This window comes from Haemaphysalis longicornis, unplaced genomic scaffold, assembly GCF_048455015.1.
Source record: "Haemaphysalis longicornis isolate Haplotype H1 unplaced genomic scaffold, Haemaphysalis longicornis Haplotype H1 scaffold_5, whole genome shotgun sequence".
NCBI classification, from domain to species: domain Eukaryota; kingdom Metazoa; phylum Arthropoda; class Arachnida; order Ixodida; family Ixodidae; genus Haemaphysalis; species Haemaphysalis longicornis.
In genome coordinates, this window is record NW_027526385.1 from 87,608,261 (window position 1) to 87,730,698 (window position 122,438).

General features: G+C 47.4%; 1 protein-coding gene across 1 annotated transcript; it reads left to right on the forward strand.

Annotated features, from left to right (window-relative positions):
- The first annotated feature begins 18,965 nt into the window (after positions 1-18,965).
- On the forward strand, positions 18,966-106,088 carry LOC144139321 (uncharacterized). Its single transcript, XM_077671705.1, has 4 exons — positions 18,966-19,433; positions 74,374-74,580; positions 100,684-100,936; positions 105,789-106,088. Exons 1-4 carry the CDS (start codon positions 19,346-19,348, stop codon positions 105,958-105,960), a joined length of 720 nt encoding a protein of 239 aa, XP_077527831.1. The 5' UTR covers positions 18,966-19,345; the 3' UTR covers positions 105,961-106,088.
- The last annotated feature ends 16,350 nt before the right edge of the window (positions 106,089-122,438 follow it).

The window sequence follows — 122,438 nt, forward strand, 5'->3', positions numbered from 1 at the left end:
ACCGATAATCGTCCTCATGAAGATATTTCGTCCCTATTGCTAAACTGTAATCTTCCTATTCCTATGAGTACATATTTATTTATTTCTTACGTGATATTAGGCTAAAACAAATAAAATACCCCTTTCTGAAAAAAGAAACATGGTTTAAACGCGAACCTTACTCCTATACAAATGTAAAGTCTACAATCCAATCAGTCAAAGACTGAACCTGGGACAACCCTGAGCTAAGCAAATGCGTTGTCGTTGATTTCGACTTTGTCTGATCGGATCGTGGACTTTGCATTTGTGTCAGAGAAAGCTCAGCGTTTCATCATCATCATCACCATCATCATCATGATCATACGTCCTTAGTGGAAACCGATTGTGAAAGCTGTTTTTCCTTTGTGTAACTTTGTCTCTTCTGCACTGCACTTGTGTACAGAAGCTCTGGGTTTTATTAGAACCATCATAATTAGCTGTATTTTGTAAAATCCCGTAGCGTGATGTTTGATTTCATGGAGGGTGTTCTTTCTTACACCGCCACAAGAAAGCTTCGATTCGATTCGATTCGATGGTGTGTTATTGTTCACAAAAGAAATAACATTCAGTGTCTATGTTGCTGTATGAAACCACATTCAGTGTGCGCTTTGAAATATCTGTGTAGTGCATTACAATTGAGCTAGTTGAATGTCCAAGTCACGCAGGTACAATAATTACCTAGATCACTAAAAATCGCGCGCGCGGGCGTTAGTGCGATTAGTACAAGTCATTTATTAAATCGAACTGCGCGGATTGCCCTTCGTCTTCCCGGCAGCCTCCGGAACACCTAGCAGCGTACATAACCATTGTCAGTTACAACCTCTGCACCTACCCCAACCAAGTTTGTTGGGGATGACTTAGAAAACTCGGTAGGTTAGGTAATCCCTGGAAAGCATAGGCGCCTAATTGAAAAAGTTCCTTTTGTGTACTCGTTTTTTGTCTCTCACTCAGTGCCACAAAAACGTGAGATTTGGAAAGTATTGGTGATTCCGAGGTCTCAATTTAGCGCCTACACGCACGCGTGGGCGCTGGCCGATTCGTTGTACGAAGGTTGGCTTGTGCGAAGCATGAGGGAGAGAAGGACGTTGGAGAAGTGGGGGGGAACGACTACGGTAATCAATGCTGGGTTGGGTTGTCTAGAAGCACGAGTGGAAAACAACATAAAAAATGACCTACCGCTCTGTGGAAACCGAAATGAAGTCCAACCTTACCGAAATGAAGTCCAATACCAAAAACGAACCAACCCACATGCCAGCGGACCCTAGTTATTTATGATGATTAGTACGGTGGTAAAACGATTTTTATCATGCTGTGCATGGTAAGATGGTGTGATGATGGTCCGATCGCTACCGATGTGAGCATTTCGCGCCATTCATTACAGTTCAAACATCATCTCATTAAACGGAGGGGTTAATGATTTTTCTGTCAAATTTTTTGGACGTCCAGACACCTCTGTACAAAGCCAAGGTGCTTCGACCGTGTGGGAATGGCGCAATACGATAGACGTCCGCTTCATAACGCGCGGGACCCACGTTCGATACCGACCACGTGGTTTTATTTTTCTTCCCTTCCCTAACGATCATCATCATTATCGTCAGAGAATGTTGGCTTTCCTGCAGTGCGCTTTGCGTGGACTACAGACAACATCTTTGAGAACATGGAAGCTTCGCTGTAATAAATAACGAGGACAGTCAAACCCTCTCCATTATTTAGTTCAAGGGAAAGTATTACTGTCAATTTGTTGAGCTAATATGCCAATTTTGTGGTCGCTGCCATAGCGGTTTTGGATCTCTGGGAACTGTTGCGCCAGCGGGTGAGGCAGCGAAAGATTGTGAGCCTGGGTGCGCCGGGTGCCGAAATCACCTATCTTAACATAGTCGTCGTCGTTGATTTCAATTCAGTTCTCTTTAATTTTCTCTCGGTTTGGTGTGACTGGGAGCTTTGGCCAGACACTCTTGATAGGCCAATTAGTACGCTTAACGTAACATAGGTGCAGCGTTGACTCTTACGTTAAGCCTAGCAAACTTAAACATCAACATCATACATCCCCCATTTGAATGTCAAAAACCTATCCAGCTTCGTTTCGGAACGACGACAAATGCACCATTAACTTGAGTAGCCTGATTTATGATTCCTAGTCCTGATGTGAGCGTTTATTAGTGCCGCTGCTAATTAAACACTGATACAGGTACGTCCTTACTATATTGCAAGAGGAATGCACAGATAACGAAGAACCTGCTCCAACATGCTCCAAGAACCTGCTCCAACATACACAAAAGAGAATTCGAGGACAGTATTACAGCGGAGAACAATCACACAAATTTCCAACACACGCCAAGCTCGCTCGCGAAGCTGGACACGTGCTTACTCGAAATTGCTCAGTTCCATTCTCCTGAAGCTTCCCCGTGTGAAGGCGTTAAAGACGTCGTCATTGTGAAAAATGTAATTTGTCAAAATTCAGGCTCCCGGCATATAATATATTTTTCGTTCTTGAAGCTTTAAGCTGCAATGTCTTCACCCATTTCAAAGAAAATTACTTTCCTACGCGTCCAAGGAACATTTCAATATTCTTCCACACAAGCCGGCGCAAACATAAAACCGCTTCAGGCGAGGACCTGGACAAATCCAAGAGCCGATTGAACAACTACAAAAAAAAAACGAGGCTGCTATTAAATGGCGTTGACTCAAATTCTTTCCGCCCTCATTTTAATCTCACATGTTCTGTCGGAGTAAATTTGCGTCGACGTTCTACTGCCGACTGCAGCGAACCGCGCCCGCACAGAAAACGTCGCTTTTCACACCGCTTGTCAAATCATAAATGCGCGGGGCGGGCAAAGAGAAACAAAGGACAAGCGAATGCTGTACGAGCACAATCCAATCCACTTTTGCTCGTCCCCTTCATCCTCCGTCCACGCCATTCGTTCCGCTGTCGGGAGGCGGCCGCCCTTTCAGTTCCACGACGCTTGCGATTCTCATATTCGCCTCGCTGCACACTTATTCATAGTGGCTTGCGCTCACCCTTGCTTCGGCCAACCATTTTCTCGAGACGTTTCAGAAGACAGGTGCTTGTGAATTCTCATTCGCTTGCTTTTCTACCTCTCACTGCTTTCTTTCCTATTGAGTTCGTGCGTCGCGTTGAAAGTTTCGGCTCCCTCACTAGGAAAGTACATTAAACACCAGATGTACGGGGTGGGAGGGAGAAAGAAAATTGATGAATTTTCGGTGTTGGATGTCGAGACATTATCTGCTGGTCTGCGATTGCTCTCGCTCACCTCGCGACATTCTGTTTATCGCCTGAACTCGTAATTTGCGCTCATCGTACGACGGAGAGGTGACAGCATTTAACATGCCTCCACTTTCCATTTACCTTTCTTTCTCTTTTTTCTCCAGACAGAGAGCCCCTGTTATTGCGTCATACCTAGAAGAAGCTTTGCCTGTATATTCAGAACAAGGAGGAAGATGAGAACATAACTCTAAGCTCGTCTCCCTACTTTTTTTTCATGCTGTTATCCCTTTTCATGCTGTTTTCATGCTGTTTCATGCGGTACCCTTTTCATGCTGTTATCGACAAACAACTTTTTCCCTCTCGTTTCATTCGTCCTCGATTCTTCGTTGGCTGCCTTTCTTGTTGTTGCTATCGTCATCGTTGTCGCTGTTGTTGTCGCTTCGCTCGTACTTGTACTGCGGTTCATCTCGCGGTTTCAGCGTGCGTAATTTTAGGATCGTGAGAGGGACGTGGAGCAAAAACCTAATTGGGGGCCAAAAGTAGATCGTCGTCTTCCAAAGTGAGGGAAGCCCCGATTGCAGTGCCCCTGTATATTTCGCTGACTCCCTGGCCCTCTAGAACAGTCTGCACGGATCTTCCAACGACAAGCTAGAAAACACGGCTACCGGTTTTTTATTAAACGGGCTCATACAATCACAGACCCTTCCTGTGAAACGAAAGTATTACGGGTAAAACAATTCAGGGAAGCTTGCTCTCACCCGCAATACTTTAATGCCGAAGCTGTTGTAGGTGAGCACTGACAGAACCATATTTAAGTTTCAGTATCATTGTTTATTTGCATAGTTGTTGTGCTAGTAATAGTTGCTATCGATAGTTCTACAGATATAAAAGTTTTCTTTTTTTTCGGCCGAGGGTGGCTGCGTCGAGTCACCTCTTATCAAGGCAAGTAAGACAAACCTAGCTAACTTCCGCGACAGGGTGGCCTGTTCAAGGCCATATTCGTGTTATCGCGAAGCTGTCCCGATAGTTTGAAAAGGTAAATCAGCTCGCGAGGCGCATTTTTGGTACAGGTACAGCCAAACGCTCAAATGTAAATACACCAGTAACCGTAACCCTAAATATCAAGCCGGCTGCGCAAACTTGCAGAATGAGTAAGACATTCACACTGCGGGGCCTCCAAACAGTTGAAATAGGTTAAAAAAACCTCTCCCTGCACCGCAGAGCCACTTGGAAACAAGGAAATAAGCCGTATATCAACTGCGCCCGTCGAAACGCTAAGTAAACAACCCGCAGTAACCGGAAGCCTAAACGGACAGCCGGCGAGGTTATATGTGAAAAAAGGAAATTGTTGGCTAACCAGGGGTTGAAGATTGTAGGCAAAGCTAAAGAAGACCTTCTGCAACATCGTACACAAGGTTACGAAAAGGAAAAATCTCTAAACAAGTTCGGCGCTGCGTCAGAAACGCCGTGCCCATACAAGGCTAGGAATAGGAACACGACCCAGGGTGACCAGGTAGCACCGCCGAAATTAGAGTATCTGGATACCACTGGGCACACAGATAGGTACAACCCCTTGCCGTGATCGTCCGAGCAAGGGCTATATGCAATCCGATTTTACGTAGAAATTACACAAATATACATTTGCTCCCTTCTCATGGTCACAATGTTTCCGGACTTTAATGAGCACAAGGTTACCCAACTTTTCCGCATCCCTGTCAAAAGCTCACTGTTGTTAGCGGAGCGCATGATGAACTGTTTTTCTGCTTAGAATAGTGTTAGAAAGGGGAGGAAGGACTCTAATACACCTTCAGCTGCCTTTTTTCTCAGCTGAGCTTCAAACTAGCCTTTTTCGTAGCTGTAAACTTGAGCATAGCAGTGGATTACCTTTCTAAGGGCCAGTCGTCAGTGATCTCTCATCAGTGACCCAGCGTCTCAGCTTATTCCTTCACAACCGCGCGTGTAGAAAGCTAAACCGACGAATGCTGGCTCAATGCACTCTAGGCGTGCGCGACAACGTCGTCCTAGGAAGCTTGTCTCACCCCCTCTCTCTTTTTTGTTTGGCTCTCTGCGTACAATCCATGCAGGTATAGAGGGCTGCCTGCTCCGGAAGTAGTCATCATCCCGGATACCTAAGGGGCGACACTGGAACGGTTCAGCAATGCTAGGAAGGCTCGAGGGACATAAACAGCCCTCCTTCACCAGAGAAAAATGTGGCAACCCTGGTGTAGTATTAGCCGCCAACGCCCATGGCTGTTTAACTCAACTCTCGGCGCACAGTTCCCAGCAGCTGTAGATCGGCTGTCCACCGCGGCGCCCAGAGCAGCGATACAGCAGAGGGTGCTGAGAATCTCTGGGTCCGGACAGGCCGTGTTTGCAACTTGACCGCGGCAACGTTCAACGCTTGCAACTTGTCTAGCGAACGAAGCTTAGCTGGGCTGCTAGAGGAGCTCTCAGATATTAAGTTGTACATTATAGGGTTAAGCGAAGTTAGATAGAGCGGATAAAGCTTCATGGGGGTCACTAGTGGGCATATTCTGTGCTACAGTGGACCTCAAGAGAAGACAGAACATGGGGCGGGAGTTTTAATCCGCAGAGAAATAGCAGGAAACGTGGCGGAGTTTTTCAGAATTAGCGAGGAAGTCGCGGCTGTTGTGATCAAGCTAAAGAAGGAATGAAGGTTAAAGATAGTAGAGGCCTATGCCCAACAACCAGCTATGATGATGAAGCCGTAGAAAGCTTCTACGAGGGCGTCGAATCACCAGGGAAGAAGGCAACAACACAGTTTAGAACTTTGATGGGAGACTTCAACGCAAAGGTCTGTCAGAAGGAATTGCGAGAAAGAAAGGAGAAAGAACCTGACGTTGATGAGCACATTCTTTTACGAACGAAAGAATAGGAAATGGACATTAAAAAATCCCGATGGTACAACAAAAAACGAAATCGACTTCAGTTTAAGTGACAACCCCGGAATTCTGCAAGAATTAGAGGTGCTAAGTCAGATTCGGAGCAGCGATCATAGGATGGTTAGATGCAAGTTAAGGCTGAATCTAAAAAGAGAAATTAGGAGACTCATGAAAACCAAGAAACCGCGCATGCTGTCTGTCAAAATTCAATCGTAGAAGTTTAAAATAACTCTTCAAAACAAATTCCTGTACTAAAACAGCAGAACGAGATCAGTGCAGACAGGCTGAATGACGGCTTAACATCGGCACTCAGTGAATCAGCAGCAGCCGTGCGAGAAGGAGCATGTAGGGAACGAACTGGGAAATCAACCAAGAAAACGAAGGAAATAATTTCCGAACGTAAGAACATGAAAGTGTCAAGTACGGCAGATCATATTGAATTAACCGTGCTGTCAAAACTGATTAAAAGAAGTAAAACAACCGACATTCATGTATATAACATGGCAGTGATCGAGGAAACTCTTGAAATAAAGAGAAGCTTGAAAGCAACGAAGAGAAAGCTAGCCATCAGCAAAGACAGAATACACGCACTCAGGGACCAGCAGGGTAACATTACGCACAACATGGACGAGATAATAAAGGAAGGAGAACGATTCTACACCAGGCTTCTTGCCAGTCACATTAGACCAGGGGAAACTACTGAGAGTACACACTCAACTAAACAAATATCCCACTAGTAACTAAAGAGGCAGTAGGAAAGGCTCTAAGAGGCATGAAAATAGAAAAAGCTGAAGGTGACGACGGAATAACCGGGCATCTTTTGAAGGAGGGAGGAGATTGTACTAGAAAAGCTTGCTGTACTATTTTCGGAATGGGTGAAGATTCAAAAAGGGCCCATAGCCTGAAAAGCGCCAACATTATTCAGATTTATAAGAAGGGGTATCCCAAGAACCTAAAGACTTACAGACCCATTATCTCAGTTATTTAGACTGTTTACCAAAGTAATAGCCGCATAGGTGACAGCTTGGATTCCCAACAACCCAAACAGCAGGCTGGGTTTAGAAAAGGGTAGTCAACCATAGATCACATCCGGGTTATCAGTGAAGTGATAGAAAAATCCCATTGTACATTAAACCCCTTTACAAGGAATTTATATATTAAAAGAAAGAGCTTGATTCTGTACTCCCCGCAGCCGTACTACAGGCACTGAAAGAACGGGGAATAGAGAGGACCTGCTTCAAACTTCCAGAAGGCATATAGAAGGGATTCACGGGCAGTCTTACCCTCCACAAGCAAAGTGGTAAATTTCCAATCCGAAAGGGAGTTGGAAAGGGAGATACCATCTCACCAAAACTATTCACATCATGTCTTCAGGGGGTGTTTAGAAAGCTTGCCTGGGAAAACATATGAATAAGTGTTAACACAAGAATACTTGAGCCATTTGAGTCTTGTGGACGACATAGTCTTGCTTTGTGAGACTACAGAACAGATGCAAACAATGCTTGAGGTACTACAATCAGAAAGCACGGCCGTGGGGCTAAAAATAAATAATCATAAATATTGTGAGAATCAATCTGTCCGTTGCGCTATTGCCCACTACAAGAAGACATGGATAAGGGCCCTTGTACTGTCGTGGCCAATTCATCGTATGCTTCGTCTGCTTCCCAGGACAATTATCATCATCATGCCGTACCTCACCTATTCTTCATACCCATCCTCATCATCATTCCTGAGGCTGGAGTTCTGGGTTGCCGCTCAGAATAAACGCGCTGTTTCCACTGCCTCTGCGACGTGTCTTCTGGGTGACGGCTGCCCTTGACGTCTCCCTCAAGTGGTGGAGGTGCACCACGGTCCCGTCCTCTGTCTTTCCCAGTCACACACCTGGAGCTCCGTTCCGGTAGGCGCTTGCCTCTGATGATGCAGCACGAGAGCGGGAACAGCCCCCCCGGATCGTCAGCTGCTGTGCCCGCTGCGTTTACAATCACCAGCCACCAACGCGATCCCCCGGGTTTTTCTGGCCGTCGAGGTGAGGATGTCGACGACTGGCTGGATAGCTATATTCGGGTCAGCAGCTTCAATCGGTGGGATGACGCATTTAAGCTTCGAATCGTCTCCTTCTCCCTACACGAGGCAGCCAAGACGTGGTTCCGTAACAACGAACACACGATCACCGACTGGACCAACTTTACTCAGGAGCTACGAAAAAAATTTCGGCACGCCGTCCATTCGCGCCGATGTAGCCAGACAAACGCTTGCCGCTCGCATTCAGCGGCCTGATGAGACATTCGCCTCCTACATTGAGGACGTCGTCGCTCTTTGTCGCCGTGTGGATGAAACCATGCCAGAGGCTGACAAGGTGCGTCATGTATTGAAGGGAATCGCTCCGTTTGCCTTTAACGCTCTGGCCGTGGAAAATCCTGCAAGCGTCAGTGATGTCCGCAAGACTTGTCAACGGCTGGACCAACTGCAGTCTATTCGCCTTCGCCAGGAGGCTTGCGCCTCTCATCAATACGGGGACTCGGATCTGCGCAGCCTCATTCGCGCGATCATCCGCGAAGAACTGCAGCAACAGGACTCGCCCTGCTCGTCGCGTGACCATTGTCACACTAACGCGCCGGAGCTTCGAGATATTGTCAGGGAGGAGCTAACATCCATGACGGGATATTCACCTGCACGTTCTCCTATTGCCACCGTCTGCTCTCAGGCCTACTCGCCCACGACCCCTCCCTCGGCCACCGTCTACGCGCCGTCCTACTCTGCGATTGCGGCCAAACCACCCTTGCAGGTTCAGCCACTGTCGCCGCAAGCCCATGTGACAGCGATTGCCGCAGCCCCTGCTTCCCCGCATTATTACACCACCGTGCGACCGGGCCGTCAACGGTTTCCTGGAGATGGCCCAGTGTGCTACTATTGTGGGATCAGGGGCCACATTTCTCGTTTTTGCCGTCGGCGTCAGCAAGACGAGCGAAGAGGCTACGCCCCGTTCGAACGTGACTATTCCCGGTTTCCCTACGGTTATCGGCGTACCGAACACGTTTCCCCTCCCCGCCGCCATTCGTCGCCTCCAGGGCCACTCGAGCCTTCCAGTCATCGTTCTGCACGCCGGCGCTCGCCTTCACCGTACCGTCGTTCTTTGTCCCCCCTCCGTCCTGCCACCCACGCTACTAACACCCACCAGGAAAACTAGCTCCTGCAGTTTTTGGAGGGAAAACTGCACTAGTGGGAAAATCGACAATTCCTCCAGACAAACCCTCGAACACTGTAAGAGCCGATGTAGAAGGTGTTATTGTTGATGCGCTAGTGGACACAGGAGCCAGTATTTCAGTGGTTGATGAAAAGTTATGTGTGGAACTGCGAAAAGTGAAAACTCCGTACACTGGGCCCTCTTTATGTAACGCGAACCAAGGTGTCATCGAACCTACTGGATATTGTACAGTGCGTGTTTTCATCGATGGAATTAGGCACCACATACAGTGCGCGGTACTGCCGCATTGCGCCCATCAGCTCATTTTGGGGTGGGACTTCCTCTCGTCGGCATCCGCTATTATATCCTGTGACCGCCAAGACATGGAACTGACGGAAACGGATGATTCCACTATTGATGACGCGCCGCAGCAGCGCCTAGTAGCCAGCGCGCAATACGTCCTTGATCCTGGCAGTGAGGAAATCATCTCGGTTAGTTCCAATCAGTTTTGTGATGGTGACGTTCTCATCACTCCCTCTCCTCGCTTCCTTCCCAAAGGGCTGGTGATCGCTCCGAGTCTCGTGCGCTTTTCAAAGGGAACTGCTGCTCTTATCGTAGTTAACACCAATCATGAGCCAATGGTCCTACCTCGGCGCACCACAATTGCTACTGTTGCTGCCTCTACTCCCGCCTGTATTTTCCCTCTCTGTGCGGTCTCATCTACTACTAAACTCAATTCCGACTCTCCTGATCCCGCTCTAACCGCCACAATGAGCTCTGACCTTTCCCCGGCTGAAACTGAGTCGTTACTGCAGCTTCTGAACAAACATAAATCTATATTCGACTCTAATTCTACCGTACTGGGTAAAACATCGGTGGCAGCGCATCGTATCGAAACCGACGGATCTCTCATTATTCACCGCCGTCCTTACCGTGTGTCTTCAGCAGAAAGGAAAGCTATCAGTGACAATGTCTCCGAAATGCTTCAGCGAAACATTATTCGGCCTTCAACTAGTCCCTGGTCTTCCCCGGTAGTGCTAGTGCAGAAAAAGGACGGATCGGTGCGATTTTGCGTCGATTATCGCGCATTGAACAAAATTACCCGAAAGGGCGTTTACCCGATGCCACGGATTGATGACGCCCTAGATTGCTTACAAGGCGCCGAATATTTCTCAAGCCTTGATCTGCGCTCGGGGTACTGGCAGATCCCCATGCATGAGGACGATAAAGAGAAGACCGCGTTCGCCACCCCCGACGGACTCTATGAATTTAACGTCCTGCCATTTGGGCTTTGCAATGCCCCTGCAACATTTGAACGAATGATCGACACTGTGCTCCGCGGTCTCAAGTGGAAAACGTGCTTTTGCTATCTCGACGACATCGTTATCTTTTCTTCAAGTTTCGCTGAGCACCTAAAGCGACTAGGTGAAGTTCTCACCTGTCTTTCCAATGCGGGGCTTCAGCTCAACACTAAGAAGTGCCGCTTCGCTAGTCGAAGCATTAAAGTTTTGGGACACGTAGTAAGCAAGGATGGTATTAGGCCTGATCCTGAAAAAATTGCTGCTGTAATCGACTTTCCACGCCCGTTACAACAAAAGAATCTGCGCAGCTTCTTAGGTCTGGCCTCGTACTTCCGTCGCTTCGTCCGGAATTTTTCTGCTATTGCTTCTCCCCTCAACAAGCTGATGCACTCCGGAACACCCTTTGAGTGGTCTGATGCATGTGAACAGGCCTTCCAAGAGTTGAAACAAGCACTTACTTCCGGTCCAGTACTCTGTCATTTTGACGAGTCCCGACCAGTTGTTCTGCATACTGACGCCAGTGGACATGGCATTGGTGCTGTGCTTTTGCAGGCTGATGACCAACACATGGAACGGGTTGTTTCTTACGCCAGCCGCTCTATCAGTCCTACTGAGAGGAATTACACAATTACCGAGCAGGAGTGCCTCGCTGTTGTTTGGGCGGTTCAGAAATTCCGCCCATATCTATACGGCCGTTCCTTTACAGTGGTGACAGACCACCATGCTCTCTGCTGGTTGCAGTCGCAGAAAAACCTAACTGGACGCCTCGGACGCTAGATTATTCGACTGCAAGAATATGACTTTACAGTCATTTACAAATCCGGAAAGAAGCACCTTGATGCAGATGCTCTCTCACGATGTCCGCTGCAGTCATCCGAAGCTCCAGATGCGACCACGTCGCGTGGCACGACACTTACCATCGCCCCTGTCAGCCACATAGCGCCTGACAACGTGTCTGACTTGGCAGCACTTCAACAATCCGATCCCTACTGCCGTGGAATAATTGACTACCTTACTGGAACCAAACGTCCTGTGAACAGCCGCTGCCGTCGTCAACTTCAACAATTTCGGCTTTTAGATGGAGTCCTTCACCATTCCAACCACCACCCCTCAGGCTACAGATGGGTTCCCGTTGCACCGCGCCCCCTCCGCCCTACGATACTGCAAGCCCTACATGATGATGCCACAGCTGGACATCTAGGCTTTCATAAGACGTATGATCGCGTCCGGAGACGCTTTTTTTGGCCTGGCCTTGCCACCTGTGTTGCCCGCTACATTGCGTCGTGCGGCTCATGCCAGCAGCGCAAATGCTCAACTTCCGCGCCTTCAGGACTCCTACAACCCCTTCCTTGCCCGTCGGTACCGTTCGACACCGTGGGAATTGACCTCTACGGTCCACTACCTCCAACGACTGCCGGATATCGCTGGGTCGTAACAGCCGTAGACCACCTCACAAGGTATGCGGAGACAGCTCCAGTTCGTTCTGGCTGTGCTACTGAGGTCGCCGATTTCTTTTTACGCTCGACCCTCTTGCGTCATGGCGCCCCTAGAGTACTCTTGAGCGATCGCGGCAGGACTTTTTTGTCCAACCTTCTCGAGGGAGTTCTTCGAGCCTCTCATACTGTCCACAAAACAACGTCCACGTAGCACCCGCAGACAAATGGGCTAACTGAGCGCTTCCACCGTACCTTGTCTGACATGATTTCCATGTACATTCGACCCGACCATTCAAATTGGGACACGATTCTCCCATATGTTACATTCGCATACAACAGCGCTGTTCAAAAGACCACTGGTTATTCGCCATTTTTCCTCGTTTTTGGCCGACACCCGTCTTTTATTCTGGATACCACCTTCTTTACTGCTCCCGTGTCTACAACAAGCACCTTATCCGAGCAGTTTGTCTCACGCCTTGCCCATTGCCGTCGCCTTGCTCGCCTGCACACAGAAGCCTGCCAAAACGACCGGAAACTTCGATATGACGCAACGCATCGTGCTGTCCAGTTCCGCCCTGGTGACAAGGTACTCCTTTGGACGCCAATTCGCAAGCCAGGATTATGTGAGAAATTCCTTCATCGATTTCTTGGTCCCTACACCATCCTGGAAGAAACCTCCCCCGTCAATTATCGCGTCGCGCCTTGTTCTCCTCCTTCGGAACGCCGCTACAGGGGCACAGAGATCGTGCATGTGTCCCGGCTGAAACCGTTCACGCCTCGCACTCCATAAACTGCTCCCAGGCGGTCGCTTCCGCGACGAGGGGGAAAGTGTGAGAATCAATATGTCCGTTGCGCTATTGCCCACTTCAAGGAGACATGGATAAGGGCCCTTGTACTGTCGTGGCCAATTCATCGTATGCTTCGTCTGCTTCCCAGGACAATTATCATCATCATGCCGTACCTCACCTATTCTTCATACCCATCCTCATCATCATTCCTGGGGCTGGAGTTCTGGGTTGCCGCTCAGAATAAACGCGCTGTTTCCACTGCCTCTGCGACGTGTCTTCTGGGTGACGGCTGCCCTTGACGTCTCCCTCAATATAAAGTAATGAGGAATAAGCATACCAAAAACGTCCTCTTCAGCTTATGAAACGGAACGCTAAAAGTAGTAAGGGAATGTATCTACATCACACAGATAGTTAGTGCTGACTCCAACATCGAGGGAGGAATCCCTCGAAGAATAGGTATGATTGGGGATCGCTCAGAACGCACTCCTAAATGATGAAAAGTAAGCCACCTGCGTCACTCAAAAGAGAAATGTCCAACCAGTGCATACTGCCGGTTATGACATACGCAGCTGAAAATTGGCGCCAGAAAGCAATCTTAGACCGGCTCAATGGGCCACGGAACGTATAGTGTTAGGCATAACATTCAGGGACCGTAAATTAGTTACCTGGATGAGAGAACAAAGTACAGTGCAAAATATAGTGAAAAAAAAATGCTGCGTATCTGCTCCTTTCGTTGCAAATGTGGACAAAAGACGTTGGTCGACTGGCGCCCCTGCCAAATAAATGCCTCCCTTTTCTTTCCCGCTCCCCTCTCATTCTGTTCCTCTCCCTTGTCCTTCCTCCATAGATAACACGCTAGAGGTTTGCACAATTTTATTTAAATTTACGATGTTCCACTGCTCCAGTCGGGTGCCTATGCCGGCGCGAACTGACAACCAGTTGACAATTAGCGTAATAGAGTGGATACCAGAAGGTGGGTCTAGAAGAAGGAAAGGCCAGTAACTCGGTGGAGGGATGAAATAAAGAAATTCGGGGGTAAACTGTGGACTCGCGCAGCGCAGGTCAGTAGTGGTTGGAGGTCATTGGGAGAGGCCTTCACCCTGCAGTGGGCCTATGTAGGTTGTTGGTGGTGATGATGATGATAGTGGTGGTGGTGGTGGTGGTGGTGGTGGTGGTGGTGCTAGCAATCGTGAGTCATATACATCGAAGAGGTCGTCTTCTTCTTGGCTGCGAGTGGTGGATGCAAAGTCATCCTCGGCATTGTATACTTCAGCCAGCTCTTCGTTATTGACTCGAGGCAGCGGTGGCTGGATTAGCAGGTCGTCTCGGGAAGGATTGGCACACCAATAGCCTTGTGTACAATTATCCATGATGGCTTCTAGAAGATGTGGCGGCCGGGGTGACATATTCCAAGCAGGGTGTTTTTTCATCTTTAGCATTGGCGCTGAAGTTTGCTTTACTTGCCCGGTAACGCTTGATGACAGCGCTGGATATATTTTTTCGTTTCTTTTTTTTTTCTTAGGACACCGCGCGAGCCGGATACTGGTGTTCGCTGCGAGGCACGCACTCATGAGCGCTGGGCATTTTCTCGCTCGCTGTGCTTTTTGACAGATTGTTTATTTTTTTGCGAAAGCCAGTGCGCATGCTAGGACGCTCGGCGGTCGACGCGGGGCACGCGCTCAGCAGCGGTCGCATTTTCTTGGTATTTTTTTTCAGCAAAACCGAACTGACGGCTTGTAAAAGAGCTCCGCTGTTGAAAAACAGCCCTGAAAGGAACATTGAGTTTAAAGCTTTCCATTTCAAAATGAAAAAAGCAATCTAAGAAAATGTATTACAAGACGTATTAACTCAACATCAACAGGCTAGATAGTTACAGAAGACCATAATCTCAGCATTGTTCTTGCGTTATATGCCGCTCATTTTTTGTCTGGGTGTGTTATTTTGGATTGAAATTATTTATGGGTTATGGTTGTTGAGTATTGCGTAATTGCCATTTTAATTTGGTATTGAATTTTCAACTGCTTTGTACTTTTTTAGCTCGGTTTTACTTGTTGTGGGAGTTTTTATACAGGCGGTAAAAAGTTGTTCTCCCACCCTTCGGCATCTGACTAGCGTTTACGGAGACTCCATTTGTTTCTGAACCATGTGACCTGATACAGGGTAGCCTTTTGTCGGCCGCATGGTGGGTATTTTGTATTCTCAGGGTCGATTGCAGGGTATATCGTGTGCAGAAGGCTGAACCGTGGGTACGTGTTCGTCTGGGGCGCCATTCTACTACTGTCTGTTGTTTGGGGAGGTTTTTCTGCGCCGGAGCAGTAAAGCGGTGACTAGAACGCCGGCAATGCAGAACATCGTGGTAGGTCAGCGAGACTGGCGCTGGAACTGTGGACTGGTCACCACCAAGTGGCGGGGCCCATGTTGTTTTAGCTCGGGCTGATGCATGCGCTTGTTCGTTTTATTCGAACGAGCAGTAACCTATAGGAGCCGATTTTTTAGGTTGTAGGGAGTAGTGTGGGATAGAGTGGAGTTACTACTGTATGGGCGATTTTGGATATTCGGCCTTTTCTGAAGCTGGGGCAAGCCGCTTGCGAGTCGGATACTATTGTTAAGTGCTTGGCTTTCGGGGGTTGATGTGAAGGCTAGCGTTACTGTGGTAACCCCTGCTTCAGGAGAGCTCTGTATGTTCCCTGTCGCGGTTCTTCGTTTTCTGATGTCCTCGCAAATAATGCTCATTGACCACAGTTGGTATCCCTAGCTAGCTGGCTGTGTTGGTTTACCGGTAGATCTTCTATTTCTGAAATCTGATTTAGGGAGCACGACCGGTGATTCTCGTCACCCATGGCCGCATTCCGGTTGCGTATTTCTGGCTATGGATGTTGCGCAAATTTAGTAGTGGTAGGCGCTTGGTGCTGACATGGTGTGGTTATGGCCTATCGTTTAGGCCAACGTCTGGGACATCTAAAGTCTTTCTCGTTGGCTTAGGAGGTGTGCTGCAACGTGTTTTTTATCATGCTTTGAATGCCCAGGGCATGAAGCTTTCGCGTCGAGACAGTGGATGAAATATTGAGAGCATTCTCGTAGGCTTGTTGGACAATGAATTCTAGTTGTTCTCCTTGTTGACCGTTGATAGTGAAGTGGATTACGGCGTAGGTTACGCCACTGATGACTACAGCGTTTACGAGACAAGTGGTGTCTTCTTCCAGGCCATTGATGTCTGCGATTGCTGCCATCATGCGGATGATCTGGTCCGGATGTGCTTGAGTTGAAGTACGGGTGATGCGCTGCCGTCTTGCCGAAGATTGTGTCCAAGAATTCTGATATTTGGTACTCGTTGAATGTCTTGATTGTCCAATGTGAGGATAGTTTGAAGCTTGTAGTACAAAATTATGAAGTTTTTTATTTGACCACAACTCAATGGGCTCGCATACAAAGAAATTACAAACATAACGGTAACAAGGCAATGTGTCGTGGAAAATGGGGAGAAATCTGCGCAGATGCAGCTTGACTAAGCATGACCAAGATTTTTCGATATTTATACTAGGATTTATCCTAGGATTAAGATTTTTTGATATTTCGATATTCGATATTTATCGTATTTCAATGATTGATTTCTGACATTAGCGGTGCGCATTCAAGCCGTCTTCTGCACGCGTACTGTTCGACCATGTCGACCACGCGCTGCACGGTTTCCTGTATCGAAAAAAAAAGAGCGACTCCCCCTCAAAGCAGAAAAAAAGGCGAACTGGTGGATATGATAAAGTTATCCAATTTTAGTTCTTCGAAGTGTTTTGCAAACAAGATCTGTCTCGATTACACTTCTGGTTCTTCCCCATTTTCACATTATATTCATTTCAGTGCTTCCAGCAGGTAACGTTGGCCGGGATCCAATTGCTTATAGGCCAGGAGCAGAGTAAGTGTACACCGAACGGCAGCAAAGCCCTCAACTTTTATGTAGTCTTGGTGGGTGTGTGATTGCGTTTGCGAATGTTCGGGCACGGGAAATACATTATCCATGCGCTAGTCGCCCATCTTAATTCGATTACCTGACTCACACGAAACGTTTCAGCATTGATGGGATGGAACGATTCGGGCGACTTGCTAAACTTGTTAGCGCGGCCCGCGCGATCATTAACGCACTTATAATTAATTGGGCTGGCGTAAAAAAGAACAGTGCGCGGGACATCTTTTAATTGTGTTATTATGCCCATTTCACCCTCGCAACCACGATACATAAGCCTGAAGGACAGGAGATACAACCACTGCAGCACCGTAATCGAATCTAGATTTTCCGCTTCTATACTGTTTTTCTCTGGTTGGGAAGCAAAAAGAGGTAAAACATATCCACCCGCGATCCGTAGTGATCATAAATGCTTCAACGTTTGCACTTACAGTACAATATTATCGTAACAACATTAACGTAAACTGATTTCATGGTTTGGAAAAAGATCATCCGGCACATGTCGCAGACATTTGTCTAATGCAACTAGTTCTCGGTGATCCCCACTAGGCATCGTTACCACGAGAACTGTTTCAATGCTGTTATCTGGCGTCGTTGAAAAGGGTGATTTAGTCAGAACTTGATTTACTTCTCTAACAGGGCGTTCTCTGATAATTTAGGGGTGAATGTGAGCATGTTTATACCTGTGTTTGTTGTATTCAATCTCTCTTCCACCACGATGACAATTTTTTGAATTACCATGTAAACTAATGCTTTTGCATCGTTTACAATATACCTCGTAACAATATAACAATGCATTGTCTCGTAACAATGTCTCTTAATATCTCGTAATATCTCGTAATATCTCGTAACAATGCCTTGTCTCGTGACAATATATCTCTGTATAGTTTCGCGTTACGTGGCTTGATCTCGCCTCTCCCCACCAGTAGCACCACCGCAACAATGTTTGTATACCTTCGGCATCCATAGGATTTTCTATTTCCCAGCTACGAACTGCCTCGAGCGTATCGATCATAATCCCGATCTCAGCTTCGCTTCAACCCTTAGAGAAAGAGGCTCTTCAAATTCGCAGATGAAGAAAAGTGAACGAACTTCAACAAAAATGTTTAGGAGCATTTGGTTGCGCGCGACCATTGCCACGCCCACGATCTGCGCTGAAAAATAAATTCCCTTCGAAGAAAGTAAGAACAAATATTTATTTTATTTTCACAGTACCGAAATGTTTATTCTTCAAACACTATGTAATTAACTATCAGTTAGTTGATGTTATTTAGATGAGTTAGTTGGCCAGGTGTGTGGCAGCAGTCGTTACAGTAGGATTTGTATACATCTTCGTACGTGGTGCAAAACTCTCACAAGTTCATTGCACTGTGGCGGCTCTTGATTGTAGAGAAGAGACGCTCTGCCTGACGAGGAATTTGCATTGAGAAAGAGCAAAGAAAGAAAAAGAGCAATAAGCTATTCCCTAACGTTATTGCTTACTGGCGGAATTAAACCTGAGAGAGAAAGGATTGTGGAAAGAACGAAAATTGTGTACCCTAGCGAGGAAACAGATCTCTGCGCCTATAGGGGGAAGGAAGCATAAGTAGGTAATAAAATGAAAGGTTAAGGGACACTGGCATAAACTGGAAATGCCTTAAACAAACAGGACGAAAAGTCTACCGGGATCAAAACCGTCGCGCACATTTCGCAAAGCACGTTTCAGGCGTTGCGCTGTTTCGCGAGGCTAACTGGAAGCGACGAGTCATCCAGTGAAGTGCCCGGCGATGTGAGACACTTCGAAGTTGCTGAACCGGGACATCCTCTTGCTGGCAGATACTGGCGAGAGGGCGGTGAAGCTGTGTAGCCCCATGAAGTACAGTGCTCCCCACGAGAGATCCGTATGCAGAATCGTCAGACACGTGAACGACAGAGAGCCCTCAGAAGCAGTGCCGAAACCGGGAGCTCGAGAGAAACACGTCCGTACAAGACGGCCGCCAAGCCTGAAATGGGGAAACGCCGGCGAGCTTGGAAGCCCGAGCGTGGAGAGAAGGTTGCCTTTCTCTTCCCCAGCGGGGATCGAAGAGGGAAGGAGGGGCGCACAGGGGAGGGAAGAAAGAGGGCGAACGGGGTCTCTGGGAAGGGAGCGTGCAGTTGGTGCGAAGAAACGCGGTGCCGCGTCAGTCGAGCGCCAACTTCTCGCCGGGTGAGCACGCTGAAAGCTCTGGAGTTGCTCCTGCCATGTGTCAACGTTGCGTCACGACGCTGCCTCATCGCGACGCTCACCGCCGAGCCGGCCAAACGACGCTATCGTCATCGGCGTGTTCTAGCTGTGGTTCGGCGCTAACTGGCATTGGCGATCTTTTGTGACACTTTCTCTTTTGGCGGCTTTCAACGCGGAATACTTGCGTCCAGTAACGCTGAATCCAGCGGAGAAGTGTGGAAGAGACATCGTGAAGGAGAGGACGCCCAACAAGGGAAGAAAGTGTCTTTTTTCTTTTAGGAAGCGGCTAGCGGGTGTAGCGACGAAGCTACAAGCGTTCGCCGATCGCATGCGATCTTTCTGGATTTTCTGGCGGAGGAGGCATAAAGTTGGAGAGAGGCTCTGCGAGGAAGACGCGCACGAACTGTGCGAGAACGGTGAGTGAGACGACACTGGAGACTTCTTGTTTATTGCAGCCCGAACTTGCAGGTCTGTCATTGCTGAGTCCATGGCGTACGGTATTCACGTCTATTTAGTTGATGAACCGCTATTTTGAGTGTGCCAAAGCGGTGACGTGAATGAACACGAACTATAAAAGGAAGATTGGGTAAGGCTTAAAAAAACAGGAAATAGATTTACCACGTTGCATTCAGTTAGCAAGCACTGTCCATTACAATCAAGCATTACTATTCCTTGATAGTTTCACCTAACGCTGATATTCGGATTGCGGCCTCCCCTGACTTGTTTTTGTGTAGTTGTAATAAAAATATAAGCGAAGCCAGAGTTTATTATACAGGCAACTCAGTAATTTCGAGTTGTCACTTCAAATACACATATATTCGCTTCGCTTTAGTGCAGTGCGTTGTAAATAGAGAAACGAAATAGAGATCTCCTAGTCTAATGAATTGCTTCATACCGACAGAGTAGCATATATCCGCAGTAGTGCATTGAAGATTCGCAATGGTATATTAGAGATCGCTTTAAAGGAACTATTTTTATAGACGGGCCCCTGGATACCGTTGACACGACTTTCTCAGTTATCAACCTTCTTTAGTAAGCAATTGATAATAAAGTTTACATAACTATAAAAATCTGCTCCCGTGCTGAATTGTGTACTGCGTGCGGACATTTAAGCGTAACAGACTTACATACCGGCATAGTACCACATACCCTATTCGCCGATGCTTTTCAAGCATGAATTCATGGTGCCAGTATATTTAAGGTTGGAGCAGCAAAATTTCCTCGCAATTTCTGTCATGTTTTTTGGGTGTTTTGAACTTCTTCTCACAGAGAGCACCCATACTATCATGGGAATGTGATAACGACGCTAAAATCGGTTGGTCAACAGAATGATTTACCTGCACGTATGCTGCACAGTTTAGAATATTCCCGACTGCAATAATGGTTCGAAATACTGAGACGACGCAGACACCTTGTTGAAAAGATTTGAAATTGGTATCTGGCCATGTAAAACGCATTATTGTGGCTGTTTCGAATGAAATTGTCCCACCTCAACTTCCTATAACACCGCCCCGAAAGGATTACCGGTGCACTCAAGGGTTTGTCATAGATTGAATACCCGGCAACCTCCAATAGGCAATTATAAGAAATATTGGTAATAAATAAGAAATATCGGTAATAAGTAAGAAATAACATTACATGCATCACGTCTCCTGATCTACAACTACGATAATTATTATATCTTTCATTATTATAAATCAGAAGCCTCTCCATCTAACGAGAGACAGTGGTTGAAATGTGAAGCTTTCTTACCTTCAAAAATAAAATATCATAGTGCGAAGTGCCAAAGCCACTGCAATCAGAGTCAAAGGGTCAACAATCAGAGTGCTCACTACCTCAAAGTCAAAGACCAAGAACCTGGTGTTGCTTTTTGGAACAATAGCATTTCCACAATAAGCACGTATTTTTGACGAAACGCCGGCATCAAGATAACGTCTCTACCATGTCATAACAGAGAGAGAAATAAAAGAAACGGGAATAACGTTTTTGCACCAGAACAGTATTGAGTTTTTCCTTGTTACTACCCACCCTTTAATAAATTCAGTCACTTGCCCTTCTTCGAGCGATTGAGGGAAACCCGCAAGCCTTCGCTCAATTTGAGATGAATGCATGCCGAATTGTCTCCCCAATTTTATTTTTTGTCTACGTGATTTCGTTGTGCTTCCTGCACCGACGGAACTTCTCGACTTTGTACGCCTAACTTCATTTTGCCTGGAAAATCGACGAGTACGCAGCCCTGGTTTGCAAAATGCCATTCCTGCATGCACTTCAACCAAAGGAGATGCCTGGAGTTCGCGTACCGATATTTGCGGATGCGCTCAATTTTTCACTTCGCGCCTCGTCCTTCCCAAACATCGCCATGAAATGGTATTGCCGTCATCTTTTATTCCTTGGAGCACATTTCACAGAAGGCGGCCGCGCGCGGCTGTAAACAAGAAAAAAAAGAGGAATTCAAACAAAGGCCCGAACACGCGTTTGAAATAGTGCGCTGGAAACGCTGTTCCCGAAAAAAAAGAGACCGATAGTACAAAATTCCCCAGTTACGTATAAACTTGCACGTGGAATCCCGGAGTGCGGGGTATGCAGTTCAGAAAACGTTTCGCGGTCTCCTCATTTCGATTTTTGTCCGGAACTTCTCGCTTGTTGCATGCATCTCATATATTAACGTGTTTTCGGCGTATTTGCTTTCCAAGTTCAGAGTACGACAGCCCGTGAAATCTGTCAGGAAAGATGAGATATTTCAGGAATTTTCGAGTGAGTACTATAGAAGAAGAGCAAGCATTCTTCTATGCCGCTATTCTTTGCGCATATACCAGGACGTGCTTAAGACGAATGGTGTTGTTGTATGTTGTTGTTCCTGTTGTTTTGGTTGTCGTAAAAAACCCTGGCCACACCCGTCCTCAAAGGGATGCGTAAAGTACGTACGCAGGTTATATAGCCTGGTTCATTAACGCTTCCCCTGCGCCATAGTGCGTTTAAATACAGAGCACTTTAGGAGCTCGCCTTGTCGTCGTAGCTCAGTCGCTGGACCCAAGTAGAGCCACACCGTGTTCCGTCGTAGCGGCTGTCGGCACGGCGTTATTCAGAGGCTTCAAAAGCCAAGCGGTTTATATTGTCGTAAGCGTTCGAAACTCGCGAACCGCTCGCGCTTGTCATACATCTCCCCGTCGTTTAGTGGAAATACATTTGTAGCAACATTTGAGGCAAAATATACGTAATTAACCGGCAGCACTCGCGTTCGTTTAGTTAGGAACGCCCGTTGGGTTCGTTTTTACGATAGTAAGCGAAAAAAGGTGGCAGTACAACGCCGGCACTTGCGGGAGGATAAGCAGGCACAAAGGGAATAGAACTTCCGCTGGCGCAGTTTCAGGCAGGGGGCTCCCGAGCACTGCGAAGGCACGGTGGGATATTTGAATTGCATCGGGTGTTAGCAGTGAGCGGATAACGGTGCTATGGCCCATTATGGCGAATCACTGCTCTGCACTTCTGACAGCTTTCACATTGAGTGAAAGGGCCGTAATTTTTGAGTGGGAGTTTGTGGCCAACCAATAGCCCACAAACCGCTCCGCTGGTCGTCAACCTCCACAGAGTAGAATGGCACTAAATTGTTTTCGACGCTGTACCCCCCACAGTAGTGAATCTTACTGCACTGGCGTTTTAGAGATCACTTTATCCGTCTCCATTCATTTTGCGTCCCTCAAGTTTTTAGTTGTCAGCGTCATCAGAAGCTTCGTGAGCTCGGTGGCACTTCCAGACACACTGGAATCATTTATGTTCTGACGATGCTCTGATCGATAAGCGCTTTCACACGGCGGTCGCTGAAACAGTTTGTGGTACGCGTTCCAGACGTGCACACTGGTGCGGTCTCGTGGATGCGCACGCGGGAATTCTGGACGACCCAAGTAACGACCGATCAAAACAATTGGCTCCTATCCGCGCTGGGAAGGTAGTTTGCCTGCGAGGCTGTAAACGACCCCACAACGATAACCCATGCGGCGTCACTTGAATTCGCACACGTGGCTCTACAAAGAGTGAAACCATGTCCTGGGTTTCGCCGGGGCGGCGTCCCGAATGCCGCAGCGTCGGCCATGGTCGGGAGAGAGCGGCGGCCACCGCCGGCCTCTTGAGCGGCCTCCCTTCACTCTTGTTTTATGTGTACCCTCCAACCATTGTGCTCCCCCTCCTCTGACGCTGAATAAAAATCCACCCTGTGTCTCTCCTATCCCCCACGTGTGGCCCCAGCTTAGACTGCAAGCCGACAGACTCAACAGACTCGACAGACTTAGACTGCAAGCCGACAGGCTCCAGTATGTTTGTGTAGCCTGGATATAGCCAGTAGCCAGTACTAGCCTTGGATGTTTCTTCTTGTAGCCAGTAGTATTTTCGTAGTTTTCCGCTGACGCGGACAGGAAAATATACTTGGCTGGCTAGAGGTACACTTCTTCGCAGTGTATCCGGTAGTATCCTGGTAGTTTTTTTGCTGACGCGGACATGATAATATCCTTGGCTGGATAGAGATACACTGCTTCGCAGTAAAAGGCGCCTTCAAACTCTCCTTAGCTTTGGGGCAGGCTGATGTACAAGCTTGCACCGCACCCCAGTTCTTCTTGACTGGTGGCAAGAAAAAACTAAATTCATATCAAGGGAAGCTAAGTGGCCTCCGTATTTTACTTGTGCAACCACTGGAGCACAGACTTCATCTTAGGGTATTTTTTTTAGCTGACGGGGCTGATCTTGGGTATATAATAGGCGGTCGCTTGTGTTCTGACTTATGGTGCGACAGAAGATCCTTAACGTATTCCAACCCGAGTTGACGCAAGGCTTTTTAGTTTACCGGAAGAGTCGCGCGCGCATCGTTGCAGACGCATTTATTCCCCACGACCTTATCGGCTTAACTGAAATTCCATGTTTCGTATTCCGCACTAATATTTTTCTCAACATTGGTGGGAGCCTAATTGCTAATCTGTAGCGTCGTCCTTTCGACCTCAAGTTTCAATTTATTTTGTTGAACGTTCTATCTACGCTCTAATAGAAACGAAATATAAGATGGAGAAATACTGGAGACAATTCCGTTCACCTTTGAAAGTAAATGTGCATTGAAAATACACCAACCTAAGCGGATGGGCACACATTCTTATTGGCTGGGCCGTGCCGCGTTGAGTTGGTGCCTTTCCTGCACCCACGGAACCAGGCACACGCGCGCCCTTTGCCGGAGAGAATTACCTGGAAGCAGTGGCGGGTCTGTGGCTCGCTTTGGCGAGAGACCGACTTGGAGAATGTGCGGGCTCTGACTAGTTTGCACAGCCAACGCACAAGGTTTTCTCGTATACACGATTAATCAAGTCACTTTGATGTCTGAGACCCTCTTCCCCGGACCATTCAATTGGCCACTATGTAAGGTGAGTTACTTCGCAGATAGAACATGAGTAAAGCGTATGCCGGTTGAAAAGCAACTGCATAAGCGCCACAGCAAACAAGGGTTGAATTAGGTTCCAGCGTCCGTGGTCGCAGAAACGCAATAACATCACTGTTCCTTATCAATCCGGCCTGTCGTTTTGTGAATTCAATACGAAGACTAACATATCGCGAGGTCCAGGTGCGCGGACGTCTCGGAACACATTTGGTCGCATAGAAATGGTGGCAGTCCCACGAGACGGAAAGGCGAGGAAACAGAAGCGGAGAAATGGGACGATCCAGTTTGTTTCAGAGAATCAAACTGAGGTAACTGTTGCTGAAATCCAAGCGATGTCCCATGTTCAATAAAGACGATGTTTTTTGTTAGGTTTGCATCGTTCAATAAAGACGATAGCCCTTTTGTTAGGTTTGCACATGTCCGGCCCATACGGGAAATCAGAATGCAAATCTGATTTACGCGGTAGGCAGGATGGGGGACACGTGCTCAGACAGAACCGCGGAATATCTTTTTGCAGGCTGCTTCGGGCGGAAGTTGAGTTAAAAGCTGCATCGGGCCCTTGCTCAGGTCCCACTCAGGCTGCACGTAGAACCTCAGCTCTCCTGATGTTTCTTCGGAAATCAGAACCTGCCAGGGTTTGTGAAAAACTTAGTGTTGTAAGTGACTAAGAATTTTGCGCCTATCATCTGACATAGTTTCATTTATATAATTATTTTTCTTTTTACTTTTCTCCTATTTCCTGGCGCAGCTAGTTAGCTCGACGGCTCGGCCAACATCGTTGTTTTACGTGCAATTTATTCGTTCTCTTCAATCTCTCTCTCATGTATAATAATATAACTGAAAGATATATATATATATATATATAGCAGAACAGAGAGATACGGGACGAGGGACTCGGTAACGATACATATCAAGGTTGCAGTCGTCATTGCCAGTGCTATTCGGCTTTTTTCGAAATATTTAATAGGGCCGAATGACGTGTGCTTGTCACGTTTCTTTGATTCATTGATAAATAAGCGAAAATATAAGTCGAGAAAAAATCCGCCGTTTTCCGGGAGCGGGACTCGAACCCACATCTCCGCATAACCGGTGCGGTGCGTTCGCCATTACGCTATCCCCACAGCGGCTTCTCTCTCGACTTTAAAGCGGGGGTTTATATTTACAAGAGCTCTGAGGCCGGTCAACTAGCGCCGCCCCTCGACTACCGCGGGAGACGTAGAACGCTGGGAAAGAAGACGTTCTACGTCTCCCGCGGTAGTCGAGGGGCGGCGCTAGTTGACCGGCCTCAGAGCTCTTGTAAATATAAACCCCCGCTTTAAAGTCGAGAGAAAAGCCGCTGTGGGGATAGCGTAATGGCGAACGCACCGCACCGGTTATGCGGAGATGTGGGTTCGAGTCCCGCTCCCGGAAAACGGCGGATTTTTTCTCGACTTATATTTTCGCTTATTTATCAATGAATCAAAGAAACGTGACAAGCACACGTCATTCGGCCCTATTAAATATTTCGAAAAAAGCCGAATAGCACTGGCAATGACGACTGCAACCTTGATAGATATATATATATATATATATATATATATATATATATATACAGAGAGAGAGAGGAGAGAGAGAGAGAGAGTGAGAGTGAGAGAAAGAGAGAGAGAGAGATCATGCTCAAATATTGCCCGGGATACTTTTGTTATATTCAGTGGCTTAAGGTAGATGCCCTATTAGACAAAGCGTTTCGAACGGGGCTAGAGACATCTTACATGATGGGTCGACTCAATCAGCCTATTGGTTGGGGGGATGCAGAAATAAGCAGGAGACAACGCCCTCAGAAATATTCTTCCGAAATAAATATTCGGTCAGAGCTAAATGTCAAGGGAGATCACCTACGATGCCACCCAAGGCCTCATCTTACTTCCATAGCAAGCAAACCTCGTTCTGCCCGATGGTATGTTTTTCGCCTCGTGACTGGCGCAGATCACAAATTCATCAACTGTTTTTTTAGAGCGCAGCACTTGTTTCCCGCTATTGTGGTTTGGCGGCGGCGATGTCCTCATAACCGAGCGAGCGAACGAGACACCGAAGGCCGAAAGAAAACGTAGGAGAATCGGCTGGTGAAAGTGGGATGGGGAGGGTGCAGTTCGGCGGCGACGCATGGCGAAAGTGTGAGGGCGAGGCTGTGAGACATGCTGGGCCCTGGCGACGCGCTGGGAGACGACGCCATTTAAGTTCGTGCTGTCGTGCGCTCGACGATGACGCCATCACTTCCTTAGACTCGGTTCGCGCCGCAAACGCTGAGGGTGAGCCTCAGCGTCGCTGCCCTCTGAGGACCCACAAACGAGTGCTGGCTCAGCACACTGCAGAACTCAGAAGTGACTGCAGAACAACGAGTAAGGCAACCGGTGGATGTGCTTCGCCTCCTTATCCTTGCGCGCCTCATCCGAGACACGTGACATTTTTGCGGGAGGTTCAACTAGGACTTCCAACAACACCACGGGATCTGTTCCTAAGACGCAGCAGCGATGCTTCCTGACTGCGAAAACTGCAGGTCGCGCTCCGCCGAAATTTCGCATTCGGGAGTATAGTAAGCATGAGCTGCTTCTTTTATTTTGTTTCTTTATTTTCATTCGCGCCTGCAAGAGATTCCAATGTAGTGACTGACTGCGCTGCGGTTATTTACCGCGACATTCCTCCTCCCTACTTTCGTATCAGCTTTGTGAGATCGATACGTAGTTTACCGCACGGAATGTCAATAGCGCAGCCCCTGACAGTGATCTAATTAGCCTGACTTTTCTTGTCGCTTGAAATCGCAAGAGCACAAAACCATATAGCCACTAGTATGCGGACAATCGTTGGGAAACAAAGGTGAAGTTTTACGGGCTAAAGGTAAAGGTGAGCCGATAAAGCATGCCGCAAGACAAGAAAATGAAATGGCCACATAACGTTATGGAAAACGGTGCAGAAAAAAAAACTAGGCGCGTATTTGCTTGTTCCATCGCAAATATTTTCGAGGCTAGCTAGCCGTCTCCCGCATCATCAGCCTTACTCTTTCGCCGCTCTCCTCTACCAGCACACACGCTGTTCCCCTCCCTGTCTCACCCCCCCCGTGATGAGTTGAACGGACGTTTGTTCACTGCAATTAAACTTTCCCGCCGTCGCACTGCTCCCGCGCCTTCTCCTGCACAGCGCCCATCCTTTTCTTTATTTTTTGTTTCTTCTTCTGCCTGTGGCAGTACTAGCAGGACTAGTGTACTTTTTGTGCCTATTTTAATGTCGCACGTGCTGGAGCTATTCCCCAACATTTTAACCGCGTCGTTTGTTTTCTTATACGGCTATGTTCTTCGCTTACTAATGTCAAAACCAGCCCAACGTGTAATAACTACTAAAAGAATGCAAGAACTGCCGGTTAAGTACGTGTATATTGCCTCAAATTTTCTTGAAATTTTCTTTGCGCTAAGTAATGGGGATATGTATGACCAATGCCAGCACTTCAATGAATTTCCGACGGTTCTGCCTCTTTGGCTCTCTCATACAAGTATTCTCCTAACTTCTAGCTGAAAGTCTGAACACAGGGACACACAAAGCGGCGTACACAAAGGCAACAGTTTTTTGCGTTTGAGTAGCCCAAGAAAGACTATTGTCTATAAATGACGGCGGCACAGTATAGAAATACAGAAGACAATTGGCTACCTATTTACAGTCAAACCCGGCTATAACGAACCCGGATAGAGCGAATTATGCTATATATCGAACAAAAATATTTCAGTTACGGGAATACATGGGAAACATATTCCTTATAACGAAGTTCACATCTCATATATCGAACTCTGGGCGCCTAGAATGGCCGTCGGAATGCATGATCTCGGAGCGGCGATTGAGACGTGGATTGGCCGCGACCACGGAGCGAGAGCCGCGACTGAGACATTGCGCCTCGCACGGAGCGACGTGACGCCCAATACTTTCCGTAACTGTTTCCGACGCGCGGGACTCGTGACGGAACCCGCCCAGTAAGCGAGTCCGGACCAAGATAACAGCATCGATGAACTGTGGGAAAAGCTCGCCAACGTTCCCGATGATGTCGCGAGTGTAATCAATCCGACGCTTACAATGAAGCGCTTCCGTCAGTCGATGTGCTCCGCCAATGCTTCTTAGATTTTTGAGGACGTGGACTCGAACTGGTGCAAACAGTGTTTGGTGTAGAGAATGCTATGCTAGTTGAAGACGCCAAAACGAAAGTGAAACAAAAATTACCGCCTTTTTTGTAACGTTGGCAGTTAAGCGGAAAGTAGCTTATTTACTTGCAATAAATGGATTATTTTGGTATGGTAAGGGCTACTGTAGTGTGGTCGTTTCTGCATACGCGGAATGGCAGAGTTGGGGAAGGCGAGGGGGCGCTCCCGCTCATTGCGAACACGTAACACTAAGCTCGTTTTAGGCGGGTTCGGCTTTATCGAACTATTGGATATATCGAACTAATCGCGGTGCATATTGCAGTTCGCTATAAACGGGTTTGACTGTATACAGTATTTCCTATTCTTCATCGCAGCCACCATTTCCCATAATCTGTAAAGACCAACTCGCCCGAATTTCAATCGCGCTGACCTATTACATCAGGTGTTCTGGAATGAGCGCTGAAATTACATACACAGCAGTGTTCGCGTTCTTGTTTCTACCAGAAACAAGGCAAAAGCTGGCTAGAAATCGGCTTCCCAAGGTAGCCGCATTAGCACCGGTACCGTTGCTGGGAGTTCTTCTAACCGAAATTTAAAACTTCTGCTGCGATTAAGCCAGCTGTTATTCACCAGAAACGAGATGACGTTGCGCTAAAGGATGAACGTTGGATCTGTAATAGCGCAGAAAGAATATTCAAGTGCATTTACTCAAGAATTACATTAATATTTTGGAACTTACTGCTTGGCCATTTCCAAGTCGAATCATTCGAACGTCGTTACAAGCGCTCGAGTCTATACATTGGCAGGAGGATCTTGAGAAAGAGTACGGTGGTCATGAAACTATCCGATCGCTTATTAGCAATGCATTTTTATGAAGTATAAAAATTTTTCACACCCTTAATCACGGGGTTCAGGCACCCGGAAACTATGTAGGCTGGGTAGACGAGCCAACAACCGTTCGCGTTAAAATTTGCACCTAATTACAGCGCATCTTGGTTGAAATGTTGTCTTCCCGCGGCACATTACGGAATGCTACAAAAAGTGGAATATTTCTCGTTTTCGTATTCCCGAAAAACAAGTACAGTTGAACCGGGGTATAACCAACCCTGACATGGCAAAATATCGCCCATAGAGAACTAAATAAAAAACTTTGGTTGGTCACGCTTTATTTTAATGGCACTTATTCTTTTATAACGAAACTGAAGCCATGAGATCCGCGCGCGATATCGGATATAAATAAGAAGTATCTGACCAGGAGGCTGAGAAGTTACTCGAAAAAACAAAAACCCGTAGTCCGAAACTGCCGAAGTACAAAGGCCCTTTTGTTCGTGGACACTGTGGAAAACTGCTGAGTGCTGCAAGTAGCCACCGGACGAAGATCACATCCTTCATCAAATAAAGAAAGATGCAGGCCTGTTTTGTCATATGAACTTTGTTCCGTTGAAATTTAACGTACTCGTGTTCCGGTTCATTGAGCTTGAAAGGAGTTTCTAACCGACTCTTTTATAGTCGGTTAGAAACCTTGAAAATGCGCTTTTGTATCAAGTTATATTGCGGGATCCTATTTTCCCATTTGTTATAACCGATGTTTGCCTATACTGTTACAAGGAATATTGGGTATAACAGACTGATTTGCTGTCCCGATGCTGCTTCGTTAGAATGAGGTTCGACGGTACAAAATAGGAAGTGCTTCTGTTGGAGCCCAGGGTTAAGCATTGGTAAGGGTCAATGAAAAAAGGACTCAGCCATGATCTATAAAAATTCATTCTTGAACCTTTTTTAGTCTGGTAGTCCCGTTCAAGATCGTTTATCCTTCGCATAACTCGCTCTCTTTGTAGAAGGAGAGGGAGTTCCCCAGCTTTACGCATCAATGAGTTTTTTTTTTCTTTTAACTAAATAAAGCCTCCCCACCTTCCAGCGCCACTCGGGTTTCTATCGAAGCGGATGCAACGAAATGAAATCGGACGGGCGGCCAGGCCTTGCTCTCAACTTACAAGCCTTGCACGCACTTTCGCACTGCTAACACCCTCGGACAACCCATTAGGGCGTGGTGATCAAGGAGGCGCCTTCTGGCCAGGATCCCTGGTATTTCAGCAGGGAGGAGGGAGAGGACAGAGAAGAGATTGGAAGCGGAGAGTGATGAGTGCTCAAACGTAACGTATAAAGACTTTGTCATTTGGGAGAAACTACACTCATTACACTGATAGAAGGAGCTGTTCTAATTCGCCACGACAAATCTGCGAGTTTCTGCGTACCGCAAAGCTCTCTCCTTTATTTTCCGCCCTCCCATCCTCCGTACTGATCTCCTCGAAGCACTCATTTCTGCAGCTCCGCAAAGTGGGCCCGTGTAGACATCTCCGCTGCTCGCCTATGCCCAAGAATCCGGGCCGCGTCGCTATTTGCGCGTGGCATCAGCTAAGGGAGGCAGTGCGATAACAGGAACACGAGAAACGTCCGCTAAATTGCGTCCGGTCTGGTATTACTGCACGTACGCTCCTCATTTTCCTAATACTATCCTGTAGGTTGCGTGTGCAATTTGCATATCCCGTGCACCGTTTCCCCCAGATATGTCTGAATGACGGCTTCAGTCATTTCCATACTACTTGCTTACGGCTACCAATCTATGCAAAAGTGATGCGATTAGGTTTAAGTAGAATGAAAGGAGATGTATTAAATGCGAAGCATTTCTATGCCGTATTCGGTACGTTTCGCATGAAGGGGGATGAGGTATCATGTCTGAGCACCTGAACCTCTCTTAGGTAGCTCGACATTGTCCTCGACGTTGCATATTATATCCTAGATTGCTGCCGAGTGCATAGAGTGTTACGCTGGTCTACACAATAAGCTGTGTCCTTGTGGGCTATCTTGATGGTATAGTTCTCTTCAAGTGAGCCCAGCCTCAAGACGATACCCGTGAGAATCGAATCTTTTCTCGTTTTCCTACTCCAATCAGAAGAATCAAGGTCAGAAAAATCAAGTCCTTCTGAATCCCAGAGTCGGAGCTGGCCTGAGCTGCCTCTAATAGCGCGAATGTATTCGCAATGGTGTTTACTGAAGGGCAATAATAGGGCAGGCCCACGTTCTATGCAATCAGATGGAAAGATTTCCGCATTTATTGCCTACGTTTGTGTGCATTTTAGGGAATATTATGGATAGCGGGAACGTCTTTGGGCACATTTTTAGCTGTATTTGTCTCCTTCTTTGAGCGTCCGCACCAGGAAGAACCAGGTAAAAATAAATCAACGGACCCGCTTGTTTTAAATGCAGAGCATTTCAGTAACTCACGATGTCACCCGCGTTGACGTCCGTCGTAGTCCGCACCCCTCCCCCTACACTATATAAAAAAGCCGCCCGCATCTTCCCACGGGGGGAACTCGAGTAAATGCGTCGCATCTACTCGAGTCAAGCAAAGCGTCACGTCAAGCGAAAGCCAAGCAAAGACGCCCTTGACTTAATTCTGAACGCGCGCTCCGCCGCTTATATACGTTGAGGGGACTGCGCAAGCCGGTCCCAGTCGACGACGTTGGCGTACTTGTAAAGCGGCGTGGACTCTAGGTGTTTGAGCCAAGCGCGGATGTTGCTTCGCCGGAGAACGGCACACCGGTTATATGCGCAGCGCGCCCGAAGGAGAGGAAACCGCGGAAGAGAGAGTACTGCACATGCGCCGGCTCCAGCGCGTCTGCCGCGGCTATGACGCAACGTCCCCCGGCTATGACGCAACACAATCCAACACAATCCACTTTAATACAATCCAATCCAATCCAAATCCCATCCAAGCCAAGCCAAGCCAATCCAATCCAATCCAATCCAATGCCCCTCGCGAGAGAGTGTTCGAATCCAATCCAATGCCCCTCGCGAGAGAGTGTTCGCTATCGCCTCGACTCGACGCGCATGCGCAGTGAGCGTGCGGACTATGACTACGGATGTCAACGCGGGTGACATCGTGAGTTACTGAAATGCTCTGCATTTAAAAAAATACTATCCGGCGCCTGGTATCGATCCCTCGACCCTGCGGGCGGAACGCAGTGTACATGGTGCTCTACCCACTGCGCCACAAAGCCGACACAGAATGGGAGGCTACGAACGCGCCTTATATCCTTGACTCATTCAAACTACGTCAAGAAGCTTCTGATACAACGCATTCACTACCACAAACTCCCCAAACACTAAACGTTAACGCAATACACCCACCCCCTATGCGACGCATTTACTCGAGTCCCCCTCGCGGGGAGATGGGCCCAATTTTTTTGTGAGGATACGGAAATTGCCGGGAAGGCTTGAATGAATTTCGGATGAAGCCTCGCAGATTTTGAGGCGAACGCCTTAGATCTTTATTGCAAGCGCGTGCGTTGTGAGGAAAGCAAAGCGGCGACATACGAAAGTTGCAGATGTGGTCGGAGTTAGAGCGATCTGCTAATCGAGTACGGAGAACGGTAATTGCGCGCAAAAAAATAACCCAACCTTGGCGTTCATTTTCGTTCTCTCAGTTTGTGTATTCATCTAGGAATCCTGGAATCCAAGTTACGAACACATAAAATAATCAGAATTTCTTCCTTCTTTTTGATTTTAACCTTCCTGAAAGCACAGCAGTAAAATAACAAACAAAACGCCCCTCCGCTAGCAACACAAGTTCTGTCACCGCATTGATTTTATTGATGGAAGGTCTGGCCTTTTATTCCCAGGATGTTTACACACAAGGGACCGCGTCTAACGCATAAAGCCACGCATGGAGGTATTACTCCGAAGCCGTATTTTCGTACAGCTGGGTTTTATGCCCTCTTTCAAAACGCTTGTCTTTGTTTTGAATTATTACTGACTCGGCAAGGACCGGAACTTTCACCGGTCCTCATTTTTGGCTCTGAGCGGCTTCAGACGCGTGATTTTTTCTCGAACTGTTATGACGTTCGGAAATCACATACCCTCTTTTGTGTGCTGGTGTATTCTGATAATTTAGTCCTTCATTTTTATCATGGGAGCTTTAAAAAGTATGAATCTTGAGAACATCTTCACCGCAGGGATGAATAGCTACGTCAAAAAAAAAAAGAAATTACCATTTTCGCGACCGCGTTTAGCCGGATGCACTTTCGGGCAGACTGGAATTGTTTCGCAGGTGAAATTATTACTGGCATGCTTCGCTGTCAGTTCACTGTCTTATTAAGTCAAGCAATAAGGGAAAAAGTTGTTGTAAGGGAATCTGAAAGCCCTTTCCACGGAGAATTCCAAATAAAGGAAAACAATAGTATATCATCACCAGCCGATCTACGCCCACTGCATTGCACAGGCCTCTTCCAATAATCTGCAATTATCCCGGTCCCGTACAAACTGCGACCAATTTATCCCCCCAAACTTCTTGATCCAATCTGCCCATATAACTTTCGGCTGCCGCCTACCACACTTGCCTTTTCTAGGGATCCACTCTGTTACCCTTAATAACCAACGGTTATCTTGCCCTGCATTACATACCCTGCCCACGTCGATTTCTTCTAGTCCCTTAGTGTTACACCTATCATCTTCCATTCCATTGCTCGCTGAGCCGTCCTCAATTTAAGTTGAACCCTCTCAGTGAGCCTCCAGATTTCTGCCCCGTATGTGAGTGCCGGTAAATACAGCTGCCATACACTTGCTTCTTCAGGGAAAATGGTAGGCTGCCATTCACTATCTGAGAACGCCTGCCGAAGAGCACATATATTCATATGAACTAAAGAAGACACAATCGTGGCAAGGTATGAATGTAGTCTCAAGCGAACTGTGAAATGGAGTGAAAAATGACCGAAAGCACGCCTACTTCGTGGAACACATCGGATAGTCATTTTGAAGTACTGCAGGCGGTAAATTACGAGGCGGAGAACATGGCGCCTTACTACGGGCCTTGTCGAAAACGTAATTCAGCTCAACGAGGCATGAAAGGAGGATGACTGGAAAGGAGGATGACTGGAGGATGACTGGATAACTTAGCAACAGGGAACGCACTCTTGAATACGAAAACAAACTTACGGGGTAGATATCATCGCTAAAGGTCAAACGGAAGGAGTAGACTACTTGGGCTACGAATGAAATGTGAAGTAGTGACCGCCGGTGTACTACCAAGGCCGCAGAAAAGGTACCAAGACACTAGGCTGGAAATTCAAAAAGGCGCAAAGTGGATGGAGCGATGGACACGGAAAATTCAGCAGCAAGAAGTGTTACAGGAAACCGCTAAACTGAAACACCTGAATTACCCTGCCTGGGAAAACTTCTTCGTGGAGGGACACAAATCAGGTGCTGATGATGACGGTGACGACGATAATAATGATATTAATGAAAATTCTGATTTTCTGGTAACATCCGGATCATCTCCCTTGTACGTAGCGTTATCCAGATCTCTTTACTTAATGGTCCCTTTTATTATCTGTGTGGCGACAACAACCTCCAAAACGCACGTCACAGGCACCATTCCACGGGGACATTTTATTAAGCTGCACGGGGGGATTCTGGGAGATATTAAATCACTCAACGCCATGGAAATAAGAGCTTTCTTCATACGAGTGCGCACACGCATTAGCGGGAGAAATCCAAACACGATGTCATCACCATCCCATCAATCACGTTCAATACGAAAACCCAAAGAGACCTGCAACTCCGCATTGCCCCCCAGTAGGCGCGTGCGCTCCTTGCGCTTCCTGTACCACTGTAATCATAGACGAGCTAGGTGGTCCTGCAGCCACGCCTAGGCCATCAATCAAATCTTGAGCCTCCTAGAACTCATCTTCCGACACAGCAGTGGATTACTTGGAACGACATACGAAGGGCCAACGGATTCATTTGTTTACGTACGAGCTATGTGCGCACTACAACACCCGAAACTGAATGCCACTAATCATCAGGACATCAGTCATGCTGCACTCCGCGAGTGTCCCCAACTTGAGGAGCGAAACGTTACCGAGTACGTAGCCACACTCGAGGCAGCAATGGCCGTTAGGCTTAAGTGACTTCGGCATAGAGTTTTCTGGGTTCACGGTGAAACACGTTCGTGTGTGCCGACGGAATGAAAGGCCAACCGAGTGAGTGATACAATTCAAGGGTAAACTAAAAGAAGCGAATGGACCAAACTCTTAGCAGGGCACAGGAGATAACAAATGAGTGTCAGGAGGAAAAGGAAAAGGACCAAGATATTGTAAAATGACAAAAATTCACACTCAAGAAAAAAAGGTAGGGAAAGCAAACAGATGTTGCTCCTGAATGTTTCAAAAGATAAAAATGACGCGAAAAATTGAAGAAAAGAAGGCTAGCACATTTTACAGTAACTATCGTGTATATACCCGCCGCGGTGGCTCAGTGGCTAAGGCGTTGCGCTGCTGAGCACGAGGTCGCGGGTTCGATTCCCGGCCGCGGCGGCCGCTTTTCTGATAGAAGCGAAAAGCAAAAACGCCCGTGTGCACGAGATTTCGGCGCACGTTAAAGATCCCCAGGTGGTCAAAATTAATCCGGAGCCCTCCACTACGGCGCGCCTCATCGCCTGCGTTGCGTCGGCGCGTTAAACCTACAATCAAACAATCAACTATCGTGTATATGTGAGATTTCTATGGGGCTTCTAGAAGAAGTCTGGTACACTGTTCAACATTTTTATTGAATGTCTCTGTCGGTGAAACTTTCAAAAGAAATTTAGCTTAACGCCAAACTCAAAATTATTTAGCTGCAGTTCATACACAAAAGCAATCAAGCGCTACCAACATGTCTGCCTTTTGATGCTCATGTCTAATATTCAATACGCTTCAAGGCCTCGCAAGAATTTCTTCATTAATCTTGCCAGACCTAGGTCGCAGACAAGAGACACGCGTCTGCCAACCGTACTTCTCGCTCACGTCAACCCCACTCGCCCAGCCCACCCACAAAGGCCTACCGCCAACACAGCCACAGATAACAAGTTTGTAAGGACGCGTGAATTGGCGTCCCCTGTGGACTGATGCCCCACCGATCCCGCATTATTAGCCATTACTAGCAGAAGGCCTCGGACACGTATCGTCATTTGATTTCTGACGGCGCTGTTTTGTCTTTCGTGATCACCACATCTCGAAACTCGTTGAACTGGCAAGTGGCAAACGGACTATGATTAAGAGTACAAGATAATGGGTTTCCGCACAAATACCCATCTTGTCCCTAGGAGGTGTGTTTGTATTAAGGCGGCCAGCGCCCTGCTCCCTTTTCGGTCTTCCGGGAAGAAAAGGCGGTTGGGCGAAAAATGGCTCACCGTGGCACGCGGCCTTCGTAGGGGAGAAGATTAACGGGCGTGGGCTGGCGCCCAAGCCCACGGGGCTCTTTGATGGGTGGTGGGCCTGGCTACTTAAGGGGAGAGAGGGCAATGAAGCGAGTGATCTTTCCCCGCCGAACCCGGAAGGAGTGTACTGGTAGGTGACACGACCCGTGGCGCGCTCCACGCATGCGTATCCAGCGTTTCGTGAACTCGGAGCTGAGGCAGTTCTAACTTTTCTCCCGCGGAGGATCCACGAAGGAAAACGAGAGCGGGTGGTGCGTTGGCGAACTCTGTTAAGAGATGGCCTGCACAGAGAGAGAGAGAGAGAGAGAGAGAGAGAGAGAGAGAGAGAGAGAGAGAGAGAGAGAGAGAGATGAAACGTTTATTGTGCTGTAAAGGTTGGAGTGGATTTTATTTCAGGAAGCCATGTGTCGCCCACGCCGTCGTAGCACTTGTTACAAGGAGTGCTCAGTCCTCCAGGCGACCGCCAGTCAACAGTATTGCCCACTGCACAGGGGAACGGAGATTTTAAGTAATGGTAGGTCGGGGTTTTCCTAGCAGTCCGCCATAGTATGGCAGAGCAGGCCAAATCGATTACTGAATTTTCATTGGGCTGCGTACTGTGTCGGTAACAATAAATTCAGACGTACGGGGTGTACGAAAGTGCCTGTTTGAATTTGTCTCGTCGTAATTTCTTCATTTTTGCTAAGGATGTGTGAAGGCTTGGGAGTGTCTGTATTGTAGTTATGTAATGCTGGGTAATTTTATATTAGGTTAGAAGAGGTTTGCGGGCTGCCGGAAACTCTGTAATTGGGTGGGCCAGATCTCGTACCGGTTGACGCAGGCAAAATTGTCACCCTTCAATATTAGTAGGAGCTTGCAGCGGATAAATTGATTTTGTTTTAAAGACACAATCTTTCAAAAACCGTGGCACAAGGTAGAAGCTACAGTTAAAATGTGAGAAGCAACTTCTTGCACAAGGTAACTTTTAAATGCGAATGCATTTATTAGTCGGGGGTTGTCTTGCTCCGTTGGCCGGCGTGCGCCTGCATTCCTCCAGCGCGAGCGCACGTGAGCGCGCGCCTCGTAGTTCTGCCTTAGTCGTCGTCGTCGTCGTCGTAAATGCGAATGTGCGCCTGCATTCCTCCAGCGCGAGCGCACGTGAGCGCGCGCCTCGTAGTTCTGTCTTCGTCGTTGTCGTCGTCGTAAATGCGAATGCATTTCTTAGTCGGGGGCTCGAGACGCCGTTGCTGGACGCGGCTATGGAAAGTGTGCGCGTGCGCTCCAAAGCCTTTGACGCCATAGTCTTGGTTGGCGACTTCAACGTTGACGTGCGCAAGAAGAGTGGCGAGTGGCTGGTCGAGTACATGCAGACCAGGCACTCTATGCATTGTCTCTCTGCCGGCTTCGACACGTGCCCCACTACCATTCATGGGAGTTGCATTGATCTGGTCTTTACGCGAAACTGTGACGCGCGTATGCTTCTCAAAGACCCTTTGACCGTGCACTTTAGCGATCACAATGCAGTGATTGTGGCCGTCAGGTACAACGATAACACAAACAGGTGCTGATGAATAAATGATTACGTTCACACTCTCGTCATTAATTACGCCATTACTCGCAACACACTCATCGGTGCACCCAATGCATTCGCATTTCTGCACGATTCCCTTCGGGGAGGTGCGGGGGAATTTTTTCACACAACAAGAATAAGTAGAAATCTGTTCTGGAATAAAGAGCGTGAAAGTGAAAGCAGAAAGAATGATTATCAATGAATTATATGAAAAAAATACGGTAGGACAGGCATCAGTAGGAAGAGAGCCATCGATAGGCATCTCGCTTCCGTTAAAAACTTCTTTTTGTTTTTATTTCAATACTGAAGGCCCTTTGAAGTGTTACCCGGTGAAAATGCTAACCAGATACTGCACACTAGGAACACGATAAAAATTTCTGCCGTTGACACAGCCTATTTTACTCCTTATGTAGGACAAAAACTTGAATAAATGGGTTTAAAATTTTTGAGAATGTTCGCAAAGGCTAGCTAAATTTGTCAGTGCATGGCAAACGCCGGCGGCCTGCTTTTGCCCCCTTTCACAACAAGTCATTGATTTCAAACCTTAAGCAGATTATAGAAGCATACCCCCCCCCCCCCATTACATGAATAATTAACCATGCGACAGTTTCTCACAAAATGTCTGGCAAAAAACTCCATTTAATTAGTCGAAGGGCTGTGCCCGCCATACCAGTGCTGAGCTTCTCACTCTTAAACCACGCATTGAAGTTGACATGAAGAAAAACTACAAGTTTGCTTCATTAGAAAGGCTGCTTTGTCCCGATAACAATAAAATCAATTTTATCGAAAAATTTGAACAAATATTGGAGATATTTAAGAAAACATGTGAAGCGGTGGCGACTCCCTGGCCCCTTCCTGGCAACTTTTTTGTGACGTCACAAAACCTTTTTGTGCGAATGGCGGCCGCCCGGCCAACCGGTCTCTGAGACCCACGACAGGAGAATTGTACTGGGGGCAATACACCGTTCTATCGCCTCACTTGAGTTCTAAGGTGCAACGAACCCACTGAGAATTATAGGTTAGTGCTGGCCAATATTATCACATGCTACCCATATGACGTCACTGTAGCTCAAAATTTCAAAGCTTTTCTATGCTTCTTGCGTTTCTCCTTTCGAAAACGTCTTTTGTGACTGCAATAGAGAGGAGTGAGATACGAAAGCGTAGTTCTTTAAAAATTGTACTGTATCTTCAGGGCCCCTTTAAATCTTGTGCCATATTTCGCGAACTAGAGCACACCGTAGTAACGGCTTCGCCTCTGGTTAAGATTGAGAAGCTTAATGGTCACACCTAAACGACATTGTTAACAATTTCCGAAAGGAAACTTGTACGGGGGTGTCCGATTCGGATGCGCAGCTTCGCATCTGCTACGTATTTTGAAACTCTGAATAATAGGTATTTATAAAAGAGCGTAACTATGAAGGAAGTGACGCAATGTGTAATTGGACGAATAATGCCACAAGCTTGTCCCGCGTATCTTAGTTTAGCGGAGATTAGCTTGAATAAACAAACATGATGAAAGCCCAAAATTATTGTTACATATTTATTTATGGCACCTATTATTTGATGTACCTTACGACTTTACTTATTACCATGATTCCCTTACGTTGAGCGCACTTTAGAGCGGATTTGGGACGGCTCTAACTGTATATTCGCCACCCGGAATGCTCTGTTCGATTTCCTGTTTTCGGGCCAGTATCGGACTTCAAAAAGAATGTGGTGAAAAGTTTTATTAAAGAATAATTTATTTTTCAAACATAATTTTCAAACATAATTACTTTTTTATGTTGGCGTGTTTCGATAAACGACAGAGCTTCAAAGAAATATCGCTCACTTATCGAGAACAAAGTAAAAAATGCGGCCGTTAGGGAAATTAACTGCCCCTGCCAGGACATATACGCACATCTTTTCGTAGTCCTCCATTCAGCTATGTTGTTCAAGCTTCTTTTACGGCTCCCTAAGCAAGTAAGATGCCGAAGTCCCGAGTGAAAGTATCCACGCACGTAACAAAGACGTAGAAGTCACAGAACAAGAAAAATGTTCGGAAATAAAGACAAATGTGGATGATGCAAAGACACTGCGAACCTACTAAGCAGACCTTTTTTGCACCGGTGGCTACTTACAACAGCCAATTGTTAACCAGGTTTTGATCAAAATACGATTATTCTGTCCGTGTGCGAGCTGGTACGCCTGCGTGCTTTCATTGTGTCATCCTTGCATGGCTTCCGAGGGAGGATAATAAAGAACAGCTGAACAATACTTAAAAAATGGCAGCAATCTCCACTCCGCGCATGATGGCGAAGGTGCGGAGTACGATGAGTCGAAATGACATCCAAGTTGCGCCCCGAGTGACATCCGATTTGCGCCTCGACCATCATTGGATTTGAGCCGTGAGTTGCACCTTGATTTTTCCCTAAATGAAACTGCAACTCGCCGCTGAAATCAAATTTCGCTTGATTTTCGTTTGACGGTAGTGTGCGCACGGGTGGACGCGGGCGGACATTGGGAGGTCCTAAGGTACTCCGCACCATTACAGGCGAAGGAGTAAGCCGTTTGACTCTCGGGTATGAACTCGCGGTCGTAGCCCAATAATTAAAAAAAAAAGCGGTCGTAGCCCAATGGGTCAGACGACTGACACCACCTCTGTCTGGTCTACCAGACACAGGCTCGAATCCTGCCGGTGCCTGTGTGATTTTTTGTGATTGTAAAATGCTATGCGCGCGGACGAGGATGGACATTGTGCGGTCCTAAGGTACCTCGCACCTAAAATAGTACGCGACGCAGTAACCAGAACATAAAAAGTTATGAAATGCTGTTTAGACACGGATTAAAGCAAGAATGATGTCAGTGCATAAGAACCGTTCAAGGGTGCGTATCTAAAAGCACGTCAAATTTCGTTGCACATCCCAAGCCAGAGCTACGCCAAACCTCTCATCAATGCGAAGTGTGGAATCCATCCGTGTGGATGTGTCTTGAGAGGCAGCAATGGGCACTAGGTAGAAGCATAAACGCGATTTTTACTAAGATGACTGCGCTTATTGAGTTTCTCTGCCCGGGATAGCGAATAAAGGTACAATGGGGCTGAGTACTTTTCGTTCTTCAACATGAACGTTGTCAAGGGTGTGGCACCCTGAGCAGCAATAATAAAGTCAGCAAGGACAAAACGAGGTGGTATCTCGTTGACCTCTAAGGCATTCCTTTCGAGAGTCGAAGCCTGCGGCCTCTAATTCCAATCTTTTATTCACAGACTTCGGCTTCTGCAGGAACGAGCAGATAATGGGTCCCTGATTACGTCTGCGAGAGAACTTTCCTCTGTGATTTGGAAACACCTTGAAACTCTTCTCGGCACACCGGCTTTCTTGGCAAATGTTTAAGGAGCAGAAGCAGCCCGACTAAAAAAATTGAAAGACACTTACGGCCTGTCGAAACATCTCAGAAGTTTGTCCTAGTCGGTAGGCAGTATTCAGAGAACTAGTGCCGTTTCGGCTGGATTGGAAGATTTTACGACACCAGCCGTGCGGACGAGTGTAGCTACGCGTCGTTGCGGCCATATATTGAAGTCTAATATCGTCATTTGTTGCGGTCACTTTCCTGTGTTATACTACAAGACGATTAGCGTAGGCTTACTTTCTGTAAGAAGAAAGAACAAAAGCCCGTGTTACTTTTCCTTCCAAATTTATGTTGAAGGTTGTTCGCTTACATGTATCAGGGCTATTAGGCTCGTAGCAGGGGAAAGCTTGGTTGTAGAGGAGGCCTCTCTTGAACAAATTGTTCGGATTTTTGTATCAGCAAGAGCTCCAAATATCATTCAAATCGAATGGCAATCAAAATCTCGCTGCCCTGTACAGGTGGAATACGCATTTCTGCAAAGATAAATTTACACTTGGAGCAAAGGCAGAAAGTTGCGGCCGTTGTTTATTACTTCAATACATTTCAGCATTTCAAGTATTCTTCATTTGTCATCGTCTTGGTTTCACTAGTGAAATCACACCTTAAGTAGATATTTCAAACCAAAGCAAACATAACCGTCTTACACCACTTCATCCGTTTGACGCCGAAGACAATATCGCCTCCAACTAAACCAACTTAAAAAAATAGCACTTTTTTTGTGCAGAAATATGCCTCTGCGGATATTACTAAGATTCGAGCAGGAGGCAACTTTATTAGCTTGTTCTTTGTTGTCGCCCTAGAAAACCATGAAGACGGTGAATTCTTGTTCAGCTAGGTTCGAAACGCTGACACTAAAGGTGAAAACTTTATCTAAATGTCCAAGCCTTTAGAAAAAAATCACATTCCCTATAAAAAGGTCACCAATTTTAAGAGAGGTTACGCCGCCTACATCTCAACTTCTTGCCGTAGCTATTGATGCGACAATACGGGGATAACATTTACGCCATGTAGGGAAGAAACCTGTAAAAACTGACAATATGTTCCGCCCACCTATCTGAAAGACTTAACAAGCACCCAATGATGAAGCAACAAAACGAACCTGCGTCTTTTTCGATTCGGCAATGACGTCAGTTTTTTATCCCTGAGGACCCTCAAAGCCGTCCACAATAAATCCTAACTTCTTTTTTTTTTTTTGAGTTTTTAGTTCGGAGCCATTGCGTCAACTTGATCCAGGGCCCCGAGCATTCATTTAGATTCTTATGGAAGGCGCCAAACTTTTGTTAGCATTTTGTTTCCTTACCCTCTTCCGGAGCTCACGCGCGTTCAGTTTTTTTTCTGGTGCTGAGATAAAGCTTTAAGCGGCGTTGAGTGGTGTGCCCGTTCCATTTTCCCCCAAGCAAACAAAGCAGAAAAAAGCCATTAGCTCATCAATAGCAGTCTCAGGAGCAATATTTCGACCGGAAGAACAATCGTTACCCTTCGAATAGTTAAAAACAAAATATTAAAAAAGAAAATATAAATCATGTTTACGTCTACCACCAAACGGCATTGCTTTAAGCGAAATTCTATGATTGGTCATCTGATCGTTTCATCTCACGGGAGTTTGCAGTATAGCGTCCTTCATTTTCAAATCTACGGTATTCCCCGCGACCTTCCACTCGCATTGAAGCCATTATTTTACATGCACTAAGTTTAACCAGTATTCTACGACAACGGAGGCCTATTGTATATATACAGTTAGGGTTTGGCCGCAAAATATTTGGTTAAATCCAGAATTTCGTGAAATAAAGATAAATTGCGGTTACGGCCAACAGAGAGGGAAGTATGAATTCGCTGGTAAGAAAATTGGAAAATTGCTTTGTCTGGTAAAATCGAGATTAAAGGGTGCACAACAGAAAAAAATGCCCCTGGATGATTTCAGGTAAGATCGAACTAAGCGGGGCTGGTCGACCTCTTCAATTTGCTTCAGCTGTTTGTTATATCATTCCCTGATAATTCTAATGCCCCGGTTGACCAATATTTTCCCTGGAAAATATTTTGCCTAACTGTAAGAAATTTTGGAATGCGACAAGGTGTACAACCGCCACTACTTGCCAAAGCGTCTCGGCCAAATTTAGCGACTTTTATCTGCGAAGATATTAAAAAGGCCAATTTGTAAATTTTATGCTATATTTGCACCTGCCGTAAACGTCACTACAAGTTTTTTTTTGCTGACGAGAACATAAATGTTTCGTAATAAAATGCCAGATTCGTGTCGGAGCCGTTTTTTTATCTTTGCGCATCATCAAGATAAACTGCTCGTTACAACCTCAACATTTTACTCACGCGTGCTCCTTACATTTCTAAACAAATACAGCTAATATGATAATTATATAGTGTACAGGAAAAGTGCAACAGCATGCCATTTCAAAAACAAAAGAATCTGAAAAACAAAAAGTTCAGACGAAAATAAAAAAAAAACACATTTCCGATTTTTTTTAGATGTACCCAGTTAGAGGACCTTACCTGCACCTGCATTATAATCAAAAACTATGTTGCATCATTTTGTTCCTGGTGCGCGTACAATGCGAGACAGGAGCCCCAGCCTCCGTGGTCTCCCCGACGTGCTTTAGTGATAGCTACATCCGTCGGATTTGTATAAATTGTATATATTTTGTATACAAAGCGAAATATTCGTCCCTGGATACAATAAGTCAGAATAGAACAGAAAAATTGCCGTTTTTGTGTCTACATTGCCACCATAGCAACCTACCTGCACCGAATTTAAACTGTATATATTGGGGAGAAAACCACAATACTCGAATTTACAACCCCATACTAAAAAAAAAAACGCTTTTTGAATTTCTCTGAAACCTTACGAAGATATGTGGGGAAACTTTTCTTTGGTTAGAAGTCGAAGCATCTTGCGTCATATTGAAAATAGCGAAAATATAGTGCCCCTTCCGCGCAAGGCGACACCGCTGGAACGTACTCCGGGAATGCGCGCAGTTATAAAAAAAAAGGGAACGATGTTCTAAGCGATCAATTTATAAATCTTCCTTCGAATTTCTTAAATGGCTGACAGTCTTCCTCTTGAAATGCTGTCTTGCGTTACCGAGATAATTCATGTCGCCAAAATACTGGATCCATGCTCACCGCGATTCTTAATTCGCTGTATTTTATCGATAAAATCAAATATTTCACAATACGAGAAATATTTCATTTTATCGAGAAGTTGCGTACATTGGGCTTTTTAGTTTTGCCGGGAACAGCGTGTGCTTGCATCCACGTCGCACCATTCTCTAGTGCTTACTCAAACGCACACACACTCGTGAGGCGCTCAAAGTGATTGGAACTGAAATATGGTGGCGTATTGTCATGCAACGGCATCAGTGAGGACCATAAGGCTTCGTTTTAAATAATCTTTACTAATACTGCTACATACACGATAGCGTATAGAACCAAACCTGTTAATGTGACTCGTACTCTTGGTGTAGTCTGTACAGGGTACTTCACGGCAGTACGACTGTTAGGAAGAAGAAGCTGCCTTCACGAAGTAAGGGAAAGTGCCTGGGATGCATAAATGTGCCATCAAAACCTTGCTCGCTTGGTGTTATCTCATTATATGGCTCTGCCATGTAGTTATTTCCCAAAGGTATAACTGACATAACCATAATCATCCAGTGAGGTTTACACAGGGAGGAGTGTAACGCCATCAGCCCTAAATGTACCGGACACATTGGCGAAGCCGAATGCGCTTGGTCAGAACGCCCTATGAATCTCAGTAACAGCGTTAAACATGCATACGAATCTGCATCAGACCTACACAGGACGAGCGTAGCAGCGTCACAGTCCTGCTATAGGAGATCCGCCAGGGCAAAAATCTGCGATTCCTCGAGTGCTATAACTCAAACACGCAAATGTAGTTGACGCATCTCGGCAATACTGAAAGAGAACCGAAAAGGAAACGCTGCGATGTTTTTGCTTCTTAAATCAGCGCTCTGACTTTGTTTATATGAGAAGCATCGTAGGTAAAAAAGAGTACAAGGACGTCCTAGGACAAAGAGAGAACCTGTAGCGATCACGTTTGGCGCACTAAGGTGAGCGAAATACCGCTGTATGCTATTATGCCTCTAGAACCGCGACCCTTTGCTAAAAGGCATGCCGACGAAATCAAAAGCCGACCTGAAAAGAGAGTGAAAAAGAAAAGCTTACTTTTTTTGGGTGGTCGCCGACCACGACCCGCTTATATGCCATGCCCAAGAAAGCGAACGCACGTAGATCGAAAATACCTTCCGACGCAGGGTAGAAGGGGTGTCGTCGAGCGCAGCAGCCAGTCGAAATGTTATCAAAAAGAGGTTAATTCACGATTTCTATAGGCTATCAAACGGCTGTGTGAAAGAAAACCTCAATTTGAAGTTTTAATTCAGCCTGTTTAATCGGGATGACGTTTTTGTTTTTCTTTATAAAAAATAAGCAATGCAACAAATTCCATCCCGTCGCTTCGCTTCAGAACTCCACAAATATCCTTAGGCATGAAGTGACTCTAGGCCATTCTAATTTTGCAGATGGGATGCTTAAATCTTAGGAAGGGCTTTAGCGAACCAGGAAAATAAAAGGCCAGTTTTCTGAAGATAGAAAACCAGCCACTTGTTCACATTTTGTTTTGTTTATTTTGGAAACAACCCCAATAACCACTTCTCGTCGCCATTGGATATTCGGCTTCTACGAGCCCCATTTGTGCTCCGTACAGCCGGTCCAACAAACAGCATACCTCGAATGCGGCTGATGCTCAGTGTAAGGACTTCTATTGTCTTCTTATTTTAAACACCGGTTGATTATCGGTTTTGTGCTTTCCGGCTGTCCTATGTACACACCAATTATATAGTACTCTTTAGCGGGAGCTCAGGACGCCGGTATACGAAGAAGCGTGAGTTTCCATTGTCATCACAGGTGCTATTCTATGCCCATACGAGTCCTCCGCCTTAAAGATTTCACCAGTTCAGTGACCCTTAAAAAGCGCCGCTATTTTCGCAGAAAAAGAATTTGCTGAGGAAGCAACCTATTGCGAGTTCATGCGGCACAGCTAATTTCAGTGCTCCGTAAAAACGTTCACGCTGAACGTCTCTTCACCGCACCTGGTTTTCTCGTCTAGAAGGTTAGATAAAAATAGTGTGAATAGTGTAAATAGAAAATAAGGTTAGATAGAAAATAGCAAATACGAATAGATGCACCGCGGCAGTAAGCGAGGGAAGGAGAAAAAATTGGCCGCGTATCTGCTCCTTTCGTTGCAAACGACGTCAAAAGACGATAGTCTTTATCGGCTTTTGCGAAGTAAATGACTCCCTTCGCTTTACCGCTCACCTCTCATGTTGTTCCTCTTGCGTCGCGCTCCTCCCAAGGTAAAGACGCCAAATGTTTGCTTAAATCATTTTAAATTTCCCGCGTTCCACTGCTCCAAACCGGGTGTCTCGATGCGAACGCTGCCGTCGGCGAAGACGCGCGTTAATCGAGGCACCCTGCTTCAACGTTTATAGAACTGCGTTTCCCTACTCCACGTGCTTTGCAAGCAGAACTCGGAAACTATCTAGTGGAACTTTGCGTAACTGTTGCCGGTTGATTTCTTAAAATGGCGCCAGAAGTTATAGTGGCGCGACCGACAGCAGGCGACGGCGGAGTGAATTCTTTTTCTGCAGTTGATGAAGTATTTAATTTCGCAAAAGTCAAGCATGTTTGGATTTTTATAAAGGAACACTGCAAATATCACTTCTGTATTGATTTGTTGTCTCATATTTGCGTAATGTCTTGTTGTTCTTCAACAATGTTGACAAGTATGAACATTACACCGGACCAAGACGGGTAGATTTAGTTGTGACTATATAGGACTATTGCGCAGGCATTGTTTTACTTTGGCCGGGTGGCTGAATCGAGTCACAGACAGACAGACGGACAGACAGACATACAGACAGACCAAAATTTCTGGGCTTAAGTAGCCCAAGAAAGACTATCGTCTTTAAAAATATACTTCAACAGCCGCTCTATGAACAAATAGGACTGACTACAGCATGACAGGTAAAGAAAGCAGACAGAAAAAGCTGGGCGAAAGCAACAAACGGTAAGAAAAGTAAGAGGATGCTGACGACAGGACGTATAAAATGTGAGGGAATCGGCTCAGCCGAAACGGGTGCCGCAAGCAGGCGACACATTTCTTGTGGCCCTGTGGAAGAAAGAAACGGCCCCGCAATGAAATAAGAGAAACGGCATAGCCGGACAAGAAACACAAACTTGCAATCCCAGACGACAGTGTTAGGTGACTGTAGAGAACAGAAGCTATTCGCACTACTCTTGGAAAGGTCAGTTACTATTGGTTCCCGAACTGCTAGCTTGTCAACACAGAACTTGCACTACCCGAGCTGTTCTGGGAAGCAACGAAAAAGCTGGCGATCGGTTGGCAGTTCTTAATTTAAGTGCACACTACGCTGTACCCGCGCTAAAGTATTTTAGCTTCTGTTATGTCTATGGGTGTATTTGTGTGCTTCAAAACGCTCTTGAGGTAGTAATGCAACGTTGGCAGCCTTGAGATTCATTAGGGCGATGTCGAGCAGCACCGTAGTGAAAAAAGGCGTGCAAAAGAAATTCGGCTCCACATTTACGCTACAATCTCAAGCCACCAGAACCCGCCTACATTTCACCGCCTCTCGCTCCGTGGAGCCGCCCTTTTGTCACGGACTCTGCGGCCACCCTTCCCGTCCCGCGTAACGCCCGACCCGTCCGCGCTGCCCGCATCAACGCTCCCCGAAGCAGTAAACTCCCCCACGAAATCGACATTTACACCGACGCGAGCATTTCTCCTCCGCCAGTTGGCACCGCATGGGCTTCACTTGACCTCCCCTCCATCCAAGGCAAACGATCCCTTAAAGGGGCCCTGAAAGGTGTTTTGAGCACACTAAATGAACTAGCGCAATCATTATATTGGGTCGTTAACGTCATCTGTGCCAAAAATTACTCTTTTACGCGCAGCGGAAAGCTCACACTTTTGTTGCAAATTTTGTCGCTTTTTTCTCACCCTTCCCTTCGTGTTTTTGGACGCCGCCATCTTCACATGTTTACGTCAACGATTCCCAGATGTTCGTCATGAGCTAGACATCCTGCTATTGGGCGACTTTTTCACGCACTTCCGGCAAGGAGATGAGTCGTCTGCTCAGCGTCGGCTCGCCGGCTGATCTGCCAGCGTAGTGCCGGAGTGCTTGGACATTTTACAACAAACGAAACAAGTGTAAACAAACGCTTAACCGTTTGTATTGAATGCAACACGGCCATAACACGACATGGATATTCTCTTACCTGAGTACGTTCCATAAAGAAAGCGTTGAAGCCCCGTGGCACTTCTTTCGTGCAATCGCAGAGAACGCGCCAAGCCGAATGCCCGGGTTTGACGCACACAGTTTATTCAACTTCAAAACAATCCAGAGATGCGTTTAGAACGAACACAACGTCACAACACGCGTTGCAAGTCTCAACCGCGATTGAAAGACGATGGGTTGCCTCCTCCTGCCCGTCGTAAATTCGGCACTCACCTCGCGCGCGGTTTGCGGGGACGAACAGCAAGTCACTTAACTGTGGCGCACAAGCCGAGATGGCTTTTAGCCACGCACACTGCACATACCCGATGCGATGTTGAGTCGTACGTCGCTCGAGAAAGATAATCCAGACCATGGGAAGCACTACCCACCCGCAGAAGCACAACGTCGCATTTCATCGCGAAACAAAGGCGTCCAAACACACACACCATCGCCTCCTGTAATGTCAAACGCATCTCGCACTTCCCAATGGGAGTGAGTGGTACGCCTGCAGTACGCACATGTCGCGAGGTGGGGCCTCGAGCTGAATCGGAATCACAGAACCGTAACTGACTTCTAGAGTGGTTTGTGCCTTGTTGCCGAGGCAACCGATGTTTGAGATTGTCAATGAAATGGCGCTCGCTCCAGCGCTAGAAAGCTCAGAGCCACGGCGGAGTATGTTTTGCCAACGTTGCCGCTCTCCACCACGCGTCGCCCCAAGCTGAACTGGCAACATGATTGAAGCGTTCTTTGCACGGGTTCTGTATCGGTTTAAAATGTCTTTTTCACATGCCGCCGGCAGCAATTACCACCGCCGCAAAATAAGACCCGGCACCAGCGGGGCCACATCTGATACGGCGCTTTTTGGATAAACAGGGCGCGGTGCATCATAGAGAACGAGCGCATGATCCTCCCCGTGCGGCTGCGAGTTCGCCGCCGCACGGCGAGTTCGCCGCCGATAAAAAGTCACGTGCCGCTCATAGCACCTGTAGCAACGTGCACCGCGATTGGGCAAGGCCAGGCTGCCGCACACATGCGGCCAGATTTGTCGTTCGCTTTTCCAGCCTTGAGCGGAGTGCGGGATTCATGATGTCAACAAATCTTGCCCGTAGCAGACGGCATTCTGAGCAGCGCAATAGCGGAAATACGTCACCGCTGAGGAGCGCAGCATCATGGGAGGCAAGCTTGGCTCGCGCTCCGTCAACAGCGGAGAGTAAGTTGAAAGGAGGAGGAAACGCGGCGCGACGATAATGCGCGGTTTTTGATTTACGATTTCTCAGCTAATACTCATCGCTTTAACAAAATTCTTGCGGGAGGAGATTGCTAATACATTGCTTTATTTGGTTACATGTACATCCATGCATCGGCGCAAGGTATTTCAGGACCCCAATTAATATTCCATGAGGTACCATCCTCGAAGCCATAGACATTCAAGCCATAGACTACCTCATGTTTGACTTTAAATCCTCCGTTCCTTCCGAGATACGCATCCTGAAGGAATCTTTCGAAGCCCTACTGATTCTAAAATGTCCCACGTCGAGCAATATCATCGCCAACTAAATCATTCATCAGATCTCCATCCTGAAATCTAGCGGCATTCATGTTCGCATCGACTGGTCACCTGGACACGAGGTGTCATCACGGGGAACCAGGCATCCCACTTGGCTGCATGGGAGTGTATAACCTCTAGTCAACGGCTTCCACTCGACTTGGCTCCTTCACTTACTGAGACATCACCACCAGCGATACAGCTTTTACGTTACAAAAACGACAAAAAAAAACACTGCCTCAAGGCTCTGACTCCAACCGGCTTTTTATACGCTCTGCCCCCGCTCCCAAGATCCGACGAAATTTTCATAAACAAATATTTGCCAACGCTAGCCTTACCCCGGAGGCCTTCTGTAAATGGTACACCTTGTCTCTACCACCTAGATGTTCCTTATGCACCTCCCGCAACCCCAGCCAATCACCAGCACCTAATGTGGCACTGCCCGAAGTTCGCGCGCTACAGAACCTTCAAGCCTCCTCCACATACGACCTCTCTTTACATCGACCCTCGAACACTGGAACCCTCCATGCTGGCCTTAATTGCACATTTATCGCTAAAAAGCAGTATAGCGCGAGTACTTTAAAGCCATGAGCCTGCTCTCCTCACCCGACGCGGCCTCTCCAGCCTTCTCAAGGAGCCCAGCTGCTTTGGGTCGAACTGTCCGCATTTAAAATGTCCCAATTCACAAACACCCCACCTTCTACTCCCATTTCCCCCACTTGACTTAGAATCTTCCTTCCATAACAAAGGCTACCTCCTCCTTTTCCTTTTATGAACTGTAGGCCTAGCGCTTTACGGTAGGGAATGTGTAACATGGAAATATAGTGAACAACATTAGAACATTACTGACTCCGGCTTTTCACCTAAGACGAAACCACTGCTATCAAAGTAACAGCGTCAGCGATGAAAGCGCAAACCACCCTAAAGTCAAAGCCCTAGCGTAAACGATCAAAGTGCAAATTGCCCGCGAGTCAAAGTCCGAACTCAGACCACGGCAAAGGCATTCGTCACAAGAAAGCTGAACGAACCCCGCCCCCCCTCTCCCCCCCCCCTCCCCCCCCATCGTCGACCGAGAATGGCGCTGTCGGATAGACATCGGCTTCATAACGCGAGGGACCCATGTTCAATTCTGACTACGGGAAGCGTTTTTTCCTTGCATCATCATCATCATCATCATCATCATCATCATCATCATTACGTGCTGTCCTATTGTGCAAAGTCGGCTTCTCTCCAGCGTGTTCTGATTACGGCAGGGCCTACAGTGAGACCGAGAAGGCTTCGCTTTAAAAAAAAAAGGACTGGTGCAAGAGCTGGGGAATGCATAAATAATACGACAAAATGCAAGGAGCGAGCCGCAAACGCCTTTCCGGCCAGCCTTTGCACAGAACAAAGCCAATACGGGAGGAAAAGAAAGGCTGTCCACTCAAACGGCAAACTGGAAAGTATACTTTCTTTCTTCAGGAATCATGACTGCGGCGAACGTATGTGGAAGTTTTCTTCTATCGCTTTTAAAAAATCACAGTTGTGGTGATGACGTCATCAATGATCGGTGAAGAAGTAATAGTGCTTGTAACAAACGGTCTGTGTGCCGTATTCTACTTATGCCGTTCGCGTTGCCAAAGACGCGCTCAAGTGGGCAACAAAGTAAAGTACTCGTGACGACAAAAAATACAATATTTTCATAGCATAGTATTATCATAGAAATACACAAGAGAGCTGAATCAAGCCAGAGCAAAAACACTAGATGAATTTCGCGGAACGGCGTTTCGGATGGTACAAGTGTTGGTTAGTCCTTTGCATGCAACGCGATATTTTCTTCCCGCAGTAACAGGGGTGTGGGAAACTTAACAAAATGGTGGCTGATTCGTCTCGGAAATCAACAGGCAACTTAGCCCTTGCACAAAAGTGTGCATACTGGTAAGAGCGCGATGGCAGACTGTTTGTTGTAGCCTAGCCCACGTTCAATTGGCGCTAGTTAATCATCAGAACGCGAGACGGGCGAGAGGAGGTGCCTTGATGTCAAAACCTGAAAAGGGGCGTATCCTTTGAGATTTTGTGAGCGCGTGGAAATGCATTTGGCATCCTTCGATATTCCTCGGACCGTCATATATCTTTCTTGTTTTTTTTCATACCATTTGTTCTGCTTTTACTGTTTTTGCTCCAATGCAAGTACACAAGCATGTGGAAAGTTATTGAAAAATTGGATAATTTTAGTGGGTTTACATAAAATTTGGGCCCGAACCTTCTGCTCGTGCATAATTCGTACTATAGTTGTTGTCGTCTTACTTTTATTTTACAAGGGATCGGGCCGAACTGACCGTATCTGTGCGGTGTAAAAAACGCAATTGCTTGTGTTTTTTTGGGTGTGTTTGGATCCACTTCTGACAGCTTCCTGCCATCCTTTTTGTGTGCGCTGTCCCATTCGAAAAACTTTTATTGCTAAAAAGAAAAGACAATTTTTTTTTCTGCTTCTGTATCTTAGCCACATTAGAATACCACCTCTTCAAAAGATGCTTCTTTGTCGAAAAGCAAAACTTCATGCGCAGGTGACACCCTCGTATACATCACCTTAGTTTCAGCGTAAAATTGTCAGTCAATAAGGAAAGCTCAATACCTTAGAAACGGGAAGCGTTCACGTAGTGCTCAACGTTTTTCCGAAGCACACAAGCTATTACTAATTCTCAGTTATCAAATCAGGAAGGCTATTTACAAAGGATACTTGAACGTTGCAACTTCAAACACCGTCAAGCTGAAGACGGCATTGCTATGCCTTAAAATACAAAACAACAAACACACTCCCTTCGTCATACTTCAGAGATAATGTCGATTTCAATGACCCGAGTTAATTTTGTTGTTCTAAAGCCTCCGTCAATTTAATCTCTAATCCTAGACCTTTTCACGAGTTTCAGTTCAGAACCACTGCTTCAAAGGATCGAGCGCTCCCGGTGGTGACACAAACCCTAGGGATTGTTTGGAAGAAACCACACGTCCCTGAGGTTTTTGCTTTCTCTTCGTCTTCCTAAGCTCTTCCACGTGTTAGAACACTCTGTTTCCAACACAAGGATACGAGAGGACGGAAGGTGACGTCGGCATGCTTTTGTCTTCCTCCCGACGCTCAAAAACAATACTTAGCGGAAGTGGATGCTGCTCTGGAAGTGGATGCTGCTCCGGAAGTGTATGACACTGTTTAACGGCCATCATGAGCGCCCGTGTCTTCAGCGCCGACCGGATGCATTTCACGGTGTTTGCTCGACGAGAGCACACCAGGAAGTACTTTGACCTTACAAGCTGATTAGACTACAACAACAAATGTGGTGCTTTGAAAAGTTAGATGCAAAGTTTTGACGTCGTGTGTACCGTCTGCCGATTACGGCATTGTTTTTTGCGACAAAAACCATTTGTTATCGGAGAATTTCCCCGCATCGAACGTTTATGTGAAAACCGAGGATATTTTCGAGTTCCCTGTAATCACATCGACTCCTCACGCGATGGTATAAGATTCCGTATAACGCGGAAAGTAATTGCGGAGTCCCAGGAAAATTAAAATTCATCGCATTTTGTCGCTCCCTTGAGCTTTTGGCTGTACCTGCCTGTATTTTTGAACCTCCAGTAAAGGAAATCGTTGAGACCCCTGAAATATTTTCCCTAATCGAGATCTTCGTAAAAGCGTAAAAACGTTGGACTATGCTCAAGTGTGGGAGCGAACGCGAAATAGTTTGATGAATAGAAATATCGGTACAAACCAGGTTTCGAAAAATATAGGTTCAACAGTATTCTTTCAAAAAGTGAAAGTCTGTTTCCTCGGTCGCCAAGTTCATTTCCTCAGTAAACTGCCATAAATCTAACAAACAATAAAATAGTAAGCAGAAAAGGAATACAGCTTTCCTGCAGACATCACAGCAATTGCGTTTGAACGGCTTGTTTATCGTACGGAGAAAGTAATCAAGGCAGAATATCCTCATGGCATTTCAAAATGACTTGCTTACTCAAATGTAGATTCATCTTGACGGAGAAACGAGAAAAGGGGCTTCTCGAAGCGCCATTATGCAAATCACGTTTTTCTTTACGCGAGCTTTAGGAATTCAAGTATTCTTTGGGCTCTATATCAAGGCAGAATTAAAATGGAGCCCCAGCTCAATGCATCTGGCGTCGAGGAAAAATGTAGCGCGCATGGAAGTGTCAGGTCCAAAATATTTCGCACCGCTTGTAAGGCGGCGTCGTTCCGGCAGGGTAATTAATGGGTATCGGCCGTTAAGGCAACGACACGGCGACAGAACAGACACGTATACGAAGAGCCCGAACAAGGAAAACCACACAAATTATACTGAAGTGTCGCTTCCCGAACGCGGATTTCTTGCAAGACTCCGTGGGCGTAATTGTTCAATGGCTAATCGCCATAGGGTATCGGGATGACGCGTTCGGGCGAAGGGAAAAAAAGGACAGGAAGGAGACGATCATTCTAAATTGGCCGCCAAGAAGAGAACCAATTACGTAACGCCACGAACACCAAAGGTGGGGCAGCGGCGAATTGGAGAGCGCCAAGTGCGGCTGAGCAAATGAATCCTTTCAGAGCATGCTGTGTCTTTCCTGCGAGAAAATTTAGAACATGGACAAGTGGGCTGATTGAGACATCACACGACAGCAGGAGCAAGCAGCACGACAGGCGGACCGTCTGGGAGGAGAGAGCAAGGGGGACGCGACCAGGAGTTTGAAGACACCCCACAAGCCTGGGATGCCGCGGGCCTACCTTGCATCGGGCAAATCCCCCGAGTCGCACCACCAACGTGTAAAATGGTGGCCCCAGCGTTGACGATCGAGCGCCTGCGTCAAGCGTATACGCTCTGTCGACGGCCCCCTAGGCTACGTTCCTGGACACTATGAGACGGTCGTAAGGCCAGGGACCTTCCCCTGTTGCGCCTTTTAGCGGAAGAATAGCCAGAGAGGAATCACGTAGCGAGGCGCGCCGCCGACGCCGTCCCCCACAACGACCGCGCGCAGTAAGTACGGAAACTCGCACTGGATGACTGCGGCTGCCACTGCGTCGCAGCCGCGCAACGTCTACGCCACATCCCCGCCAGTGACCGGGTAGCCCGTCCAATAGGCACAGGTAGTCGTAGGACATCCGTTGGAGGTTCCTTGCGCGAGGCTTCGAAAATAGCGTTCCTATAACTAATTTTTGATATTTGTTTGGTGGTTTTTTTTGTTTGTTTGCGTTACATTTTAAAGCAAAGCTTTGCTACTTTCGTTCTGCGATTTCGCGGTGGATGCGCATGGTGACCTTTCGAACGGAGACACACCCCGGTGACACACCCCTCGAGATGTATCGCGTGATTCGCCGGCACCTCTGTCGGCGCTGCTGCGGGTGCCGTCAGCGGTTGCCACCGCCGCTGCGGCCGAGGCACTGGGTCGTTTCGGGAAACGTGACTCGTCTCACCCCCGAAGAAGAGGAACGGTGCGTTCGCCCGGCCTCCTTCTGTGAGCTTTGAACGGAACTGAACGGCTTTGAGACGTGGTCGGCCATACAGCTAAATCAAAGGTTAACAAATCGAAACCAAGCCGAGCTTTTGATTTGCATATCCAAGTTTATCTTAGCTAAGCCGCAGCCATTTTTTGTTATGCGGTTAGCTTTAGGGCTTTAAGTGTGTAGTATATATGTGTATTGTTCCGCCGGCCAAGGGCTCTCCCTGGTACATCCCTCTGAGCCGGCCGAAGTATCAGGGGACACTGGGCACGTTTATATCACGCGTTTTGCCAAGTATTGTTCAGTTTTTACCCGGCGCTTGTTGGGGTGTGCCCCGACCGACGTTGTTCACGGTTGTATGGACGTGTATATGGCGCGCCCTTCAATATGCAGCGTTGAATCAGCCACGTGGTCTTCTAATGGATACGAAAGAGATGTGAGCCTTGTGATTTTTTGTTTGTTTGATGTTTTAGAGGTGCGTCTGATTTGACCTTGAGTGACTCAAGACTTTCTCCTCCCTCGTTACGTCGCTCTCGTCCTCCAGCGTTGAATTCGCTCGCCTAGTTCTGCAACCTCCGACACCGTCTCACCGACTTTAGAAGCAAGTTACCTAGGCTTCCAGTAAAAAAGGCAGAAACGGACGTTGGCCCAAATCAACCCGATGGCTTTCGTTGATTGGGGGAAATCATCTTGGCTACATTGGATGTGCTCACCCAATACCCTGCCACATGTAAATTTATGCCCTCAAGCCTGTTCCCCATTTCAAATGGCCTTGGGTTGCGAATTTCAACCAGTCCGCCCATTTCATCCCTCCTCTTCCCATCCCTGAGCTGTGGAAGAACATCATGACCAGTGCAGACTTGAATGCCCATCAATATCAGGTCTCCAGGGCTAAGCCGTCAGTCTGGTCCCATATTCTCCTTGAAGGTATGACAACTTCCACATCACCAGATTAAATCTAAGGTTTTTCAACACCCACAACTCGCAAGCAAACCTTTTATGAAACGGACGAAATTCCTGGCGTTTAATAAAGCCCACGACATCCCGATTTTTCAAAATGACCATGCGCACTTGTAAAACCGTCTGCGGACGCAGAGCCCGGACACAAGAAGTAATGCAACAACTAACAAAACAATAATAGCTAAGGTGATTTTCTGCGAATTTCTTGAAGATGTATAACGCGACCAGTGATCAAGATATCGACATCATCGAATAGGCCGACTGCGCTATGCCGGAACGTCGGAGAGATTCAATTTTACTTGGAACAACCTGAATGCGAACTTTAGATATCCTGACGATTTGCCGTAGAAGTTGCTCAGTCCTGTCAAAACCTATCTGCCTTGACAAAGACGACAGATACTTAGGCCACTACAACCCAAAACCTGTATTGCAGTTGAGTCATCTAAAGAAAGAAGTCGGGGCATGCAGCACAAACTAAAAAAGTAAGGGCACAAAATTGTGGCGAGCAAGAAAGAAAGCTGGGCGGATTTACTCTGAAATAAGCAGCGCGTCGACATTGCTTTTTCTATACTGAAAGCCCCGTTGGTAAAAGAATAAAAGGAAGCCCTGGGACCAAGAGGAAACCTAAGGCGATCCCATTCGGCGGTCCTAGCGAAATGAACGATCGCAGTACGCTATTAGCTTACCGGTACCGCAGCTGTTTTTAAAACAGCACCAATGAAATCAAAAGCAGACGATAAGATGAAGTGAAGCAAAAACGTCCCAGGTCTTTTGAAATCATCGCAGCGCTATAAATGCGATGGCCCAAGATATCTTACGCTCGTAAATAGAAACTACCTTCGGGGACAAGTTGCGAAACGGAATAGCCGAACTAAGCGGTCTTTTGAAAACGGTATATTGTATAATTCATGACCTTTGTAGACCATGAGAAGGGTTTATATTGAGAAATATGTGTTCACAGTTTTTAACCCCGACCTCTACTAGTGAAATGATAATTCCTTTTCTTTCGATATATAAAAACAGAAAACTCCAAGTCAATTTGTTTTGTTCTATTTCGCTGAAAATGCCTGATATATTGCTGAGAACACAGAGACATGCACACACAAATGCAAAAAGAAACATTCAGCATTTTGTACAAAGTGTATCCATGTACCTGTCTTGTTAAAAAATTGTGGCATTTGTTGCATCTCTGTACAACCCACCCCTTATGTAACACCCCCTTGTGGGGTCTTTAAGGAAATAAAGTGAAGTGAAGGGAAGGAGAGGAATTTGGAGGGGCTACAAAGACAGCGAGCTTGCTAGAAGTTCCATATCATGTGCAGGGCGTGGAGTTGTCACCGCCTCACTGCATTCAGCGAGATTTTTCACGGCTCGTAAAATAGTTCCACACTGTTGTATACATGGGATGCGATTGTGTAGCACGAGGGCCTCAAGAGACGCGAGTATCTCCGGCGCGTTCAAGAGATGAGCTATAACCGAGCAAAAGTTAGCTTTAGGGCTTCAATGCTGTCGAAATTCCTCAGGCACTTAGGTCTTCCTACGTGTTGGGAAGGCAAAAGGCCAGGAGAATACCAAAGATCTCTGTAATGTTGCATCACGCTCTCGACTCATTCCTCCTTTTCTTCGTCTTTTGACGCAAATTACACCGACAATCACACTGGGTGAACTTCGAGCTGGAGCTTTCCCCACAGTCAGAGCTCTCCTGCCAGTGCACCCGTTCTACGCAAATGCCGCCGCGTGCAGCTGTCACAGAGGAAGTATCCGTTTAATCTGTGTTTTCTATTCTGGCAGGTGCCCGGTTAGTGCTGTGGCTAGAGCGCTTAATTGCTGCTCAAACTTCCAGTTTGTAATTCCACAGCAACGTAATTAATTTTTTTCTTGTTTTCAGCGGTGACCGATCTCTAACCAGTCGTACTGTTGCCTACGATGACGACTACGGTCAATTTTCACGTTTGATGACACACATAAGGCTCTGACCGCAATGTAGGTAGAAACGAGACCATACACGAACTCTTCAAACTAACGCTGCTCTTCGGAATCTGATTGACAGGCTCAATAAAGTAGCCGATATCACGATCCTGACAAGCATCCGTGTAATCCAGTACAATCACAACTTCTCTTTTTAGTCCCTAGCCTCCTCACCCTCACCTTCACGGACTCTGAGCGCGCTCTTCGGCAGCTCTTCCACAACAACGTTCAGGAAAACACGGCTTAATGTTCCAACACTTGCAGAAATAAAAATTATGAACTTATTTGCCATCGCGGGCATGTATGAATGTTTGCGAATGAGCGGATAAAAGCGCTGGCCCGTGCAGCGTCTCTTCAGCGCCGGGACATCCCACGTTCAGAGCATTTCTGCCGTCAAAAATAAAAACTTCGGCCTAACAGGCACGGCATTCCTCTTCCTCATAAAGCGTAATCGCAAGAGCGAGCGTGACTCTTTCGAAAAATTTAGCTCAAGGAATAGGCTACTCCAGCACAAAAACACACTCCTAACTGACGTGAATAAGACCCCCCCTCCAATTTGTGGGCTCTGCGGCGGATATCTCAATGAACTGCCTATTCTTTTGGTAATACCCAAATATTGAACCTCCCCTACTCACTTCTCCCCCCACTGACCTGGGCAAAAGATATGACCGACTCAGGCTGTTCCTATCGAAGAACCGCGTTAGTTGTCGTTCACATTCGCCGCGCATTGGTAACGAGTGTCATCGTGCAAGTTTATCCAAGTAAAGTTTGCTCACTCCCTTACTCACTCATTTTACTCACTCACTCACTCACTCACTCACTCACTCACTCACTCACTCACTCACTCACTCACTCACTCACTCACTCACTCACTCACTCACTCACTCACTCACTCACTCACTCACTCACTCACTCACTCACTCATTCCCTCCCATAATCGCTCGCTCTCTCCCTCACTAATTCACACACTCACTCACTCGCGCACAGGTTCACTCACTCTCTCGCTCGCTCGCTCACTCACTCACTCACTCACTCAATCACGCAATTACGCACTCACTTACTCGCCATCTCGCTCGCTCACTAACTCAATCACGCACTCATTCACTCACTTGCTCACGCACACGCACGCCCACTCACTCACTCACTCCCTCCCTCACTCACTCACTCACTCACTCACTCACTCACTCACTCACTCACTCACTCACTCACTCACTCACTCACTCTGACTGACTCACTCACTCACTCTAACTGACTCACTCAGAGACCCAAAAGAAACGACGCACGATATCGTAGGTAATTAAAACGCGGCAAGGGATACCGATGCACATGGGTATGTAATAACATCCGCATACAAATTTATTGCCCTTCTTGACAGGAAAGAGACAAAACACAGTGTAAACAAAGCACTTTCATGCGAATGAGGTAGGCACATCTAATATCCGGCGCTAGGTATAGACAAGCGCACCTATAGTCTCCTTTCCAATTCCTCAATTCGGAAGGATGAAATGAAAATAGCGGGACCTTGGTGCAGCCCGCCCCGCCATGCCAGAACGAGCAGATGCACCGGAGCAGCAATCAAGTGAAGAAGACAAGATGAACGCCAATATCCGAAAGGGCAGAGAACCGTAAACCTGCCGAAAACAAAACAAAGGATACGATAAAGAATCTCAATGCAGACGACAGGAAAAGTTGCGAGGAAGCAGACCACACGAGCGAGTAACTGAGGCCGAATTTTTTAGCCGCGAATGGGTACCGTAAGCAGACGATACTTTTTTCCCGCGGCTGGGTTACTTCGGAGAGACGAGGAATGAATTGCAGTGAAGGAAACGGGAAAAAAAGGCTGAGATTCTTTAGTGGAAACAAACGCATGCGAACGCGCAAGCCACAGTTTTAGGCAAGTTCAAGGAATGGAATCCCATTCGCACTCCTGTCGCAACTGGTGCCACCTTTAGATTGGTTCGGGGGCCGTTTCCATGGAAACTGAAGCCATGTAATCCCCGAACTGGCGTACGTGACAATGGGAAAGCTCCGAGTCTGTTGGCAATTATTCGCACCGGAAGCGCTGTTTCGAATTTCGCTGTCACCACTCTAATCCCGTAGCTTCCGTTATTTGCTCGTCCTGCTTTATTTGTTTCGAAGCGCTTTTCCATGTCACACCCAAGGTGGACGCTTTTTACGTTTGGTTTGATTAATAAAAGTGACGTCGGATAACCAATGTGACGAAAAAAGTGTAAGAAACAAATTTGCTTTTAGTTTTTCAATTTGGTGTATTCTCTGCCCGAAAGCTTTACAGGCTCAGAAATAATGTCTTTCCTAGCAATATCTAACAACCAGTTATATTTCTAACAACCTCTTGGCTTTTATGTTAAAAAAGAGCTCACCACAGCTAAACTAGAAGTTGAAAAATTATGTTGAGATGTATGCGCTATGCTCTTTTGTATCTTTGTTTGCAGAAAAGCATTGTTTGTTTGTGGGGCACTACGTCCAAATATCCACCTGCACACGGAAAACATTCTTCCTTACTTATCTAGGCAACTACGAACAAACAAGTCATTCTTATTTGCAGAAACTCAGACGGCAAGCGTCAAAAAAGACCAGCTTCAACCAACCAGGAGGCTGAGAAACAATAATTTTACTACCTTTTGTCTTGCTTTCTGTCTTTTTCTTATGCCCTTACTTTCCTGCTAACTACTTTTTATTTCAGCGTAATCTCCCTTTTCCCACTTACTGATTTTGTTATGGCCTTGTTCAGTACGTGCTCCATGTAACATTCATCACATGTAACATCGTAGTTTTCATTTTTTTTGTGCACTCTTGGGATGTAGCCGCTCTTCTTCGGCAGTATCCATTTCAACCAGCAAGCACGCAACATTTCCTGATGATAACGGTTGATTTACGCGTTTCCCTACCTTTGTTCCCCTCCGCCAAAATCCTTGTGTATCTTGGAGCGTTCGACGAAACCTTATCAGGCGGAGAATACCCGAGCTTTAGTATTGATTCGCCCGGCTCGTCCGGCCGTGCACAACTATGTCCGCGATGCCGTGTTGCTTGCCTAGCCGGGTTCCAGCTTCACAGTCACGGGCGCCCTCTCTGGGGTCTTCGTCGCGGTCTAATCAAGGTTGTATTTTATATTCTTCCTGGTTACGAAAAAGTGGCCCCTATATCGTGCTTCGGGGTTGCTTTCGTTTTAAGTGCGAATGCACTTTATAAGCGACCCCAAACCATCCACCGCCGGCGGCGGCGGCGGCGGCGGCGGCGTCGGCGTCCGCAGTGCTCCTCTATATTTAAAAAAGAAACAGCATCTGGCGCCAGGTTTCGATCCGAGGGCTTTGCGGCCGCAGCGCGACGCTCTACCGGCCAAGCCACGGACGCGACGGTGATATCAGTGTTAGTGACGCGCCTTATATCTTTAACGCATTCAAACTACGTCGTCAGCGGCGTGCGTTGGCGACTCAGCGGCGTTATAGCGGCTTGATAACTGCGTGGTGTACACGTGATACTACAAACCCGATGGAAGAGATGGAAGAGAAGGCGGCGAGGCGGTGGGCTGCGGGGGCCGAGCGCAAGCGCCGCAAGCGGGCCTACAACCGTGCATTCGCACTTTCACATTCTCCCCCTCGGGGAAATGCGGGGGAATTTTTTTGTTTCCGTCCCTGTATCTGTTTTTGTATTCCCTTCGGGCAGAAGTTGGTGATCCGCGGCACTGTTTTTTCGAGCGGAGACTGTTCTGCGCACGATCCTCACGCCGGCCGGACAAAACGTTTGGGTTACGTGCTTGGGAATTGGACCGGGCCGGAAAACGGATATGATAGTGTGTATCAGAAATTCTTTCGGCACCTGGCATCTTGTACCTCATCTTTACTTGGTTTTGCTTGTTGATTTCCACCATGTGCCTCCACCAAAGAACGCCAGCACTTCCACAATGAAAACTTTGCTTAGTGCTTTGAGAATTTCCTGGTGTTATCTGGTGAGGGGTACACAAAGAGATACTGATTTTTGAGAATATTTCTCCTTGGACAGTCATCTTAGCTGTTCGTGCGGGTAGTTTTCGAATTAAGCTTCGGGTGGATGGGCATGAACGTAGTCATATTTTATGCAACGTACTCTAGAGAAATTAGCAAGATATATTCATTCTGCCACAGAGGTTCTACCAAGCTTCTCATTCTACATGGATGCGGCCGACACAGACACAAACGCAGCTGTGAATGCAGCCGCGGACAGACACTCGTTAGGCAAGTCGCACAGGGGGGCTTCCTGCATTAAGAAATGTCGATAGCATGGCACGGATAAAAATGTCATAGTCGCAACAAAGATGCCGACGAAGATAATACCACCCTCCAAGTAATCTGAGGTTTTACCGTGGTCCTTTTCTTCATGATCGCATTGTTTTATGACTGCATAACCCAATGGTTCTATGACACAGGGTATTGGTTAAAGATCTGCTCCTTGCTACGTTGCTTTAAAGCCGGTCTTGGTGACTTAAAGCAACGCTGCAACAGCTTGGTAACAATTAAACCAGCGTTTATTTACTAAAGCTAATTTATTCTTGGTGACCGTATTGTGATCGTACTGCCGATACCATGTGGTGATGAAGTGGCAGGCAGTTGACAAGAATATCCTCCAACTGGTCAGTCGGGATGAGTGAAATGTGGATACTCAGAATACGTGTGGAGGCAGAACTAACGCGCTCCCTTCCCTGGGACCCGTCCAAAGACATGCTTAAACATTCAGAATGATATAAGCTTGTGGCAGGTATGGGTGTGAGAAGATGAAGCCCTACGCATATCAGCCCACAAGCAACGAGAGGGCGGTGCAGTATTAAATTTAGACCACACCTAAGGACGTATTCCCAAATCTTATTTCCATTGCGTGTGAGAACCCTTTGTAGGGAAAAAATGGATTGAGGGGACTTCTTTCATAACATGGACACCTTCGATTTGCGAAACAGTGGAAACGGCGATTCGGAAACTGGACTTCTCGGGAATACCATCCGGGGCATTAGATATGGACCTTTTGCTAAGCACGGGCGTCGACACCAGCATGCTAAAGAGGCGCTTAGACTCGACTGTACGCGTACTGTAAGATCGATGATCTCGTCGGAACAAGTCACGTCACCTATTTTCGCCTGAATTATTCAGTCCAATATATCAAATACCCCGCGATCCTACAGGTGCGTCCTTGAAGGTGCGTGCGGAGTGTTTCAAGCGAGCGATATGTTCCACGAACTGTGCTTCAACCGGAGGTTTTCTCCGAAGCGACAGAGAATGAATAATTCAGCAGATCGCTTCCTATAAACGCATGTATGCAAATAAATCAAACGTGCACTCCACAAGCGACGTTCCAGAAGTGTTCTAAACAGCTCGATGTAGGTGTGGTGTTTGTTTCGTAGTTTCGGACGTGAGAAACTTCAAGTGTGCGAAGCACCAAGCATCACAGCCTGGACAGGCAGACATCATTGATGGTAGGCCAGCTCACCGGCGCGAGCAGCTATACTAACAATAATTTCTCCAAACACTAGCCGGCCGGGTCAAAACTAAGGCGTACGTGCTGAGAACCTCGCACTGTGCGGCAAAGTCAGCTGAGGTTACTTTACTGACCCCGTAAGGTTGATGTCATGTCCCGCCGCTAGAGAAGGCGCTTGCATTAGGTGCAAAACATCGGTGTGAAAATATGAAGATCTTGAACAGGACACAGTGAAACGGGAAGCATTTAGAAGGAAGAAGATGTGGCTAAATGATGGCGTGTAAACTCAGGACGGTTCAATAAAAACACGGGAGCGTTTTGCACGCCCAAAATTTCCAAGAAACACTCTTAGTTTAGGAGCGTCGCTGTTCTCTATCCCTTAAAACCACAAACGGGGTAAATTATTCGACGGGCAAAAAGTATTACGCTGTACTCAATTTTTTGTACCTGGAGCAGCTAGTGAACAACAGCCCCTACGGACAGGATACTAGGCTCTTATCTCATGTTGAGCCGTCGTGCTCGCTCTGAATGCTGTCCTTCACTGGCAGGCGCTGTTGTCCTTACTCCGACTGCTTCCGTATAGTCAGTACGAACTCTCATTCGGTCGTCACGCCTTGGAGACGCTCGTAACATCTGAGGTACGCACGTTCTCTGCGGCAACAATACATATAATCGCCGTTTTGCCAAGTTTTCCGTAGCATATGCAGCTACACGTATGGACGCATGCACTACGGGACACGCAAACGTATCGATCCGGCTTCATTGGGAGGGTGATCGTACGTTGGCAAGGTGTCTCCTCGCGGTAAGATTCTGGTTGCGGTAACACACTCCTGGGGCTAACGGCTAGAGAGATTTTCTCGTACCCCATAGGTAAGGTTTCGAGTTCTGCGCAGACAAAATTGTACCAAATGTTCTTTTCAGGGCCATTCATTTACTTGGTTTATAGGGTACTCACTGCAGAATCTGATGTTAATCCGCGATTTCTTGGCGCCTTTCTGATTAATCTGTTTGTGGTCGGCATTTTTGGATCTATTGTTAGATTATCCTCAAATCGACACCGGATTTGAAATGCAGAGCATTTCTTTAACTCACGATGTCACCCGGCGCTGGCCTGCCTCGGCGTCCGCAACAGCCGTTCCAGGTGCGCCCTCTCCCCCACTCCTCCTCGCCTGCTCTCCGCTGCTCCTCGCTTGTTCTCTGCGTGCTCGGATCGCGTTCAGCAACAGGTGGGGCGCGCATGCGTCGTAGTTTGCTGCGGGACCAACAACAGTTGTGGCGTGATCGTGACGTAGTCGTGACGTGGTCGTGGCGCGGTGGTGCCGTGATGGGGCGGTTTTCGGCGTTCGCTCTCGCTGTGAATTTCTTTCGAACCAGATAAAATCGGGTATGTGCGCCCCCCGAAAATGCTCTGCATTTAACCATGCCCCTCGCGAGGGGGATGTTTATATAAATTTTTGTTTAATGAGGCGTATAATGCTTTCCTATAAAAAAGGTCAGGAAGACAAATAGGAATCCTTTTGATGTGAAAATGCTAGCCTTCAGTTATCCAATCAATTCTATTCCAGTTCCCAAAAACGTTTCCTAAATTAACGGATGAATAACAAGAAATTTTTAATATGCCTTGAAATCTCGCACTACAAGAACGAAATATGAACGAGGTTGGCACTATAGAAGCAAGCGCTAAAATAAAGTTATCAGTGTGTGAAATTCACGTTGCCATTCCAATATTACGTTCACACCGATCGAGGACCTCACTACATACGCCCGTTTATGTTACTTGGCCGTGCCTTTGGTCGGTGGCCGCCATTCGCACTAGTTCTGTAACGCCATAGAGATGTCCTCAAAATGTGGCGTTGGAATTGTCACTGCTTCATGCGTTTTCTTCAATGCCACCGTTAGTTTTTGAGTGGTACGATCAAATTACCCTAAGATTATCATCGAAAGAAAGCAGTCATTGTAATCAACCAAGCTTGTATTTTGTCTTCATGGCGCCTTTAACAGCGCAATGCGCCAACAACACAGCCATGACCACGGCTGCAGCCCCAGCCACCAATAAGACCCGTGACGGCAGGCTTGGTTGCCCGATCCGCTTCAATGGCACGGTTCGTCACTTCACGGGAGAAAGCGCTACTTCTTGTACACTTGCGCTATCCATCGGCACTCGCAATTGCTTAATCGTTACACCACTGCCTTGCTTCCCTACTATCACCATGAAAGCTCCTTATTAAAGGCTTACTAAATAAAATTCAGCTAACCTTCTTTTGTGCCCTCTCTCATCGATCACACAATGCTAAGAAGAAACAATAACCGCCCCCCAACACCCGAGCGGAATCCGACCCGACGAGCGTACATAGCTGTCGAAATAACGTGAAAGCCGCTTGGGGGCGAGGTAGCTAGACTAATGCAATCCAAACTTCCAATTCAATCCAAAATTCAATCCGAGCTGCCTCCATTTCTGAAACCAACACGGCATCAACAACGGCCCCGTTCTTTGTGCATTGAAATGCAGGCCAAGCGACGTCCTGTTCACCGATTTCCCATCAAACACACCATAACCCCGCTGCCCCTCCCCTCCCTGTCTTGTACGTGCTTGTGGGGAGGAAAGGGATTAGGTAGGTGTTTGGAGGCAATACAAGGGCTGGGCCGGCGTTCGGAGAACACGGATGTCCGGTGTTGCGGATTGGAATGCAAATGCCAGGCTTCAGCGCAGAATAAGTTCGTGCGAGCTTCCGCGTGTTGCAAAATAGTTAGGTCTTGTTACCCCTTGACACCCCTCGTACCTCTGCCGACCAGATACTCAAAGGGAACTCAGATTTTTCGACCATCTTTTATACTGAACAGTAAATGCGTAGTTGGAGAGCGCAGAGCCATCAGCGCTACGCAACCCTCCTTTCAGCATCGCCGGCGGTTACCGGTTAATTCACTCACAACGCACACATCAATGGTGGGCTTGCAGTTGTGTTCAGGTAGGCTTACACCTAAAGGCCCTTGATCGGTATTCTATAGTACATTACGGTCCTAAGTCAGAACTCGTTGGCAGCGCACAAACCGATGCGCAATACCCTTGCATTTGCAAGGAAGGGTATATAATTAACGGCTTCGAGAGCGGTCGCTTTACCAAAATGGCGCTTGTGACAGAGCACGCCGTCTTCCTGGGCACCCTGATTTTTCGGCGCAGCTTGGCGAGTATCGGTGATTAAAAAGACGGATGCGCGAGCGAACACAAGCAAATATAAAATCATTTTCCACTAGACAGTGAATCGCAGCTCTGTCTATATTTTGCAGGCAGAAGTGAGGGGACAACTTTAATAAAAATGGCTGCATATCTGCTCAATTCACTGCAAATGCAGATGAAAGAGCCCTAGTCATCTGCCGCATCTGCCGCGTACATCTCTATCTCCTCTTGCCCTCTCACCTCTCATGCTCTTTTCTTCCCGCCTCCATTCTCCAGGGATAAACGCGGTTGAAGCGTGCTCAAATCAATTCGATTTTGCCGCGTTCCACTGCTAGCGCGCCGTCTACTGGAACCGTTTGATTAATGTTTTAATTCGTGGAACGCCGCCCCTATAGGGAGTCCCGAGTGGTATTCGTAATTTTGTTATAAACCACCGTTTTCCAGGGTGCATTTTTTATTTTTTTATGACAAACATCAAGCAGCCACACATTTTTATTAAAATGAACTCTTCACCTATCACTTAAGTATTGTTGTTTTGCCTTGAATAAACCTAATCTTTTATATTTGCTGAACTATGGGAACAAGTATTAACATTGGTAACAGATATTGAGATTTGGAAATGTTTTTCCCGTATAAACGTCTCGTTTAGAAATTCCGTTAACTTTTGGCAGGGCGGCAAAATGGAGATACAAAACGAGAGACACCCAGACTAAAATTTTATCTTTTAGGCACCCAAAGAAAGACTTTCATCTACAAGAAAGGGACATCAGCTGCTTGCTTCTGCAATCAGTATAGGGTGGACTCAGCTAGCACTCGATTTACGGGGCTGGAGATCTTTTGGAGAGGCGTTCGTCGTGAAGTAAAAATAACCAGGATTGGGATGACGACGACGACGACGACGATGATGATGATGATGATGATGACAACGATAATGACTAGGATGGATGTGAGAGTGGTACCATACTCCAGGAGCCCATGTGTTGTGCCACTGTATGTAAAAAATAAAGTGGGGACGGTAAAATAGCGTGGCTCCTGTGTCGATGGCTGAACGTTTACACAAAAGGTACCGGTCACATTAGTACGGCAGGGTTTTGCCTTCAAAGCACGTACACAGTCTTAAGTACCCCAAGAAATCTTCCGTACTCCAAGGGCACACTTGGGGCCATCGAGGTGTACTAGCTTTCAGCCACTGGGCAATCGGATAATCACCATAAGATCGTGACCGACTCCTTCGTAGCATACTGTCATGCGCCAAGAGCACACGTGGGAGTTATCGATCTACGACCGCCCTTTGATTTATAAGAAGCCCGGACGCCACTCACTCACTACTCGCTTCATCCAATCGACAAGCTCCTCCAGAGACAACGAACAGCCCGAATAATGCCCGTGCACACTGGTTTTCCTAATTACACACCTCACCACTCTACCGTCTCTATGCTTGCGAAAAGGTCTTGTACAGCACTCCAACTGCCTCGGCAGGCAGGTAGGCGCGTTCTAGGCAGCGTTCGCAGAGTGCCGACTGATCGAAGGTTGTCATGAGAATTCTCCGCGTCATGAATGGGGCTGTCAACAACTGTCCCTACTCCGGGCGCAGATCGACATATACTCAATAATGGGAGGGGTTGTATGACATTAGAAGGCCGTGTTTCTTCGTGTTTCTAAAGGTCCGAATGTTCTGTTGTCTGGACTAAAAAGAACGGTCTGCTCTTGAAGTTCTCTGCAGTCGATTTTGTGGAACGGCAAAACCCCAACTTCCATCACCTGTTGTTATCTCCCAAAGCCCCAATATATTCAGGAGCGATGAATGTTAAACGCTTCTTATCAGCATGACCTACGCCAGGACCGACTCGTGTACAAAACAGCTCTACTAAGAATAAAAGGCGCCACGCATAACCAGTCCTGAATATTTTGTTTGTGTACGTTGGGTTTTCAGGGTGTTCATTGACGCACATTTAAGGAACAGAAAAATTAAATTTGCACGCAAGCCGCACCGGTCGGCAAAATGGGTATCCGAAGTCACGATCAGGAGTTCCACTAGGGAGTCCCAACATTATAAATTCGAGGGTCAGGAGTTTTTGTATGGCGATATATACTTTCCAGGGAATGAGTGCGTGAAGCGCAGGCCAGTGTTTATTTTCGTGTAACATGTCATATCACCCTTTCAACGTACCAGTATAAGCGGCGGTAGGAGGTCTCTGTAGGCATACGATGCAGTTTGATCCTTGATCAAAGGTAACACTACCCCCCACACACACGCATTCACAAACACACACGGACACACAGACACTGACACACAGACTTACGCACACGCACACAAAACACACCCGCACGCGCACATACACGCACACGCACACGTGCACACGCACACACACGCACAGGCACACACAGCCACACAAACCGACACACACGTACACGTACACGCACACACACAAGTACACACGCGCACAGGTAGACACGCCCACGCTGACACACACGCACGCAAACATACGCCCACGCGCACGCGCACGCCCACACACACACACGCCCACACACACACACACACACACACACACACACACACACACACACACACACACACACACACACACACACACACACACACACACACACACACGCGCAGAACCATACTAACACATGCACACACACACGCAAGCAAGCCCACTCATTTACATACTTACTATTGCCACCAGCATGTGTTAAAGCCCCATGAGCATATGTATTGGCGAACGCTATATGTCTCCAATTCCAAAGCTCTCTCAGCATTTGTCTGTGTTCCGCAAGATAGAATAAACCATTCCAGATTATACCCCATTCGCGTCATGAACTTTTGTAACTCGCACAGTGAAAGCGCTATTCATATTCATGGCGCAAATAGACGGAAACCTGATTAAGGTGGCATATATTCAGAAAACACAATCGCGTTTTTCGAATTATTCTTGCGCCGAAATCCATTTCATTTCATATCGAAGTTGAGGCAAACGCAAAAAGCCAACGAAGGGTTTTTATTAGAAGCGGTTTCAACGTTTTGGAGCCTACTTGGCCTTTTCATTAGGGAACGATTGTGTTCGACCATCAGCAGGTGACTGTGTTTCTTGCTTGGTGTATTTGCTTTTTCCTCAAGTTTCACCAACAAAGCCTAGTTCAGTCGACTATGTTCATATTTGGTATCGATGTGCCTGGTCTTTCAGTAAAAAAAACTGAATATATAAAAGGTCAACGCGACAGAGTCACATAGACTGTCTTCATTTCGTAATTGTGTTATGCTGGAGGGAAAACGAGAATTTAGAATTGAACCCTCGGGATTCAAGACTGACTTGTTATGTTGTGGACCGGTATCTCACGTTTTGAAATATTTTATTACCGCAATATTTATTTCAGGCCTCATTTCTTTTTATTCCTGCATGACAACAATAAAAGCTGCCTACGGGAGTTGAATTTCGTGGTCCAATGCGCGCAATTGCAGTTACCGAGCTTCACATACAAGTTTTCTCGCGGCGCTAATCGTATGTGGCCTCATTCAACTCAAACAAGACGTGTTAAGCGGGCAGGAAAGATCGGTCGTACTTCCACGGCTGCATAGAACAAATATTTAATTTTACCATGGGAACAGGTTATGCGCCAGGCACAACTGGAGGAAGTAAAACAGACAGGAAAGGGGCGCCTTTCCTGTCTGTTTTACTTCCTCCAGTTGTGCCTGGCGCTTAACCTGTTCCCATGATGAAGTATCAACTAGCTCGCATCGACACATTAATTGATTTAATTTTACCCTCACAGCTTACGCTATAGCGCAGGCAGTTCAAGACTCTTAGCAGAAGCCTGGGAGCACAACCAGCGCTTATGAAGATTTTGATAAGAAAACCTGCCCTATAGTTCACCAGGGCTTTAAAAAAAACAGAAATAAAAAACATCTAGTATAGCGCAGATAAGTTTTATTTTATATTTAACTCTACGAATTTAGATGGTGCGTCCGAAAATTGAATTTCGTGGTTCGGTAATATCGACTGTTAGAAATAACGCCACACGGCATGCCAGGTACCCTCATCGCTATGCTCCTAAAACGTAAAAGGGGTGTTTGAGGTAGAAAGAAAACTCTTATCGTTCATCATCATCCGCGCTGGCCGAGCAAAGTTTAGGAGTCTTTTTCCCGAAATCGTGCATCGGTTCAAGGGTGTTCAATTGGAAAGTGCGTATTTTTCTACTAAACTTTTTGAAGCACTCCAACTGGCGCAGAATTACGATAACAATCTTTTAGATTGCTTAAAATATTAACAAGCCGAATTATGCTACGAAATATTGCTTATATCACCGACTTCGCTTTACAGATTAGGATATGTAAACTCGCGTCTTTACAAGCATAATTAACTGTGCCCAACGCACCAACACCTACATTCGAAGCTCCCTCGACTGGGGAAAGCTACCGCTCAAGTTAGCGTGCCGAATAGAGGTTTAGATTTTTTTGGCAGTGAAGACATACCCCAGGGTGCCAGCCTGTCACACTTGGTGTTTAATGTCAGCCACATTTGACCTTTCCACTGATCTGTGCCGTACCACGCACACGCTATTGATTTTGTACAAGTTATACCACAATATAGGCCACTCATAGATAAGTAGATGACATGAAGATTCACCTAAAAAGTAGGTGGCCAACATTGTGAATCAGTCTGCACGGAAGTGCAGTCTAGGGAGCGCACCCAACAAACTTGAGGTGCTCTTCGTCTCACCGTGTAACGAGTTCTCTCCTCTGTCGCCATCATTTTTGCTACATTTGCACGAAGTGCCCAAAATCTGAAAGTCACAATCTTCGAGATCGTTTTCCAAGTGAGTCCCCCGAACAGCCAGCGGCTTAACACACTTGTATATACAAAAAACTGCAACTTCACTGAACTTAAAAGCAGCAGTCTTTGGTTATTTTGTATTTTGTCACGAAGTACGTTTTGAAGAGAAAAAACTGATTAAAAACTTAAATTTTGCGTAAATGTGATGTAGTATGTCCGCGAGGGACGCATTATGAACCAACGGTAGGAATATAGCTATCATGGGAGTACTCCCCGTAGTATGTCTACGAGTGACGTATTATGGACCAGAAGCAAGAATATAGCCATCACTGGGGCTCTTCGATTTCCACTCTCGGACTCACCGCGGATAGTCGACGCGTAATCCGAGGATTTGCCGAAGGCATAGGGACACATTGGAAAATCTAATGCCGGGCTGCTTCTCGAAGAGTCTGCGGTGAGTCCGAAACTCAATCGAAGAGCCTCATTGCATGTGTTCACTACCCGTCGGATGTGCACGAGTGACGTATTATGGACCAGCAGTAAGAATATAGCTGTCATTGAGAGTACTGCCCGGAGTATGTCCGCGAGGGACGAATTATATTTTGAACCAGCAGTAAAAATATAGCTGTCACTGGGGCTTTTCGATTTACACTCTCTAACCTACCGCGCATAGTCCACCCGTAGTCCGAAGATTCACCGAAGCCAATAAGAAACCGGGGAAAATCCAATGCCGGCCGGCTTCTCGAAGAGCCCGCGGTGAGTCCTAGGCTGTAAATCGAAGAGGCTCATTGTGTTAACTACCCGTAGTATGTGCAAAAGTGACGCATTACTAGCCAGCAGTAAGATCATAGCTATCATTGTGCTCACTGCCGGTAGTATGTCCACAAGCGACGAATTATGGACAAGCAGTAAGAATATAGCTATCACTGAGGCTCTTCGATTTACACTCAGGGGACTCACCGCAGATAGTCCACCCGTAGTCCTATGATTCTCCGAAACCATACGGGTACATAAGAAAATCGAATGCTAGACTGCTTCTCGAAGAGTCTGCGGTGAGTCCGAGACTGCAAATCAAAGAGCCTCACTGTGTTCCCTACCCGTAGTATGTCCACGAGTGACGAATTATGGACCAGCAGTAAGAATATAGCTATCGTTGTGTTCACTGCCCGTTATCTTTCACGTAATACAATAAAACAAAACTAGAGGCCCCACGGCAGTCGGCCCGCCATGTTTCTAGGCGGTGGCTTTGTCCGGCAACAGCCAATTTCACCAACAAGATGTTGCGACGTCATAGAGAATTTGCCTGAAGGAGGCTGGACAGTCGTCACTGCTTTACACGATTTTTTTATCGTCTTGATGATCGCGTAAACTGATCAGCGAATAAGTTAGTCTCATGGGGTGGTTTCTATTTCCTTATGGTGGGAGTGGATGCAGGAGAAAAACGTTGTTGACCCCTCTCAGTGGTCGGAAAGTAGCCGCATTGGCTATTCCAAGTGGAGTGCTGTAACATGCCCAGAGCAGAGCGAAGTTGATGGAAAATGAGAAGAAACCCAACACAGTACCAGGTTTGAAGGCCCACATTAAGCAGGCTGCAAAACCACGTTCACATTAAAATGAGAAAGACAGTCAATTGGGCAAAATTGGTACTGGTTTAGTGCCTTCCTTTTCCTAGCCCGTCTTTTTAGCGCTCTTTAAATTATGAACTTTTATTAAGATTTACGTGGAAGTTTTTGTTAGGCCCCACTCTTGAAGGGACCTTTTCCTTAACGTTACGTTTCTTTTCTACTGTCGTACCAACCTACCCTACCTTTTGCGTTGGTACTACTAACTTTGGTACTGCCAAGTGCTGTCAATGGGCTCTAATGACCTCTTTCCTCTCCCTCTCTCTCTTCTTACCTTATCCCCAACCCGTTTGTGAGACAGATGCTAACCCTGAGACCAAGGCACCCCCCAGGCGTTGCTTCCTCAAGCCTCGCTCATCTGGCAGAGGTACGAGTGGCGTTGGAGACGACACGGCGGTTCGAACCGGCGTGGTGTACCGTACAACACGGTCTGCTAAGTGTGCTGTAACTGAAAGTAGCAGCGACGACGATGAGGACGACGAAGAGTACGACGATGACGAAGAGTATGGTAAGTGCCAGCTGTTTTCCGTTCCTCTTGACTGCTGCGAAAACCGAAGTGTTATTTTCTATCCCTTCAGCACTGGTTCTCTTTATGTTGCGCATCCCACCACGTGGCTTGGGTGTGTATGCTTTTTTTTTTGTTAATCTTAGGTTACATGAAACGTGAGACGCTGTTCTAGATATTTTCCCGCTTACTTGGAAGAAACTTTTAGTCGGAACAGCGTGAGTCGTCACTGTGTTCGTTCAGCTTCCGAAACGATTTCAGGCAAAGTTTAGACTCGTACTCTGAGTCGTTCCGAGTTGTGCACATGCGTCTAGTTTCATCGTGCTTGCTCACTCATATTTATAATAAAGATTGAAAATTGCAAGAATACTTCGCGTGCGAATATTGTTTTAAAATGAGAGGCTTTGTGTGATTTGGGGCAATATGACGCCGTCACCTGAACATCGAAGCTAAAGTTATCTGGATTCTTGCAGTAAATGAGTCTGGTAGCGCCAGTTTTGTGTATGAGCGAGGGGACGGAGGGTGGCGGAGGGGGGGGGGTGCTACAGTTGCTCATCTTTGTTAGTTCTATGATGTAAATACCGTCACTCGCAAGCACGCTCATTGGAATTTCACGAGTTGACGTGCTTTTAAGCAACCAAAGTGGTCGCCCCGACGTCGGCCTAACACGTCAAGCTTAGGAACAGGATCACAGCCATCGGCGTGAATCAAGCTCTTCCTGACAGGCATGACAGTCAGCCACCCTTCCTTACCATTCTGAATCCGTGGTCCTCCAATGCGTGCACCCTCAATTACTGGAGAGGCTGGTGGCAGAAGTGACGGTCCAACGACAACCTCTGGTGCCCAAAGTGACGTTGATATTTTTTTCTTCTCTCGCTAAATTTGGAAGTTCCAGTGACGTGTTGGGTTATTTCTACTTTCTTCTGTTTTGTTACACGAGCACGTGTGCTTCACGCGGGCCTGAAAAAAAGCAATGAGTAAATTGAAAATTGGGGTTATGCCGAAGAGTTAACTATTTTCTCCCTACGGTCACATTTTCTCCCTGTGATTGGGGCTGTCTTTGTACGCACAGGGGCCGAAATAATTTGGTCACTTGTGTGGGAAGGCATATTTATTGGGAAGGCATATAAATTCTAAGGCGCTGCGAAGAACTAGGCGCTGCGATGACGGTAAGGTAATTTGACCCGAGAGGTGTCCTTAGAATAAAATCTACTTCTGAATTTTTAGAGTATACAACCATCCACTTTGATCTTTCAGGCTCATTTCCAGGTTTATAGGGCAGCCCCGCTCGAACAACACGGCTGGAATGAACGTTGCATAGAACGGCATACTTCGAGAAGGATCAGGCTTTTTTTCAATTCGTTACACTGGCACAGCCTTGAAACAGAAATTTGTGCTGACACAGAGTAAATAAATAAAGGCGTCTTTGAAGATGTTTCTTTTGCGTTTATTTCACGTGGTCAAGGCTTAGTGGGTAAGAAGCGAGATGGAGCTATATAGAGGAAGATATTTGATTTGAGCGTCCATGATATAGTTTTGCAACGCATCGTAGGCAGGACCGTAGAGCCATGGTTGGTAATGAGTATCTCACCGCAAATCCAGGCCTGCCACAGTAACATATTTTGTTCAAATGTCTTGGGTTCCAGGGCACGTCCATAATAGATGGTGAAGGTCTGCCGGAGTGGTGCATCAAAGCGGGTTAGGCATTTGTAATTTCATCGGTAGTTTCTTTTCGATCCGAGCGCGCGGGCTGGAGTAAGCGCCACGCCCAACCGAATTCTTCGCTGTACAACATACTATATCCTGGTAGGGTTTAGTAAAAGTAGAACTGAACACAAAGGTATAAAAGTACGCGTTCGGCGTCAGAGGTCCTCATATGGAGCCACTGTGTGGCCCTCAGGTCACTTGGGAGCTGGGCTGTTGTAAATCTCATCCGCTGCTTGTAACCCGCGTGCACATCGTATTCGTTTCTACTCGATTCCACACGTTTCTTCATTCGAGGCAACTAGCAATCAATACGGCTTAACGTTCAACGTCTTTTGTGGATTGTCCACATCCATTCCTGCTGTTCGCCAAGCCTAAGGAATTGTTATTCCCTAAAGTCTAGTGCAGGCAGCGCAGAAACGCTTCATTGTTTAAACTAAACCGATTTTCTCCAACATCACAAGACGTGAAAACATTTGTTCACAAAGTATTGGTGTTTTGTCTTGTCCAACTCCGGGCGAGAAGCCCTGCGACCGAAAATAAAACTCGCTACCGTCATTTCGGAACAATCACGTATGTATGGGTGGCAGCGAGCGCAAACTGCGCTGTGCTCCTAAGCGGCACATGCTCTCTGTAGCATCTTGTATACGCTTTAGCGGACTGCAACGGTTGTTGCCGTAAGGCCGCTTGCCGCTCGCGCTTTTTAAATGCAGAGCATTTCTTTACCTCACATGTAGCGTCCGCCGTCCGTCCGCAACAGCTCAGCGCGCAGGTGCGCCCTCTACCCCACTCCTCCTCTCCCGCATCACGCTGCCCTCCTCGCTCTCAACAACAGGTCCGCACCCCCCCCCCCTACACTATATAAAAAAAAATAATGGTTATCGGCGCTTGGTTCCGATCCCACGACCCTGGGGGCGGAACGCGAGGTACATGGTGCTCTTCCCACTGCGCCACTAAAGCGACACAGAATCAAAGGGTACGAACGCGCCTTATATCCTTGACTCATTCAAACTACGTCAAGAAGCTGCTGATACACGGCAGCAGTTGCGTCGGTCTCGTCTTCACCAGTTGCTGCAACGCATGACCACTGCTTAAAGACCCCTTAACAGTACACTTTAGCGACCACGAAGCCGTCGTTCTCAGCGTCCAATTCAACGACAACAGCAACCAATAAATAAATAACGACTTACAACAACCTACTCCTTGCTTTCATTTCTTGCGTCACAAAAAAAGAAAAATTGGGCCCATCTCTCCACGAGGGGGGACTCGAGTCGCAAAATCACGAAAGTAATAATTAATATATGAAAGAAATAATAATAATTAATAGTAATAAGCAATAATAGTTAACACATTCCCTACCACCCCACCACCACCCCCCAAACACTAAGGTTAACGCAAAACACCCACCCCCTACGCGACGCATTTACTCGAGTCCCACCTCGCGGGGAGATGGGCCCAATTTTTTTCGTTTGACTGTTTCCTTGTATTACACACAATTTTGCATACCTGTTTCACGGGACGTATCCTGGATGTAAGCGGGACGTAACGTACTTCGACTAAGCTTTCCTGAACCATCAAAATAGTATCGTTCCTTTTTCGTTGGCATACGACGTTGCCGCTTTGATTCCGCCCCTTTGCCTTAAATAAACACTCTTTGTTATTATTTGGCGGGGGGGGGGGGGGTGGCAGGGGGAGAAGGCACGTCCTACAGAATCGTTTAATCTTTGTATGCAGCAGTGTTTCTACAATGCTCCTTCTTGCCTACCGAACAAGAAAATGCTACCCAGTTTTACGCCGGCGATATACGAGTGGGAGCCCCTTTAATTTTGTCTTTCTTGGGGGTGGTGCGTTTTAATATTTACAGGTTATAAAGACGTTGTGTGCCCTAACCATGTGACGTCCCATGCACAAAAAATCAAAGCCCCTTCTTAGACAAAGGTGGTTCAAAGGCATAGTTTTTTCCCCATGCAACCTCATTCAAAGTCAAAGTACGGAATTCAAGGTACCTCTACAGTGCCAGAAGGAAGCATTGGATGGACGGTTTCATAACGTGAGGAACCTAGGTTCAATTTCGACCACTAGATGCGTTTTTAGGTGCTTATTGTGCCTTTTTAAAACCCGCTGTGGGAGTTGTCTTTCCTGGTGTGCGTTTGGGCGTAGTGATTTGCATTCGGGACTCGGACTTTCGACATAAAAGACATTGACTTTCGACGAGAGAAAGCTTAGCTTTTCAAATTTCACTTCTCCCGCGATCATCATGATAGTCAGAGAAAGCTGGTAATCCTGCAGTGCGTTTTTGGAAAACGTCACCATCAGTAAGGCATAGAAGGCTTCGCTTTAAAAAGAGATAACTAAAAAATGTTTTTTTTCTCTTGAAAAAAAGCTGGTTATGTTTTTTTCTGACTCCCCGCGTTTTTACTGGCGTTGCGGTTTTGAAACCTGACCTTATCATAATTATTATTTTTTTAAGTTTCAGCGGCGTAAGCTTACAGTACAGTGCAGTCGAAAATAAAAACTGGCACCTGACACATGGAGTAGATATGTCTTCTCACAGGGACATTAGCGAATGCCTCCCGCACGCAGGTTTAGGTGCTTTTCGGCTGCTAGAAAAAACCTAACGACTATATTTTCCGCTAGCGGCTTTCAAATTTTAAATAACCAAATTCTAGCTATACCTTGCATATAACGCCATACTGTCTCAATATTTCGCCTCGCGTACACCTGCTATGGGGCATATATAATCTGTTTATTTTTAAAGAATAATGCATTCCAGACGCACTCTTTACATGGCACGGTAAACAGATTACACAATCTTCCTCGGATCTTTACTTGTTTTTTGTCGCAGAAGATACGGATAGCACCAGTGTACCACCCTCAAACCCACCTATGTTTCTCTACTCACCGTGGTGAGCATATACTTTGCACGTTATTTGCTAGTAGAATAAGAATGACTTCTCGTTGCAAAATGTTCAAAGGAATACCGACAGGGATAAAAAAAAATACCGGCCGGTTCCCTATCGGCACTGCGTTTTCGTTATTAAGCTGATTATAACATCTTGAGTTGTTATATAGCAATAAATCTCAGCTGTTTCGAGAGAAGCACAAAGGATACTCAGATAAAAGAATAAATAAAAGGCTGAGATAGAAGGAAAAGAAAACTGAAAGGAAAGGAGGAACCAGGGGTTAAAAAAGTTTCAGAGGACATCTACGCCTAGGTCTCGACGCAGTAGCTTCTGGTTTGCGTTGAGGGGGTGTCTGAGAATTGAGCTGCTGAATTCATACTCCATGCTTTCGATGTGGTAGAGGTCAGCTAAAAAAATTACGCCATGTTCCCGTGGGGGGAAACCCTGAGGAGGATGCGAAGCAGCAGTGGGGGTTGATTGGGGTGTAACTTGAGTTGAAGTAAGTAGTGTGAGTAGAGTTGGTGTGTGGTGTTAGAGTAAGGAGATGCATGGGTAGGGTGGTATGAATGTCTTTAATTAGGCAATGTAGGTAACGTCTAGTTGTGGTTGTCGTTTCGCCTTGAGTATGACTGCTTTGTGGTCCGTGAAGTGTAACGTCAGTGCATGTTGCAGTAGCGGTTCCATCTTGAAGTTACAGAAGTGTTTGTCAATGCAGGCTCCCCGGATGGTTGTGGGTTGCTTGTGTGGTTGTACTTGCGTCAGCACTCGGGTTGACGGGGATGTTGGCACTGGCGTTGACATCGGCACTCATCCTAGCAGCAGCGTAGCAGAACCGCCGAAGACGGGGGTAGGAAGCAGACTGAACGGCGCGCATCGCGTGTACACACCTGGTTTATACGGCTGGTAGGAGGAGAATGGAGGAGAGACGCGCATGCGCAGTGGAGTACCGCGCAGCGAGTGTGCACACCTAGTTTATACGGCTGAGAGGAGGAGAGGAAAGCGTGCTCGTTTCGTGGCGGCCCAGGAAGACACCGGCAACACTGTCACTCCAGGAGTCATTAAAGGGTAAGGCGCCACCGGGCGTTCAGCAAGAAGAGCATGCGCAGGGGGGAGAGCATACCCTGCTCGGCACGCGCGGTGCGTTGCAAAATCTCGTACCCTCTCCTGCCACAACACAGTACTGTTGTACTCGAGGAGCGTACCGGTACGCATTTTCCCTTTAAACAGACATATCCTCGCTACACCCAATTCCAACTGCGTTATGGTGCACTCTTCTCGCTCCCGCCGTCGTCGTTTAAGGTTGGCAGCGATGAGCTTGTTTCGGCGGGCGTCTAGCACAGTACAGGAGGAGGACACAGGAGCACGGCAGCTGCGGACGGCTACAGTGCACTGAAAATGACTCAATCAGCCTAATAACACCAACGCGTTTAATGTCTGGGGATCTAAAAGGTCCCGCATGCGGTATAAGCTGAAACGTCGCAGCGCATTGTTTTGCTGCCCGTCGCTCGCTCAGTCATTGGAACACGAACCTTGTTCGTCTTTTCCCAATTAGTGCTCATTTTGCACGCATCATATCCCATTCATTCAATCGCACGCCTCACCACCCTCCCCTAAGCGAGTCCTCCATACTCTCCGTAGCGGTGATTAGCTTAAGGCGGAATCCACGGTTGGGGTAAAGACAAGCAAATGACGAAAATAAATGCCCGCATTTAAAGAGAAGGGTCACTAAAACACGAAACATTTTCCCATTCAATCTGAGTCAACGCCAAAGTTCAAAATCCAATTTGCTTTGACCGCGTGGGAATAGCGCTATCAGATAGACGTTTCATAACGCCAGGGACCCAAGTCGTATTCGGATTAGGTACAGGAAGCGTTTTTTATGGTCGAGGCACCTTAGGGGCTCGGGCTGTCGGCGTCTCAAGTCATGGTCGTCGTTCGTCATCGCATTCTCATGTGGTCACAGTATAAACACCCGGACACTTCTTTTCCGGTGCCTCGCGGAAGACCGTAATGCCGTTTAAAAGCACGCACCGGGAGACTCGTTTTCGAACGCCTCGGGATAGAACGTTTTATCTCCATGAGATCAATCGCGTATTAAAACACGCCGGGACACTCGTCTTTGTTCGCACTTGCTTGCTTGCTTCTATTTCGCTACGTGATGGTTCTAACGTTAGAATTTTCAGTTCTCCGTTTTGAATTTCACTTCCCCTCCTTCTTCGTAATTGGGATGTCGCTATATAAGCGCCAGGCGTATGGCTATAGAGAGACTTACAATATTTAAATACACTTGCACACTGCATGCTTCACTCCTCCCCAGGGTCCCCGTTAGTGAAGATTGCCCGGTTTTCTTTATTTTTGTGAGGCGTTCACCGTGTAAGTTGGCGTTTCTGAAGTACTTTGGGGCGTCATGATAGACGGCACCCGTGGTGCATAGAAAGGTTCCTTCAATCAAGCCTTCAAAACAAGCCTTCGATCTGACCCTCCGTAGTCGTCAGAAAATACAATCAAGCAGGTCCAGGTCCGCAACCAGTATGAGCGCTAAAGTGTGCGCGCATATAAAGTTGCGCGTTGACCACTGCTTAAGCGCGGCTTTGTTCCATCACTGCAAGCAGCTTTGCTGGACAAGCGACGTGCTTTGTTTCAAAAGTGAACGTATTTTGCAAGAACGAGAGGTGCTTTGTCATGGAAGGGAATGGCTTTGTTCCTGAAATGACCCCTTTCAATTTTTACGTTCCGGCGATGCTGGCGTCATTTTCCCCCATTTGCAAAGGTCTGCACATTTCTGCGCAACTTCTTTCGCATAGTGTCTTGTTTAGACGCTACACCTTCCCGGTAAACTTAATTAGCTGATCTGCAAGTCAAAAGGAAACAGCGACACGCTGAAGACTTGCGACTTGTTCTTTGAATTGTTTCTACATTGCAGCATATTCTATAAACCTACAAAACGACTTTTGCCGACCCCTGTAAAAGCATACAGTCGTGGTGTTTGACGTGCAGTGTTTTCTTTCGGGAGGGGGGAACCATGAGAGCTGCTACGTGCTCAGCCTCAAGAACGGAGTTCATGCTGCCCCCAACTTCCGAGTTCCAACTGCCCCTAAGGTTATTTTGTATCCGCCTACAAGCTGCAATTCTTTCCTATCCCTATTTGTTTCCTTATAATTTTAGACTAGAGAACACATAAAAAACTAATTAGGATTGAGATATAATCAAGATACACCGGGACGCGCAGTGCAAAAATTAGCCTCGTCGTTAACACAATCTCGCGCCTCTCAGAGGGTGCTCACCAAGTCTGAAGTACTCCATGGCATCCAGAATAGCCTCATGAGTGACATTGTCGTAGGCGTCCTTAGCATCAAGGAACAGGGCTACGGACAGGCGTTTGCGACTTTTTCTTGCTGTGCAAACGTTACCAGAGAGAGAGAGCGAGAGAGAGAGAGAATGCTCTTTAATGTGAACTGGTGAGGTCAGCCTTCTAGGGACAAAACTTGGTACACCAGATAAGGGGTGACTGAGTTGATGAGTGGTAAATATCAGACATTAGGCATACAGCAGGAATAAGACAAACATGAAACGTTGAAAAAAAGAAAAAAAAGAAACAGAAAAACAAGAGGATGCTGCCAGCAGAGTCCGGACATAAAAATACAATTGAAAAGAAAATCGTTAATGGAAACGCTGAAACAAAATGAAAAGTAAACGACGTGAAAAAATTGAGTAACATCACCAACCCAAGAAAAACAAATAGATGAACGCCACAGTGCAAACGAGTAGATATCGTGACACACTTGCTCTGTCTGTGATCTAGGGAGATTTTTCCAGTACAGACTCTCCTAGGAACTGGAGCAGAGCTTTTGTGCTTAAGGTACTGTCAGCAATATTGCCCAGGGCCCAAGACAATGAAAAAGTTTGAGACTGCCTCCATGATGTACACGAGAGAGGGAGCTCGCTGCAGTTTTTCGCGCAGCAGCGAATCGAGGGCAGACGCCCAGCAGGTGATTTACGGTCTCATGCACAGCGCTAACCCGGCACAGGGGGAAATATTCCCGACCTATCTTAACCTTGAAACTCAGAGTAAAGGCCACATTCAGGCGCAGCCGGTGCAAACCTGCTTCACACCGCTTGTTCAGGCCTCGTGGAAAGCGGAAGTCATAGTGCGGTTCAATGGCGTGCAGTGGTAGATATCTGCGGTGAGGGTCATGCCACTCCGACATTTGTACAGCCCATTTACTTGCGAGGATAAGGAGTTGCTGTTCTCTCGGGAGAAAGGAAGCTGGGTCGTGTTGCTCACAAAGTGGCCTGCGCTGGCGGCTGCGTCGGATCTAATATTGCCTTGTATGTCCGAGTGACCAGGCGGCCACTGAAGAATGATTTTATGACCTTTGAGCACTGTCATTGTGGGAATTTCGGCAATTTCACAGACAAGCTAAGTGCGTTGGTTGTGGAGCTTTCGGATCGCTTGTAAGGCGCTGCGCGATCCGAGGAATATTACCCATTGCTGGGCATGATGTCCGCTGATGTAATGAAGAGCAGCCCTTACAGCTGCCAGCTCTGTAGAAGTCGAGGATGTTTCGTGGCTAAGTTTTCTTTCGATAGTGCACCTGGCTCATGGGATCCACATGCCGATGGCGGATGAGCCCGGGTGAACCAAGCCATCCGCATAAACATGTGTGTGGCCTTTGTAAGTGCTGGAGGTATACTCGAGTGTGAAGAACTTGAGCGCGGCCACAGGCATGGCAGACTACTTGCTAATTCCAGGTATCGTCGTGCAAATGTTCCGTGGCGCCAGTACCCACGGTGCTGCTATCGACTATTGTGGTCTTTGAAAATTCGCCGGAAGCAGGTGTCTTGCATACTGTCTGGAGAGGTCTGCCAAAGGATGCGTATGACACCGAGTCGAATGGCGCAAACACGTTCGAAGCACCTGTTTGGGTCGTAGAACTGTGGCGCAAGAAAACATTTCACCATCTTCCCGCAGGGGAACCCTGAATAGCATGTGAATCAGCCATGGGTCGACTCCAGTTTCAATTAGTTTTCAGTTAAATCACGGCGTTGCGGCAGGAGAATGAGGGGAACGGAGCTCATGCGCGCGCGCGTCATTTATAGCGCGGAGCTACAGTGGTGCCCCTAACAGGGTATGCGGCGGCTACCGTCGCGTCTCTAACCCTAAGCTGCTTCGCATTATCGGTTGGCCAGTCCCTAGGGGCATCCTGCCACAATCATTCCCTCACGATTTCTGCCACAATCATTATTAGCGGTGACTCACCAGGCATGCACAGTTGGTGTGCGGACGGCGGACAACAACGACAAGGAAGGGAGAGACACAGACCCCGCATGAGATGCTTCGCATGTAAAAATAGTCATCTGATACAAGGCGACAACAACAAAACAAATAGAAGACAGTCATTGTAGTTCCTGCTGAGCGTTGCGCGCGTAACAGCCCGCTGCTTGATGCGTTCCATCAGACTGTTTAATCTTCTTGGATAAAACCAGCGCGAATTCAGAAGGAGACAGAAGGAAGTGGCTGTTACTTTAGGGAAGCCTACGCATTTAGGTACTTATCGAGGAGCTCTGAGCACAGAAGCTCTCAAATAGGCTAGAAAGAATAAGTTACACACGATCATCTGACCGATGCTCTGAAGAAAGTTGTCCTCTCTCCTCGTGCGCAGCAAAAATTTCGGTGGTATGCAGCTTGAAATTATTCAGAGGTGTCAGAAGCTGGCAAAATAACTTAATTACCGTAAATACGTGTTTTAATGCAAAATGGCATCAAAACGGGTGATTTCTGGCAGCGGAACGGTTACCCCTCACAAGCGGAGTGTAGCAGATGACAGCAGCGCGAGTCCCTAAGCCGACGACAGAGCCAAGGGGTGCCACTCAAACATCTCACCGCCAATTAATAAAGTCGTGCAAACGCAGCGAGACCGGTCGAAACATGGCCTTTAGACTCTAGACCACAATGTGCGCTACGCAATTAGAAATCGTTGAGTGTCCGTTTAAGGTAATTGCTTCCAACGCTTGGGGGTGGAGGCAGGCTAACGGCCATGCCGAGGTTCTGAGGCACAGTATAAAGAAAACGTAGGTTAGGTTAGGTATAACTTTATTGTTGCCTGCAGAACGAGGGTTTCTACTCGCCGCGACGCGGGCCTGGCGTCGACCTAGGGTTTGCTGTTACTCTGCACAGCGCCAACGCACCCCGTTGCCGGGTCGCCTGGTCTGTGTTTTTCGAGCGTACCCCGGGCCTGCTGGACGGCCCAAAGTTGAACGTCCTTGTCGTTACTGCGCACTGCTTCTTGGAGTTTCGGCGGATAAGTCCTTGACTAGGCTTCGTCTGGAAACCGGACACAGTCCCAGAAGATGTGCCACTGGTCTGCCAGACCCACTTTACACACTTTGCACAGACCGCTCAAATAAAGTCCTGGGTGTAACATGTGCAGCGTTGCCGGCGCGAGGATGGATCCGGTTTGGAGCTGCCGTAGCAAAAGGGTCATGGTTTGGGCCTGTTGGTGATGCATAATGGAAACTGAAAGCGCAAAATAGACACGGACAAAGAAAGGGGACAACAGGACGAGCGCTCGTCCTGTTGTCCCCTTTTTTTGTCCGTGTCTATTTTGCGCTTTCAGTTTCCATTATGCCGTAGCAACACGGCCTCCTCCCGGCTCAGTCCTTGGTGGGGGGGTGGCATTACCCGTCGAGCTAGGCGGTAAGCCTTGGTGATTTCGGTGTAGCTTGCTAGGCGGTCTTTGCTCTCGAACCACCACGGACGGTTGGTCTCGGGGGAGCGGAAGGTAAGTGCACGCGCCTCCGAGTGAGCCGTCTCGTTGTGGTTGGACGTAGTTGCACACTCGCCCATGTGCGCCGGGAACCACTTGATGCGGACTTCCCTGTCTTGAAGCTTGGTCTTTCTGATGATGGCGGCCGCTTGGGCGCACAATCGACCCTTGGCAATGTTGCGCACGGCGGTTCTTGAGTCGCTGAGCACGGTGCGACACTCAGCCTCGGAGATCGCCAGAGCGATGGCGACCTCCTCGGCGTCCGTGGCGCCCGTGCACCGCACGCTGGCTGCCGCTGTCGTGGTACCCGTGGTAGCCTTGACGGCCACCGCGACGAAACCTTCTTGTTGGCACTCCGCCGCGTTGACGTAACGCGCGTGTTCGTCCTTGGCGTGTTGTTCGGTGAGGGTCTTGGCCCGCGCCACTCGCCGCTCCTTGTTGTATTCTGGGTGAACGTTCTTGGGGATCGGGTCCACTCGTAAATGGGCCCGTGCGTCCTCGCCGATGTCGCTCGACTGCCGGTCCGGTGCTCGGGGATTGTAACAGAGGGTCTTGAGTATGTGGCGTCCAGTCTTGGTTACTGAGAGGCGCTCTAGCTGTGCAGTCAGCTGCGCTTCCTCGATCTCTTCGAGGGTGTTGTGCACGCCGAGTTGAAGTAAGCGTGCCGTGCTCGTGGTCTCCGTGAGGCCCAGCGCCGTCTTGTAAGACTTGCGTATTAGCGCGTTCATCTTGTTGCGTTCCGTGACCCGCCAGTTGTCGTAGGCAGCCACGTACATTATATGACTAATGACGAAGGAGTGGACGAGGCGCACGAGGCTGTCCTCTTTCATTCCCGCTCTGCGCGTAGAGACTCGGTGTATGAGGCGGGTTGCCTCCGCTGCCTTGCCGCTGAGCTTGGGCAGGGTTTCACCGTTGCAGTTGTTCCTGCTGATTAGCAAACCCAAGACCCGCATTCTTGCCACCTCGGGAATTCGCTGTCCTGACGCGGTGACGATCTTGATGCGGTCGCAGTCTCTTTGGGGGATGTTGCCCTTGCGTCTCGGCGGTATCACTAAAAGCTCGGACTTACTTGGCGAGCAGACCCAGCCCGTGCCCGTGAGGTGCTGCTCGATGGCGGTGACCGCCGCCTGCAGCTGGTTCTCGATATAGGCGTCGCTACCACCGGCAACCCACAGGGTGATGTCGTCGGCGTAGATTGTGTGACGGACGTTCGTCTCTGCCAGCGCCTCCGCCACTCCGATCATGACGAGGTTGAAGAGCAGTGGCGAGACAACCGACCCCTGCGGTGTTCCTGTGCTACCAAGCTTCTTCTCCTTGAGTTTGAGATCCCCCGCGTGGAGTTCCACCATTCGATCCGTGAGGAAGTCCCTGACGTAATTGTAGCTGGCTTCGCCCATATTTATTTTGGAGACTTGCGCCAGTATGGCCGAGTGTTTCACTTTATCGAATGCGTTTTGGAGGTCCAGGCCGAGAATTACTCTGTTGTCTTGCGTGCTTCCCTTGTCGATAATTTCTTCCTTGATCTGCAGCATGGCGTCTTGCATGCTGAGCTTGCGCCGGAAGCCGATCATTGAGTCCGGGTAAAGGCCTTCTTTCTCGAGGTAGTCCTGCCATTGGGTCGCGATCACGTGCTCCAGCACCTTTCCCACGCATGACGTTAGCGAGATGGGGCGGAGGTTGTTCTTGTCCGGTGGCTTGCCCGGTTTCGGGATCAGGATGGTCTTTGCGCATTTCCACTGGCGGGGTAGCTTGCCCGACCGCCAGCACTCGTAATACTGGGTTAAGGCCTCGATCGACGCGTCGTCGAGGTTCCGCAGCATCTTGTTAGTAACGAGGTCCGGACCCGCTGCCGAGCGAGTGTTGAGCTCGTGCAGTGCGGTCCGAACCTCGGCCACTGTGATGTCCCGGTCGAGCGACGCGTTGGGTGACCCTCCGTACGGTGGGTGGCTCTCCGTGGGGGTAGGGGGTAGATATTTGTCCTCCAATTTCTTGATCACTGTGTCCTTGCCTTGCTGCAGTACCGCCGTATGCATTAGCCTGGCGATGCGGTCGCGCTGATGGGTCTTGGTTTTGGTTTCATCGAGCAAATGGCGTATGAGGTTCCACGTGCAGCCTCGGTGTAACTGCCCGTCCGCCTTGTTGCATACCTCGTTCCACTGTTGCCGGCACAAGACCTTACAGTGTATTTCGATGGCCCGATTTAATTCGGCCACTTTTTTGCGTAACGTGCGATTCAGTCGTTGCTTCTTCCAGCGCGCTTGGATGGAACGCTTGGCCTCGATCAGGTGGGCCAGGCGGCTGTCCATGGCGACGACCTCCTCGTTCGTTTCGATCGTCTTGGTTGCCGATTGCACAGCTTCGCGGAGCTCGGCGGTCCACTCGCCTATGTCTTTAATAGCGGGACGTTCCTTGGGCTGGTTCTGGCGAAACCTGTCCCAGTCCGTCCACTTGTGTTGCGTGGTGTTACCCCGGAGCTGACCGGGTATCGTGATTTCCACGATGTAGTGGTCGCTCCCCAGGTGATCTTTCCCAAAGGATCGTTCTTCACAAAAGTAAGTTCTGGTGTTGTATCTCGTGCTACGGAGTTGCCGATCCTGGTGGGGTTGGCTTGGTCCGTGATGAGAGCGCAGTTATTGTCTAGGGCGCTTTGCAACAAATTTCTTCCTTTGATCGAGTCGCGGACGTATCCCCACGCCGTGTGCGGCGCGTTGAAGTCCCCGCCGATCACGAGCATGCTGCCTTTGGCACGCGTGCTTGCTTGATGAAACAGCGAACGAAACTTCTGAAGTGAGTGCTTGGGGTTACTGTAGACGTTGAGCAGGAATATGCTGCCCTTGCGTTGCTTGCTCGGGATAATTTCAATGAAGGTGTGCCGGGCCTTGATTCTTCCTTGCTTGACTTCATGTTCCACGAAGGTGAGCCCTTTGTGGACAAGGGTGCACACACCCCGTCCCTCTGCGGGACTGATGTGTGATTTGTACCCGGGAAGTGATGGGGCCTTCGTGACCGTTTCTTGGAGCATAATTACATCCGGTTTCTTATTGACCGCTGCTACGTGCTGGTGTAACACCACCCTCTTGTTGTCGTAGCTGTGGCAATTCCACTGCCAGACCGTAAGGTCTGGCCGATGAGTTGCTCGATGTGCCGATGAGTGCCGATGTGCCGATGATGTGCCGATGAGTTGCTCGAGTTTACCGAGCCGTGCATCGGTTGCTGCAATCAGCGCCTCCAGTTTGGTGAATCGGTCGTCTATTCGGGCTTCCAGTCTTGTCTCTAACTGGGCGATTTCACTTCCCGTTCCGATCGACTCGAGCCCGCGTTTCTTGGGCGCTTTCTCGGCCGCCGTTTCTTCTTGGGGTTCGTCTGTCGACATTTCTGTTTCAGGTATAGTTTGCGGTGCTGGCGTCTCAGTCTGCGGTGCTGTAGATGCCGCAGCCGGGGCCGGCGCGGCCATGATCACGCAGTTTGTAGCGGTGGCTGGTCTTGGTGCTAGGAGCATTTTTCGTATTTCTGTAATTTCTTTGGGCAGGTTGTTGATCGAGGTTTCAAGCTCGGTGTTTCGCTTTCGCAGTGATTCGTTCGTTGCTTTCAACGACTCATTTGTTGCCTTGAGGCGATCCATTTCTTCGTTGTTGTTATGTCTCCGAGGTGGCGGTGCATTCGGCATGCTCCTGCTGCTGCTAGCGCTGCTGCTGCCGTTCATCGCCACGTCAGCCCAGCTCACGCGATCGCTTGATGGCGACCTTTTGCGGCTGCTGCTCCGCTTGCTCTTGTCACAGCTGCTTTTTCTTCTTGATGAGTCACGGCTGCGGGACGGAGTCCGCGATGCGCTTGGTGAACGTGGCCTTCCTAGCCGCGGGAACGAGCCTGCCGAGGGTAGCTGTTGTTGCTTCTCGGCGTTGCGACGCTCCCATCGTCGGTGGCGAACGACGTACGGAGTCTTGTACTTGCCCTTGCAAAAGCGGTCGCCTGTTTGGTGCCCGCCTCCGCACAGCTTGCACGCGGGGGTACAGCGATGATCCTCCTTGGGGTTGGTAGCGCCGCATGTGAGGCATGTGCGGATGTTCGGCGTGGGGCACACGTCGCGCCGGTGGCCGACCTTGTCGCACGCTCTGGACACGTCGATCTGCTTTCTGTATAAGCTGCATGGGATCAGAGCTACGCCGTAGCGCACGAACCGCGGAACCTTCGCGCCTTGAAACACTACGATTACCGTGGATGTGCTGCCGATGCGTTTGGCTCCTACCGCAAGCGGGTTGCGATCGTTCACAATGTTTCGGTCTATTTCGTCGGCGCTCTCCTCTGTCGGTATGCCACGTATCACGCCCTTCACTGTGTCGTGGGGTGCCGGGCGGTAAGCGCCGACTTCGTGAAGCCTGCCTTGTACTTTAATCGACTGGATTCGGGCATATTCCGCCGCTCTTTCTTCGCTAGGAGTGCTTACAGCCATGATATTCTGCTGGGTGTTCGGGAAAGAAAAGATATTCCCGAACACCCGAACATCCGGCTTCGTTGTGGTATTCCTCGGGCGAAATATCCTTGCCCTGCACTTGCACACACATTTGGGAGAACGATGTTCCAGGCGTCGATGCGGCGGAACCCTCCATGTCATGGGCGAAGAGCGCGGGGCTAGGCCCAACGAGCCCTTGGTTTGCTTAGGCTTAGCGAGTCCTCGTGGCGTTGAAACGGGAAAGCGTATTTGGGCATGACTGCATTTTTGGGCGACTGCGTATTTGGGCATGAAAGACGGAGCCGATTAGAACACGTCCGCTCACCTCGGCGACCGCAGCGCCCCCTAAAGAAAACGTAAAGTATTGGAAACCCAACAGACGAGACTTGTCGTATTTGCGCTCAATAAAAACGCTCATGAGAGTTTCAAAATGTGAATGTTGTTCTTAGAAAACATTATCCGCCATTTCACACAGAACAAAAAATTTTGCCGAATCAAAGTTCCCAGCCGTCCCCAGAGACTGGAATTTTGCCTAATTTGTAGTAATTGTCGCTCCATCGAGCTTGGACCTCCCTGGGAGAGGAGGGAATGGACCTTGGCCCCCCCACTGATTTTTTTTGCGGCAGCGCGTGTGCCTAGTTCTCCAATTACAGCGGCCGCAGCTTATGGCGGCCGTCGTATTCTAGTGAGGGCGACTTCCGCGACCAGGTCCATTCCTCCTGTTCTCCAGCTGGCGGGGGGGGCGGCACCGTAGGCAGAGCTCTGTCTCTGCCGGGTGGCGGCTGCATCCGCTCCCCTCTTCGCTGTGACTTCGACGGTCTGCCCGTCCGTCACAGGGACGCCCCCAATGTACGACTGTTCTATGTGCCTCATCAAGTTAGCTAATGGAATGTGGAGGAGTGACAGGAGCAGCAAGATGTAGCAAAGCATTCTGGGATGCAGGGCATAACGTGTGCGATGCTGTCCCGACTGGGTCACACATTTTCCATATACAGATGAGTCTATACCTAGACTTGACCGTTGGGCTCCCACTCACGCGAGGAGGGCGCTGGCGAACACTGGGCTCCTCCGTAGTTTGCGCGGGAAAGTAAGTTATGCACACCGAGCTCTGCTTCAGAAGCTGATGTAAAATTTTAATATTTTTTGACTTGTATTATCTCTGGCATCTGTTTTCCGCGAAGAAAAAGAACAAAAAGAAGCTCGGCAGCGTCGGCACGCGGCATGGCGCGGTCATTTCCCCGCTGCTGTTCAACCTGGTGGTGATCGGTGTGGCAAATCGGTTGGAAAGGGCGGCGGCCGTCCGCCACACCATCTGCGCCGACGACGTCACGCTGTGGGTCCCGGGAGGCAGCGACGGACACATCGGGACCACTTTGCAACGAGCTATATGCGATCCGCGACACCACAAAAGTAAACATCCCCCTCGCTAGGGGCACGATCAAATGCAGAGCATTTCCGCGGGGGGCGCGCCTGCAAGTCATATGGATTACGTATTGGTTGTTGTTGTTGTAATTGTTGTCTTCCAGCGTAGACATTGTCGATGACGTCGATGGTGAAACGTGCCGTGAACCTCCTGCCGCGGCTATGACGCAACGTGGAGCGGCTATGACGCAACACAATCCAACACAATCCACTTTAATCCAATCCAAATCCAAACCAATCCAATCCAAGCCAAGCCAAGCCAATCCAAGCCAATCGAATCCAATCCAATGCCCCTCGCGAGACAGTTATAGCGCCGAAATCGCGCCACCACACGAACGCGTGATGTTGACGTCACGATGACGCCACAGATGTTAGCGACCGGAGCGCGCGCGAACGACATATGTGGTTTACGCGCGAACCGACCGCGGCGAGAGAGCGCGATGCAAGCGCCCCCACCTGTTCTTGCGCGCGAACCGACTGTTGCTCAGCGCAAACCCAACGTGGCGAGAGAGGGTGTTGCGCACGTCCCCACCTGCTGTGCGCCCGAACTGAACGCGGCGAGAGAGGGTGTTGCAAGCTGAGAGAAGGACGCGGAGGAGAGGGCGCACCTGTGGCCGACGGTTGAATGAGTCAAGGATATAAGGCGCGTTCATAACCTTCCCTTCTGTGTCGGCTTTGTGGCGCAGTGGGTAGAGTACCATGTACCTTGCGTTCCACCCGGAGAGTCGTGAGAGCGAAACCTGGCGCCAGTAAGTATTATTTTTTTATATAGTGTAGGGGGAGCGATGCGGACTACGGACGTCAACGCGGGTGACATCGTGAGTTACTGAAATGCTCTGCATTTAAAACACCGAGCTTCGCAAAGAGTTCCGACTGTCGATGTGAATTTAGGTAGACCCAGGTAGGTGCACATAGCTTTTGCCAACACTGAGTCTAGGACCTTCAGACTTGTAGGCGATAGCTGATGTAGGGCCGGCAGGCTGTAACGCAAGAGGCCGACAAAAAGGGCTTTATATAGGCAAAAAAGTGAGGATGCAGGGCAGTCCCACGAATTCCCACCGAGCATACCCTGGCAGCGATCGCTCATGCTAAACAGCGGCCTGCTCAGGGTCCCGACGGCATAACTTACGAGGTGTACAAGAACATCGACGACCCAGCCCTCATGCCGCTTTTGGACTCGGTTTATCAGGTGTGGCTCTCCGGTCAACTACCCGACTCTTGGCTTCGGGCGGATATTGTTCCCATTCCAAAGCCCGGGAAACCACCACATGTACTTCAGAACTCGCGCCCCATCGCCATGACATCGACGCTGTGCAAGTTGTTAGAGCGCAGAAGTCTGGCGGGGCCTGCTGGACGATTGCCCGTCTCCTAGTGCGCGCCGTACTACAGCCATGGCTTGTGTATCAGGCACAGTTCCAGCACATGACGCAAACGGACTGTGCTCGGCTTGAGACCATCAACAGGGCCGCCGTGCGCACCATTACTGTCCTCCCTCGCATAACACCAACCCCACCGCTACAAGCCGAAGCCCAGCTAAACACGCTTGATGAACTCATTTATCAGCGTCGTTCCGCACGCCTGCTGAAACGTGGGCTGCAGGCTTTTGTGGACGCCGGGGCAGACGACTCCCTCGTAACCACAGCCTTGGCTTGTCACTCTCACCCAATCTTAAGCCAGAGCTGCGCTCACGAGACCCTCCGACCTTTACCAAGCCTGTTGGCAGAACTTACTGCTATTCGGGATGGTCTCCAAGCACTTGCATCGACAGTAACTACCGGTGTGAAACTGGAAATTTATACGGACTCAACGACAGCGATACGTGATGTACTTCGCGTTGCGCGTAGCACCAGCATGTCGGCACGCATTCACGCGATCCTGGACACCTACCCATGCCCTGTGCTTGTTTTGTGGGTTCGCCGGGACATGATTCCTGCCCACATAGCGGCGGATCGCGCCTTTCGCCGTATATACCTTTTACGGCCGCTACCACTTCTTCCAGTGTCCACCCTAGAAGAACTGCTGGTGGAGAAGGAGAGCCTCCGCCGCGGCACGCGTGCTTTACTTACACCGCGTGGAACTGACCTCCCCAGTGGGCTCGCTTGGTGGGAGGAGGTGCTGCTGCGGAGGCTTCGAGTTGGGGTGGCCTTATCCCCAGCAGTGACGCACGCTTGGCTTGCCCGCTATCATTCACCGTTTGCGGACACCTGTCCCTTTTGTAGGGTCCCTGTGTCCGAAACCGACACGAGCCACCTTCTATGGACCTGCCCTGCCCTGCAAACCTCTCGTCTGCAACACCTCCGAGGCACAGGGCTCTATCCTTGGAGACCCCCTGATCTACAGCGGTGGATCTGGGGCCCTCAATACCGGTCTCTGCTTACGTTTCTGCGTGACGCAGATGTGATGTATATATAACTGTTATGCCGTAAGGCAAACTCTCGCAAAGGAAAAAAAACGCAGAATGCGCACAAAACACAGAAGCCGCTCCTTCAGTCGCCTGTGGGGCCCATGACATTGAGCTGTCAAACGCGACACCGAGAATCTTGTGGAACTTGACATAAGGTATCGGAGTACCCTTTACGCTAAGCGTATAACGTGAAACATCGCGCGGCGTGAATGCTATCGCAGCACACTTCTGAGGGGAAAATATGAGACCATAGATTTTGAGAAATTTTCTCATCTTCAGAATTGGCTTCTGAAGTGTGGCGCGAATGTTTCGATGGTTCCTTCCTGAAGCCCAGATACAGATGTCGTTTGGGTAGAGTGAAATGCTGACATCTTTGGGCAGGACTGTTGGGAAGCGTATGAGACACATGCTAAAAAGACGCTGCCTTGAGGAACTCCTTGCGTGACGGGATGTTTGGCCGTTTCGCCATCACTGGTGGCCATGTAGACGTACCGGTATTGCAAGTAGTCACATAGCCACTGGAAAATGCGTCCTCGAAGCCCTATGCATGTCATCTCTCTTCGGATGGCTTCGTGTGCAGCGCTGTCGAATGCCGCTTTGATTTCACAGAAGACAGCTATAGTGATGTTTCCGGCTGATTTTTTCCGGGTAATATCTGACACGAAGGAGAAGATGTTGTCTACGCTACTACATCTTCTCCTGAGCCCAGACATTTGCAATGGATAAATGTCTCGATTCTCCAGGTCAAAAACAAACCGTTCAAGCACCATCTTTTCCATTACCTTGCCAATACAACTTAGAAGTGCAATTGGGCGATAAGAGTTTATATCCGTTGCCGGTTTGCCTGGTTTGGGAATCGCCACGATCCGGGCAATCTTCCAGGAGGCATAAGACGCCCGATCTGCCCAGACTGGTTGTAAAGGGAGACCAACTGCTGGTTCACCACGCAGTCTTCAGAGGAACGCTCATGTCAGAAACCGGCCATAACTTCAGGGTATATGTTGTTTTATTCGAGGTACCACTGCAGCCGCGTGAGTATCATTATTTCCATGACCTTGCAAAGGCAGTTGCCAAGGCAATTGGATGGTATGATGGAAGGTCAAGCGGAGATTTTCCAGGCTTGTATAAAATGACCAGACGGCTTATTTTCCACTCCGGTGGAACGACGCCATCCGTCCACATCTTGTTAAAGATGTCCAAAAGAGTTTGAACTGCTTGAGGGCCAAGGGGGCATAGTGTGGAGTACGACACCCCATCGGGACCAGGTGATGAGCTACGCCTGCAAGATGCCAGAGCTGCCTCTAACTCTTCCATGGAAAAGAGCACCTTCATGCGTTGATCGCGTGGGGTAGGGACTTCACGCGTCCTTGCAGATCGCATGCCATCAGCTCTAGCGGCAACCCTCGCGCAGAAATCTGCGACCTCCAGCTCTGAACGGTTTTCACGGAGTGCCAAAGCCTTGAATGGGTACCTTTGTCTTCTATATGGAGGGTAGTGCGTGGCCTTGCGACACCAGTGCACCGGCATGGAGAAAATTGCCACTGTGGTTACGGGCACGAAAATCACGCGACTAATAGCGTGTCTCTACATTTAATGGAGAACTTGTTTGAACCAGCACTTTCCAAATAAACTAGCGGAGGAGGCAAATCGGTCTCGTCCATCGCTAAAGCCAAGATCGCGCATTAAGATTATTCAGAAAACGTAACAGCCCCCCAGTCGTATTCCCCACTTTGATGTTTTTCAAAGTGGGGAATACGACTGGGTGGCTGTTACGTTATTACTCTCGACGTAGCTGTTAAAACACCCGTTACTCACCACAAGATCCTTCCGATGATGTTTGAAGCGCAGGAAGCCAATAACATCATGCTGAATTGGCAGACCTACCCAACTGGCCAGATCACGAACATGTTGCGCCCGACTGTAAACAAAACAAGTGGAATGAACGGCGCCGATTCGGTGATTCGGGTTAAAGCTTTCGCCATATCCTCGTTTGACCAACTTCGTACCCAAAGCTACACTCTCAAGACAGAATGAACTAGGTCGAAAGGAATACAAAGAGGAGTTCAGATATAATGTAATCAAACAAGTGGGTACCAGAACATATATTGAAGTGCCGGTGCGTCAACATCTGCGACAGGATTTCCTCACCACAATTGAGATAAATTACTCTGCAGCTTCTTACAGTAAGGTGTCCTCGGTCTTTCGGTCTACGCCAGCCCATATCCCGATTGTTTGCACGGCGCCGCCGGCGCCTGCGGTGTTGCACACAACCTTCTACGTCAACCTAGGTACCCAAGCGGCTCTTCCATACCACTCTTCATCCTTGAGCAATTTTCCGGACCATGTGGACAGTTGTTTTTCCCACCAGACCCGAGCTTCAACCGTTCCATGCTTATCTCGACCGCTCTTATTTGCGCCCAGCTTGCCTCTTGTTTGGGAGCTGTGTCGAAATTTTGGTTCCAAAGAATCCTCCTTGCTTCTAGGCGCACTTCTCTTCTTTTGGGTATCGTTGAAGTTGATTGAGATATATTACCAGACATGCTGCTTCTGCCGCAGGAGGACGACGAAGTGGAGAATCCGCTTCGATTTCAATCACGCCTACTTTTTGTTCGTGTGCTTCAAACACTCTGCGCCATATAAAGAGGACAATGAACTGAAATTGGAACTTCCTCTGAGATAAAAAAAATGTATTAGCTATCAATTATCATAAGGACACCTACTTATAATGACGAAGTGGTGATTTTGTTTGCATGAGTGTGCGAGAGACATGGTCGCCCATCTTATACTGGCATGCGCTGAAGAATCCTTTACCCTAATCCCCTCTATCGAACTCCGGGAGGAGGCGCTGAGCAGCTCGTCCTGAAGACTCGGAAATGTGTAGCGGAACGGTCAGAATTACCCGCAGGCTGTGGCTGCGGGTCAACCCACACACATAACTAGACTTTCGAATGACGTGTGTCTGCACGCGCAAAGCAACGGCGGTCGCCCCTTTTATGCGTGCACGGGGTATTGGGGTAAGGGAAGGGGGCAGCGCGCATGCGTATCAAGCTTCGCGCGCTCACTGGCATTGAACATCCGGTGCACGGCAGCTGGATGAAAAGCACACCGTGCCCCCTGCCACGCGGCGTTACCTTACACGAGCACGCTAATTATACATTAGCATTACGCGAGTAGCAAAATCTGTCACCGATGAGTGTCATGTTTCTTTCGAGATGCGAATGCGGGTATGTGCAGGGGTGAAATCTGTTTCACATTCGGTACTTGTTATTTTTTAATCAGTGTTGGTTGACCGGCACAGCATTAGTTGCTCTGGTACACGGTCGGAATTCCCGGTGAATAACTGAAAGTGTGCTTTCCTAATATGTAAGTGCTGTTTTCCAGGCAACATTGTTAATCTTGATATTAAAAAACGGAGAGACAACGCGTCATAAACTTGCGCTAAAGGGGCCATGACGGCGAAATGTAAATTTAGCTAATTAAAAAACTGTGTTGAATTTATACAAGTTGATTGAAGAGTTCCCAAAAATATTTTAGATATTAAAAAGCTAGACGAAGCAGTGGCGGCACCCCAGGCACATTCTGGATGGCCTTAATGACGCCAGAGGAACTTGTCTGGGGTGCTGCGGGCCGCCCATCTAAACCGCAAATAAGGGAAAATTACTGGGCCACTGCGGTTGGGTTTCCAGTTCGATTTCATTGTATGACTTGAATTTTAACTGTAGTTACCCCGGTGATACCTATGTTTTAGGCCCTTCCTCTATTCCGTCACAGCTACACCGTGCAGTACTATATTGGAAAGCTTTTCACATTTATTGCATTTGCTCGGTTAAAAAAGCGCTTTTCATGGCTGGGATGGGCTTTAATAAGTTACCAAACGCTAGGTTTTTTTAAGTTGAAGAAAGTTTCATTGTATCTTGTCGCCCTTTTGAACACCAAAGTTCGTTTCTATCCAACGAATGCACTGTGCTTAATGGGATCAGAAGTCCGATTTTTGTGGTGTCCATGTCGTCTAGTTTGTATGAAAGCCAGCGTTTTGTAGCCTAAGCTACACTGGCCGAGGTTGAGCGGTTTCGGCTGGTCCCTGAAGGGCCGTGTTGGGCTAGCGCGAGGAGCACTGGATGTAATTTCGATTGGATAGGATTAAATTTTTTGTATTGCATTTGGTTGTAAATCCTATACAATGGGAGTACGGGTGTGTAGATAATTGGGTCGGCACATTCGCAGGTCTGCACACTCCAGAGGAGTGACGTCATAGTCGCGGCAGACGCACTGGCACCAGGGCCTGCCCAGCTGTGCGCCTCCGTTGCGCAGTAGCCTAGTCTCACGCTGCGCTAGAGCCGCTTGATAGACGTTTAGCGTGGCTCCTAAAGAGCCGTGCTGCGCATGTGTGGGGAGCAATGACTGGACTGTACTGGACTGGACTGGACTGGATTGGACTGAATTGGACTGAATTGGATGGATTGGATTGGATTGAATTGGACTGAACTGGATTGAACTGGATTGGATTGGAGTGCTAAAGCTTAGCTCACGCTACGTATATCCGGCATAGCCGAGCTAAGCCACTGCCGATTTTTATATACCAAAGTAACCGCAAGGAATTTTTAAATAAACAGGAGAAAATAATTTTAACTTTGCTCTAAAATGTCTGAAGTCTGAATGGTGGCGACACTTAGTGTATAAAGGTGACACTACGTTACGTGTCCAAATAACTTCGTCCATTTCAACGCAGATTCAAAAACCGGACGAAGGAATTGAAAAGTTTATCATTATTGTTGTTTTTGCCGGGCACGAATTTTTAAAGACGGCTTTTATTCTTACGTGCAGTTAAAAGAATGTTGCCGCACGGCTCACTGTCATGGTTTCCCGCATTCTGTTTGGCGGGACACGTGTGGCTGCTAGACGTAAAAATTCGGAATTCAAAAGTTCTACGGCGGTGTTAGCGAGACAGTTTCGGGCTAAGGGGTTTTAAGTGATGCCCTTCCATTCGCGATAAAGAACCCGACTAAAAACGGTATGTCTGTCCCGTTCATCTGACCCGTGATTAGACCCGTCGCCTGGGAATCCGAACCTGGGTAGGTGTGCGCCAGACATCAGGCACGTTCGTAACGTGAATATCGAGGGACATTCACCTGTCCATCTTAACAAGTTAATTGGTTGAAGGGACGTGTTCAACCTACAATCAGACGAAGAATGATTCCCTTGAAAATGCAGGAATTTTTGTGATCGAGCTCCTTATGGACGCTAAAAGGCAACCAAGCAGCATAGAACACTTTCACGTAAACTATGGGAAGCAGACTCCCAACTCATATACGGCGGAACACACGTAGAGTTCCGCGCCAACGGTGCGAAATATTTACAGGATCCGGCGGGAATTAATATGTTTGCCGTTTCGAATAGGCACGCGTTTTTGAGAAACCCAGAGAAGCGTGGTTGGGTAAACACAGTGGTAGTCGGCGCTACTGAATGACATGTTCTATGTTCTATGCTAGCTGATTAGTTAAGCGTGCCTTAAACACGCCAATACTGAGGCCTCAAGTGGACGGGCGATTAAATGTTTAAACGTTTCCGTGGTTGAACGTGGCTAAACGAAGTTTTTCGGTGATACCTCGATTTTCGCACTGACAGCACACGGTGAACGCGTACACAAATGCACTGGGGAACAGAACGTAGACCTGGCTCCACGCAGACGGGGCTGTAGGCACGAACACGGACTGAACTTTGATACAGCCAGCGTCTCCTGTCTCCTTAAAATATTTTCTGCGGAAAGGCTCCTTTTCCTTACTTTTTCCCCGTAATCCCTTGTCTGCACACCTTCCCTAGAATTGCACGAGCGTTTAGACGCTTTCACTCCACAAAGCCGCATGGCACTGGCTGGAACTTGCCTTAGCTCGAAAGTCAAATTGGCGCTATGAAGAATTAAACGCTTTATGGGTTTGTTCCTGGTGTAGTAGAGCTTTCGCTAAAAACTCCGGTGGACGTTGGTGCTAACTAAATCGTTTGTACCTTTACATCTTGTACTCTGCAGGGGGGAGTATTTGCATCTTTATTATAAAAGTTCCTGACAGAGATATATGAAATCATTTAGCATAATTAGGTCCGTGATGTTGCAATGCTGCACGACTAAAATGTTCAATAATGTGCAACTCCTTGAATAACGTGGGTTAGCTTGAAAAAACGAGGTACTGGTTGTCTACTAATGGCAACCAGAATAGCTCTGTATCTGTTCTCTTGCTGTTGAAGGTAAGTTCAAAGCATTTATTTGAACATAACCACTATAACAATACACTTTGTTACTGCTTATGGTAGAACGCGATATGCCTGTGACTTTGAGATATAAAGTTGGCAATACTTGGTTACAGCAACAAGCATCGTCATCACGATCATCACCAAATGCTCACTACCACGGTATCACCTGCCCACCAGAAACCTGTCTTTCCTCTTCTCTTTCTCTTGCAGAAGACGAGGAGCAGTTGGATGCTGCGAATGATGAGGTTAAGGACGAGGACGAGGAAGAGAGCCTGACGTGCAACGTGTGCGAGCGGTCCTTCACCTCTGGGCGGCTTCTCTCGCAGCACCAGCAGCGCAAGGGCCACTTCGGCTGCCCCGTGTGCGACGCGCTGTTCCCGTCTTTCCTTGCGCTGGAGGACCACCGGGAGTCGCTGGAACACTGGTCGGATGACGAGGAGTACGAGGCACTACGCCGCTCAAGGTGTGTTGATGATTCTGGCGGAATAATATTTCGCGATCAAAATAAATAGGTGGTGATAATATGATGGTAATGAGGGTAGTGATGGTGGTGGTTGCGGTCATGATGTAGGTGGTGGTGATTATGACAACTATGATGATGGCGACCACTTGTCCAATAAGCATGCTCGAGATATGCTTTAGAGGTAGCAAATATCTTCCAGGCATGGTGGGGATGCCCCATTATATTGGCCCCAGAGAACACCCACGAAACCAACACACTAGAGACATGGAAGGGAGCCCTGATGAACTTCACCCTCGAGAGTCAGCGAGAGCCGATCCAAAGAGCATAGATCTGGGCAGCCGAAACTGGAGCCCTGAAAAGAGGGATCCACTCACTTCTCTACCCCAACATCCCCTTCCTTCTTCACATCAATAAGGTTCACTGGCTGACTGTTCTCTCACACGGGAAAATCTTTTTGCACGTCGTTCCGCGCGTCAGGCTGTTTTGAATGAAATCGATAAGATAAAATTAAGGGAGTGCCACTCAACATGAAAACTGTCGGAAGTGGAGAGCAGCCATTCAGCAGAATGGCTGTTGTGCCGTTCGCAATTTGCTGCCACCCGTCAGGCTCTTTTTTTCTGGCTCACTCCTCTTTTGGTGAATCAAACAGAGGTTTGTTCAACGTGACTCAATATTTCCGCCTTCGCAGCGCTCGCGCACCTGCTCCTGGGACAGCTCCCATCATTCTTTTTATCTTTTGTTTCTTGTTCTGCATGGAAGAGCACGCGCGGGAGTCTTGTTCTTTTTGTGCTTGCTTTGATCTCGCTCGAGCCGAGCCTTTCTGCGTCATTATGAATGCGTCATTTTTTTCAGCGTCCACTTTTTTTCGCTTACTACCGTAAGAACTAACCCGATGAGCATTCCTAACTAAATGGACACGCGGACTGCTGGTTAAATTTACATATTTTGTGATAAATCTAACTGCAAGTATTGTTCGCGCTATATAATGGGGACAATTATGGCAGGTGCCAGCGGTTTCAGGACTTCTCAGCGGATTTTCTTACATAAACCTCCTGTAAAGTATCCTATTGACTTTTGGCCGGATGGCTGAATCGAGGGATACGCGGGTTCTTTTCAAAGCCTCTCTTTGACTGCGTGACGCCCCGGCACTCTGTTTGGGTGCGTGATGCCGTGAGACTGCTGAGGCTAGATAGCGTGACATCGGGCCAGCTACGACCACAAGCCAGGCCCCTACAGAGCTCCGCACTTAAAACGTCTGACAGGTTCGGTCATATGAGGTAAGGTTAGGGTTGTATTGGTTTTAGATTTGGTTTTAGTTCGCCGAGGCTGCGTTACAATACGTTCAAACAGCTTTTTAGATAAGGGATGCAACGGAACGACCTGGGGACGAATTGCCCACCTTGCAGCATTTTTTGCATGTTTGCTGCCAGTATTTGTCCAAGTCTTGTTCAACATTGGTCAAAACGCCGCGTTGTTGTTACGGTTGCGACACCACCAGTACCACTGCTATCACACATCCCTGGGTATTCACGTTCTTCGCAAATTCATCCTCTATAAATCATCAACATCATCTTTAGCCTGCCTGCGTACACTGCAGGACGAAGGCCTCTCCCTAAGATCCCCGGTCACGTCTATTGAGTGAGCTGAGTCCACCCTTTGCACATAAATTTTCGTTGTTCACCCCTCTATCCAGTCCTTGGGGTAGATAGGTCACAGTCACACAAATACCAGTGTTTAGTTTGTTTAGTTTCAGCGACCATTTTTGCCATGAACATGAAAAGAAAGTTGGGGATGCAATATATCTCGGCCACGTACCGCATACCCGGAGCAGGTTCACGTAGCTTTTTGCTGTATCTTGAGCATCAAGGCCCTCTCTCCGCACCATGCATCTGTGCTGAAATGTACAGTTCCTTGGCTTTGCGTTCTCAGGAGTCACAACATTCTGAATGCTTCTTACTGCAAGGGGATTGACATGTGAACCACTCCGTGCTTTCTATCTTGAGGAGAGATAGCAACTAGAAACAAATATCCTTTAAATGAGATACCTTTTTTATTTCATCGGCCGCCATTGTACTTCGCCCGTCCTCAGAGCCAAGTAGAGAGTGGACGGCCTTACTCGGCTAACTTATTTTACACCAGTATTGAAGAGACCCTTTGCCACATCCCGGCTTTCTAGGTCGCATCTGCACTCCTGCTACTCATTCCGCAGATGTTTCCTAATTGATACGAGCATCTGGGGGCGAAGGGGGCAGCTCTTTTCTTTTATTGCGAAATCTGTGGATGTCTACTGAAACACCAGAGTGACCGTAATGGCAGTAGTACGTCTACCCGAATAGCATCAAAATGGCGGCCCCTGTAAAGAGAAAATAAATAAAGTACACTTGGGTTTTCTTGAATTTCAGCCCGAGTTGCCTGAGCAGCAGCCAAGTGAGTTCTCTAAACACAGCATGAAGCCACTACGCTGCAAAATATATAAAAAAGGATTTATCCAGACGCGCGCACCGCAAGAGGTGCCCGCGGCGGTACGAACGTAGAGCAGATGCAGGCAGAGGAGAGGTTCGACGGTAGGGGAGCTGCCGTATGAATTGCGGCCAGTCTCTAGTATTTCGCGTCAAAAAACCAAGACGAGAAAGCGAAGAGAGCCGCAGATATTAAGTAGCCGTAAAGATATAATCACCATGGTTTCACCCTCAAATTGCATAAGGAGACCTAAATGCCCGTAAAAGTTTGCACTTTTACTCTACTAATTCGGATAAAGTTCTTACCCCAATCGATACTTGCATAATATTTCGAGTCGCTCATTGTTTTCCTCATAGTTTTATACTTCATCGCTCTCTCTTCGTTTGTAACGCGTACAAACTCTTCAGTGGCATCTCTAGTTAACCACGTTTGATGACAGCACTCGGTGCACTGAGAATATCACTCCGGAATCTTTTGTTGCCCTCTGCCAGTGGCGCATCAGTCGCTGATAGCCGGGACGCTCTAGCGTGGGTGTATATTTGGACACTCAGCGAAGACAAATAGGGCAACACAGCTTTCGCATTGCCATTTTAAATGTTCAGCCGTCCTCCGAATATTGAGAGTGAAGATATTATACTTTTAAAGGCTAGCCGGGCATACTAGCACTGGCTACTGCCCCAAGCACAAACTACAACTACATGAACATGACTGAACTAGGAAACGGAGGGGAATACAACCGAACTTTTATATCAGTTGTTAATACATCAACCGCGGTGTGCAAATGTTTGTAGCACGATCATCACCACCAGTACAACGCCCATCACCATCTTTTCCTGCGCTCCCAATCACCATTATGAACGGTGCTTACCTCGGAAGAGTCCGAGCCCCGCACTCACAATAAATCATGTGCCCGTGTGTATGACGTCTGGTGCTGTCTCTTTCGTGCTGGCATACACTCTATAGCCTATATGTTCATGTTCTTTCAAGGCACGCATATATTTCTTCGCGTTTGGCTTCCTTTTAATATTGTTACATTTACGATATTTAGATATGTGTGCATATACCATATGCAGACAGGCGTGCAGATGTACATATCTACACATGCATGCGAGCTGTTTTTTTTCGAAATAAGTCATATCCAGCTAAACATAATTTGGAACTAAAGCGAAAGAGTTTTACCGGACCTAAATGTAAAGTTGTCAATGCTATTAAATGACGCTTTTTACAAGTCAGCTAGGGGAGGATTACGGCCACAAGTAATTAAAAGTTATGAGGCGAATTTGAGCGATGTTAGGATGATATGTTCAGGTTTGGCTCGTATTGTATCGAGATATACAATATGATGCGGAATTCGTTCAAAAACGTAGTTTAAATTGGTTTCCAAAATTGTACGACGGGGTTTCGCGGGGCACGCATTGAACATATGCAGTAGGACTTCAAGAAGTATATATGAGGAGCATGGGAGTCCTCTTGGCAGCACTAGCAGCTCTCTTCGAATTCTACCGCGGGATCACTTTCTTAGGCACGCCTGCAGGCCCTCACGAAGTAAGGAATTCCTACAGTCCCTTGTTATGACCTTACAAAACACTTCACGGAGAGACTGCTTATATCTGCTTCTTCCTTTTCTTCTCCTTCTTCACTGAAGTGGCTCGCACGCACAGAGGACGGGGGATTAGCCAGCGTTCGTAAGCGGTGGCTGTTTAGTTAAGTAACGAAATGATAAATACGCGAGTAAAACAAAAAAAAAACAGCTTTTCTCCACAGTGGCGGGAGGAACGGAATGAAATTGTTGTTTCACCTCTCTCAGTTTTATTTCCTCACTTCACCTTCCGTTCGCTTCGTCGTTGACGCCTGCGGAGCGATCTTTTGCTGATCTCTTATTGCCGCCCGCACCTAGAATAGTTCAGCTACTAAGAGGAAAAGAACGTTCGAAAACAGCCACGAAACTTTGCGATCAGCCGCGCCACAAGCAAACCACCGCTGGGCAAATGGATTTGGCTTAATTTGATCAGTTATACAATAGGATCTGTCTCATTTTAGATACAAAATATGACCTGCGTACACGTTTGCGTGGCGTTACCTCACTATTGTGTTACTACCTCCTTTCTAAGAGAAAGTTGCCGCGTGTTGCTTGTCACTGCAGTTTTATTTGAGTTAGTTTCGGTTGGTGGATTTTTTCTCATTTCGAAAAAAACACGCCTCATGCATGTATGCATACATATACGCAACCAGATGTCGCAACCAAATGAATATTACGGCGAAGAATATATAAAGGTGATAAATAGGAGTGGTGGAGTTAGCTCAGAGAAACCGTTATCCGGAAGTGAAAATTATCATGATAATGACGCTAATAATATTGATGTAAGTTGAAATCCTTATTTTCTGATTTCAGGGCACCCCCTGTGCTACAGCCTCAGCGTGGCAGAAGGTGCGGCGGAGATGATTTCTACAACGACGATGATCTAGATGATGAAGAGGAATCTTCTTCTGATGAAGAGACTGAGTCTGACTCGGATGGAGCTGAGCTGGACTCGGACTCGGAGGATCTGGAGAGGCTGTTGTGATTGCTGTGTGACTCTTGTGACTGTCCGCTCCCGTGTGAAAGAGAACTGGCGCCAGGGGGCGCTGAAAGTGTCATGCCGTGACGTCATCCTGAGTAGCCGTGACGTCTTTCCCTGTACAGAAACGCTGAAGGACAGGTGACAAGAAGGGGAAAACACTGCAAATAAATCACTGTGGCCCCTCTCATACTTCCCCAACAACACTGCTGCATACATGACAAAACGTCGTCTAAAAAATTATCTGTCACTGATTGTGCTGTAGAAATAAAACGAAACATGAAAGCAATCAACATGAGGGGTAAGCGCCAATTTTTAGTACATCCGCACTTGAATGTAAACTAGAGGCATTGTTAGCTTTGAACACTGCCGCAATCTTTTCGGTCGACAGCTAAACAAAGTTACTTAGAATTGTAGATAATACCTCTCGCATTCTTTGTTAGAAACTAGCGGTTGCACGTATTAAAGCACAGATTTATTTTTATTTGAAACATTAAAAAAATACCGCTTTCGCGACCGCGTTTATAGCCGGATGCACTTTCGGGCTGTTAAGACTTTTTTCGCAAGTGAAATTATTACTGACATTCTTTGCTGTCAGTTCATTGTCTTGTTAATTTAGCAACTCATGAAAAAAGCTGTTCTAATTAGATTTCAACGCATTTTCTGCGGCGAATTCCAAATAAAGGACACCAATAGTACATATCATATAAACTGAAGTGAAGACACACTCATGGCAATGAACGAGTTTAGCCTTACGTGAACTGCGAAATGAAGTGAAAACAGACCGACGCCACGCCTACTTCTTTGAAAACACCGGATAGTCATTGCAAAAGTACTGCAGGTGGTGAATTACGAGAAAGAGAACATGGTGCCTTACTACGGCCTTTGTAGAAAAACTTAATCCATCTCAACAAGGGATGACAGGAGGATGACTGGAGTACCACTTAGCAAAAGGGAACGGGTTTCTTGAATACGAAAACAAACTTAAGGGGAAGATAACATAGCTCAAGGCAAAGCGGAAGAAGTGGAGTCGGGCTACGAATCAAATGTGAAGGAGTGACCACTGGTGTACTACCAAGGTAGCAGAATAGATACCAATACACTTGACTAGAAATTCGAAAAGGCACAAAGTTAATATCCAGCGGCAAGAAGTGTTACAGGGAACCACTAAACTGGAACACCTGAATTAACCTGCCTGAGAAAGACCTCTTCGTGGAGGGAACACAAAGGAGTTGAGGATGATGATGGTGATGATTATAATAATGATAATTCAGATTTATTAACATGTAGATCATCTCTCGCGTATGCGTTGTTGTCCAGATCTCTTTACTTCCTGATCGGTTTTAATATCTCTGTGGTGACAACATACGTCCCAAGAACCACTCGACGGGGACATTTCATTAAGCCCTAGCGTTGACATTCTGCGACACATTAACGCCCTCAAAGCCATGGAAATCAAAGCTTTGTTCATACGAGTGCACACATGCATTAGCCGGAGAAATCCAAACACGATGTTATCACCATTCGATCAATCACACCCAATGCGGAAGCCCAAGGAGAGCTGAAGCTCCGCATTTCCCCCAGTAGGCGCGTACGCTTCTTCCGCTTCCTGTACCCCTGTAATCATCGGAAAGCTACGTGGACCTGCAGCTTTGCCTATGCCATCAATCAAATCTCGAGCCTCGTAGAACCCTTCTTCCGACGCAGCAGTGGCTTACTTGGGATAACATTCGGAGGACCATCGGATGCATTTGTTTACATACTAGCCATGTGTGCACTACAACACTCGAAACTGAATGCCGCTAATCATCAGGACATCAATCATCCCGCACTCCGCGAGTGTTTGTTTCCGACTAGAAGAGCAGGAGATTACCAAGTGCGTATCCACACTTGAGGCAGCAGTGACCGTTAGGCTTAAATCGGACCTGCAACATTTTTTTGCAACTTGTTTCAACTCCTTGCAGAACGTAGTCACACAACACAGCCAGTACTTAGATTAAGGGATCGCAAAGCACCTCAGCCAAAAAACTGCTGTACGCCCATCAGAGAACCTGTAAACTCGCTAAAAAGATTTTTCTGCCTTTTCCGGCCTTGGCGCTCTTCAACGGCTCGAATTACGTTCCTAAGGCCATGTAGCGGCTGTTGGAAGGTTTTCTGTCAGTTGCAGAAATGACCGCTTTTCGATAGCAACTCAAAAAAAGCCACAAAAACAAAGCAGAAATGGAAGGCGTATCTGGTGCGACGAGAAAATCCCGCGGTGCCTGTCCGTGCTGGCGACATGTATAGCTTTCTCAGTGGTTCCAGACACGAAGGAAAGAGTGAAAGCGCTTATTGAAAGCGTTGCAGGGTCCATTTAAGTGTTTTGGGGGTGCACGGAGACACACGTTTCTGTGTCACGTGGGAATGAAAGACCAACCGAGTGAATGATAGAATTCAAGTGCAAGCTAAAGGAACCAAGTGGACCAAAATATTAGCAGGGCCCAGCAGATAAAATATGAATGTTGGGGGGCAAGGGAAAAGAACCAAGGTAATTTAATGTGCGAAAAAATTCAGTGTGAAAAAAAAAACGAAAAGACAACAAAGAAATGTTGAAGCTCAATGCAAAAAAAACAGAACTAAAATGGAACAAAACAAAGCTACCACATTATACCGTAATTATCGCGTACATGTGAGAATTCCATGGGGTTTCTAGTAGAAGTCTGGGACACTGTTCAATCTTTTCATTAAATGTCTGTATTGGTCAAACTTTCTAAAGGAATTTATCTAAACACCAAACTCAAAATTATTCATCTGCAATTCATACACAAAAGCAATCAAGCGCTACCAACGTGTGGCTTTTGCTGCTCATGTCTAATATTCCATACGCTTCGAGGCCTCGCAAGAATTTCTTTATTAATTTTCCCAGACCTAGGTCGCAGACAAGAGACACGGTTCTGTCAACCGTACTTCTCGCTCACGTCAACCCCGCTCGCCCAGCCACCCACAAAGGCCTACTGCCAACACAGGCCCCGGGTAACAAGTTCGTACGGACGCGTGAATTGGCGTCCCCTGTAGACTGATGCCCGTCCGAGCCCGCATTATTAGCCATCACTAGCACGACAAAAGAAGGCCTCAAACAACTATCGTCATTGGATTTCTGGCGGCGCTGAGTTGTCTTTCTTGATCAGCAGCACATCTCCAAACTCGTTAAACTGTCATGGGACGAACAGACTACGCTTAAGACTAAAAGATAATGGGTTTAAGTAGAAATACCTGTCTTCTGCCTAGGAGGTGTGTCTGTGTTGAGGCGGCCGACGCCCTGTTCCCTTTTCGGTCTTCCGGGAAGAAAAGGCGGTTGGAAAAATGGCTCACGCCCGCATGCGGCCTTCGTAGGGGACAAGATTAACGGACGTGGGCTGGCGCCCAAGCCCATCGTGCTCTTTGATGGGTGATGGCCCTGGCTACTTAAGAAGACCGAGGGCAAGGAAGCGAGTGATCTTTCTGCGCTGAACCCGGGAGGAGTGTACTGGTACGTGACATGGCCCGTGGCTGTGCTCTTGGTAAGCGAATCCAGCGTTTTCGTGAACTCGGAGGTGAGACAGTTCTAACTTTTCCCGCGAAGGATCAGCGAAAGAATACTTTGAAAGCAGATGCTGCATTGCGAACGCTGTTTAAGAATGGCCTGACCACACACATAAACCAACCAATTAACAAACAAACAAACAGAGAGAGAGAGAGAGAGAGAGAGAGAGAGAGAGAGAGAGAGAGAGAGAGAGAGAGAGAGAGAGAGAGAGAGAGAGAGAGAGAGAGAGAGAGAGAGAGAGAGAGAGATGAAACGTTTATTGTGTCGTAAAGATGGGGATGAATCCTTATTTCAGGAAGCTATGTGTCGACCATGCCGTCATAGCCCTTGTTACAGGGAGGGCTTTGTACTTACTCCAGATGACCGCAAGTCAACAGTATCTGCCACTTCTCTGAACAAAGGAGATTTGAAGGTGTGGTAGATAGGGGTTTTACTTGCACCCGCAATAATATGGCGGAGAAGGTCTAATTTAGGACAGAATTTGCATTCGGCTGCGTACTGTGTCGGTAACAATAAATTCATTTTTAGGGTGTGTAAGTGCCCGTTTGTATTTGTCTCATCGTAATTTCCTCACTTTTGCTAAGGTATGTGTGAGGACTTAGGAGTGTCTGTCTTCTACTCCTAAGTTTCTGTGCAATTTCATGATCGGTTACGAAATGTGTGGGGGCTGCCAGAAACTCAGTAGGTCGGTGGGCCAGATCTCGAGCCGGCTGATGTACAAAATTGTTACCCGTCAATTATGATAAGAAAGACAGGAGCTCGCAGCGGATCAATTGCTTTTGTTATAATAACACAAGCTTTGAAAAACAGTTGCATAGGTTAGGAGCTACAGCTAAAATGTGGGAAGTAACTCTTTACACAACTTAAGTCTTTACACAACGAGAATAAGTAGAAATCTGTTCTGGACTGAACAACGTGAAGGTAGAAACAAGACACAATTACGAAGAAAACATGGCAGGGAATGGGTGACTGGCAACTTGGGAACCGTCGATAGTTATCCGGCTTGTGTTACAACTTTATTTTTGTTTTTGTTTCAATTCTGGAGGCCCTTCGAAGTGTTACCCGGCGGAAGTACTAAAATACTAACAAGATACTACGCGCTATGAACATGCTAAAACATTTTTCTTTTGACACAGTTTACTTTATTGCTTTTATAAGAAAAAAGAACCCTGGATGGCTGTATTTAAAACTTTTAGAATGTTCACAAGAATAGCTCAACTTCGTAGGGCATGGCAAACACGAGCGCCCTGCTTCTGCCTCCTTCCACAACACATCAATTATTCAAACCTTAAGCGGATTACAGAAGCATTTCGCTCCACATCACGTTATTCATTAGCATTGCAAAAATTCGTCACAAAATGTCTGACAAAAAATTAATTTAATTATTCGAAGGGCCATGCCTGCATGCCAGCGTTGCGCTGTTCACTACTAAATGGCACGCACTGAAGGGGACATAGAGAGAATCTGCAAGTTTGGTTCATTAGAAAGACTATTTTGTTCTGATAACCATAAAATAAATTTTATCGCAAACTTTGAACAAATAATGGAGGTATCAAAGAAAACATGTGAAGCAGTGGAGGCTTCCTGGCCACTTCGCGACAACTTTTCTGCGACGTCGCAAAATCTTGTTCTGGCGATTGGTGGCCGCTTATCCAACCGATCCAGGACACCCACGACTGGGCAAATGCGGATCCTATACGCCGTTTGATTGCATCGCTTGAATGGTATTGTAAAGTTAACCCACTGTAATTATGTTTTAATTCCCGGCCCATATTGTCTTGCTGCTACCCATAAGACGTCACTGTAGCGCAAAATGTCAAAGTTTTACAATACTTCTTCGTTTTTCCATTCACATACTTCTTTTGTGACCGAAGTGAAGATGAGTGAGTCACAGAAGCCTAGTTCTTTTAAGTTAAATAGAGTTGTATTTTGTCTACATGGCCCCTTTCATCTTGCGCAAGCTTTGGCGAACTAGCGCACACCGTAGTGATAGCTTCCCTCTGGGCAAGATTGAGAAGCTTAATGGTCACACCTATCCATTCGTCATCATTAACAATTGCCGAAAGACAACTTGCCCGTGGGCGTGCAATTACGATGCACAGTTTTGTATCTGTTACGTATTTAAAAACTTGGAATGACAGATGTTTGTAAAGGAGCGTCAACAATGACGGATGTGAAACCGTGTGTAATGGGAGGAATAATGTCACGAGCGTGTCTCGAGTATCACAGTGAAGCAGAGATTAGCTTGACATGGCAGATACGATGAACTCTACAAATTATTCTTACAAATTTATTTTTCACACATATTATTTCATGTCACTCATAACTTTTTTTATCAGCAGAGTGACCTTAGGTTCGGAGCACGACACAGTGGATTTGTGACTGCTATGACTGTGCGGTTCGCCATCCGGAATGCTCCGTTCGATTTCCTTTTTTAGGATTGTATCGGACTAGAACAAGCATCATGGGAAAAGTCATTAGAAAATACAATATTTTTCAAACCTAATTGCTATCTTCTGTTGGCGTATCTTGATAAACGATAAAGCTTCAAAGTAATATAGCTCGCTTATTGAGAACAAAGTACAAAAATGCGGCCTTTAAAGAAACCCATTCACTGCCCCTACCAAGACATATACGCACATCTTTTCATCGTGCTCTGTTACGCTGCACTGTTCACGTTCTTTCGAGGCTCTCCAAGCACTTAAATTGATGAAATTCCGAGTAAAAATATGCACACACGTAACAAAGACGTGTAAGCCACAGAACAAAAAAAATTTTGTAAATAAAGACAATCGTAGATGAGACGAAGACACTGCGAACCTTTTAAAGAGACATCTTTTACTCCGGTGGCTATTACAACAGGCACTAGATAACCAGTTTTTAATCAAAAGACGATTAGTCTGTCCGTCTGAAAGATGGCACGCCTGCCTGCTTTCATGGTCTTATTCTTTCATGGTTTTCGCGGAAAAATTATAAACAACAGCTAAACAATCCTTACAATAGTACGTGACGCAGTACCCAGAACATGAAACCCGATGAGATGCGGTTTAGACACGCAATAAAGCATGAATTATGTCAGAATTATGACAACCGTTGAAGGGTGCGTATTTCATAGCCAGGTAAAATGTGGCTGCACATGCCAAGCCAAAGCTACGTCAAACCTGTGGTCATGGCGAAGACTGGAATCCGTTCGTGTGAGTGTGTCTTGAATGGCAGCAATGGAGCATGAGGTAGACGCATGTATACGACTTTTCCTAAGATACGTGCGCTAGTTGATTTTTCTGCAAGAGATAGCGCATAAAGGTGCAGAGTTTCTGGTTACTTTGTGGTTCTTCAACAGTGGGACGTTCAGTATTGCAAAAATAAACAAACGTGCGGATTGGTTACTTTTATCGCCTCAAAAGCCGCGGAGAGTTACGCAGGTTCGCTCTAGTCACAACTCAACAATTTCCGTTGGTCATATCTACTCGACAAGTGCGACCGTGCTCACACAAATAATTTTGATGCAGGTAGAGTTCTGCTAAAGCCTTTACCAGATTTATTGAAACAAGCGGCATTTTTGTGGCATGTTCAGGGCTCACAGAAGAAAAAAAGCCAGCGCGCAGCCTTCAAACTCAGAACGGCTCAGTCAGCCCCAGACGTGTTTGTACAGCTTCATGTCTGGACAGCATTAACAAGCAGATTGTCACTGCTTCGCACTAGCAAGAAAAAAAAACCAACACCCGAAGCTGAGCACATGCAACATGCGTCTACCATTCGGTGGTTACGCGAATAAGTGTTGCGACACAACGAAAGGGAAGGTTAGAAAAGGTAAATAGAACAAGCGACACCTAGTGCCCAAGCAAGGAGAAAAAAAACCTCGACGCTGATAAAGACACTGACTAATGGGTGGAACTTTTTATTAGGGCTTACGTAATCAGAAGAGGCAATAGAGCGCTCAGATCGGCTCGCCATCTCGTAAAACAAGAACTGCTCTCCCAGTGGTGTAACCGTCACGGGAGCTATTGTCTGGTGTGTGGTGCGCTGAAGTAAGCACCGACCAAAGGAAGGGGTATCTCGTTGGCATTTGTATAATTTCTTTCGGAAGTCGAAGCCATCGGCCTCTAACGTCTATATTTTATTCACGGACCTCGGCTTCTCCAGGCACGAGAGATAATGGGTTCCTGATTAGGCCCGCGAGAGATGTTTCCGGTGTGGTGTGGAAACAATGTGAAATCTTTCTTGGCGCCACTGTTTTCTTGGCAAATGTTTAAGGAGCAGAAATAACACGACTGAAAAAGAAATATGGAAGACATTAGGCACATGTCGAATCGTCTTGTAAGTTTCTGCTAGTCGGCAGGTAGTATTCACAAAATTGGTAAAATTTCTCCTCGATTGTAAGAATTTACGACAGCAGCCATGCGAAGTGCGAACGAGTGTAACTACGCGTCGTTGCGGCCATATATGAGAGGCTAACGTCATCTTTTGTTACGCCCTATGCCCTGGGTTTCATTGCCAACCGATTACCTTAGGACTGTTTTTAAGCTGCAGGCACCATAGCGCCTGCTATGTTTACTTACGAATTTATAATGTAGGTTATTGGCTTGCATGTATCACGGCTATTAGACACGGAATAGAAGAAAGGTTGGTTGTAGACGAGGGCACCCATGAACCAATACTGCGTCTTTTTTAATTGGCACAAGCACCAAAAAGCACTCAAATCAATTGGCGCTCAATTTCTTCGCTGCCGCGTCTATACAAGTAGAATACGCCTTTCTGCCAAGAAAACCTAACGCAGGAACTAAACGGAGAATGTTGCGCTTGTTGGTTATTACCTTAATACATTTCAAGTAATCTTTATTAGTCCTCGACTTCTTTCGCTTAGTGAAATATAATCTCAACTAAACGGTTCCACCCAAAGCCAGCTTAACCGACTTACACTACTTCACCTGTTTCACACCCAAACCTATATTGCCTGTCGCTAAACAAACTTGAAGAAACAACAGCGGTTTTGTTGTGCGGAGATGTTCCCCTACTGAGATTGGTGGGAATCGAGGAGGAGGCAACATTATCAGCTTGTTCTTTGTTGTCGCCTTAGAAAAGCTTGACGACTGCGGATTCTTCTTCAGCTATGTTACATGTCCAAGCTTTCAAAAAATTATCACCTTCACTAATAAGAGGTCACCAATTTTAAGCAAGGTTACATGCCCGTTGCATCTTTAATGCATTTTAAAGAATTAGGTTATTCGGTGTGTTCGTGCACAAATGTCATGAGAGCACCTGAATAAAATTTGAAGGTTGTGACTTGGTACTTTTTTTAATACTTAGGCTTTAAGTTAAAATAAATTGTGCACTAAGCTGAATTTATCATTTTATTGCAAAATTTTTATGTTCTTGTCATCAACAACACGTTATTAGAGAAGTGCAGAGCAGGTGTAAATTTAAGATAAAATTTACGAATGCGCCCTCATAAATATTTTCACCGATAGACGTCGCCAATTTTGGTTTGGCCGAGGCACACAGCCAGGTACCGGCGGGGATATCCCTTGTCTAGTTGCAATATTTTTTATTTAGACAAAATTTTCCCTGAAAACTTTTTTGTGAATGTGGACATTCGAGTAATGAGGAAGTTCTATAAAACATTTATTAAAATTTAAAAGGTCGATCTCTCACACTGTTTTCGATCTTCTGGGAGATCACCCCCGTGTGTCTGCTGCTGACAATACACAGACAAGGCCAATTCATACTATAACACCGCTAAAATCGGTACTTACGACATCCAACATAAGATTTCCCTTGAGGGGAGAGCCAATATAGGTTTCCCTTTTTTTAAACGATCCCCACGGTATCATCACTTTTTTTGCCCATTACGAAGCAAGTAGAAGTTGAATCAGAGGTAAAACTGAACTGAATTAGAGCTTCTCAAGCACGGCAAGCAAGCATGTCATTTTTCTAACATTACCTGTTGGATCTCATGCAAGATTGGGTTCACCTAACAAAACAACATGCAAATAGGCCTAACTCTCGTCCACGTCGCGTGTTTCCTGGAACAGCCAGCATAGAAACCCAATTAGTGCATTTTTAAGTAAGCGGCCGCCGATTTCTAGGGGCCCTAAGTGCGTTCACGTAATTGTAAGGCGAAATGAATGTTTCGCCTTACCAAATCGTAATTGTTTGTCCTTATCTGCCCTCATTTTCTGTCTGCCCTTCCATTTGAATTACTTCGACCGGCCCAGTTTTTCTCCCCAGTTTTTGTGTCTTGTTTTGGTTTCAGTACCTATTCGTAGGCATTTTTAAGCAATCCAACTTGTGATACACGTCACAGTGTCTCCAGAATCAGAGTTATGCGCGGCTGGGATGTACCCGTTATACCCACGTGCCGGCACGTTCGCTTGTCACATGGCACCTACTTCGTTAACTGTTGTTCAATCGCTGACATTGTGTGGAGACAAGCAGTACAAAAAAGAAAAAAAGAGAGACAGAGCTGTGATAGAGCTATGGGCTTGAACACAGCAGTGACCCCGGTTCGACTCCCATGAGGTCACAGAAATGTTTTATTTTCTTGGCCATTTTCTTGACCGAGCGGTTTTTCGAAGCATGAAGCACTTCAGGTTTTCTCCCTAAAAGCACGGCAAAGAAATCATGCCCCCCCTCGTCTAACGACGACGATGGTTGAACGCGATGCTTTCTCCTGGTAGATTATTTCGTTGGCCGATACCGCACTGAGAGTATGTGCTACTTTGGAGGTACGCACCACTTTTCTAGAATACCCACAGCAACTCTCGGGTGTACAGTGCTCACGGATTGAAACGCGACACTGCGAGCGCGTGGCCGCCGGCACATGTAGCGCCGCCCGTGGACGCCCGTGGAAGCGAGGTGTGGCATTGTGGTATACCACGAGGGTGAGAGCGGTTTCACCGTAGGCTTACTGCTTCCGGTTGCCAATGAGCGGGAGTGTGGTTCCCCGCAGCGACAGCGGGGCGCCGTAAGGCCGGAGCGCTGGACCACGTTTGTGCGCCGACAGCAGTCGCCCGGCAGTGCGCACAGCCAATTTCGTGACATCGTCTGCTCGCCTCTTGTTACGCGAGCCCTTCCGATGCGGCTCAGATAATGCGGATGTAAGGCACGGTCACGCTCATCTGAACAAAACGAACGTCTTCTGCACGAAGGAACAGCAAACTTTATTCCAGGATGTAAACTAACAAAAAGTCAAGACGCATTTGCAGGCACGTTCATGCGTAGTACCTCGTCGGCACTCCTCTCGCGGCCACGACGGCAGCCGCACTGCTGCATGCGTCACTAACCTCCTGGAGGAGAGGTGTGTGATTGTGCTTCACTGACCGCCGAAAGGTGCGGAAATGAACATTATTGAAAACGTCGGGGGGGAAATAAAGAAAGCCCTTTCTTGCCGTCAACCGCAACGGTTTTCCGCGGACGACCTGTGGGCGGCGGTGCACGCGGAATGGCAGAGGCTGGCGGCTTTCTCTACCTTTACCACCATCCTGTACGACAGTCTGCCACGCGGAATGGTCGCCATCATGGCCCCGAGAGGAGAGCCGACGAAGCACTAATGCCCCGCACAACACGCGAACGTGACTGCAAATGTGTCTTGTCTTCTTGTTAGTTTACATCCTGGAACAATGTTTGCTGTTCCTTCGTGCAGACGTTCGTTTTATTCAGATAAGCGTGACCGTGCCTTACATGTGCATTATCTGAGCCGCATCGGAAGGGCCCGCAGAACAAGAGCACGCGAGCAAACGATGTCGCGAAATTGGCTGCGCGCACCGCCGGGTGACTACCGTCGGCGCACAAACGCGATCCAGCGCTCCGGGCTTACGGCGCCCCGCTGTCGCTGCGGGGAACCACAGTCCCGCTCATTGGCAACCGGAAGCAGTAAGCCTACGGTCAAACCGCTCTCACCCTCGCGGCATACCAAAATACAACACCTCGCTTCCACGGGCGTCCACGGGCGGCGCTGCATGTGCCGGCGGCCACGCGCTCGCAGTGTCGCGTTTCAATTCGTGAGCACGTACTGTACATACTGTAGGGGTAACGTTTGGCTTTCTTGTATATGGCTCGAATCGGTACCTGCTCCTTGGCGTTCGCTTCGATCATGTCGAAATGGGGCAATCGGATAGACGCCGGCTTCATACGGTGAAGGACACGCGATCGTTTCCGGCTACGTCAAGCATTTTTGTCACTTCACCTACGATCACTCATAGTCATCGTCAGAGAAAGTTTGCTTTCCTGCAGGGCGTATTGGCGCACAAAGGCATCAGTGAGCGCCATATAACTTCGCTTTAAAACGCTTTTACAACTACCATATTCAAGAATGAGTACAGAACCGCCAACGTCATGACGACTCGTAGTTTTGTTTCTTGCCTGTAGAGGGTACTTTACTGCTGTAAGACTCTGAAGAAGGAGAAGATGCCTTGACACGCAAGGGGAACAGCCTGAGTATGCTTCAAATGTGCCGTCAGAACTCTGTTAGATCTGTTTCATGTCAATATATGACTCTGGTATGCAGTTATTTCCGCTCCGAATATAATAACTAACATAACCATAATTACCCAGTTTAGTTTCCATAGGGAGGAGTGCAACGCCATCAGCCCGAGATGTATCGTAACATGGACGAAGCCGAATGCGCTCGATCAGAGCCCGATTTCGGCGCACGTTGAAGATCCCAAGGGGGTCAAAATTCATCCGGAGCCATCCACCACGGTGCGTCTCATCGCCTGCATCACGGCGGCGTGCCGCAATCAATCAATCTATCGATGAGATCCCCCGATGAAATTTGAGTAACAGGGTTAAACATGCATTCGAATTCGGCTCGGACCGGCGCGAGACTAGCGTAGCAGCGGCACGGTCCTAAAATAACATATCCGCCTAGAAAAAGCGCTATAACTCAAACCCGCAATAGTAGTTGAAGCATCTCTGCGATACTGACACTGAAAAGAAAAGGAAATGCTGCGAGGCTTTCACCACTGAAAACAGCGCTCTGACTTTGCCTACATGAGGAGCATCGCGAGTAAAAAAGAGCACAAAGACGTCCTAGGGCAAAACGAGAACCTGAGGCGATCACGATGGGAGTACTTAGCGAAGCTAAATACCCCTGTAGGCTATTATACCTCTACATCCCCGACCTTTTGCTAAAAAGCACTATAGAAATCAAAAGCCGACGCGAAAAGAGAACGAAAAAAACCACCTTCTTCTTCAAATAATCGCCATCCGCGGCCCGCTTAAATGCGATGGCCAAGAGAGCTAACGCATGCAGTTAGAAATACCTTCCGGCGCAGGGTAACAGGAATGTCGTCCAGCGAAGCAGTCCGTGGAACTCTTATCAAAATGGGTTAATTCATGACCTCTGTACGCTATTAAAAGGCTGTTTGAAAGGAAGCCTCAGCTTAAAGTTTTATGTCAGCCGGTTTCATTAAGATGGCGCTTCTGTCTTTCTTCATAAAAATTGGAAATATAAAATACTACGTCCCGTAGCTCCCCTGGAACTCCACAAATATCCTTAGAAATGAAGTGCATTTCTACCATTCTACTGCTCCATTTGGATCTATGATCTTAGGAAGAGCTTTGAGGAACCAGGAGAATAAAACGCTAGGCTTCCCAAGGTGAAAAAACTAACAGTTTCACATTTTGTTTCGTTGATTTTGTAAACAAACGTAAGAACCACGGCACATAGCCCTTGAATATTCGGCTCACTCTAAAAAAATGGGACAGACTTCAGCAAGAGAGGTATAAAAAGGAGGCAGAAAAAGCACACGCGCACGCAAGCACACACACACACAGACATGCACGTGCACGTGCACGCGCACACGCACGCGTACACGCATGCGCACGCGCACGGGCACGCCTGTGCGCGTGCGTGTGCTTCGGAATGCCTCAATAATGTGACCAAATTGAAGTAGCGAGCCGCAAACGCATGCTCTCCGGCCAGCCGTTTAAAGGAAAAGAGCCAACAAGGGCGAAAAAGGAATCCCGACCACGCTAACGGCAAACTAGAAAGTATACTTTCTTTCTCCTTGGATCAACAGTGCGGGGAACGCAAGGGCACGCCTTTTTCCATCCCGTTCGAATAGCCGCAGTTGCGGCGATGACGTCATCATTCACGGGTGAAGAAATAATGATGCCTGTAAGAAACAGCCTGTGCGCCGTATTCTGCTTATGCCTATCGCATTAGCAAAGACGAGCCAAAGAGGGCAACGAAGTTAGGTATCCCTGACGACAAAATATATAACATGCCCACCAGAGATCTGAATAAAACCAGAGCAAAAAGACCAGATGAAGTTCGCAGGATGGAGTTTTGGGAACGTACCGGTGCGAGGTAGTCTCGCTCATGCAACCCGATATTTTCTTGCCGTAGTAACAGGAGTGTAGGAAACGTAGGAAAATGGTGTCTGCTTCGTCTCGGAAATCAACAGGCAACCTAGCCCTTGCACAAAAGTGTGGATACTGGTAAGAGCTCGATGGGAGGCTGTTTGTTCTAGCGGAGCCCAAGTTAGATTTACGCTAGATAACCCTCAGAACGTGAGTAGGGCGAAAGGAGGTACCCTGATGTTAAAACCAGCGTTGAAATGCAGCTGGAATCCTTCGATATTCCTCGTGCCATCGTACGGCTTTCTTGGTTTTTTTTATACATTTGTTCTGTATTTACTTTTTTTCAATGCAAATACACAAGCATGGTGAAAGTCATCCCAACTTTTTATACTTTTAGTGGCTTTATTTAAAATTTGGACCTGAACTCTCTGTGCGTGAATTGACTGATGATTGATTGTAGGGTTTAACGCACGGATGCAACACAGGTAATGAGGCGAGCCGTAGTGGAGGGCTCCCAATTAATTTTGACCACCTGGGGATCTTACGTGCGTTGAAATGTCGTACACGCAGGCGGTTTTGCTTTTCGCTTCCACGAGAAAAGCAGAAGCCGCTGCCGGGAATCGAACCCACGTCCTCGTCCTCATCAGTGCGTGCAGGACTCGTAGCAGAGTTGTTATCGTAGAACTTTTTTTTACCGACCTGGCGGAATTAACGGTATCTGTGCGGTGTAAACCAATGCAACGCAGTAGCTTGTTTTCTCTTTTTGTATTTGGATCCACTAAGAACAGCTTCGCGCCAGCCTTTTTTGTGTGTTGCCGCTGTCCTACTCTAATGAATTTTATGGCTTCAAGAAAACTACAATTCTTTACCGCTTGCATTATGTAGCCGGTTTAAAAAGCCACCTTCTCACTCGATGCTTGTTTGGCTAAATTCCCAACGCTATGCGCAGGTGACAATCTATCTAAATAACCGTATTTTTAGAGAAACATTATCAGTCAATATTAAAAAAACGGAAGCCTTCCCCTATTATTGAACTCGTTGGCAAACCAAACAAGACAATAAAAACACTTACTTTATCAAATGGGGGAGGCTACGTACAAAAGATACGCACTACTAAATTAAAGAGCTGTCAAGGTGAAGAAGGCATTGGGGTGCCCAAAATACAAAACAACAAACACAGTCCCATCTTCATCATTTCAGCAAACACATAAATTTCATTGCCTTTAGCAAATTTTATTATCCTGAAAGCCTCCAACAATAAATTACCACCCCTAGACGTTTTTCGGAAGTTTCCGCTAAGAACCGTTGCCTCAAATTGATCGAGTGAACCCGGTGGTGACATAAAATCTAGGGATAGTTTGAAAGAGAACAAACGCCCGTGAGCCTTTTGTGTTTTCTTCGTCTTTCTAAGCTCTTCCACGTGTAAGAACTTCCTCTTTACACAAAAAAGATACGACAGGTGGTGACGTAACCTCGCCATGTTTTTCGTTTCCTTCTTAAGCTCAAAAACAAACCTTTGCGGACGTAAACACTTCCCCGGAAGTGTCTGGCACCGTTTAACGGCCATCACGAGCGCCCGTGTCTTCAGAGCCGACCGTATGCATTTCATGGTGTTAGCTCGACAATGACCCGTCTGAACGTACTTTGACATCAGAAGCTGATTAGACTAAAACAAAAATCGTGCTGCTTTGAAAAGTTAGATGCAAAGATTTGACGTCGTGTGTACCGTTGACCGAATAGCGGCACTGGTTTACACGAACAAAATGCATTTCTTATGTGAACATTTCATCACTTCCATCGTTTGTGTAAAAAGCGAAGCTATGTTCGAGTTGCCTGCGCTCACATCCAGTCCTCAGGTGGCAGTATAAGATTCGGTATAGCGTTGCGAGTCGTTGAGGAGTCATAAGAAATTTAAAATCTCCTCTAGTAAAAACATTTGTCGACATTTATTAGATGTGAAAATACGATGAATTAGTACATTATTACAAGGGAAATAAAAGTTATGGAGGCCAGAAATAAACTTTCTGTGTGCATTCAAAAAGCTTTTTCCCTGGTTTAGCTTGTGGCTGTAACTGCATATACATTAGAACCTCCAGAAAACAAAATCGTAGGGATTTCCGAAATATTTCGCTTAGTCGAGATCTTCAAAAAGGCGTAAAAACGTTAGACTATAGGCAAGTCCGGGTGCGAACCCGAATTAGTTCGATAAATAGTAATATCTGTACAAATCAGGTTTCGTAAAATAAAGGCTTAAAAGTATTGTTGCAAAAACAGTTGCTCTCATCGGTCGCCAAGTTCATTTCCTCGTTAAACAACTGCCAAAAAAACTGCAAAAGAATAAAATTGTAAGCCGGAAAGGGGTACAGCTTTTTTGCAGACCTCATAGTAATTGCGTTCGAACGGCTTGTTTATCGTACGGAGAAAGTAATCAAAGCAGAATATCTTCATGACCTTGAAAAATGACTTGTTTACTCAAATGTAGATTCATCTTGGCGGAGCAACGAGAAAAGTGGCTTCTCGGAGCGCGGTTATGCAAATTTTGTTTTTCTTGAAGCGAGGCTTAATATTCAAGTACTCTTTGCGATATGTAACAAGCCAGGAAGAAAATGCAGCCCAA

Excerpts from the sequence above, each read along its gene's own strand:
- LOC144139321 (XM_077671705.1), top strand. The coding sequence starts at position 19,346 with ATGCGATCTTTCTGGATTTTCTGGCGGAGGAGGCATAAAGTTGGAGAG. Across the intron at positions 74,581-100,683 it reads CGACGATGACGAAGAGTATG|AAGACGAGGAGCAGTTGGAT; the intron begins GTAAGTGCCAGC and ends TTTCTCTTGCAG. Across the intron at positions 100,937-105,788 it reads GAGGCACTACGCCGCTCAAG|GGCACCCCCTGTGCTACAGC; the intron begins GTGTGTTGATGA and ends TTCTGATTTCAG.